The sequence below is a fragment of the Beta vulgaris genome, chromosome 9 (genome assembly GCF_026745355.1).
Source record: "Beta vulgaris subsp. vulgaris cultivar EL10 chromosome 9, EL10.2, whole genome shotgun sequence".
NCBI classification, from domain to species: domain Eukaryota; kingdom Viridiplantae; phylum Streptophyta; class Magnoliopsida; order Caryophyllales; family Amaranthaceae; genus Beta; species Beta vulgaris.
Window position 1 is genome coordinate 52,083,140 of NC_079210.1, and position 125,053 is coordinate 52,208,192.

A 125,053-nucleotide genomic window follows, 5' to 3' on the forward strand; every position below is an offset into this window, starting at 1 on the left:
ATCAAAAATTATTAAAAGAGACCGTCTAATTTTAATATAAAAGTAGACATAGTAACTAAATAGATAAATTAGTCACCGAAAGAAATTAACCTAATCACTATTATGCTAATTATCTTTTTAATGTTGGGCTTACCATTATCTAATTTCATTTTAAAAATAGGTGGTCTCTTACAAGACAAACTCTATCAAATTAAAAGGCGTTCCTAAACACGGAACGATGACACGTGGCGCCTTCGCTTGTAGAATTTTATGTTATGTAATCCACATACACTTAAAAAAATAGAAAATGCATTATGTAAGATTCGATTCTGAGATCACAAACGCATATACTAATGTCTTAAACCACTAAACCAAGTGATACTTGATGTTAATATTTCAAAATAAAATATTAATAAATGAAAGATATAATTACCTGGGATGTAGCCCGAGCCTACAAACTAGTTTCATTTTAAAAATAGGTGGTCTCTTACAAGACAAACTCTATCAAATTAGCTCAGATCAAAATTCTATACAAATATACTTATTAAAAAATATTGTTAAGTAAGTTTATACATGCTTCATATAAGGTTCAACCATGTGACCTCACATTAATGCTCTATAAACGTGATAATACTAATAATTCGAAGCATTTGGGCCTAATAACTAGTTCGAATAATAAATAATTAATGAGTAAACCACCTACGTCATGATTTCTCTTTGTTTTAATACGATGAAATATATTTATTTATAAATCTCCACTTTTACGTAATTACGTGTCTCACAATCATTGGCCCACGTGTCCACCATTATTTGCGCATCACCACCCTAAAGGGAAGCAAATCCTTGGCATTTACCTCTCTAGTTGCACTAGTGTCCCAACAAATTTGCACCGTGATCAATTTTGGCTTCTTTCCTTTTCCCATTCGGAGTAAGAAATTCTCCCTCTTTTAAACGCATCAATTTTTTGAACAGAATTCTAAAACTTCAATAAATACCTCTGTTTCTTCAGCTGCAAAACAAACAAACAAAAAAAAGCTTCAATAATCTCTAATAAAAACATCAAGTGAAGAAGAGAGAAAACAAAATTCTTAGACGTTTTTAAGTGCTAATTTCTAGGTGGGTATTTCTTAAATCTGTTAATATTACCAAAACAGAGATACCCATCTAAAAATTCATCAAATACACTTCTTTTTCTTTTCTTCTTTTGAGATTAACTTCATTCAACTAAAGACCTTTTTTGTGTTCATTAATTAATCATCAAATTTGAAGTTTTTCCTAAGCAAATTAAAGAATTGATTTTGAAGAAAGCAAACAAAAAAAAAGTGGTTTGATATAATTGATTGAATTTTTTTAAGGGGATGCAAAGTGAGATAAGCATGGATTTTTGGCCGGAATTTTTAGCAAATAGTTGGGGAAGAGAATTTGTGGCAGGTGGGTTTGGTGGAATCGCCGGTATTGTTGCCGGATATCCGTTAGATACGATAAGAATCCGGCAACAAAGTTCGAATTCTGGTTCTGCAATGAATATTTTCCGGCGAGTTCTTGCTAATGAAGGTCCTTCTGCTCTTTATCGAGGCATGGGTGCTCCCTTGGCTTCTGTCACTTTTCAGGTTCGACTCGCTTTTGATTTTTTTTTCCGACAGGATCTTGTTAGATTCGTCTTAATATATATGTAATATAGTACGTGTTTAAAAGTTTTGCATTAATATACGTGTGAGAAGTAAGAGTGTAATAATTCTTTAGAAACGGGAGTATAACTGTATAAGTTTTCATTTATTTTTGTAGTAATTAAATATCATGTTTTTTTTAAAAAAAAATGGAGTGATATGCATGTTTGATTCTGGGATTATCTTTTTATTTTCTGGGATAATTACTTTTGGTGCTGGTTTTTATATGATCCTGGGAATCTACTGTTTTTTGGGAATAATTTGGCAGTTTCGGAAAAAGGTCCTATCCCTATATTTTTGCTTCTATGTTTGGGTGCTTGGATTAATCTAGTCAAATTTTGTAAGTGTTTAGTTATTGTCTTATTGATATCATGTTATATCATATAACGTCGTAGTTTAGGCGTATCTTGACTCACACGTTGTAGTTTAGGTGTATCTTGACTCACACATTAATTTTGGAGACGGGGTTGATGTGGTAATGAGTCCTATTTAAGTAGCCTTGCACCCCCACATATCCGATCAATTGTGTAAAAGTACAATTGGCATGATAAACTGTGCAATACTAGTCCAAAGTTTGGTTTTATACTTTTAATGTTTCATCAAAAGTTCATAAGGTTACCTCTAATTGAAGATTTGACACTAGCACCAAAAGGCCATAACTATGTGTTTTTGAATTGAATCAGGATTTTTACACGTTTAGATGATCTGATTTTTTTTGTCCTAAGTTCTTAATCAGTATATTTCTATCTTAACTTGGACAGAACTAGTAATATTATGTTGGTGTTTTGAAGTTTAGAGTCTCCTCTTTAGTCTTAACATATGTTTGAGGATGATAAAAATGAAATTGTCGAATCAAAAATCTTATTATGTGCTTTGATTCATTCCAATTTGCAGAATGCCATGGTTTTCCAAACATACGCAGTCCTTTCACGAGCGTGTGACAAATCTGTTGATCCAAGAGAACCTCCTTCATACAAGGGTGTAGCCCTAGGAGGATTTGGCACGGGAGCCCTTCAAAGTCTTATACTAAGCCCCGTTGAGCTACTAAAAATCCGTCTTCAATTGAAGCAAAATCCACATATGGGACTAAGTACTGAAAAAGGTCCAGTAAACTTAGCCAAAACCATTTTAAAAACCGAAGGTTTAAGAGGGCTATACCGAGGTCTAACCATCACGGTCCTCAGAGATGCACCTGCTCATGGATTATACTTTTGGACATACGAGTACATAAGGGAGAAGCTTCACCCTGGATGCCGAAAAACAGGACAAGAAAGCCTAAATACAATGCTTGTAGCCGGGGGACTAGCTGGAGTCGCGAGCTGGATTTCATGCTATCCGTTGGATGTTGTCAAGACGAGGTTGCAGGCACAAACAATATCTTCAATGAAATACAGTGGAATTGTAGATTGCTTTAGGAAGAGTGTTGAGAAAGATGGTTATGGAGTTTTATGGAGAGGGTTGGGAACTGCAGTTGCTAGGGCTTTTGTTGTGAATGGAGCCATTTTCGCTGCGTATGAGCTTTCTTTGAGGTGCTTGTTCAATGGTGTTGATAATGAGAGTATACAGGCTGAGAACACATTGAAGGCCTCAGGATCATAAGGTTTATTTTTCTTGTGATTTTAGTCATATTCAAGTGTTCAAACAATTGAATCAACATAATTTGGTAATTAGTGAAATTCAAAGTGAATTTTACAGATGATTAAGCTTCGCACATAGAAAATTTATGATGGGGGTGATGATAATGAAACTCTGAAATTGACTTGCTGTTGGTTCAGAAATATCAGCTGAGCTCTATTGTTGTATGAATTTTAATGTAAGAAATTGCAGAAAGTCGATGATTATTGCAACTACTGAAAGTCTGAAAGTTGCATAAAAGACTATCTGATCCACATCTCAGTTGAAAAAGAAAATTGAATATATGGAAGTATCAATTATTGGTCCAATGATCAAATAGCCTAAGGAAATTATGGTATCTTTCATACACATTGCTCTGATTATCCAAATTAAGAATATGACACATTAACTAAAAGGGATCTTTATAATTTTTTTAATATTGTTTCCAAATAAAGGTATATCAATTTGTCGATGTAAACCAGATGTGTGGAGACTGCTAAGTTTCCTACCGGTCCAACTGGGCTGCTATTGACCGACTTGGTCAAGTTATCGTGAAGTTCTCTAGGTACTAGGGTACATACACATATAATAACGGTATTCCTATTATACCAGTCTAACGAATACCTTACCAGTGTTCGTCACTTGGGTCATCATTAAATGGGCCGGGGTTTAACTAGTGAGCCTATGTGCCTAAAGATAAATATGAAAAAAAGGATAGATATGTGTTCAATCAATGGAAGCAGTGTCCTACCTAGCTTGGGATACTGTCGGCTCCTATAAATGCCCCATGATTAGAGTCATAAGGTACATTCGCATATTTTAGTATACTCTATGAGAATAACGGCTTTTACCCTTTACTGACTTAGGCATCGGAGAGGCGTTACTCGGATCAACCCTCGAGGTTAGTTTATGTGTTCTGTCTTGCAGGGCATCAAACCGACATACATGATTTAGGGATATCAATTCACCCCAGCAGTATTTATTTCATACTGGAACAACAGAGAATGACTAAATGTTTTTAAACATCATCTTATACTACTATCATTTACCCCAAAAGCAAACCTTTATTTGGTTAAAAATTAGTATACTACTAAGCTAAGTAGTAACTAATATCCTTGATTTATAACGTGGCAAATTTGATAAAGGCACGCATATTTGAAGGACCACAAGTCCACAAAGGTATGGAGTTAGACTGCTAGTCTGCTAGTGCTAGAGTAGTTTGTCAAAGTAAACAAGTTATGCTGACAAGATAAGATATTTGTTCTCCATGACGTATGGAAGTTGCTGTCTTGCTCTGAATCCGTAATCAAGATAACTTATCAACAACTTATTCGCAGATCTCATGATCTTTCAACTTGTCATCAAGTTATAACGATATTCTAAGAAGTGAATTGCTTGATCATACAAGATATCCTTTCTCAATTATCATGATACTCCATACTTCTGAATAATATCAAGATTCAAGATATGGTAATACGTCCGTTTCCGAGTGGCCGTGTGAGTGATCAATGTTTAAATTTTCAACCAAGATTTAAAGGTAATGGAGTATGATCGATGTTCGTGTTTATTAATAGGGGATATCTAAAAATTATTATTGTACTATATATACTCTTTTTACTTTTATTTAGTTGTTACATTGTTGTTTTGGAAATTGAAACATTGACCGATAATTTTGATTCTTTTATAAGTAAAAATATATTCATGTGTAGTCTTGTTAGATTCATCTCGATGTGTAGATTTATAATATCAAATTATTATAATTTTTACTTAAACAAAATTAATAAAAGATTAAAGGTTATATCATGTGTTGAAAATCGTTCACCAAAAATGTAGCAACTACATAAAAACAGAGGGAATATTTTATATCTTTAATATATAAATAGAACGCCATGACTACTAAAGAAGGTAAGCCGTGGTCATATTTATATACTTTAAAGTCTAAAAATAAAAAATTACCTAACTACTTTATTTAGTTTTTTTGTAAAAGCTAAAAATAAAAACTGAAAATAAAAAACGATAACGAACTCATCAATTGACCATCTTGCAATGGAAATGTTCGTGCAATCCAAAATGAGACTAGTTGTTACCCCCCTCTAAACTATCATTGATGGCTGTATAAGTATAAGCAGATAGATTTCGGCGAATGCAGATTTGCAGTGCAACCATGTGCTGGACTGCTGGTACATTGGTACTGTATTTGCTCGGGAAACTATCAAATATCAATACCAGTTGCACCACTTCTGCTAGTTATATTATGTTGTTAGTTCTGCTCTACCGTCTAAAACTCTGCATACAATCTCTTCAAATTTTGGAACCAATTTCCTAGATACAGCCACAATTCACATTAATATATTTATGACAACTCATATTTGGATTTTGCACATTCCAACTCAAGTAGCATTTTTTTTTAAGTACTCAAGTAGTATTGTATTCGACGTATTCATGATTCCATGAGTTTTAAGGAGGATGAGAAATCTATGAGTATGACCTTACGAGGTCTCGTACACAAGTTATCAAACAATTTTACGATCACTAGTGGTATCACATACACAAGTTATTTCAATCAAACAATTTTACGATCATTAGTGGTATCACATACACAAATTATCTCAACCAAACAATTTCATGATCATTAGTGGTATCACATCCCATCCTATTCAAAACCATTCCATTACCTTCAACCAAACACCCTTTATATAAGTCAAATTGTGTCAAGTATTTTGAACGGTCTATAATTGCATATCTTGGCCCATCAACCGAGATTGTAAACAATACTTCGTATTCAGCTCACCAACATTCCCTCATCATCTTTAACTCACAACCTTTGACAGTTTCAGACATGATTCACATACACACTTTGGGTTAAATACAATTGACCGTTTAAATGATATTCACTTATCTGTTTCAAGTAATTTATCAATTTAGATTCCATTTTGAGCAGTTTACGCACAGCAGGTGATAGCCTAGTGATATTGACATCACATCCGATCCCATAAGTCAAAGGATCAAGTCTCACCCCTTGCAAAAAGAGATCCCTAATTTCCCCCCTTCCTTGCAAGGGACTTCATCTTACCTTTAAAAAAAAAAAAAAAAGTTTACGCAAATATAGTCCTAAGAGTATATTGATTTATACTTTATACTGAGTTACTTGTTTACTTTAGTAGGAGATACTCATCATATTTGTACAGAATCCAACGTTGATACACTGTCATTTTCCTAGTTTTTGGCCCAACAAATTACGAAAATGGTGAATTGGTGATTGTGTATAAGCTGAGAGGCAACTCTTGCCGGCTCTGCAAGACAAGAAAAAAAAAGAAATCAAAATAACCGAAAATGTTCTTGTGGAAGTTCTTTAGCGTTGGTTATTACTTTACACGACACAATACGAGAACACAAAGCCAACCTGAACCCAACCCGATTTATCAATTTATCATATCCTTACACGATATGATTATTGGTGTATTTTGAGAACAACCATACCTGAAATAAAAAAAAAATAAAAAAAAAAATCGACCCGTTTAATGAAATTGCAAGCTCTAAACATACAAACACAACAACAATGCTGATGAATCTTAGAACGATTAGTCTTACACCATATAAGAAAGCGATGCTGTGAGTGCATCCCTCTCCACTGCAAGGCTAATCCTAGACACAAAAACATAAATTGAACATGAGACCAACATCTGCATCCCATTATCAGTTTATCAAATACGTAAGTGAAACGAAACGAGCTCCTGCTTCCCTTTGCACTCATATTTTACGTCTTGAAGCTCAAGTTAAGAACAGAGGGATGGCCTTGGGACTTGCTTATGAATAATACTATCGGCTAGACGGCTACTATGCAGGCCACTTGACCCAGCCACCCACCTTTGAGTCACTCGCTCATTCGTCCCCAAGCATAGACACAACTTGAAAGTTATGGTATTAAAATCTATTCCACTCCCCAATGCAAACAAGAATACCAATTGTCATTTAAAACCAGAAAATCTGATTACCAGGCTTAGTCTTTCACATTCTAAAGTGCCAGAAGATCTTCAGCTCATATAACCATGGAAATACCGAAACATGTATGGTTCTCGTACACCCCTTGATGCAAGCACTAAGTAACCTACCCTTCTTGTCGACCAGCTTAATAAGGGCTAAAAGTGCCACTTTTTCGTTCCTTTTTATTGACATCCAGCAATGGCAAAGTACCACAAAAACTTTATACTATGAGCCAAAATGCGTGAAAATTTAAACCATACTTCCTTTCCAACCAAGATGTGATTTGAAAGGACTGACAATGCTTGTTTTCCATGCCTCTACCAGCCAGCTTAGCAACAATGCAACATAAGATATCCTAACTCCACTATCAAGCATGACTACATGAACAATCAAATAACAAGCGAGATTCCAAACTCACGTCATTCTCTAATGCATGAAGAGCCAGAATGCCAGACCTATACGCTATTTGCCGTTAATAGACTACATATGCTTGAGACGCTTGACAATGATTTCAACTCACAGTCCAGTAAAGTATGAAAACTCATGTAACAATGATCTCCCAATTAATTTAAGCCTTAGTAGTTTACACATCTCTGCAACTAGTAACGCAAGCAATCCTGTGTCCAATACTTATCATTATCACTGCCTTCACTTAGTCGATAACAGAGCACATAATTGATATAAAGTATGCTTATGATGAAGAACCAGCATAATCAAGTCTATGCACAAAATCCCATGATCAAAATTGCGAGAAACCGATCTTAGGGGAAATGAACGGGGTAAGTTACTAAGATTTTCCTTCTGTTTGGTTTGTTAAGGTTGGAAAATGGTTTTCCTCATATTGAAATGTAGAGTGTAGACTTGCCAAGGGTGGATAGCATTTTCCTCCCTACTCCTCACCTTCCTCGTATCCATCCTCTCCTTTCCATTTCATTCTTCTTTTCTACTCTAACTTTCATGACGGGAAACAACCAAAGAAAAACTAATTCACAATTTTTCCCCCGATTTTTTTTTTCATTTCCGCCTAAGAGTAAGGTCATAGAGGAAAGAAGTGTAACCAACAGCCCGTTTGGTAGTCGTTAATAAAATGCGGTAAGGGAATGAATTTTAAGTGTAATTTTATTAGAGAAGCACCCTTAAAATCTCTATGGGAGGCATTTTTTCTCCACGGGCAAGCAATCTCACCCCTAAACTTGTGTTTTTGTCTCCAAAGGGAAGCAATTTTCATTACCACCTACAAGGTGGTATTGGATGGGAATGAAAATTCAAGAAGGAAAGTGGACACTTTAAAATAAAGCATTACCATGGGAATGGACAATGATATTTTTCACAAATTTACACACAAATTCATTCCCATTACCACCATTTATAACCAACTACCAAACGGCAGTAAGGGCTATTTATTTTGAGCATCTGCTTAGCCTCAAGTAAATACCTACAAAGTTTCCCTAAAATAAATAAAGCCACATTGATCACAATAAACATGGTGTCATCATGTAAAATTACAACAAATATATTGCAAGCACAACAGCTTACACAGAGAAGTTGCATTTTATTAAACTATTACTATTTCTCTATATTTCCTCATAATACAACATGATCAACTCATCAAGTACATAACAGACTACACAATGCTCAACTACATCATAATTCATGCCTAAAGTAATGACTACCACATCTTTAGCAACAACAACAACAACCAAACACCAACAAAACAAGAGCATCTAAAATTTCTTCCCAACTCATCATTCAAAAAAAAATTCAAGTCAGAAATAGATACCTCCCATTAGTTCAATTCCATCAAACTTCAACCACCCTGTTATCATCATCAACATTCAACCTCGCCATTGCATCACTAAACCCGGTACACACATCCACCAACACAGCCGGATCATTATAATTCCTCACAGCCTCCACAATAGCCCGAACCCGCTTAAACGGGTCCGAAACGCCATCAAAAACCTCAACCCCAATAAAAACACCATCACAACCCAATTGCATCATCAATGCAGCATCAGCAGGAGTAACAATCCCACCGGAAGCGAAATGAACAACCGGAAGCCGGCCCATTTGTTTAGTTTGTGCAACTAAATCATAAGGAGCCCCAATATTCTTAGCAAAGGTAAAAACTTCATCATCATCCATGTTATTCAACATTCTCACATGACCCATTATCTTCCTAACATTACCAACTGTTTCAGCAATATTACCCGACCCAGATAAATCCCCTTGAGTCCGAATCATTGCAGCACCTTCTCGGATCCTCCTCAAAGCTCCGCCCAAATTTCGGGTCCCACAAATAAATGGAACCCTAAAATTGTGTTTGTTGATGAAATTGTCCTCGTCAGCAATCAATAAAACCTCGTTTTCGTCAATGTAGTCGGATCCTGATGATTCGATGATCTGGGCTTCGACGAAATGGCCGACCCGAGATTTTCCGATTACGGGTATCGAAACGGTGCGTTTTATTTGTTTGATTAGAGATGGGTTTGACATTCTTCCGTGATCTCCGACGATAGAAATGCAACATGCGCCGGCATTTTCGGCGATTTTGGCTTGTGTGGGGTCGGATATTTCGACGATTGCACCACCACGGAGAATCTGGGTTAACCCGACTTTGATTGAATACGGGTTAGGGTTAGGTTGTGGGCTGATCGGTGGTGATGATGGTTCCGTCGTAGAGTACTACAACGCCGTCGTCCGCCATTGACGAGGAAGTTTGAGAGGTTGAAGATGAAGTGTTTGATGAAATGCGCGAGAGAAAAGAAGGAATTTTGATGATGGGTGAAGGTTTGAAGGAGGGTTTTGGGGGATTTAAGGAAATGGAGGGAATCAAGGAAAAGGAAGATGGAGATGATGTGACTTGTGAGAGTGGAGAATGTGACAGGTGAATCTCAAATGTTCCGGAAAGTTCTTAGGAAATGAGGGTTGAGTGGGTGAGATTTGAATGTATCAATTTAGAAAGATGAGGAAACTACATGGCTTAATCAAGCAATCTAAGTATTATGGTTTGTGATCTAGTTTGCATTTTTTAAGATTTATTTGATATGAATATTTCAAGTTTGGTCTCCTAATTTGATTGAGCATGTTTTTATGTCTAAGGGTGTAACTTGTAAGTGATGTGAGTGGAGTTCGAGTTTAAGCTAGCTCGACTCGACTCATTAGCATATGAGTCGAGTTTAAATTGAGTCGAGTTTTGACCGAGTAGATCTCGAGTAGCTTGTAAGTGTTTCGTGTTAAAAGCAATCTTTAAGTAGAACATATGTTGAATTTAGGTATTTTGCTACAAACAATTGGATATTCGAGTTTCTCACAAATTTTCGAGACGAGTATCGAGTTGCTCAACTCGACTCGCCAACATCTCGAGTCGAGCTCAAGTTCTATTCGAGCTAACTCGAGGCGGGTTTTGACAGAGTCGATGTAACACCCCCAAAATCCATACACGTCTAAAGCTACGTCGCATCGACTTTGGGAGTGTTACCGCCGCGATGGAACGCAAGGCATAATTAGAAATACGGTAACTCAAATTCATTGTCTCAAAACCAAATTGCAGCGGAATAGAAAATGTAAATACAACTCGGGAATCATAGTAGACCCTCTTTATTCAAACTCAAACTATGTAACAATGTTCTATAAAATTCATTAATGATCAAACCAAAAGTTAACTTCAAACTACAGTCTAGCCCCCATATGCTTGATGTCATGCAGCAGCACCAGCTCACCTAGTCTGCTCCCCATTGAAGTATCAATAGTTCATCACAGGACAACAAACACATAATAACACACAGAGTCAGCTATGCTGAGTACGTAATGAACCATTGAAACTTTATGAATATGAATGATGCATACATTACAACTGTTATATGAACCTACGTTATCTCACATCCTTTACTCTTTCATTATTTGGCATCGAACGGGCACCGTCATCTTACTAGAATCATACGGGCTACTGAATCCTTAATAGACGACTTGGTCTATTAGATGAAATGTAAATACGGTTTTGTTCCGTCTCACACCCATCACCTTAGTATGCATACCCCCAAGATCGAACGGAACCTTCCGCCTACTTGAGTTATCAAAATATAAGGACACTACTGTCGTCACAGTAGGCCTGCGTAGGAGTGTAGGACAAGTCCTACATTCCCCCCATTGTTCTATACTTGTAGGGAGTCCAACTACAAGTATCGCCATAATCTTCTTTTATTACCAATCATTCCTTTATAACTTTAAGGAGTCATTTACATACTCTCTTAATTACCAAACTCAATCTTATCCCTAGTAACACTCTTGTTACTCTATAGATCAGATTAATAATGCTGATGTTACACTACGATAGAACTTCGCATTTCAATGCAACATATTTCAATGCATCATATTGATTTCACGTTATAACGTCTACCAAACAATCACAATCAAATGTTCCCTATCATGGTACTAGGTTCCAATAACATGAACTGCAACCTAAACATGATACTAAGCTTTGAAAGTAAACTGGTACGCGTACGTACCTTGTAGCGGAGAATTTTCGCTGACTTAATAGAACGAGCCGCTTATGAAATTGGGACCTAAATCGTTAAAACAAAGCTTTTAGTGTTACGTCCTTGATAACACTAACAACTACTACGTACTAAGACCATAACGATCCAACGATTCGAATTACGCAATAGTTAAAACCTTATTCCAGAACTTTCGTTATAATTCTAATCTAGTGAATTTAACGTCTTTTAGAAGTCAGAGTTAGTGAGTAACTAAGTTAATTAGTAACATTAGTCCACTGTTTTACCCATCCAAAATGTCATAAGTCCAGCCTGTCTTATGTCCAAAAGTCAAGTCATATGTCCAAGGTAAGTCATATGTCCAAGAGTAAGTTCCATGTCCAAAAGGTAAGTTCCATGTCCAAAGGTAAGTTCCATGTCCAAAGTCAGATTTCATGAAACAGATTACTCATGAAACAATAATAATTGTAACTAATAATAAGACACAATTTTCCTACTTCCAACTTATTCCAATTACAAACCTAACCAGAATTTATACTAAAAACAGAACAATAACTTAACTAGTTAACAATCTAATAAATTACTAAACACTCTAATTATTAATTATAATTTACAAACCTTTCTTAACTACGAAAACAGTAAATATAAGAATAGTTAATAAACTGACATACTAAGTTAAGTACAAAATTATACCACTGACTTTCGCCGGCACAAAATTCCGGCGACGGAACTCCGGTGGCCTTCGCTCGCCACACAGCCCCACTCGAGCCTTCTTCGGTTCGCTGGCGCGCACAGCAGCGACGCACCCTTCGCTCGCTCTCGACCTACGCACAACAACACACGCACGACTCCCTCGAACACCGCACAACTCTTCGCACCACTTCGGCTTTGTCGCGCGGCTACACTCGCACGACACCCTCGAACGTCCTTCGCACAACCCTCGCACAACCCTCGAACCTCTTCGCGCAACACTCGCACGAACCACGACACTCTTCGCACAAAAACTCTCGAACTCACACACACGGCTACGCACACAGCCCTCGAACCACTCGCCCAAGACCTCGACGGAACTCCGTCTCGCACCACTACCACTCACGCACAACACGCGACGGGAGGGAGGCGAGAGGAATAGCACGAGAGATTGAGAGAGAATTCGAGAGAGAGAAAAATCTGAGAGAGAGATGGCTGAAAAATTCGAGAGAGAGAAGACAAGGGAAGATCGGCAAGGAGAGAGAGAAGAAGAAAATGTCGGCTGAGGAGAGGGAGAAGAAAGGTTTAGGGTTTTCTGAAATTCCCTCTCCTTTTCTTTTTATACTCCCTTCCAAAAGGTAGTAACCCTAGGTCGATTAGGTTACTCTTTTAAAATTCCGGAAATTCCTAACAAATTCATATTACTAATAATTTATTCCTATTAACTTGTAAATAAATTAAAATACCTTTTTATTAATTCTTTTATATTTTCTTAATTAGTACGAAATTAGTATTAAAAATACGGAGTATTACAGGCTTCCCCCCTTAAAAGAAGTTTCGTCCCGAAACTTTGAGGTAGCCCGTCTTAACGACGATCTTTTGCACTTCTAAGTCCCAAATTTCACAAGCGTTTTCTAACGTTCACACAATAGATAAGCATTTTCACACATAACTAGCATATAACTAACATAATCAACATAATTAACATACTTTAGGGTGAAAGCGCGAAATTCTATCGCATTCTTCCCCCCTTAAAAGAAAAGTTACGTCCCCGTAACTCACGTACCTCTTGAAAAGCTCAGGGTACTTCAGACGCATTGCATCTTCGGCTTCCCATGTGGCTTCCTCGGTAGTTTGATTTCTCCACAACACCTTGACAATTCTGACGTCCTTATTCCTCGTACTTCGCACTTTGCGGTCTAGGATCTGGACAGGTTTCTCCTCATAGGACAAAGTTTCGTCTATCTCTACGTTTTCAGGTTCAAGGACATGTGACGCATCAGGTACGTATCTCCGGAGTTGGGATACGTGAAACACGTTATGGACCCTTTCTAGGTCGTTGGGTAAATCCAGGCGATAAGCAACTTTCCCTACCCTCGCCAGTATCTCATAGGGTCCTATGAACTTAGGGCTTAGCTTCCCCTTTTTCCCGAATCGCATCACTCCTTTCATTGGGGACACCTTAAGCAACACTTTTTCCCCAACTTCGAAATTTTCGTCCCTTCGCTTCTGGTCCGCATAGGATTTTTGCCTGTCCTGTGCAGTCTTAATCTTTTCTTGAATGACTCGCACTTGATCCATCGTCTCTTGAATCATATCAGGTCCTAACACTACAGTCTCACTGATGTCGTTCCAACACAAAGGGCTACGACACTTTCTCCCGTACAACGCTTCAAATGGTGCCATCTTAATACTAGCATGGTAGCTGTTGTTGTATGAGAATTCTATGAGGTCCAAATGGTCTTCCCATGACCCTTGGTATTCTAAAGCACATGCTCGCAACATGTCCTCTAAGGTCTGAATAGTTCGTTCCGTTTGACCATCGGTAGCTGGGTGAAAGGCTGTACTCATTAATAGCTCACTACCAAATGCTTCCTGGACCTTTTTCCAGAAATTCGACAGGAATCGAGAGTCTCGATCTGATACTATACTTGTGGGTACTCCATGCAATCGAATGACATTTTTCACATAAGCCTTGGCTAAGGCTTCCATACTCCACGTATCTTTCATAGGTATGAACCTTGCTGTCTTGGTTAGTCTATCCACTATCACCCAAATGGTATTATTGCCTCCCCGACTCCTAGGTAAGGCGACAACGAAGTCCATGGATATCGAGTCCCATTTCCAGTCGGAATGTCTAAGGGTTGAATCTTTCCCTGAGGTCTCTTGTGTTCACTTTTGACTTTCTGGCATGTTAAGCATTTGGAAACAAACTCAGCTACTGCTCTCTTCATACCAGGCCACCAAAACATCTTCTTGAGGTCCTTATACAACTTATCTCCCCCTGGGTGGACAGAATACGTCGTGTTATGACCCTCGCTCATTATCTTTTGTTTCAGCTCTTCACACTTTTGTGGCACGCACCACCTACCCTTATATCGTATGCTCCCATCCTCATGGATCGCAAACCCCTCTGCTTTGCCCTCCTTAAGCTTTGCCTTGACTCGCTCAAGTTTCACATCCCCAGGTTGACTCCCTTATTCTTCTAGGAAGTTAGGTTCGATGGTTAGGGCACTCAGCAATCTTTCTACCTCCCCTTCATGAACAACTTCTATCTGAAGTCTAGAGAATTCCTCACAAAGTTTGTTGTCGGCAACGACTAATGTATTCAGGCTATGGCTAGACTTGCGACTTAACGCATCAGCAACAACGTTGGCTTTACCCTCATGGTATTGGATGTCTAAGTCATAGTCCTTGATGAGCTCTAACCATCTGCGCTGCCTCATGTTGAGGTCTTTCTGGGTGAAGATATATTTAAGGCTTTTGTGATCGGTGAAGATACGGCAGGTTACCCATAGAGGTAGTGTCTCCAGATTTTGAGTGCAAATACTATGGCGGCCAGTTCTAGGTCATGTGTTGGGTAATTGACTTCATATGGCTTCAACTGTCGGGACGCATAAGCTATAACTTTCCCGTTTTGCATCAGAACACAACCCAACCCATTTTTGGATGCATCACTATACACATCATATCCTTCGTTCCCATTAGGCAAGGTTAGGACAGGGGCTGAGGTTAATCTCTCTTTGAGTGTTTGGAAGGCCTTCTCACTGTCCTCATTCCAGGTAAACCTACAATCCTTCTTCATCAGGTTTGTCATAGGTTTTGCTATTTTGGAGAAGTCTTTCACAAATCTCCTATAGTAACCGGCTAAACCCAAGAAACTTCGTATATCCGTGACATTCTTTGGAGTAGGCCATTCACTCACGGCTTTGATTTTCGCAGGATCGACTGATACACCCTCCTTAGAGATAAAATGACCCAAAAATGACACTCTTTCCAACCAAAATTCACATTTCGAAAACTTTGCATAAGTTGGTTGTCCCTAAGTGTCTGCAAAATGACCCTCAAATGATCCTCATGTTCCTCCTTGTTCTTAGAATAGATCAGGATATCGTCTATGAACACTACGACGAATTTGTCTAGGTAGGGTCGGAAAATTCTATTCATAAGGTCCATGAAAACTGCAGGTGCATTGGTTAACCCAAAAGGCATAACCGTAAACTCATAGTGGCCATATCTGGTTCGAAAGGCAGTCTTAGGTATATCATGATCAACAATCCTCAACTGATGGTAACCAGACCTTAAGTCATTTTGGAGAACATCCCCGCACCCTGAAGTTGGTCGAACAAATCATCAATCCTAGGTAATGGATACTTGTTTTTCACAGTGACATTGTTCAACTCCCGGTAGTCTATACATAACCTCAAGCTACCATCCTTCTTTTTCACAAATAAGACGGGTGCTCCCCATGGCGACATGCTAGGTCTAATATACCCTTTGTCTAGAAGTTCCTCTAACTGGTTCTTTAACTCATTCATTTCTGCCGGAGCCATCCGATACGGGGCTTTCGAAATGGGTCCAGTCCCAGGTACTAGGTCAACGGTGAACTCTACATCTCTCCTTGGAGGCATACCAGGTATTTCCTCAGGAAAGACATCCTGGAATTCCGGACTATGGGCACATCTTCAGGCCTTAACGGATCATCCTCCACTCTTCTCACTGAACACATAAATAGGGGCCAACCCTTGTCTACGTAGTTCTTAAGTTGTAACGCATTGATAACTTTAATTCCTGGTTCTCGAGGTATCCTCCTATATGACACTCTTTTCCCCAAAGGGTCCTTTAGTTCCACTTTTTGCGCATCGCAATCTATCTTAGCCTGTACTTCCCAAGCCAATCCATCCCCAGAATGATATCTAGGTTTGATAAGTTAAACTCTATCAGATCAGAGGGAAAGTATCCCTCACCTATCTTTAATGGCACTTTTAGGAATCTTTTAGAACAATTAACAGTCTCCCCAGATGGAATGACTATAGGCATAGAAATCGACTCAGACTCGACCAATGTTAAATTTCTAACAGTTGCATGGGCAATAAATGACAAGGATGCTCCAGAATCAAATAAAACTTTAACAGGAGTGGAGTTGATAGAAAATGTACCCGTGACAACGTCTCTACGAGCCTCTTCTTCACTAGCCGTCATCATGTACAGCTTCCCTTTGCCCTTATCTTGGGAACTAGTTGCATTGTTAGCATTAGAGACTTGGTTGCTGGTATTGGTAGCGGGCTTGGAATAGTTAGAATTCCCATTGTAATTACCTCCCCCGTTACCATTCCCGTTACCATTTCCGTTTCGGGGCTTGTCCCCATAGTTCCCTTCCTTTGGCCATTGGGGTTTAGCTTGTTTTTCGAATAGCATTCATAGGCTCTATGCCCCATCTTCCCACATTCCCGGCATTCAACCTTGTTACCCTCACAATCCTTACCAGGATGGTTGTTCGGGCACTTTCTACACCGATATACACGCTCAGGTCTGCGGTTATTGGTGTTATTGTTGCGGTTGTTGTTGTTTGTTGGGATTAGGGTTATTGTTGGGTCCTTACCAAAATTTCTCTGAGGGTTTTGATTATTCTGGTTCCCGTTGTGCTTTTTCTCAAACTTTTGACCCTCAGGGTTTGGGTTATCCTTACGTTTCTCGCCCAGCTTACCCCCTTCCTCCCTTTTCCTGATAGCATAAAGGTGGGCAGCTTTGCCAAACACATGGTCCAGAGAGGTGAATGTATCTCCCCCCAGTCTACCCTGCAGGTCAAGGGTAAGTCCCAATTCAAAACGTGAGGCTTTAGCCTCCTCAGTAGGGGCAATCTCTGGGGCAAACCTCATCAGTTCAATAAATTTTCGGTAATATTCCTCTACCGACATGGTCCCTTGTTCCAGCATCATAACTCTTGGGCTTTTTGTTTCTTAAGATACGGAGGGTAGTACTTGTCTCTTAGGGCCTTTTTAAAAGTTTCCCACCCGAAACCCGGTTGGCTGAGAAGGTTGTCCTTAGCCTGGGTCCACCAGAAATGGGCATCCCCCTGCAGATAGTAACTAGCTAAGGGCACTGTTTTCTCGTCAGGACAGGTTAGGGTGAAGAAAAGCTTATCAAATTCCCCAACCCAGTTTTCCAACTCTTCAGGTCCCCCTTTTCCATTTAGTATAGGTGGGTTCCTACGGGCCACTTTTTCAGATAGGTCCCATCCCGGCTGTGACCTTGGGCTAAGTTGGCTGTAATCTGTACTAGGTCACGTATCGATTGCTCGATGTTAAGAGAGGTGTCAGGGGCGCCTCCCGATCGAACCATTCTGCGCTGAAATTAACATAGTAGCTATTTCAGTGACTTACACATAATTTTTGTTTTAACTTATTCAACGAATACATACATATTAACAAATATAACATATATGCGAACACCTTTAAGTCTGTACTGACTTGCATTACAATCATCCAAAATAAGATGCAAATAACAATAAAAGATAATACTATGCACTATTATTGAAAATGGGAATGTAATATTTGTAAAGAAATACTATATATATATATATATAAATCAAATAATGTTACTCCCTAATCGGCATGCAAGCCTTATTATCCTAACATAAAAATGAACAAAAACGATCAAAATAAAACAAAAATCCTAATCCTACATATATGTTCAAAAGAACTATGGGCCAAGACGGTGAGCTTCATCCTCTATCCAGAATCCTCCATCCCTCCATCAAGTCAATCATCTCATCTGCCTCAGGCTCGCCGTCCTCAAAGAATATATCCTCTAGTATGGGTCCTAGGTCTTCCTCGGGCTCCTCCTCAATGGGATCCTCCTCCTCAATGGGATCCTCCTCCTCAATGGGATCCTCCTCCTCAATGGGATCCTCCGCCTCAATGGGATCCTCTTCCTGAACAGGATTCTCATCCTCAACAGGGTCTTCATTCTCAGCAGGGTCCTCCTCCTCAACTGGTATATCCTCTAGTGGAGGTGGCTCATCATCATCATCCTCCCCATGTAACCCTGGTACAACCTGGACCCCACCCAACACTATAATGAAGGTCCTATTGTTCCTTTCATCATCAGAGACGTAAGTGACTGTCCTAAGATTCTGAAAGTCATCGGCACTAACTCATCCTCAAATGGCTGGTATCTTGGCCTCTTTGCCACAGGTGCTGATGGCGGTTCAGGTATGACCCCTGGGTTCTCAGAATTCCCATCTATGGCCCTATTGCTCGAACTTTCCCTTTCAGATGAAGTAGAAGGGTTTTGACCCCTGGTCTCACGAACCCTCCACTCATTCTCGCAGTATTTAAGGTCAGTGAGGAAGTGCTTTTCGGAAGGCAGGTTCTGGTATCCGTAGGTATGCTTATTCCTATTGAAATACCCTTCTGGAGTCCACATATCCCCATACCTACGATGAACAAATCTATATGGCTCTATATCTGGAACATAACGAAGCATGAAGTGTATCCTAGAGCCCTCAGATCGTAACCACTGTTCCCCTTGCATAATTCTGTAATCCATAGCAGACTTCATTTTAAAGAACCACATATCCCAGTCTTCCCCTACTTGTTTCATCAAAAAGTCCCTACAGCCTATGTCGTGAACCATCTGTGAAAGTAAAAACAAAATAGAATAGTCTAAGTTTTTGTAAAGAGGTAAATGCTCATTTTAATTTCGAAATCCACAAGTGAAATCAAGCTCATTCGATCAATAAAATAGTTTTTATACTTAAATAAGTTTTGAGTCTAATCAATTTAGACCTATCTTTGTACACTCTCTTAATCTAGTCACATTTGAAGATTTCAAGAACCTTTCACCATTTCAATTACACAGAGAGTACATACAAGTTCGAGATACAAACAAAGTGCAATGATAACATGCCTATGACTTAATGCACATGACATGATCTATATGCTCCTAGCCCATACTACCCGTTTTGAAATCGTTTCGAAAACGTCTTTGAAAATAGGAGCTTCTGGCTCTGATCCAGTTTTGTAACACCCCCAAAATCCATACACGTCTAAAGCTACGTCGCATCGACTTTGGGAGTGTTACCGCCGCGATGGAACGCAAGGCATAATTAGAAATACGGTAACTCAAATTCATTGTCTCAAAACCAAATTGCAGCGGAATAGAAAATGTAATACAACTCGGGAATCATAGTAGACCCCTCTTTATTCAAACTCAAACCATGAACAATGTTCTATAAAATTCATTAATGATCAAACCAAAAGTTAACTTCAAACTACAGTCTACCCCCATATGCTTGATGTCATGCAGCAGCACCAGCTCACCTAGTCTGCTCCCCATTGAAGTATCAATAGTTCATCACAGGACAACAAACACATAATAACACACAGAGTCAGCTATGCTGAGTACGTAATGAACCATTGAAACTATATGATATAATGATGCATACATTACAACTGTTATATGAACCTACGTTATCTCACATCCTTTAATCTTTCATTATTTGGCATCGAACGGGCACCGTCATCTTACTAGAATCATACGGGCTACTGAATCCTTAATAGACAACTTGGTCTATTAGATGAAATTCAAATACGGTTTTGTTCCGTCTCACACCCATCACCTTAGTATGCATACCCCCAAGATCGAACGGAACCTTCCGCCTACTTGAGTTATCAAAATATAAGGACACTACTGTCGTCACAGTAGGCCTGCGTAGGAGTGTAGGACAAGTCCTACACTCCCCCCATTGTTCTATACTTGTAGGGAGTCCAACTACAAGTATCGCCATAATCTTCTTTTATTACCAATCATTCTTTTATAACTTTAAGGAGTCATTTACATACTCTCTTAATTACCAAACTCAATCTTATCCCTAGTAACACTCTTGTTACTCTATAGATCAGATTAATAATGCTGATGTTACACTACGATAGAACTTCGCATTTCAATGCAACATATTTCAATGCATCATATTGATTTCACGTTATAACGTCTACCCAAACAATCACAATCAAATGTTCCCTATCATGGTACTAGGTTCCAATAACATGAACTGCAACCTAAACATGATACTAAGCTTTGAAAGTAAACTGGTACGCGTACGTACCTTGTACGGAGAATTTTCGCTGACTTAATAGAACGAGCCGCTTATGAAATTGGGACCTAAATCGTTAAAACAAACTTTTAGTGTTACGTCCTTGATAACACTAACAACTACTACGTACTAAGACCATAACGATCCAACGATTCGAATTACGCAATAGTTAAAACCTTATTCCAGAACTTTCGTTATAATTCTAATCTAGTGAATTTAACGTCTTTTAGAAGTCAGATTAGTGAGTAACTAAGTTATTAGTAACATTAGTCCACTTTTTACCATCCAAAATGTCATAAGTCCAGCCTGTCTTATGTCCAAAAGTAAGTCATATGTCCAAGGTAAGTCATATGTCCAAAGTAAGTCCCATGTCCAAAAGGTAAGTTCCATGTCCAAAGGTAAGTTCCATGTCCAAAGTCAGATTTCATGAAACAGATTACTCATGAAACAATAATAATTGTAACTAATAATAAGACACAATTTTCCTACTTCCAACTTATTCCAATTACAAACCTAACCAGAATTTATACTAAAAACAGAACAATAACTTAACTAGTTAACAATCTAATAAATTACTAAACACTCTAATTATTAATTATAATTTACAAACCTTTCTTAACTACGAAAACAGTAAATATAAGAATAGTTAATAAACTGACATACTAAGTTAAGTACAAAATTATACCACTGACTTTCGCCGGCACAAAATTCCGGCGACGGAACTCCGGTGGCCTTCGCTCGCCACACAGCCCCCTCGAGCCTTCTTCGGTTCGCTGGCGCGCACAGCAGCGACGCACCCTTCGCTCGCTCTCGACCTACGCACAACAACACACGCACGACTCCCTCGAACACCGCACAACTCTTCGCACCACTTCGGCTTTGTCGCGCGGCTACACTCGCACGACACCCTCGAACGTCCTTCGCACAACCCTCGCACAACCCTCGAACCTCTTCGCGCAACACTCGCACGAACCACGACACTCTTCGCACAAAAATCTCGAACTCACACACACGGCTACGCACACAGCCCTCGAACCACTCGCCCAAGACCTCGACGGAACTCCGTCTCGCACCACTACCACTCACGCAAACACGCGACGGGAGGGAGGAGGCGAGAGGAATAGCAGCGAGAGATTGAGAGAGAATTCGAGAGAGAGAAAAATCTGAGAGAGAGATTGGCTGAAAAATTCGAGAGAGAGAAGACAAGGGAAGATCGGCCAAGGAGGAGAGAAGAAGAAAATGTCGGCTGAGGAGAGGGAGAAAGAAGGGTTTAGGGTTTTCTGAAATTCCCTCTCCTTTTCTTTTTATACTCCCTTCCAAAAGGTAGTAACCCTAGGTCGATTAGGTTACTCTTTTAAAATTCCGGAAATTCCTAACAAATTCATATTACTAATAATTTATTCCTATTAACTTGTAAATAAATTAAAATACCTTTTTATTAATTCTTTTATATTTTCTTAATTAGTACGAAATTAGTATTAAAAACACGGAGTATTACAGTCGATCTCAAGTAGTTGGCGAGTTGTTTCATCTCATTTACACTCCTATTTACATCAAGTATTTGTGTAAGGTTTTATTAGATTGAATGTTTGTCTTTGTTATCAACACATGTGGGCGTTCCTAAACTCCCCCCTGAATGAAAGGGTTTGATTCATGAGGTAGTAGGGTTTACAACTATGTAATTAAGGCTCTATGGTGCTATAGTACTTTAGATTACCAAACTTTTAAAAATAAATCGCGGGCATTTGTAACGAAAGAATTTCTAGTCTCTATTTATATAAGTTTCAGATGCACTACGTAATACAACACCCAGAAAAAGATGTACAACTTCTATGAGGATGGTAGCATTCTTTGTCGAATAAGTAATATCTCAATTCTAAAGAGAGCACAAGAGGAAGGCAACCCACGAGGGATGTCCACCGTGTCCCTGTATAACAGAAAATCACAAATTCTCAATAATGGTGGGTACTATTGACTACACGCATTAGTGAATAAGGACATATCAAGGAAAACCCAAAACGACGACCAAAAATCTTAGAATTAAGTCCTTGCTTATAGTGGTATTCATATATTACTTGTGTTTTTGGAAACTTGGGGTCATATACAATGATATATCAATATGATGCAATGTTCTGTCGACTTCCAAAGCTTTGCTATAAAATCCACAATTGAAAATGGAGAGACTACAATATGGGTATTGTGTAATGGATGAAACTTATTAATTCGAAATGGGCACGATTCATCAACCTCATATGCCTAACACAAAATTCCAAATATAGGTTGTTCATCCAACACCAATAAGTGTTAAAAATAATTTTCAACGTGCATTTGGCTTATTCCATACTCAATTTGTGATAATAAGACAATTAGTTACAACGTGGAGTAAAAAGATAATAAGGAAGACTATTATGGGAGGTTCCCAACTACCAATACAATAACAAAGTTCAAGTTCGCGAGTCAAATATAATCAGGTGGTGTGTATTGAGGCAATAATAATCTCCAACCCCAACTTTTTTCTTCCTTGTGCCACAACATACAAGGGAGTTTAATTTAGATGAGCCAACCTATGTTAACTTTAGCCATTTTCATTTTTTATCATCATCAACTTCATATTATATTATCTAATTTTATGTAATTTTTTTTTTAAAAAAATCACTTAATACTTTCAAAACATACATCCAAATACTTTTTTTACACTTGATTTTATGTATGATAGTATCTTAAATATTTAATACAATATACTTCAATCCACTGAATATAAATCTTAATTTGCCACCTATCTTAAACCTCATTATTTTATCTATAAAATTTAGATCCCTCTCCCATGCTGAATCCATTGTTTTACAACAGATGAAATAATATATCCCAATTACTCCCTCCATTATTCCATAATTTTCGCAACACTAATGTCCTAATCTTTAATACATAACTTTTACCATTAATACCTTAAATTACATATTAAATAACAATTATAAAAAACTAATATTTAAAAGTTATAAGTATATTACAATAAATCTAATAAGATCCCTACACAAAGTTGAACTTTAGATCAGAGGAGAAATCTAATCAAAGTACCCTTAGACACAAGTAATAGTCCCAATAGTAGTACTTGTATATCCCTACATAATCTTAAGTCCTTTTTTTTTATTCGGTAATTAAGTAGTCCAAATAGGGTCAACCTTCATAAATTGAGGGTAAGAAGGGGAATTCCAACCTATAAGAAAACGTCTAGAGACTAGAATATCTACACAAACTCTCTAGATTAAGATTAATAAAAATCGAACACCCGACCAAAAAACTGAAAAATGAGAACTCCAACCATTTAGCTCCCACACACGAATCCCCCACAATCTCAAGTCCATAATCTTTGGATAATGAACCATATCAAACGGTGATCTAAAAATTGGGCACACCATGTGCAACGGTCAAGACAGTCCAAAATTTCAAAGAGTGGGGTCTTCGTTCTCAAGAATGTCTCATTTCTAACCAATCAATTATCTCACATGTGTGCCATGCAATCAGCACGTGCCACCTCCCTTTCTTCAAATTTATTTGAATTTATCTACTTTTTATTTTTTGGTGAAGAATTTGAATTTATCTCTCTCCTCCACAAAAAAGTGAGTGAAAAACAACATCAACAACAACAATCAATTACTAAGAAGCTTCCTTCTCTTCTTCACTAATCTCTTTTCATGGTTACATTAGTATCTTCTCTCTAAAAAGTTGAGGAGAGAGAAAATTTTGAAGCACATTTTAGCTTAAGTTTACACTGAAAAAAAAAAGGTTGAAGAAGATGAATAATAGACAAATGCAGAGATCTGGGGTTTCAACTGCTCATCATCAAAGACAACATTCTGATAATTTCTTGGAAAATGGGTTTTGGCTTCAGTCTAATGTTGCTCAACAGGTTAGATCCGATTCAATACTTTTACAAATTTCAAGTATTTTTTTTCGGGTGAAATGTTGTGGGGTTTTGAGTGTCAGATTTGATTATATTCTACTTTCATACATTTATGTTATTTGAGTGGTTAAATTGATGTGGGTTGAAGTTTGTTGGACTGTTATTGTGTTATTATTATCTGGGTGTTTGATAATTTGACTAATTATGAGTGATTAGTAACTGGGTATTTGAAATTTTGAAGGTTTATGAGTTAAAATGTTGTGGGTAGTTTTGTGGGGTTTTGAATGTTTGATTTGTCTACATTCCACATTCATAAATTTATGTTATTTGAGTGGTTAAATTGGTGTGGGTGAAGTTTGTTGGACTGTTATTGTTTTATAATTATCTGAGTGTTTGACATAATTGGACTAATAATGAGTGATTAGATACTGTGTATTTGAAATTTTGAAGGTTTATGAGTTAAAATGTTGTGGGTTAGTGTGACATTTTGGGGGAAATTGGGGTGTTAAGAGTTGAATGTTGATGATGTGATTGGTGAATTTGCAGGATTATGGGTATTATGGGCAAGGAACAAGAGGAAGTAGGAATGGACAGAGGGGTTATGGCAGTGGCAATGGGGATTATTACACGGAGCCGTCTACGCCACCTGTGAACCCGTCTCGGATTTCGAGGAAGAACAGTGAGGGCCAGATTTCGGCAAACGAATTCAGCCCTGGTTTGTTAGATCTTCACTCTCATGATACTGAGCTTTTGACTGAGGTGGGTGTTTGATTTATCTCCTGCTCCCTTTTTTTATGTAATTTTGGTTTGTTGTTGAATTTGAGTATGGTTTTACAAACTATGTTATTGATTAAAGAGTGAATTTTAATTAGATAGGGTGTTGCTTCAAGGATGAGGATGTTTTTTATAATCCCATGTGATACTATGAGTGTGATGTATTTTTGAAGGATACAAGTATATATTATTGATTTGCATTGTAGTGTTCATCAACTTATGATCATTTTAAGTTTCCCTTTTCTGTTTTTCTTTTTTGAACTTTTGCTTTTAAGAAGAGGTCAACAATTTTTCATTTGGAAAATTCAGAGATGACACTGGATCAATTGATTTTGTGTAGACTAATTGGCAATGTATGTGTTTCTTTGCTTATAAAACAACCAACTTCACTAGTTTTTTAGTGGGGCATGTTTGTTAGGGTATCACAGTACTATGGTAGGCTATAGTGAGGAAGTAATTTATCAAACTTTGTTCTTCAAAAGGTCAATCAGGAATCATTAGCCTTATGGGTTCTACAGTTATTCATGTTTGAAATTCGAAATCAGGGATTAATCTCGCAATAACAGTAATCAGGACAAAAGACTACAAAGTTGATCAACAAGTGAAACTGTTGACGTATTTGGTTCCTAGGTTTTGGTATAATAATTTTTGGTAAGAGGTATAATAAACTTGTACTAAACAGTGTAGTGATTGTTAGGAGTTTGGATTATTTATTCATGATAATATCTGCATTCTTTAATGTTGTTTACAGTAATCACGAAATTCTTTATGCTTCTTCAGATGCCTGCTCCTACTCAGTATAATGGTTCTTCATACCAGTCCTTTCAAAGCAGAAGTTTTGACGACTTTGAAATTCCTGCAAGCAAGCAGAACGGGATTAATAGGGGTCGCGGTTTGCAAGAGAACAATCTTCTGAAAAGTCTTTCTGTCGATAAAGATAAAATCAGTTCTGTAGCAAAAATCAAAGTTGTGGTATGTATTCCTTGGCATCCTGCACAAATTGTTTCAAAACTATCATGATCTCATATGGTGAGAGGCTGAGCGCTTCTTGCATGGGAATTCTTGAGTTATAGAGCTTCCCTTCGTTTTTATGATGTACTCCAGAATTAAGGCACTGATTTCATCACTTATTGTCTAGATATAGTTGTTGGGGAAACAGTGGATTTATTCTTTTCTGGTGATCAAGTACCAATTCCAAAATAGATGAAGAAAGAAGGCCACAATAGAGGGCACTAAAAATGCTGTTGGAAGAAGTGTGCTGTATCCATCTATCCTTTCTCTTTATATAGATTGCAGACTCCAGGGCACTAAAGCTTTAAATATAAACCTAGCGAGCACGATACATCATAGCTTGCTATAGGATTCACTGGGTAGCTATTCCATAATAGAGATATATGGTTTAAGTTAAGAGGTACAATAAGAAAGCATAGATGCAGCATGGTCAATTTTATGATCGTGATGCACACCAGAGTTATTGTTGGTTTATGACTCTTCATTTGTGGAGTTTTTAACCAACTTCTCATGTGCATGTGCATGTGCAGGTTCGGAAGAGACCTCTTAACAAAAAGGAGGCGGCAAAGAATGAGGAGGACATTATAGAGACACAGGCCAACTCTCTGACAGTTCATGAAACTAAATTGAAGGTGAGTGATTCTAATCCTTTGTTGCTTCCTGCTACTAGATTTCTCTTCAGTTTTGATATGTAACTGTATATGTTCATGCTGCAAATATGGCACTTAGAAAATGTTTGTAAGTTATGTAAGTTTCAATTGTAATGCTCTGCATTAAGCATAATGCAATTCAAGGTTATAACCAAACAGAAGGAGGCATATACTTTTGTAAGAGGAAATATAGCAATCGGTAATCTTAACAGAAATTGCAAACAAAACATAATTTTGAATTAATACTGTAATGGCAGATATTATGAAAATGTAGTAGCAATCTACTCAAAATAATACTTGGAATTATAATGCTTGGAATCTTGGACAGGTTGACCTGACAGAATATGTGGAGAGACACAATTTTGTCTTTGATGCTGTGCTGGATGAGGAAGTTTCAAATGATGAGGTGGGATGACGCAGAAGGGTTGTTAAATCATACTTGGTGATGGCTTCTGTACATAACAATTTTCTTTGCTACAGGTCTACCATGAGACAGTGGAACCCATAGTGCCTATTATTTTCCAACGCACAAAAGCCACATGCTTTGCATATGGACAAACAGGTGCCTCTAGTTCCTTCTGTAGGATTGATGGTTATATACATAAAAAATATAAGTTTTGAATACCATCTTCATGTTGGTTATCTTGCTGATTATATAATACTTCAGTTATGTTGATTGATTACTTTCACAATCTGGGATATTATTCTGCTCGGAATACTTTCAAGCATAATTTTGGTTTTTGTGCTCAATGTTCCATCATGAGTTTTGAACTTTATGTAGATTAACACGTGCTTCAGTGAGGGTTTTAGATCTAGAGTGTGAATTCAGATATGTGGTGCAATATAGGAGAAATGAAGAGAATGAAAAGAGGATGTGATTGAGTTAACACCGAATACTTAACCTTTTTACGTGTTAAAAACTTGATTTTTCCCTACAGGGCAAAGGACACCTAGTCTGTGGTTTGCTTCCAGAGGATAAAATTGCACTTATGAGCCATATTATTCATAAATGTCTACCTCTCAATTATGCTTAATTTAGTTGTTCTTAGATCATTCATGTAGAAAGACTTCACCTAGAAAACATAATGTCTCTATATCTAGACGAACAAGAAGAACACTGTCAATATTTCATGATTGAGCTTGGACCACCTAATATTGTCTCTCTGGGTTGTCAACATGAATGTGGTCATCCTAATGGCTGTTTTTCCTGTTTTTCTATCCAGGAAGTGGAAAGACTTTTACAATGAAACCATTGCCACTTAAAGCCTCCAGAGATATTCTACGGCTAATGCACCACACTTACCGGAGCCAGGGTTTCAATCTGTTTGTCAGCTTCTTCGAGATATATGGTGGAAAGCTTTACGATCTCCTTAATGAGCGGAAGTGAGTTGCCCTATGTTTTAATATAGTATAAGACCTTTATAACATGTAAACTTTTATGTATAACTAGAGCCTCATTTTCTAGAAAACTCTGCATGAGAGAAGATGGAAAACAGCAAGTGTGCATAGTAGGATTGCAAGAATACAGAGTATCAGATGTAGAGATGATCAAGGAGCTCATAGAGAGAGGAAACGCCGCCAGAAGTACAGGCACTACTGGTGCTAATGAAGAGTCCTCCCGCTCACATGCTATCCTTCAGCTTGCTATTAAAAGATCAGTTGAGGGTGCTGAGTCGAAACCTCCACGACTTGTTGGCAAACTTTCCTTCATTGATCTTGCTGGGAGTGAACGTGGTGCGGATACCACTGACAATGATAAACAGACCAGGTAATACATAGGTTTGCTTCAACTTATGATTCAATTTCTTATTAACAGAGATTAGGTCTTGGAAAAAAGGTTTTAAAAAGCCATTTCATGCATGATAACCATGAGTTGTTCTTGCTGTAAATTTGAACTAGAGCATAGAGTTGTAGCAGAAGTAATGGGGTACTTGCTACATGAAGTGTAATTTAGTAATAAATTATATGTATTCTAAATACAAGCGCTTCACTTATATAATACCCTCGTTCATATTTACTGACCGAGATAGGCATAGGCTCATAATGGATCACACAATGAAATTGGGTTTTAGCAATCTTGGTCCAACTTGTTTTTGCAAATAAAGACCATTAGCTATGGAACTCCATGATTTAAAGTTTTACATATTCTTCCACTTGCACAACATTGATTGTTTTTTCCCCCATAAATGCCCTACTGTTAGAACTTAGAATGACTCGAGCTGATCAGCATGCCTTGATCAAATTTTGGTTAAGGAAACATAGTTAAATAGACATATCAATGTAAACCTCTGCACCCGTTAGTTATTTTTAGAAAAGGACACCAACTTCAAAAAAAAGTCATATAACATGTATACTGTCTCAAATCTTTTCTAAAATCTATTTCCACAGGATTGAAGGAGCTGAAATCAATAAAAGCTTGCTTGCCTTAAAGGAATGCATCAGAGCTCTTGACAATGACCAAAATCATATACCATTTAGAGGAAGTAAATTGACTGAAGTGTTGAGAGATTCTTTTGTTGGAAACTCGAAAACTGTAATGATATCTTGCATTTCTCCGAGCTCGGGCTCAAGTGAACATACTCTTAATACACTGAGATATGCTGATAGGTATGCTTCACTCTCATTAGTCATTTAGACCTCTCTGAATTATGAATAGACAATTTTTCTGGGATTCATAACTCCAATTGTTCTATAGGGTGAAGAGCCTTTCTAAAGGAAACAACGGAAAGAAGGACAATATGCTTTCTTCAGTAAATTTAAGGGAATCAACAAATTTACCATTGTCTTCTGCTTTACCGGCTATGCTCAAGGATAGTAGTATCGACGGTTGGCCCCAACCTGTTGAGAGAGATGAGTATGATATTGCGGAAGAGACGTATGACCAAGCAAAAATTTCTTGGAAGAAGAATGGGAAGCTTGAGTCAGGAGTCTATGCTCCTGAGGATAAAATAAAGACTGCCAAGGGCCAGACAAAACGGAAAGACACTTCAAAAGTTGAGACAAAGAACCTTGATTCAGAAGATGATGAACTGAATGACCTTTTGCAGGTGAAATTAATTGTGTTGACGACGGTTCTCATTCTGAAATAAGGCTCTTTTATCAACCAAGATCTGATTTAACTCTTTTACAGGAAGAAGAAGATCTTGTCAATGCTCACCGAAGACAAGTTGAGGAAACTATGGAAATTGTAAGAGAGGTATGTGAACAAGTGTTGGATAGATGTTCAAGCAAATAACTTAACCATAAATTGATTATATGCAACTTATGTGCTGAAGCCTGAGTTTCTTTTGTATAAATTTTATCTAGTTTGGTTAGATAATGGTATCTTTCTCCTTGAAAGTTTAAACATTTTCCTTGGAATTGCAGGAAATGAATCTGTTGGTTGAAGCTGATCAACCAGGGAATCAGTTGGATGATTATGTCACTAGACTCAATGCCATTTTATCCCAAAAGGCTGCTGGAATTATGCAGCTGCAAACTCGTTTGGCTAATTTTCAAAGACGGTTAAAGGAGAACAACATTTTAGTGTCATCACCTGCATATTGATCTGATTGTTTCATCGATTGAAGAAGCTGAATATCAACATAGAGAACCTTTCTGCATAGTGCCGCGGTGCCGCCTAGGGATGTAGCTTGTAAGCAGATTGGCGAAAGTCCAGTGTCCAGTCCAGAATTTTGGACTGGACAAGATTTGGATTCAATATATGAGTCCAATATATTTCGGATTGATATAGTATATATAAAAAATCATTTATTATATGTTTTAAAGTTTTGATATTTGTTCGATATTTTTGTTGTTCTTGATTGTCATCTTTGATCTCAATATCTTTAAAGCCTATTAGTTAAATAGCAAAAAGTTAATTTCCAAAAAGTACGAATCCAGATGGATTTAACATAATCCTATATTGTTGAATATTATGGTCCAAATTCTGGCTTTGTACCCCCTCCCCATCCACCAAAAAGAAGTTTGGCTATGTGACCAAGAAATTTCCTCCGAGAATGAATTTCGGACTTTCGCCTACTTGTAACTTATAAGCCACCAATTGCATATCTTGTTTTAGTTTTTTTTTTCTTTTGATACAAAAAAGAAAACTAGGATAGGAACTCTAATCTCGGGCCAGCCTAAAACATCCTTGCAGATGATAAGGAAAAGTCAAAAGGAGGAAACTTGTAGATGAGGTTGTGGACAGCATGACCTTCATGAGCCATAAAATCCGCAGTCCTGTTCTCGTCTTAGTGTCCAACCCCTTTCTGCTTTCATACTTAAGTCCAAGATTTGCAAAACAATTAAAGAAGTGTTCTATTTAGAGTGGTATGTTGGAAATGCAGCTTGTTATATGAACTCATCTACTGTGTGTTCTTCTTTAACTGCCTGATCTACAACAATAATGGAGCTCTTTCCTCGATACTTTCGTACATTATATGTTCATCAGTCTCTATATGTCAGATTTGTTGATGTACCTTATGTTTCCATGATAAAGGATCCACAATTTGATAGAGTGTTCTCGGCTCAAGGATGCAAGTGTGATGAACTGGCCTAAGGTTGAGGTACTGGGGTATTATTGGTAGGGCAATATAAATCAGTTAGAAGTTAGCTTGAGTAATAAGAGTGTTTAGTGAGGAAAAAAAAAGGCTATAATTATTACTTTACATGTTAGTGAGTAATAAGAGTGTTAGTTTGGTATTTGAGGGATAACAATCCTTTCGAAAGCTTGTAATTATTCCAGATAATCAGTTAAAGACCAATTTCCTTTTTAAATTTTCTTCTTTAGACTGAATTAGCAATGCAGTTTATTACAACAAGGTGCTTTATTTGTTTTTCAATTCATAAGCAACACAAATAGCTTTCTGTTAAACAATAAAAGTTGACTCAAGTGGTACGCAGCTTGATGTCGTTTAAGGGAGGTCTCGAGTTTGAGCCTTACCGTTTGAGAAACTCTTGTTGGGAGACTCACGCACCAAAGCCAGGTGTGCGACTCAAGTCGGACTCGGATGTAGTCCAAATCCAAACTAAAACAGGGAGATATACTAGATTTGTAGTAGTAGACTGGGGAAGAGAACAAGTACTTCCATCCTATGTTACTCAGACACAAATTGAGTATCTACTCGGATACAGGTGTCCAAGTGTCCGACTCGGCTACTTCATAGAAAAAGTCAAGTTTTTAGTTTGAAATGAAGTATCAAGTAAAGTATCGTGTCGGACACGACACGACACCCCGTTTTTGAGGTAAATGAAGGTGTCGGAGTAACACTGCATTTCCATCAACAGAGACAGATGATCTCATGCTGTGCCAACTCGCAGATATATTTAACGCAATCCAGGGTAAACTGTCTGTCAATGGGGACCATTAAATTTCGTGATCATCGTTTCGTATTAGTGACATTCTCTTTTACAAGTTTATCAGCAACACTACAAGCTTTCTATGAGCATCAGATTAATGTTTACCAAAAGCTGTGATTATACTTTATCATCAAGTAGAATATCATGCGTTTTCCTGCAATTTTAGTGCCTACTAAAACACTGAGCACACATCTTTCACCATACATCATAAGAGTAGTAAAATCGATACACAACAAACACAATGGAATAGTAAGCAAACACACAGAAATACTGCAGGGATTGAAAGAAACAGAAGAGAAATAAAATTATCAGAAGAATATAATGATATCTTGAGATGAAGATATGATATATATGGAGTATTTATCAATCTGATTAAAGTGCCAGAGGACCAAGTCTTCTGCTCGAAGAATTTATGCTGATTGAACGTTGTGGAAGGTGGAAATCTGCATACATGTCCATGAAGAACTTGTTAACAATGTCTACATATTCAGGACAAGTAAGGCGTGAATAGTAATGTAGAGCTTCTTCAACATCCAAACTATGATCAACATCTTTCATATCCATCATGTCTAATTCTTTCATTTTTTGTGCTAATAAGTAAGCTCCATCATTAGCATACCTAAATGATGTTGGAGTTGGAGTTCGAGTTCGAGTTGAAGTTGAATGTTGAACTTCTTTTGAAGCTACTACATTCTTCATCTCATCAGTTGTTGTTTCATATGAAGGGATGACTTCTATGGTGTGAGTTGCATCAATGTTATTGGTTTGCTTCATCGAATGATTGGGATCGTGTTGATCCTTGTTTCGAATTGTTGGTGACTGGTTAGAGTTGGAGATCATTTCTGGGTAGATTTGATCAAGATGATGATTTCTTTGGTTAATGCTACTGCATGATAATGGGTTTAAGAAAAGGGTTCTAGGTGAGTTTTCATAGCTTCCAAAGAAGAAGTTTTTCAGGCTTTGCAGGGTTTTTTGGAAGAAGTTTTTGGTTTTTTGCATGGTTTTCTTGAACAACATTTGCTCCTTTTTTTTCTCTCTTGTTGCAACAAGTGAAGTTTTATTTTTTATGTACAGGACTAATGGAAGAGTGAGTTATATAATCACTATTCTCTTCCCTTTCCGTCCTCCCCATATATAAATAGCGATAAGTGGTTGGTCACTAAGTACTATTTAAAATACATACAATATTTAAGGTCGAGTTTTGATTGTTAGTTACAAATATCTGAAAATGTGTGTGCACCATATTTAAAAATTGAAGGAGTAAATACCACAAAAATGTTACATAAGATGTTTATTTTCAGTAGATTAAGCTAATGGCCCTTATGGTTAATAGTAATAATCAATGGTAATGATATAATGAAATTATGTATAATGTTATAAATAAAGTATTAGGTCAATGTCCATAATATATGAACTTCATCCTCTATTATGTGTTTTTCTTCAAAGAAAATTAATTACTACTACACAGCTTTAGACTAATAAACTAGTTATTAGGTCGGGGCTTTGCCACGGGTAAGAAAAAAATTTATTTATTAATATAAAATTTTATGATAATAACACTAAATACAACTTAGTCTAGTGGTTAAGATTTTAGTATATATATTTGAGGTATCGGGATCAAAACTCCCAGAAAAAGCACCACGTGATACAGTTTCTTGTTTATGCGCGTAGAATAGACTATTAAAAAACAAACATTATGATTGCATGAAAGTTGCCGAATTTTGTTTTGTTAAAATTGTGGTAAGATAGAAAGTGGCATTGATTAAGGAAGAAAGCAAAATACAATGAGTAGGTAGGTTAAAGGTCTCAAGCACTATCAAAATCATGATCAATTATAAATTTAACCCATGCGATTCCAGTAAATAGGGGGGAGGGGGCAATCTTCATGAATTGAAAAGAAACCCCACTTTGCTTTGTGTCGTTTTTGCCACAATGAATATAGACTTTATAAACCAATATAATTTATTCAGCTAAAATCTGCAATTCTAGAGGAATGGTTTGTTTTTATTCGATCTTTGGAAAAAGATTGGCCCAGTTGTTGCTGGTCCCAAGATTTTTGTAAATTGTAAATCATAAGCTCCAATCCTGATTTCAGTTGTGTTGATGGAAATTAATACTTTTTTCGTTTCATAATACTCGCTATATTTTTTATTGTTGGAAGTTTCACAATATTTGTTACATATTTTTTTTATGCGATAAACCGTCTCTATCTTTCTCCTCTCACATGGGCCCCTTATCTTTTTACTCTCTACCTCTCTCTTCTCCAAAAATTGCCTAGGAGTCCGTGAATTGAGAAGTGTAGCGAGTAATATGAAATGGAGGAAGTATGCTATGTTTAGTTCACCTGAAATTTTCTGATCTAAACTTATCTGATCTGATCTGAACATATTTTTTCTGATCTGATCTGATTTGATTACAAGATCTTATCTTTTAGATTTTTCTCAATATATAAGAAAAAATTTAGTCATGTGGGGTCTTGTTTGATTCGTCTCAATGAGTACTTTATTAATATTCAATTATTATAATTTTTACTAATATGTAATGAAAGATATTTAATAGTAATAATGATTTTTAAATATAAGCATGATCTGAACTGATCTGAATTTATTTTTTCTAATCTGATGTGATTAGATCTGAAATAAGCAAAAATAAGGTGAACTGAACATAGCCTATATCTTTCACATTTCATAGGAAGTTGCATAATTTGGTTACAAAAATTATTAAAGAGACGGTCTAATTTTAATATAAAAGTAGATCTAGACACTAAATGGACTAAACTAGCTAGTCACCAAAAGAAATTAACCTAGTCACTATTAGGCTAATTCTCTTTTTAATGTTGGGCTTACCATTACTTAATTTTAATTTAAAAATAGGCGGTCTCTTACAAGACAAAGTCATTTGGTTAACCGTCTACTTTTAATTTAAAATTAGGCACGGTCCAAGCCTAATATTAAGAAAAGAACATGACACCTTTTTTTAATATTGTGACTAGCTTAAAATATTTAGGGACCAAGTTAATCTATTTCGTGACCAGTTTAATCGATTCAGTATTGATATTCTCTAACCCATTTTGTGATTAGTTTAATCCATTTAGTTACTAGTTTAATATGTTTCGTAAGACTACCGATTTATTTTTTGAAATGGTCTGTTGTAATTCGAGAATCAAGAAAACAAAGAAAGAAGAGAAGCAATGCCTAGAATAGTGTTAGGTTAAAGTGAAATGAAATGAGCTTATTAAAAAAATTCAGTATTAGATTCGTTTAATTTTATATTAAAATTAGACCACCTATTTTAATAATTTGTGAATAAAAAAAATTGGACTAGGCATGTGATTAGAGAGGTTGAGTAGCTAGTATGGATGCATGTATTACTTTGAAGATTTAGGTACCCCACATTCCACAAAACCATAAGCTTGTAAATGATCAGGTTTGTTCACTCTCTTCTTTTTTTTCCTCTCTTACTAAATTGTTTTCTCAAAACCCTCAACTCTTTTTTTAGTAGTTACTTCTAAGTCAAATATATAGTAGGTTTTGTGTTTATAACTGCATTGAGGATAATCTCTAATCATGTTATAACTAAGATTCTTATATGAATCAAATAGAATACCCAATATTTTGAACCTTACCAGATGAGGTGTAAGTATCGATTTTTAGTATTAACGGGAATAGATTCAATATAGATATCAGATTGGGTATTCGATCCATTGACAATCCTAGCCTACTAAGGACTGAATGAACAAATAAGATAAACATACATTAACGTGGTACCTTATTTTTTAGATCAACAAGTAATGTCTTGTATCTATTAAGGGTCTATTCTCCCCACCTTATTTTCAGTTCAGTTCAGTTCAGTTCAATTCAGTTCAGTTCAGATCAGTTCAGTTCAGTTCAGCTCTTGACAATACTTTTACTCTCACATATCACTATTCATTTCATTTCAGTTTAGTTCAATTCATTTCATTTCAGTTCAGTTCAGTTCAATTCAGTTCAGTTCAGTTCAATTCAATTCAACTGTTTTATGCCGAAAAGAACATGCCCTAAGAAAGACTTATTTCCAGGTTTAAACCTTCAACCATAAAAGATGAGCAACCTAATTTCTTGAGCGTGGTGTTTTTTAAGATAGGCTTGTAGCATAATCACATTTGCAGTATCACTAGATAGTATGGAACTCAACTGTCTTCAGAGAAATGGACCTAAGATTATGACTTTACTTAATGCAAAGGATAAAGTTTCAATTACTTGCATAGTGTGGTCACTTTCTTACACTTGCCATCATAAATACTCTCATTTGCATTTGTTAAATGCCATCCTGGAATTTCCTACTAAAGCCCTGTATAAATACATATACATGTATTTATACTTTAACACTCACTCTCTTTCACTCTCCCTTACTCTCTTCATTCTCCATCACTCTCTCACCACATCTCTTTCATCAACAAGGATCTCCCATCAAGAACTCCGGCAATTTTTTCGGCGACAATAACTCCGACAATTTTTCCGGCTAATTTTTCGGCCACATTATTGCATTATTAATATTAATGAAACTTTATAATTCTTTTAATACACAAAATCGGACTATATTGACTTAAAAAAGAAAGTGTTCAGGCGCCTAAATTAGGTGCCCGAACCTGTGGTCAGGCCCGATCCTGATCTTTTTGGGGCCCTAGGCAAAATGGTAGATTGGGGCCCCTTTAAAAAATACAAATTATAATAAAACAACATAAAAAATTTGATAGTAATTATATGAAATAAATCCGTTGTTCAAGCGAATGCAAATTAGCAAATAAATTTATAAAAAAAAATTGTTCAAGGTTATTCCAATTCCTAGGATCATAAATATCAACATAAGGAATTTCTTGTTCTTCATCAATACCATTATTAGTAGGAATTGGTTGTTCTTCATCAATGTCAATATCAACATTTGGCAAATTAGGCTCATTTAGAACATCAATAGGCTCATTTAGAACATCTATAGGCTCATTAGGAACATTTTCATTATTGTTATTAGCTTCATCATGTAAATTTTCATTTGGTTGATTTAAATTTTCATGAACTACATTTCTAAGAACAAATCTGTCAATAGCACCTTGCTGTGATTTTATTAACTCTTCAGCAATTTTCCTTTTTTTTTTTTTCCTTTTTTCACTTCCTGATAAATGTTTTTTAGGCAACATTGTAATTTGCAAATAAAATAAATAAAACACAGAAATTAACAAGCAATTTGACAGAATTGAGAATACTAAAGACTAGAGTTAGGAACAACAACACCTTGAAACCACCGGAAGGCGGCAGCCGCGGCACGGCAGGCCGGCAGCGGGGAAGGCAGCACGATTGCACGAACAGAGGCCAAAGCAGCCGCAGGACAGCAAGCAGGTGCCAGTAGGCCGCAACTCGCAAGCGGCAGCAACAATCGAAGACTGCGAATTGCAATGGGATCCGGGCTCCGGCAGGCGAACGCAGCAACCACCACCGACGACGAGGCATATTCTTAATTTCATAAAATCTTAATAATTTCACTTGATTGAGACTAAATCGTATGAGTATTGCATTATAGAAATCCAATTCTTCCCTATTTAAATTGTAGAAAAAAAATTCCCGTTGCCATTTTCAAAGGAAACTAACAGATAATTTTTTGGGAAAAATGAAAATTTTCAATGAGCTTAATGGAGATTAGAGAAAATTTTGGAAATTAAAAGAAGAATTTAATGGATCTTGGAAAGAGAGAGAGATTGAAGGAGTGAAGAAGCAGTAGAACGGAAGGAATTCGAAGAGTTTGTTTCAGAATGTTGAAGGCCTGAAGAAATGACGCGTGATTCACTGACTGGGTCATTAATTAGCTTTTTTTTTTAGTTTTATTTTAAAATTTTTAGGATTGGGCCCCCCCTAGCCTTGAACCCTTGTCCCTTGCCCCTCCAAACAATGCTCAGGATTGGGCCTGCCTGTGGTCAGGCGCCTAAATCAGGCGCCCAACCACAGATACAGGCGCCTAAATTAGGCGTCCAACCACAGATACATGCGTCTAAATAAGGTTCTTGTACCTGTGGTCAGGCGCCAAGTAATGATTTACCTAGAAATACAATGCAAAACCCTCACTTTTTGGATAGTCAAATTTGTAATCCATTTCCACCTACTACTTAGAATGATTATCCTACAACATGATTTATACATTTTTGTTCTTTATTAGATTGTTTACCAAAACATGTACTTCCTCCGTTACGTATTATTGGCAACATTGGGCATTATTTGTGAGAGATAAAATATTCAACTGTTGTCAATAATACGTATCGGAGGAAGTAATATCTTAATTTTCAATTTAGTTTTAATGTATGAGATAAATAGCTTTTAGTAATAACATATTCCTATATACCTTGTTTGTTACCCATCTTTTTTAATAATTACTCGTCTTTTAGTACACAAAGGGATTATTTTAGTACATCAAAAGAGCTCCCTATGTCAGTTTTTTAACAGACTAGAAAAAGACCTTTCAAGTTAGTTTGGCAGGATACATTAGTTAAGCTGGTGAGAATGAATTCTTGCTCTGAACTCACAACTGAAACTGTTGAGAATCATAATTAGAGTTATGAAATGGAACCCACCTTTGCAATTAATTTCAAGTGGAAAACCAAAGGACCACATGGGTTATTAGAACACTAGTACTATGTTGCACAAACTCAGGGATAACAGTGGCTTCTTTTTCTTCACAAAGAAGATACATTACTTCTTCAGCAACTAACTCAGATGTCAAAATGTATCAAGATGCTGCTAAAGAGTAAGATGTTAACTAAATTAAGAGTTCAACATGGCTCACAAGGATACGGATCTTGATATTGATTTACAATTCTTACGCCATAGGATTTATGCAATACAGTAAATGTTTATTCGACAGGAAACATGTTTCGATTCAATCGTGGTCGAATACAGACAATACGATATGTCAATGATCTAGCACGACAATTAAGTTTCCGAGAGAATGACCTGGTCTATATAATGACTGGATAGTGGATACACATTCTAACATGTACAATACTAGTCCTTTTCATGCTTACTAAAATGATTTTTTTGGATAGGGAGGAGAAGAAAAAGAAAGGAAAGGGAACTTTAACCTGTAACATTGGCTAGTCAGAGTTGTCACTGAAGCTTGCCTTTCAGAAAATTACTGTATCACATCTGTACCTTCTGCTTTTAATAAGAAAATGATCTACGTAAAAATCTACAAGTTCTTTTTTCTGATTATGCTGATGCTGTACTCAGCAGTTTACGAAGTTTCAGACTGATTTTTTTACAATTGTATACATATCAAACATCAACTTACTTTAGTCTTGTTATGCCTAAAGAACTGATGTAGCAATCTGTGAACTTCACCGTAGTTCGAAGTAGAAGAGATAAGACGGTCTCGTATCCACTGTGGTAGTTTGTTAGCTGGGTGTGAAGAACTTCGCTTTGAAGTATCAGATGCATACCTCGAATCAACCAACAAAATAGTAGCATAATCATTTATGTGACGAATTGCTCTACCTGCAAGTTGAGTAGAAAGAAACTCGTCTGTTAATGGTTGGAATTTATAATGCTACTACTCAGGTCAAGGAGTAATACTCTTATCATTCACAGTCAAGTATATATTAAGTAAAGATGGGAAAACAAGCAACAATTCCAAGTGAAGTAGTAATATTACTCAGTACTCACCAATGGACTGATTCACAGCTTTCATGCACAAATTTTCATAATACTCTTTGCCTCTATGCTTGCAACGTCTTAGGATGTCAAAACCAGCTTGAAGATTTCCTCCGTTATATCTGTCATTGTCTGAAACCTGAGACGGGTTGCTGAAATTTGTGTCACCAATTCCTTCCATATGCTTGATTCTCTCAATCAACTCAATATCTGATGGGCTAGGGTAAGGAAGACCAACCATAACTATACATCTTCCCATGCCATCACTGAAATTGATGCCTTCTGATATCTTGCCACCAACAACAGCCAGCAAGACTGCACCATTTTGAGATGTTTTGCTTTCGTTTAAGGTTTTATTAGATAGCAAATGAATTGTATCCTTGTACTCTTTCAAAACAGCTTCAATATCTGAACTGCTTCGAGGTTCTCTGAACAGACGCTTCTTTTTGGTAATCCTGTGTAGAATCCCACATGCTTTCCATGCCTCATAGACCTTGTCCTCGTAGTCAAATGAAGAGAAGAATACAACTATTCCTTCAGGAACTACAGTCACCAAATTGCTAAGCAGAAGGCCGAGCTCCTCAATCTACAGTTGCAAGACATGCAGAAAAAGGCCATCGTCACTTTCAGTAGTCACATTATCAAGTATCAACTAACATATGGTTATTTGAAAAAACAATTTACATCAACACTGAAACAGAAACTGCAGAGAATGACGACTGTGTTAGAAAGCTATACTAGACCAGTACTTGTTCACACAATCTAAAATTCAGTATAAATCTAGCAATATCACGCACAATATAGCAAAATCTCATAGAAGGGGGAAAAATGACCGACCATTTTTGACAAGCTTCTGGATGCATAGCTGAAATCAAATGACAGGCTTGATGGCCCACTTGATATGGCAACTGGTAAAATACTCTCAGGAGGAATGATATGACCACATGAAAAGAAATGCAAACTTTCTGATGGTAACCAAGGGAAGAGCCTCGCACTTGTCTCCTCCACAGGTTGCAGAGTTCCGCCCGCCAAGACAACTGCATGAGCTTGATTTGCAATCTACAAAAATCCCATCATGCTTTTAGTAAAGCTAATTAAACCACCACCACACAAGGATATTAGCAGGTTAAAGCAATGGTGTAAGCAAAGTGAATAAAACCTCAGAGAAAAGCTTTTCACCAGTCAGCATAACATATTTGATATATCCATCTTGCTCACCCAATCCTTTAGGTCTAGTCTGTGAGACTATTATCCTACCATCGACATTCTTATTTGTCAATGATAATAGCATATCAAGTAGCGCCCGGAAACCAGACAAGGTACTTCCCCCATCCTTACTTAAAGAATTACAATTACCAGGGATCTGCTTCTCCAAGCCTGTAAGCTTATCTCCATATCCACTGACCTGAGCATTTTGCAATCAAAAGTAAGCTAGACGACAGCTTGCAAGATGCAAGATCATGTTTAAGAAAATGCTGCGACATTTGCTCACCTTGTGAATGATGTTGCTTTCCTTTACATAATTTATAAGCTTTACGAAATTAATGTTGTCGATATTCAAAGAAAATAGGAAGTCATTTATCGTCATTGATGATTTACTTGGAGCTTCTAGTGTAGGACTTTCAACAGCAGTGCTAGTAACATTGTCACTTGTATCATTCTCATCGTGTATAGCTTGCATAAAGGCTCGGGTCAGAACCATCAACGTTTGGATATATCTCCTATTTCCAGACCCCAAACGGTTATGAAATTTTTCGAGGTAATTCTCCAAGCATTGATGCAGATTTTCCAACTGGATAGAGGACAACCAGATATTATTAGAATTTTGATATTTTTATAACATCAAGTACTCAAACTGCTAAAGAAAAGTTACTGAAAATCAAAGCTGAGGTTCAAAAGTATGCCAAAGAAAGCCAGTTTGCATAATAAACTATGAAGGAGATATAAGTTACCTGGGACGAAGTAACTTTTGCATCATACATGCCAATAAGGGAATCAGCTAAATTGTGAGCCTCGTCTATTATAATGACATTGTTCTTCAAATTTAGACCAAGGGATTCACGAGCTGATTTTGATAATAAAGACTGATAGGGAAGCACAATAAGGTCTGCTTCTGGAACCAGTCGTCTTGAGCCATAATATGGACAAGTTCCCAATCTGCTACCAAGATCAACTAGATCTTCAATATCTAAAGCCTCCAGTTGAGAGACCTCACTCGTAAAATCTTTTTGCAACTTTTGTTTTCTAAGCATTGGACAGCCTGATGAAGCCTTTCTGCGCCGTGTCCTTCCTCCAGGTTCCAGCTTCTGCAATCAGCAAGTGCCATGACAACAATGCTAAGCATTTAAGTATTTAGCAGTAGGTGAGAAAAAGAAGTTACAAACACAACCTATACATGACTATAGTGATAGAACTAGTTAATACTAATGCAGACATACAGAGATTTTCTTTCACATAAATCCTGCCAAGTATATGAACTCTTTTAAAATGTAAGGCATCAGAACATTCTGCAGCTTTAGACATACATCTAACTTGATTGGATTTGCCACAACCAAATATAAAACTTCACAAGAAGTAAAGGTTCTGCAAATTATTGATATCGGGATGTTGTTAAGCAAATAGCAATATACACAAAAAGAACCTTAAGCTGATGATGAATAATAGTTAGCAGATTAATCATAATAAGCAATATAAAACCTATTAACCCAGGAATGTATCTGGACTTAAAAGTGATCAAGTGAGCAAAAATAAGCACAAGACAGCAAAATGGTAATAAAAGAGCAAAAACCGATTTCATGCTTAACATAGTGCCATCATATATTCAACATTAATAGTAGATGCTTAGGATAGAGTATCAGAATTCAGAAATGATGTCCTGAGTGGTATTTCAATGTGCCAGTTCTGTTTCTAGACAACCAAGAGCAGCTGCCTTCCACAAACAAATATAGACTAAGAAAGTGATTTGACAAGTTCAATACAAGTGACTTATTAACAAAGTTCTAATAAGGGTACTAGCAATGCGCTTCATGAAAAACATGACAGCATAAATCAACTATTCACCAATTCGGACATAGGAACAGCTGAAGAAGAAAAATCACATAGGCAAAGCATAACACACCTTGATCTTAGAACCTCCATTTTTCTTACTCTTGTGCAGCTCTAAACAGCGTTCATTGATGCTGGTAGAGTTTCCAATCTTCAACACCTCTGAAATCAAATCATACAAAATTGCAAAACGTTAAGAAACACGGAGTACAAGTTTGCCATCAAGTAACAGGACTAAACAAGGCTGTATATAAAATGAACAAACTTCCTCCTTCTATAGAAAAATAGCTTTGGTATACACACTAATTAGCAAGCAGTGCGAATTAAAGTTGTAGCACTAATTATGACTTTAGACCATGCTCTAAACACATCAATGACTATATAGAGATGCACAAATATGTGACTTCACATAAATCATCCTTGACAATTTTTGCCAGGATCGAAAAGTTAGTTACTATCAAGATTCTAAAATGACCGCAGACGATGAACAAAAGCCATGGGTTTACCTTCATTGATGCAAAGGTTCTTTCTAGAACCTAAAGAGACAACATTCAACTCAGAACTAAACACAGTCTTTCTCAACTCACTTATAAACTGAGAAAGCTGTGAATGTGTTCTACTACAAAAGTAAACTTTCAACCCCTCTTCTTCTCCTTCAAACTTATCCTCCTCATCCTCATCACTCGACGAACTAACCGAAACCTTCCTCTTACACACCCCACCCTCCTCCCCTTCTTCTTCACTCTCATATTCACCCACCAAAAACTCCTCATCATCAATCAAAGACCCATCATTCCCCTCACATTTCCCCCCCTTCTCAAGTCTCTCAATTTCACTCTCATTGCCGAATAAATCACCCACACCACCTGTTCGACGTTTTGCCTCAACGAACTTCTTCGACTTAACCCCAATTTTCTTCTTCCCCTGAATTGGGTTTTCTTTCTTCACCGTGAAATCTCGCATCCAATCAGGTTCATCATCAGATAAACCCTTATTTCCAGAATTCAATTTGCTTTGTTTTTTCCGATCAACGACCCACTGCAATGCGCTGCAAATTATGCTTAATGTTTTCCCAGTACCTGAAAAACCCAAACTTATTATTACAATCTAGAGAATTCTGGAACGATCTTAACCTAATTTTGTCAGCAAAAAAGGTTTTTTTTTACCAGTGGGACTTTCGAGCATGGAAATGCCACCTTCGTCGAGAAATTGATAGAGGGAATTCATGAAATCCACTTGAATTGAATAGGGTTTGTATGGAAATGCTGGAAATTTCTGCTTCCATTGTTCATCCTTAGTTTCTACTCCCATTTGTTGTTGTTGTTTGGTTCGTGTGTAATTCGGGAAATTTTCTCTCTCCTAGAAATGGGTATGACCGTACGAGTGCTTTAGCAGTGGAACTAGAAGGCGCCATTTTGGTTGAGTTAAACTCAATATGCGCGGGAAGTGCAAGAAGGTTCTAAAAATTCTACTTCATCTTTCTCTTCAATGAAAAACACTTACCATTTTCGATACTAGTCTTACATGCATGTATACGTGCGAAAACAAATAGAAAATTCGATGATGTAATAACATTTATGATTTATTTTTTTCACAAAGTTCATTGTATTTTTTTCGTTTTTTTAAATCAATAAATTAGAGATGTTGTAAATGTTTTTGTTAATTGAGGTATAACGACAAGAGATGATTGCATTTGTGTTTTGTTAGCTGAGGGTATTATATGGTTTATAATTTTTGGTGTCCCGTCCTCTCTTCTCTTATATAATAGCGATTTTCAAAACAGATGAACCATTATTTATTTCTCATTATCTCTAGCTTCTCCTCATCACACGGGTCCCTCTTTTTCTTTTTCTCCCACTTTTAATTTTTCAAAAGTTCATTTATGGTCTTCGGACAACTCATGGGTATACTAGAGCGTCTGTTACGAGGATAAGAGGTTTCACAGTATGTATCTTAATATCTCGAGGATTAGGGGAATTTCCACTTTGATATCCTATGATATAGTAAAATTTCACGTTGGTGCCATATAATTTCACTAATTCTTTGGTGCCGTGAAGTTTTAGAGAGAAAAAAACATTCCAATGCCCTATGAGCTAGCTCATTCCATTTTAAAGCCTTCAGTTGAATTATGTTCACTTCGCCCACAAGTTCTGTAGGCTGGCTAATATTGACCAATAAATTATACATTCCTTGATATTAAGCTATATTTTGATAATATAGTAATATCTAAAGGATTGAGGTATAACTTGATATTAAGCTATAACTTGATTTGTGACTTGTTTTGGAGATAGGCGATCATATATGAGCAAAAAGTTTAATTGCACACTTGCACCAAAAAAAACGTTTTATTGAACATGATTCTGTGGATACAACCATTAGAAAAGAAAAATGCTTCAAGTAGACGATTCATCACATAGGAGAAAAGAGGAACTTGCATCTAATGATCTACAACGAAATGCCCAAATATCGTATCTGTAACGTTCTCGAAATTTTCATTACACTCATGAGTGCCATGATCAGAGGCTTAAACTTACATTGCTTGGGAAGAGGTGGGGGGAAAGGGGGGGGGGGTTGCAAATGGAAAAACAATGTGGTTTGTATGAAACACCCTCAAAATTTACAGAAATGAGCAAGTCCAAACCAATGATATTACGACTCACTTTATAATGACCAAAATTACATAATTACAGATATGATGGACCTTGCAAAAGGGCTAAGTATAATCTTGTAAGGTGGTGGGATTTTGGGTAGAAATTTACATAAATGTGGTGCAAAATTTTCCAAAACATTCCAAAACATCAAGTAGCCTTGAATTCTCCAAACTTGTGTTTTTCTTCATTTAGCTGCTTAAAAACATGATCCAGCTCTGGGAATGCATACAAAAGCACAAGTTGAAGGAGCTCCATCACAAGCTGCTTCAGACATACAGATGACTGCCAGGAATAGACAATATCAGAAGGCGGGGCGTAACATTCATTTACTAATAAATCTATGACATGTGCAGATATTTGGTTATTTATATAGTGGATGTATCGAAATGCAATCATCATACAAACTTATAGATGTTTCACATCAGACGAGAGCATGGAAGAACTTTAGCTCGATTAATTATGCAACTAAAATATTTCTTTCAGTAGCCAAAAAAAAAAAAAGGTCCTATTGTTACACCACACTCATTAGAAAAATGCCAAGCTTATATTCACTTATCCACGGATTCAAACTTCAAAAGAAGGAAAAAAAGGAAAAAAGAAGTGACATCCACTATATCAGAATCAGTGTCACATAGGAGAGGCAAGTCAAGGTCAAATGACTCCATAAGTTCATTTTAGTACTGTTGTAAATATAACGAAAGACCATTTGTTGCGCATCTGAATAGAATCAAACGTGAATTTCTCAGAACAAAGAAAAATAACCGATTATAGTATTATCTAAACTTAGGCTGCAAGTTGACATATCAAAAAACTTAACATGCAGCAGCAAGCCAGCTGTATACAGCGGGAACAATCCCCAAAACAGATGAATGCTATTTTGTTGAAAGGGACGATACAATCATTCAATCAATCAACCATCTGGACCTAAAATGCTTATTAAGGGTTACAACTATTGATGATTATTTGTCAATTAAGTTCCTTTCTTCCAGCTGACAAGCAAAGTGCATAACTTCCCTAAATCAAATAGGAAAAATTGACACTATCAGTCCCAACTATGATAGGTTCACTTTAAAAGGTCCCAACTTTTGTTTATGCCACAACAGTCCAAATTTTGGGGGTCTTCCCAGAACGGTCTCCAGCTTAATTAAGCTGCTAAATCAGTTAATTAGGACTCTTTAAACTCTTTCATTAACAAGTTAATTAAAATAAAAGGTTATTGGATGAGTTTGTATGTTTTAATTAACTGTATTAGCAGATATAAGCTGAAGGACCGTTCTAGGAATAGGACCCTCAAAGTCAGGACTGCTATTAAAAGTTCAGACCTTTTAAACAAATCAGTCATGTTGGGATTGCTACTGTCAATATTCCAATCAAATAAAGGAAGGACCAAGTCCTCACAAATCTGAAGCCTATTTTAATTAGAATAAATGTATTATTCATCATCTTCTTTTGCATTAGACAGATTAGCTGGAACCGACATAATAAACCTAAGATAAGATTTGTTCTCCTCAATCATCTAACATCTACAATGCTATATGGTAGGCACACCTTGCCCCAGTTAACAAGGTGGACTTGTTCTTTTCACGGGCACGCTAATGTGGCATGCGCAACCTTACTGGAAATGTGTAGCTAGCTGGAAAAAAAAAAAAAAAAACTGAAGCATATAAAAGTTACCTCTATCTCAAAAATCAAAGACAGATTGAAGCTCTACTTTTTGTACACAACATAGCGTGCACGTAAGCATACTCTACACTCTACAGCTAGACCTAGTCTAGACGTCTAGTCATATGTCAGATTGTAAGTGATTGAGAAGACTAATTTGTGGTGCAGGAACAGGGATCACTCAGCCAAGGATAGCAAGAAAGCTAAAAATAACTTCACGGCAAGAAGAGAGGAAAAAATGGCAAATATAATTTTCTTCAACCATATAAAAGTTACCTGGAGAAAGTAGTACAGATCCTGGGCACACTGTTCATATTCCTTACGTCCAACAATGCTTACAACAGCAGCAGGAGCATTATCTGCAACGAAATAGTTCTGGTTCTTATTATCCCATGACGCATGATAGCACCTAACTGTAGCTCATAAAATTTTATTGGTAACTAACCAATCATTTGCTCATAGACAAACTTTGCACGTCTGTCAGCCTCCCTCTCTTGAAGCTCAACAAATTTCTCAAACTTCTCCTTGGCTGATGATAGCTCATCCGGAAGCTGACTATGAGATGGATTCTGAGATGGGCTACTAGAAGCAGGTGGTCTTTGTCTACTGGGATGTTTTGTGATGAAAATTCCATCTGGCCAAAGTATCTGCATTTAAGTTTCTTTTTCTAAGTGTTAGTATTTGACAATGACTACAAAAAAAGTCAGCGAACCACACAGATGCCTACAAGGCTACGACACATTATCACCCATAAGATGTAGTCGTTTTTGAAAATAACGTGGATCAGCAAATCTCTTCCACTAGAAGCCCCTAGAATCTAGATGCTCATTTTATCTTCAGCCCGACCAAATTAAACTGGAGAAGGGATGTGTAGAATTCTGAAATCTGTGCAGGGTGATGAGGCATCCCTTTCGACTGCATCATATCCAAGCCAGATACCATTGTCTCCCCTGCTATTTTCCTCTCCTCTTTGGCCCACATATATGCCTCAGAAGGGTTTGCCTGTCTACTTCCCTTTCATATTTGGGTGGCTCAAAGGTTACATTGATATAGTTTGACATAGGAGAGGATGAAATTAGCTTTATAAATATATTACTAAACCTGATTCCAAACCATTAAGCTAGAACTCCAGTTATTAGCAAGGAGAAGTTGTCTATCTCATGCATCCAAAGAAATGGGTCTACAATTGTGGAACAAATGATTATATCATGAGTTTTTTGTCAGATAAGACCACATGAAAAAGGGTGTTGTGTCGAGAAAAACCTAATAGAAAAATCTTTTTGCACGGAAAGACCTAGTAAGTATAAATGTTTGTTACTCAAGACCACATTACAACTTTCCGGCAAAAAAAAAAAAAATCAACTTCCAGGGGTTGAATTCTTATTTTTCCTTTACTTATTGTCGTTTTCTTCATCAATTCCCCCACAGGGTTTATAAAGAGTTAATCTGATTCCGGGTAATTGCTGCAGAAAACAGGAAAAAGGAGTTGGAATAAGAAGTCAACTCCGAAAAGTTGTAATGTAGTCTTAAAGAAGAAAAACATTTATACTTTTTTGGCCTTTCCCTGCAAACAAATTTATTAGATCTTTCCCTACAAAACAACCTTTTTATTTGGTCTTATGTGACCAAAAATGTTCCATATTATATTATATAGCAATTAGCATTGAACATGAAGCAATACCCCCCCACAATTCACTTGCCTTAAGGGGTTATATGTTCTATTTTATGTCACATCTTGTGTCCCATCACTTGATTTAGATATGTCTCCAATGTGAAATCAATCATTAATGTTATTAGATAACGCGTAATGTTTTGTCTGATGAACTAACATCATCAACAGACCAAAACAGTAGATTAATGATTGATTTCACATTAGGGAAAGATTAGGGAAGTGAGGAAGAAAAGAAAGATTAGGGAAGTGAGGAAGATGATTAAGAAAAGAAACAAATGAAGATATGATTGAATAGATGATTAAATCACCAATTACAACCTAGCCACTCTTTCGAGGGGAATGTCACTCTCCCAATTAATCTAACCGACCAGTTTTACAAATTTTCAACATGTCTTCTTTCTCCCTAATTTCCCCTATTTATAGAGTTTCTTCCCTTCTAACCCTCTAACTTATTTCTCAACCTACTATTAAAACTAACTAATTATGTAATACCAAAGTACCCCTCTCCCCAAGTTGATTCATTACAATTTGGCACAACTAGAGAAAACGGGGGATAAGACGAGATATAGAATGGAACAGAGGATGATGTTGCCTTAGCAAATAGCAAGTCCAAGGTCCGCGTGACTTGTAGAAATGTTAAAGGTGTGAGTAAGAGATAGAATGTTCAAAAATCCAAACCCAGGTAAGTTTACACAAGAAGTGAATCCATGAAACAGCTACCAAAAAGCTGGGCGTGTCTGCCAGTCGTTGTTTACTGGTGGTGATGAAGTGAAAAAGCAGAGCCTTAAGTGGATGGTCCCCCCAGACAATACTGAAGTTTTGGGAACAGTCAACTGAGGGGAAGACTGGAAAAAAATTGACAAAACGAGCATCCAGAGCTAATGTGTTTTTGTAAGGATAATTAAGGGGGTTCAAACTTCAAAAACAGAAACTTCATATATTACAATCCAGATTAAGTACAACTGAATAGTTTACGCTCATCATCTAGTAAAAGCAGCAATTATCTCACCTGTTCAACCCGCTTAATCCCTGAAGCAACTACAGATCCTCTCGTAGCGTAAACGCTGAATCTTCTCAACTAACCAATCATCAAGTGCATCTCCCATTCCCAACTGCAACACCTGTTTGGCCACCCAAAAAGCCTTCCGCCTATCAAATAACACAAAGATAGAAGAGGATAAGCTTATAAGATGAAGCAACTTACAAACCTGAACCCAGAAGATCAAAGAAAGGTAGTTTATGTTGGAAATCAACACCCCTACAATACCTGATCCATGCTCCTTCCTGAAGCTGAAAAACAGCGTCTACCAAATCCAATATGGGTCCACTCAGGTTTGGCGGCACCCACTGAAATCATATGAAGTCAGTCAATAAGACGATAGAGTAGCAAATAAAAGACATGAAGTACCGACTAAGGGTACAGACTAAATGCCAGTACACAGTAACTGTGCCAACTGCCCAGTACAAACACCAGCACATGTGCTCCTCTGCTACATTGCCCACATATTTGTTTGTCATTCAGATTCTCATAAAACCAATGATCATAAACAAAATTCCAAAATAATCATGGACACAAGTTACGGTTGTTTGTACCTCCTCAGGAAAATTTGGATTATCAGCAGAACCCGGAAGCAATTCAGATTTCTGCTGCATATCACCTACTATTTCATTTCGTTTTCTTCCAAAATGCTGTGTAGTAGGGTCTTTATTTTGTATCCAATTGTCCGAATCTCCACCAGAACCCTCCAAAGATTTCCCATACTCTTTTACAGGCTTTTTTCTAGGTGAATTTGTGGTGTTCACATCACATTTCAAACCATCCCCAGAACTATGATTCATCCATGATGATTGATGTATGTTTTCAGAGTCTGCATGATCCCTCTTAGCATCTAAGTGATTCATCTTTGGCCCTCCAAGACCTGTCCTGCTGGCACTGTTTTCATGTGGCTTAGCTGAAATAATCCATAGCAGCATCAAAATTATACAATCAGTCAGGGAAAATATGAGAAAGCTACAGTAAAAAAACTATTGAGTTTTTAGTTAGAAAACGAATATTCACTAACTCCTTTTGCATATAGGTGAGTAAGGTGACAACTCCTTTAGTGTCTTTCAAGCAAGGCTGTCTATTAGAATTTTCAGACTTCGGAATAACCCATAGCATAGGGTTCCATAAAGTGGAGGGCCTCAAATTTTCTATATTTTCCAGATAGAATAGTAGAACCCATTGCTTTTCTCTCTTATTTCACAAGATTTGCTTAGTGTTCATTAGACCTTTTGATTGAGAAATGTCAAGAGTTATACTTTATCCGTTCTATTATTATTGCTACTTGTAAGGAGGGCACAAGAGTTAAAGAGAAACAAAAAAGGGGACAACACAAACCAATGTGCTACATACATATGTAAGAGAGAAATGGATTGTTAAGAGTAAAATTGAGTATTTAACCTACATGGTCCCACAAATATGGTACAGGGAAAAAAAAGAAGAGGTTTCCAATAATGATATGAGATGTAGCAATAATGAAATAACGAAGGAAGAATTGTGGTAAGTATTACTCCTTAACATGTTTCATTTCTCATTTTTATGGGCCACATTATTAATGATCATACAAGGCCCGCCAAAGTTTTGAGAAGGCCCTACTTTTTAGTATATATGTATATAACAACTATTAATAGAAATGTTGACGAAAAGAGTATGTACAATGCGGAACACAATAACTCCTCGAAAATCGACCATCAGAACAACTGACACATTTAAAGCTTTCCAATTATGCTGGAATACTCAAAGATGAGATAGGTCAAATATATATTTTACTGATAAGAAAACAATTCACCTGTCAATGTCTCAACAATGGAAAAGGCACTAGAAAATGTGTACGTCTGCACAGATCAGAAAAGCAATCAGAAACAAGTGGTCAGGAGTAATATGTAAGAACACAGTACCAGCCCTATGAATAGCCGACCTGGGAGTCAATGCTTAAGAAGTCCCACACATCAATCGATCCTGAAATCGTCGGAAGTTGCATGAGCTTCTGAGGAAAACGCAAAAACATGAAAGAGTTACAACAAATGGATAAGTTAATCTATTACAGTACTCAGGAAAGATGGGGGAAGGAAAAGATAGAAGAAGATAAAGATATTTGACAAAACAAACAAATCTAAATTGAGGCTGTGTGATACTTGTCCTAGACAATCTATTGATCAAACCAACAAAACAATGATAGGCAGAGAGTCATATGGTGCAGCAATAAGCCTGAGAATATTGTAAAACTGGAGAAGGGAACTCAAGGCCTGTTTGGTAAGAGGCCATAAATGGTGGGAATGGTGATGCATTATAGTGTAAATTTGTACTAGAAATCCAATGTCATTACCTATGATAAAGCTACTCCATCCCAAGATATCCATGTTCTTCCTAAAATCTCAAGGAAGGTGGTATTGGGTGGTAATGAAAATTTATAAAGGAAAATCCATGTTTTGTGATAAAATTTCATTCCCATGGTCATTGACATGAGAACTTCTTTACAAATTTATACTAAAAGTCATTACCATTACCACTATTTGTGACCACTAACCAAACGAGCCGTCACATTAAAATAAAAGAAAAATCACAAAGAACAATGAAATGTCTTCTATAATCTTAGAACACCATCAGTTAGGAAGCCACAAAACTCCCAACAAAAACAAGGAACAGATCCACAGAATTGCTACATTCTTACGCAAAGATTTGCTTAAATGGAAGAAGAAAAGAAGAGAAAGTTAAGTGGAATAAGCATGAAACCTTCAAATATTGATCAAGCAATTCACAGCGTTCTTGAATTACGAGCACATCAAGGCCAGTTGACAGAAAATGTTTTGGCGGTAAATGAAGATTATACTCCAGATATTCCTTTAGACGTCGATGTAGCTCCTCAAAATGTCGATATCTATCAAAGGCAAGCTATATTAGCAGAATATGATGAAAGTAGTCAGCAACGATACAAAAAAGATGCCACAATCACCTTCTTTTTATCGACCAACTGTTACTTTCAGCATCGGTGACCGATATGGAATATACAGCAAATGTTTTAGAGCTACTTGTGACAATATTCGCACCCAAGACCTGGAAAGAAAGCATAATCATAAAAGTAAAAAATAAATACCATTAAAATGCTGTAGCAAGTAGCAATGATCACTTGAGGTACCTCACATCTCAACTTGAAAAAATTATCCCCTAAGAATGTAGATTGAGTGGAGTTAACAGACGAAGTGAAGCTTCCGGGTAACAATGAAGCAGATGAAGAAGCACTAGTTCCACTCTGAAGTCTACCCATAATCTCCGTGTCATAATCATCACTGGAGCCATCATCTTTCACAATTGGTCTTAAAGGGTGTATATCTTGTCCATCTCCCGGTAAAAAGCTTGTCCTCTCGACCTCTTGCCACAATGGGGCCTTTTCACTGCCTAATCTAGACCTTTTCCGGCCACTTTGTTGCCTATGCAATCTTTGGTACTTCCCTTTCTTAGCCCTTCTTCCCTTCTTGCCCTCTAAGCCCTCAAGTGGATGTCGAATATGAGAAACACCAGAATTCCTATTAGTTCTACCATCCCATACTTTGGTGGTTGGAGAATCTAGACCTGTTACTCTATTTTCTTCATCAGCTGAGGAGTTTTGACTACTGCTTATAGATTCTGTCTCATCCAATGCCATGAGTTTGTGCTCCTCAGCATCTTCATCTGATGTAAGTGGAGGAGGAGTCAATGTGTTTGTATCAGCAAGGATGCACATGGTTTCAGATTGGGGCCTCATATTAGAACCAGGAAGACTGACACCTCTCTCTGCAGATGCAATCTTGAGTCGGCTTTCTTTCTGTTCGGCAACAACTACTGAAGAATTAACAGCATCAGAACTCCTTGATGAAGGACTTTGATGAACATGATTTGCTGCTTGAGTGTCTTTACTACTGTAATTTCTCCCTTTTGACCACACACTTTCAAAATGTTCAGGTGCAAGGGCCTTTGTCTTCCTGCGAGAAAAATAATCCAGCATATCACCCCATTCTCCTCCAGAGGTAGATCGATCGACGTGACTATCAGCAGCAGCTGCAGAGCCTAAGGGAAAAGAACTCCAGGAACGAGTAGACCGAGCATCGACTGACAGCAAAGGATCCTTAGAAGCAACTTCACTCTCTACCTTCTTGCCAGTGAGCTTATCCACTGAGCTTTTAGATTGACTACCCTTAAAGTCAACAAGTTCAACACCAGTGACAGAGGGATCCGGGAATGGAGAAAAATCATCAGACGTACTTCCATTTTGTTTCGAAAGCGATGAATCATTTGCTGTCGCAGCTCCTCCCTTTCCCTTCCTTGCAGACATCACTACTTGTTCAATTCTTTCATTGATAAACCTATAGCAAACATTAAAATAATAATGGATAATCAACTAAAGTTATTACGTATGTGATCATTGACCCAACAACAACGACAATCCACTGAAGATCTTATACAAAAGCGGGAACCGTAAGGACAGATCTATTAAGGGGCCTAGGTGGCATGTGCCCCACCAAAAAAATCAATTTCCTTTTCCGACGGAGTCCAGCCATATTTCTAAAACCCGTTTAGAAGCCTAGGTGGCTGTAATATCATCTAATTCAACTTGTCCCACTGACCATTTGCACATGCCACGCATGAAAGAAACAATGGCGGGGTTTGATTCTTTTTTGTAAACCCAATCATAACTTCTCCTTGCTTTAACCTTTTTCCTTTTTTTTTTCTCTTGAAGCCTTGTTTTTGTTGTTCTTTTTATTTACTTTTTGCTATTTTCCTTCTTTATTTTTTTTGTTCATCATTTAAAAGTGTGGTCATCTTTTTTAATGTTATGCCCATTTGTAAGTCTTCAACCATTTATTTTCTTGTAATATACATTTACTAGTTACTCCCTCGTTCTAAATAATACTACCTTTATTCCTTTTTAATAGTTACACTTCACTTTTGACACTATTCATAAATTTTCCTTTGACTATCATTTGTGATTTATGGTTAAGAGAAAATATAGTCATGTGGGGTCTTGTTTGATTCATCTCGATATGTACTTTTAGAATATCGACTTTTTATATTTTTTACAAATACAAAACTAGAGATATAAAGGCTCAAAGTAGTGCATCGGTATTAGTGAAAAGTGTAAGTGTAACTATTCAAAAGGAACGGAGTTAGTATGTAATAGTATTGACTTCGTGCATATTTTATATATGTAAGTCTTCAACCATTTATTTTCTTATAATATAAATATACAGATTTACTAGTTACTCCCACGTTCTAAAAAAATGTAATAGTTTTGACTTCGTGCATATATTAAATTTGACTTATAAAAAATAAATTCAATCATATAAGATATTCTATTTGGTTCTAAATAAATATTTTGTAGATATCAACTTCTTATAAACACTACTATGAATGATTAGATATTAATGGTTAAAATGGTATGTTGAAAAGCATGAAAATCAAAGTAGTATTCATGAAAGACATGGAGTGTATTAAATTTAATATAATGAAATGGTCTCGAATAAATTACTTAAGCAATATAAACTTTGGATTTGTGGTCATTAAATTCAACTTGTCACTATTAGTATATGTAACAAAATTAATGTCCAATTTATGCATTATATCATTATGTTTTAAATTGATTGGTTTAGATAGGACCCCCCCCCCCAAATTGAAATTTCTGGATACGTCCCCGGGGCACGGTAGACACTGCTGAAAATTGCCTGAAACAGTGAGGCATTTCTAAAGTACTCATATAAACAACGAAAACAACAAAAGGATATCTTAAATATGATCAATTTCCTCCAGTACCTTGGGTTGGCCAAGTTCAACACTGGTCGAATTACTGCACAAGCAAGAAGCTCCCGAGAAACATAACGGAAGAAAGAACACTGCAAATCTTCAGACTTGAAAGTAAAAGATAAGAGACCATCCATTATGTGCTGCAATACCTGTGTATACATGATATAATTCATTCAAAAACACACAGCAAATTCAGCAAGCAGATCTAAACCATTGTAGCAAATTCAGGAAGCAGATCTAGACCAAATTCCATCCACAAAATTAATAAAAAAAATCGCTTTTGAAAGATACACAAAAGACAATGTCATGTGGGGAAGAAAATAAGAATGAAACAGCACAAAATGCCCCTATGGTAACCAATACTTCCCTAGTTATCCTGAACCCAACATATATCAAGTTTGAAATTTTATTCTTAAGTCTTGATGAACAATATAGTACCTGTATAATGTAAAGGCGAGTCAACTAAAGGATGAACTCTTCCTCCCACAGGGAAGATAAAGACCTACTGTCTGGCTATAAGTTTGCCCAGTAGCAGATTTGTGATTGACAGAGGAGAAATGGTTATGCTAAAAATGATAGTGCTAGTCTGAAAAGACCAAGGAATTGGAATGGATATCGGAATGACCATGGAAGGAAAGGAAAACAAAATAGTAATTTTCTTCTTCGCTGCTCCATAAAAGACTTTTTGCTAATATCTGAGTATATAAAAATATGGACTTCACTCTGTTGTTTTGCAAAAATAAGGGGATTCTTAGTTTCACTGGATGGCAAGTCCATTACTCCATTTTACTAATGCCAGCTAAACACTTATATTGCATGGGAAACCATATATCACAGTATACAAATCTCTTTTTAAAAACTTAAGGTACAGATAAAGTACCTTATGTTCAGACTCAGCAGAGAATAGAAGTGGATGTAATTTGTTTTCAGCAACGAGGACCAGTTTCAGCTCCATGTCACGTTGATCAAAAGAAAGTGATGCCAAGTTCTTTGTAATCTTTGCTTGACATATACGAAAAAGCTCCAGATGCTTGCAGATCAGATGAATTACATCCCTGCACCAAAGTAGATATTATAAACTGATATTATAAAACTCCAATGACATAAAAACACGAAGTATCAATGTAAGTTGATACCTCATCAGAAGATCAATGAGATTTATATTCCTCATGCGATGTGCAATTTCTCCTAGAACGCCATTAATTAGTTGCACAAGTTCTTCTGGACCATCCCGGTCAGGCGTTAGTTTGGAATACCAAAGATCTGTGACCCACTCAGAAACTATATGTCTAGTCAACTGATCAATTGCATCCTCCACAGGAGAGGAATTGACTTTCCTTCTCCATTGATCCTTCTTGACAACAGCTTTAGGAGCATCAAGAGGCTTCTCCTGAATCACTACATTTGCAGAAGTCCTACTATTGTAAATAGCCTCTTTTCGCCGCATCTCAAAATCCAATGAAAAATAGCGAAAAAGAATGACCAGAACACCCGCAACAGGAAGATTCACCCAAACTGAGGTGCTTGTCACTTCAATAAGAGTGCAAAACAATTAGTAGGGAATTCAAAGTGTTCTTAGAGAACCAGAGAATACATATCACAAAAAAAAAAAAAAAAAAAACTTGTCCAATTTTGCTAATTAATAAAAATTGTGATAGCATTGCAGAAATTCCAGCATATACTACAAAGAACTTCACTATGAAACAGGAAATATGCTAAGACTAGAAAAGCTTCAGGTTCTCTTGGTCAGCAGCAAGTTCATATTGCCCATCATTAATGTCAAATGCTCCTAAACACAATAAAGACTCAAGTATTTATGTTGGTAACAGCCTAACAGTTACAAGTGTTGAACTTTGCGATTTCATGAAAAAATAGCATATTCTGTTATAATGAAGCGTTAAGTATTTATGCCCGTGTCAGAAAGTCCAGATTCTGACACGGGTACTAGAGTCAGAACATCCTTGGGAGTGCCGTTATATAGATGTCAGGCGGTTTGTTTCGCCTCTCAAAACTCATTTGAATGAACTAAGGTGACCAAGTGCCAAAATCCAACAGAATGTCAGAACTTCCAAAGATGAAAGATAAGATGCTTAGCAGGGAACTCATTTCATGTCTTGCAAAAAGCGCTTTCAGATTTCTTTTTGCTTGTTTGTTATCGGCCTAAAAGCGAAATAATTCTTCTAACTGATAAAGCTCATCCCGGCGCCTCGAAGCAAATTTTCGTGTAGCCTGCGTGTGTGTTGACTCTATCGCTAGGTTCCACAGTCCAAACTAACTGTGAGGCTGGAAGCTTCTACAAGGTGGGGTTAAGAGTAAAGCATCCTGAGTTTGGCGCATCTCGTAGAGCATAAAGAAGCAGTGTGAACCTAAATTTCTCTCCCAGCTTCGCTCAGAGGGAGAATCCATTCAAAATAAATGCCGATCACCCTATGCTGGAGGGACGACCAGAAAGTGTGTGTTAACTTGTAAGCCAACAAACTAAGCATCTTTGTAGTGAGGAAGAAAATGCATTTCCCACTCATCTTATCTAACTTAGCCATGTTCAGACTTCTGAATTGGAGACACCACAGCAGACAAAAGCCTAACACTGTAAGTAATAACTCAGTATATCGAACTACCATCTCAAAGGAATAAGAGTGTTCTCAAGTTGTATTCTTAGAAGACACTCTTACTTATTTACAAAAAGAAAGGAAACCACCCGTTACTTATATAGGCAGCAAAAAAAATTAAGGATCCAAGTTCCAACATGTTTAAGGCAATTAAACCAATGCAAAGCACTATATATGTGCTTCTATAGAAGGAATTGAGGTAGATATAGTCACTCATGTATGTTGTATCATTCTAAGGCGAGATGTGAAAGAATATAGAACTCCCTCCATGACCACATAACAGACCCATTGATATATTACTCATATAAGTACCTAGATTTTTCGTCTAGTACTGAATCTTAAGCAAAAACCTACTGCTATAAGTATAGCACTATAGCCTAATGTAGAAGAGATTAAAGAGTAATCCCCTATACCCTAAAAGAGATCCTACTATAATTGCATTCATACCCACCCACCTTGGACAACATCAACATTCAACAAGCATAAAACTATGGTCCAAAGAATGCCACAATAGGAAGAAAAATTCATGCATATCCTAAAACTATTAGATGATGGAACTTGGGAAATCCATAAATGGCATTTGATCCTATATTGCACATACTCTCCTTAGGAATCGAACTCTTTATATACTGAAAGCATCTAACAGAAGCAAGTCCTCTCATACTCGAATTTTTCTATTATATCTCAAATCCATGTAATTGACCACCAGGGATTAAGATCTTGCCTCATGCAACCAACCCCATCTTAATGAAAGGAAGGCTCTAACATTGTTGTCATTGTTGTTTCGTAATATCTCAGCAAATCAACTCATACACCCAAACATCCATGCCTGTGTACGGTATCAAATGCGAGTCCAATACAAGCATAGCAGTAAAAAAACTAAGGGTACAGACACAGAAAAACGAACGCGACCAGCACCAATCTTCAATTACATAAAGCAACTGAGTGAAGACAAACTCCGATGCAGGACAGACTTGGAAACTATATGCTCCATCCACCTGCCACCACATAATATCAGTCCACCTAACTAATTCATATTTTCATTACATTTCATCAGTCATAAATTATCATTTGCAATATCACTTGTTCCATTAAAATTTACTTGTTGATTATAAATATCAATGCAACAACTCACAATCCATATGTATCCATAACTATTACGGCCCGTTCGATACGTGGTACTAAATGGCGGTAATGGTAACAAAATCACAGTTAGTATGTAATTTGCGTCAATAAAAAATGAGTGAACTTACAGGACATGAGATAAGACAGACCAACGACACATATCGAAAGAATGACAAGCCGCTTCTTTGCTTCATCAACTAGGTCACGAGCAGTCACCAACTGCCTCTGCGAACTCATTTTCTCTCACTTCAACTATGAATCCAATTGAATTCCATTATCTCTTGATTACATTCCATTAACATCTCTGAATTCGATCAATACAGTATCATAAATGCAAAATGCTGGAAACACCCAATTAATACAATCGAACATAAATTGATGTCGGAAAATAGATAAAATTAGGGCAAAAAGCGATGAAATCGAAGAGAGAAATGAAGATTTTGTCGATTCTGATGAATTGTAAACAGAAAAGAATAGTTTGATTGAGGGAAAATCGTATTTAATTGATCCACTTCAACGCGTCGACCGTTAGGTTTTGACGTACCGATTTTTCTCTCTCTCTTCGAGTGTATGAATTGGGAATTAAGAATTGGGGATTTGGCGGAGAATTTCAACTACCCAGTGTGTGTGTGAGTGTGCAAGCTGATTTTTGTTATTTTTTGCTCCAGCCGTGTTGGAACGCTTCTCTAGTTCTCTTCCTACATAACATTTTAGGACTAGGAGGTCCAAATTCATGTAAATTGTGATCGTGTCCTTGAGAAGTTAGAATTTTAATCAATTAACGATTGGATATTAGAACAACTCTAATGGCGTGGTCATGGATCTGGTAGCAAATAAAAAAAATTGACGAACGACTTGCCCAACTATTTGAGTGATTCGCTCGAAATTAATATGCTTAAGCGAATTTTGCAAAGTCAATCCAATGGGTTGTGGGCATAAAATAGTTGGAAAATCAGCAATATCGTGGTGTGTCAACGTGGATAATGTATGTCTAGCACAACAAGGGGAAGTAATATATGGGTTGGATCCACATCATACATTGATTAATCTTTGAGAAGTGACGGATATAATTTTATACACAAACAAATGGTTGAGAATTTTGTTGTACATCTTTAAAACACAAGCACATGGATAATTTTTTTTCTCAATTCTTTTTTTTATACTTCTTATAGTTCTACAACTATGTCTTGTATCTTGATTGATTTATGGTGTTAAAAAAGTTTTTGTACATGACATTTTAAATTTATAGGTTGCGACATTTGTTTTTATCTACGGTTTTTTCACCAAATATCCCTGACAAATCATGAAAGTCACCATATATCCTTAATATTTCAAATATTCAACAATATACCCCTGAGTTTTCTAAATTATACACCATATATCATTTTTCTAACGGACGTTAAGTCGACATTAGTTGTATATACAATATTGTCACTAATAACCTCTATCCCTACACTCCTAATCCCCTAAATCCTAATAACCCTGTTTCTCCTAATCCTAAACCCTAACTCACCCTTAACCCTAACCCCTTCCACCTCAGCCCAGTCCCCACCCCTATTTTCGTTTAGGGAGGTGTTGTAACTGGTAAGGAACGTAATAAAACAACAAAGAATTGAAGGACAACCGATACAAAAATTAATGTGGTTCACTAACAATGTGTTAGCTGCACCAACAGGCGCGGGAGGAACGATTTTATTAGGATTATGATAGAGTACATATGTTAGAATATAGAGGCAGAAGTTAATTATAGGATACCCTAAAGCTAGATAATTTATTCAAGGCATAGTTCAATCGAAAGGTTGGATTATTCAGTTCTTCTTTTTTTGTATGAAATTAATGTTTAATTGTTATCTTCAATGCAATTCGAGGTGGTGTTTCTCTCTCACGTTTGTGCAATTATGCAATTAGTTAGTTCAATATGCCATTGTAATGTAGATAATTTTGGTTTTAGTGATGCTATATTTTTTTGTTTCCTTTATGGAGTAAAAGACGTGTTTTAATGAGGAAACGTGCAATAAGTTAATATATATAGGTTGAGTTGGTTAAATAATTGTCGATATTAAAGTTGTTGGTTTGTGATTATTGGTATGCATACTTTGACTCTTATTATTGACACACCAAGCCAATGAAAGTTGTTCATGTATCTATTTATTTATATTCTTTTCCTTTGTGTTTGCATTGTAGGATTGGATCAGAGATGTAATGGTAAAGGTTGTGCGGCGTATTGTAATTTTATCGACAAACCTCGAAATTGGGAGAGCCTTCTTTTGCAAAGTCACCCAAGTGGGGTTGGCAATGGGGCTAGTTTGTCCACCCAGACCCATATCCGTTTATTTTTAGAGACCCAAACCAGCCCTAGATTTGATGGGTTTAGCTAGTCCGCGGGTCAATGCTGACTCCTTAGTTTTAAGTTTTCATCACATTTTTGAATATATGTGATTAAAAATTTTCGCCTAATGCATCCATGTTTAAAGCATTATTAAAATCAAAATTTCAAAAAGTAACTCATAAAATCTTAAAATGTTACAACTTACAAAGTTACGAGTCTTAGATGGAGTTACAACATAACGAATCTACAAAATCACAACTTATAAGGCCTTAGAGTATAGGTAATTTTTTTTTTCTAATATATGTAAATTAAATGGGTTTGCGGGTCGGGTCTGCCTAATATATTCAGATTTTGTATCCGACCCATGCTTTATGGGACTCGGGCCAATTGAGTCTGAAATTTACAGAGTACAGACCCATGGGTCCTAGCAGGTTTGGGTCGGGTACAAGACTTGTTGCCATCTCTGCACACAAATACTCCTAACAAATGTTTGTGAATTTAGCATTTTACAAGTGTTTGCTATGTTAGAGTGTTCTATTTAAACTGGCTTAATATTGAGACTTAATTCAATTTACAGAGAGGCCGACATTTAGGGGATGGTCTTAGTTTTAAAAGAGTTTTGCTATTTGCCGCCCTATAATTACCTACTAACGCCCTAAATACAATATTTATATATTGTATACTTACCTTTCTTCTCCCTTTATCCCCTTCTCTTACTTCTTCCATACCATCATACCACCACCACCACCGCCTGTATCATTGTCGCCACACCGCCACCACCACCACGTCCACCATGATGCACACCACCACATGCTTTGCCTCCCCCTTCTAAGTATACCGACACACTACCATCGTCCAAACCATAAAACTGATTTTTTTTTAAAAAAAGTATAGAGGCGCCCACCATGTAAGCCTCATCCTATGGTGGAGCGGCTGCCATGGACGCCTCCATCAGTGGTGAGGCATCCATGGTGGGCGCCTCTTTATTTTATAAAAAAATTTGGAGAGGCGTCCATCATGGATGCCCCATCACCGGCGGAGGCATCCTTAGCAGGCGTCTCACCTAGTAAATCGAAATGAGTAAACAGAGGAGAGAAGAAGGGTGGGGTGTGATGGTGGTAGCAGCTGTCATGGTGGTGGTGTGTCGGGGCCGGTAAAGATGATGGGGAGGGTAGTGAAGAAGGAAGGGGAGAATGGGAAAAACATAGGAAAAAAGAAGGATGAGTTGTGGTGGTGGCGGTGTGTTGGAGGCAGTGGTGAAGTGGAAGATGATAGGGAACGGAAGTGAAGAAAGAAGAGAAAAAATGAAAGAAAAAGATGAAATATATCTATATACACATACTATATTTTTATACATGTATTTAGGGGGTAAATGGGAAATTTCATAACGAGCAAATCACTTTTAAAAATAGGAGCAATCATGTAATAACATTTAACAACCACCCCTAAATAATTCCTAATGTAGAGTTGAGATTTGGTCCCCATGGATTCGGTCACCTGCCTATGGCGTGACAGTCATTGACAGATAGACGAAATTGCGGCACAACTTCTAAATTCTTTATAAATTATAATTCTTCTATTGGGCCCCATTTCCCACCCCAGATTCACTTTTCCTTCCAATGAGTTGGCACGTCAAAAAGCCGTCAAACTGCCATAATCACGCTACTCCTCCTCCTCCTCCTCCTCCTCTTCCTTCCCAAAATTTAATTATAAAAATAATTCACAACACCAACAACAAAACGACACCGTTTCATCCATCCCTTTCCCCACATTTTTCATTATTTTTCTTTTTTTTTAAATATTTTTTAATAAGGAGTTTTCACTTTCCAGAAATCAAACACTATACACTATACACTATACTATCGTTAGTAACCCACTGTACTAAGAAAAAAGCAAAACACAACAACAACAACGTCTCGCAACTTCAGACACTTTTCTCACATTTTCTCTCTCCTCATTTTTTACGAACTTTAAGGTTTTTCATTTTTTTTCTCTCTCATCCGCTCCGATGTCTTCGCCGCCGCCGGAAATTACGCCGTTGATTCCGGCGGATAACGTGACAGTAACGGCGGCGCCGCCTGCGCCGCCGACAGGAGAAGCAGCCGCCGTTCCACCTACTTCGGAAACGGCGTCGTTTCCAGTAACACCTTCTTCTAGTTCCGGAATGCCGAGGCAAACTTTGACTGCTTTGGTAGTTGGAATTGGGCTTGGAGGGTTAATTGTTCTTATTGCTGTGGGTATTTTCGTCTTTTTTAAGCGGAGGAAGCGGATGAAGGAAGAAGATGAGTTAATGTTGCCTACTAAACGTATGCTTTTTCTTAGTTACTTGATTTGTGTTTCGATTTGAAGTCATACGACATCTATAATAAATATTTAAAACTAGGAAATATATATCAAATTGATTTAAAAGAATTTTTATAATATGGTAAAACCACCATGTTATTTGTTTGTTTGTTTATTATTTGTTTTTTTGCTGTTCTTTTTTTATATTTAATATTTTTTTGTGGTTGTTTGATTTGTGAAGTTGTCGTTATTAATGACTTCTCTGACTGATCTGATGCAGAAGTATTTTAAATTAGAAATGTGATTAACATTGTTTGGTTTGGAATTTGTAATGTTAATTTGACCAAAGTATTTAAATTTGGTGTAGATTTGTTTTGGTTAAGTTTGAATTTGTAGATTGAATTTTTATTTGAAGGTGTACATTGTAGATGGTGGATTTTTTTTTGTAGGGGGTTGAACTTGTAAATTGAAAGTTGAATTTGATAAAGGCGTAGTAGTGTGATTCAAAGTAAGTTTGAGTGAGTGGGCAAGTTGAGTTTGATGGAGGCGTAGTGTGATTCGGACTAAGTTTGAGTGAGTGAGCAAGTTGAATTTGATGAAGGTGTAGTGAGATTCAAAGTAAGAAGGTGAATGAGGCTTGTTATATGAAGTCTATGAACTATGAAGCATAAAAACCTTTAGAGTATGAGGTTCCCATTTCTGAAACGTTTCAGTTCCCCCTAGCCCTTTTCATGCTGATGAAAATCGAGTATGGATGGATATTGAGGTTTCTTCGTTTTCTGAAATGTCTTATGTTTCTAATATCCTGGCTGTTTCCGTGCTACATAGACTGGAGCTATGCCAACTTCCCGGGCACTTTTAGACAACAAATGGATCAAACTTGATAAATAATATCACACAGATGCAATATTATGATGTTCGTGAATCCTAGCAGCATATATTGCATCAGAAAGTTATCCGTTTCCTTTTTGTTCTTTAATGCTACTTGTTAGCCTGTTGCCATCACGAAGCCTCGTTTGTCATACTAGGATGATAAAAGTAGACCTATATGGTGGGAAATCGACAGCTTCCCACTTTGACTTGTGGAAAGCTACTTAAGGAAGATGTGCAGTGTGTACATCCTTTTGTGAATGAAGTTTGAAGAGGAAATTTCTTTCCTTGCTTGAATTTGAAGTAAAAAAGGGCCAAAGCACTGATCCACTCTTTGTGAGATATCTGCTTGTCATTTTTTTTTTCCTTCCCTAATATGCTATATTGTAAAGGCAAGCAGCAAACCCTCTGGCTAATCTTACAGAAATGGATGTTTTGGATCATGCAGATTTTTTTTCTATGTGGGTAATTTAACCATTAGAAATATGATCAATGGAACCCATCTTTGCAATTTCAATGTTTTTCTTAATGGTCTACATGTAGTGGGTAAGTTACTCCTTGGGTATATGTATCAATCTCCATATCATGTCAACCTGGTAGCTCCTCATTATGCTATTCAATTCTTCAGCTCCATTTTGCTTTGTTGGATTATTCTCAGCACTTATACATCCAGTTTTTCCCTTGCATAACTTCGAAAGATGTGTAAGACCTAACTTCAAGGCCATACTTTCTGCAGTTTACAGACAAATACCTTAAGCAGCAATTTGTTGTTTGGATTGGAGGATTAACTTCTTTCTTAATGTTCAATCTCACAGTCTCTTTTGATTTCTGTTCTTTTTTTGCATTCCGTTTTTGGTTTTCACTCACCTTTTTTATCTTCTTGTAGAATGATTACCTGTCACTGCAAGACGATGCTTATATTCTGGTTAGCTTTAGGCATACATCTCCTATGGAGCCTTTTTGACACTTCGGCTTCCTGTTAAATTGAGGGTTAAGATAAAAAGGGGTTATTATGGTTTCCTCAGTGATTTTACTCAAAATTACTTGCTGTTAATGAACATTTCGTAGGCCTTACTCAGTCATCATCTAATCATCACCTGAACCGACTTTGTGAAATTCCACTCTTCCTAGCATATATCTTCAAGTTTCTCTCACTGGAAAAGGATATATACCGTAATTTCTCCTGGACCCCAGTGATTGTACTTAAGATGATGTTTCTGTAATCATGATTATCTTTTTATCCTTCCAAGTCAGATGTAGACTCTCAACATAACTGGTATCTTATAGGCGTCAGCGGGACTGACATTGTGACACTCACTCTTCTTGTCATATCTCCGGATGTTTGTCTCACCTTCCATTCTGGGATCCGAGATATAATTGTCCTCTTTCTGTTTATGTTATCAATTATCATCATGATTTTTCATATTATTGTTTGCTTCTGTAAGTTTTAGAAGCTTGCCGTTTAGAAGTAATGGTGTATAGATATGATGTGTGTACTAAGAAGGGCATGGCAGTTCTATGCCAGTTTCAAAAATGAACATAAGGGATTTTTGTTTTTGTTTTGTTTTATTTTATTTTTCCTTTTTTTACATGCTGTTCACACTAGCTTATGAGATTGTTGACTTTCTTTAGATAATCCTTGTGGTGGACAAGCACAACAGTTCCAGCACAATGCACCTTCGTCTAATAATGATATGGTTCATCAGCAACTTAAATCTGATCCTTTGTCTGGATCACAATCACAAGGTGCTGTTGTACCAATACAACCTTCAACAAGTAGCAGCTTGGGCTCAGAGAAATCGAATTCGGCACAGCCACCTGGGATGTCATTGCCTTTCCCGAATGGCACATTTACTTATGAAGAATTGGCTTTGGCAACAGATAATTTTTCAAGTATCAATCTTCTCGGTCAGGGTGGTTTTGGATATGTCCATAAAGGAGTCCTGCCTAACGGTAAGGAGATTGCAGTCAAACAGTTGAAAAGTGGAAGCGTGCAGGGGGAGCGCGAGTTCCAGGCCGAGGTTGAGACAATAAGTCGTGTGCATCATAGGCATCTTGTTTCACTTGTTGGACATTGCATTTCTGGAGATAAGCGAATGCTTGTCTATGAGTTCATTGCTAACAAAACCTTGGAGTTCCATTTACATGGTCAGTTATTTTTGTTTGGCATCTATTTTGACTTCGTAATCTAGCATGCGCAATTTTAACCTTGATTTTTTTCAAAATTTCGAGCTTAACTTATCTTATAGCATGGTTATATTTTTGTCAGTTATTTACTCTGGGTATTGAAATTATGTGGTCACGTGAAGCAAGTAGCAATTTAGGATAGTCTTAATTCATAAGTTATGTAGCAGTGTTAGCTATGCAACCTTCTTTCTAAATGTTTAACTTGTTGAACTCTTGGAGAATTTCATTTCCCCCTTCCCTTACACTGGTGTTGGATGTTAATTTAATGTAATATGTCCTTTTGACTGGAAATTCTAGGTGGCTATTTTATTACTAATTTGATGGAGACCTCCTTATATGCTTCAAAAATACACCTTATATTTTGGCAGGGAAGATGCTTGTGATGAAAGTGTGCTTATTTATATTGTAGCACAGTGGTTCTTTATCATTGTACAAGTCCATATCTTTTCAGACCTTTCCAGGCTTATAAGGTTCTAGCATACTGTAATGTCGTATCATTATTGATGGTCTTCTCTTCTTTTTCTTTATCGTTCTCATTCTGTAATAAATTACCGCTTCTAATTTAAAAGTCCTTTTGGCTTTTCCAATAATTTTCAATTTTAAATATTAGTAATTTTATAATATCAATGCAATATTGAATGTCACTCTATAACATCAAAGTAAGATTATAAGTTTTTTTTTTCCTAAGAATGCAATTTTGTCTATTTACATCCCAAATGCAATTTTAACTAAATGTAAACAAATTCTTATTTGTGTAAGTGGTAAAAAAAATTTATATTTTGAAGGCTAGTTTTTGAAGGTCAGTAAGTCAAAAGGCCAGGGTTCATTTTTGAACCTTTTTAATTTTTTCTTTTTCACGCCTCTTGACATCTTTTAATAAAGTTTACCACTGTTGTAGAAGGAAAACCACATATGAGTTGGGAAACAAGATTGAAGATTGCTTTGGGTTCTGCAAAAGGATTGGCATATCTTCATGAAGACTGTAAGTTCTTTGATGCTCATTTAGTCATTTGGAAGTATGGTAATTGTCTCTTGGGGACATGTGATTGTTAGGATGTTGACCTTTGGCTAAATTATTGTTAATGCAGGTCATCCAAAAATCATTCATCGAGATATCAAGGCATCAAACATTCTTATTGATGACGAATTTGAAGCTAAGGTAAGGAACTTCATGTTAGCCGGTTGGTTAATTGTATTTACAATCTACCATTACTTTAGGTAACTTCAACTTCTATTTTGAATGTTATGTTGCATTTCTGAGAACACACACTACTGTGCGTATGTGCCGGAGATTTAGACTTATTTGTGTGGTTTCTGAAGTGCTGATTATCTCCTTCTTTGTGCTCCCAGGTTGCAGACTTTGGACTGGCCAAGTTTTCTTTTGACACAGATACTCATGTATCTACCAGAGTTATGGGAACTTTTGGGTGAGCTCAATATATTGCTGCCTTATATCTCTCTTGTGATGTCAAGTACATCAATGACTAATTTGTGGTGACCTGCAGTTACCTAGCTCCTGAGTATGCCTCAAGTGGGAAACTAACTGAGAAGTCAGACGTCTTTTCCTTTGGTGTTGTGCTTCTGGAGTTGATTACAGGACGCAGGCCAGTTGATAAAGCTCGTCCCTTCATGGATGATAGCATGGTTGAATGGGTGAGTTTCTTTCTCAACAGGTTTCTCAGATTGTAATGTATGAGGGGAGTTCATTGCTCCTGTGCTACAAGGAGAATCAAATACAACTTTGATTGCACTAAAAATCTATGATGTCATGTAAAAAAAAAAAGTCTACAAGATCCAATTATAATTTGTTTCTAGAGTTTAGAAATGCAAGTCCTTGTGGTGCAACTCCTTAATTTCTTTAGAGTATTGATCATACATGATGGACTAGATTTAACTGGCTCTTTCAATTGCTTGGGTTTCTTATTTAGTGTGAAGTTGTTGACAGTCATTGCATATAAAAAACTGATTCTGATTAAAAAAGGGTCTAAATTAATCCTTTAAAGTCTAAAGTATCCTTTGAAGTCTAAATTAATAATTTTAATATAATCCGACCCCAGATCCAACCATCAGCTAGCAAATGAATATGAGATGATGATAAGTTATCCAAGTTTGAAATTTATAAGGCACGTAAATTCCAGTTCTGTGATGATCACCAAAAGATACTAGGTGTTTTTGTCAATTCTTGTACTAGTGGACTGTGTTAGACCAACTTTTTCTATGCTTTATCTGCTCATGATTATTTCTTTTCCCTTCTCTGATATCAAATGACTTGTGGATTTTGATGAACTGGTTGTTTCATGTTGAATTTTTAGGCAAGGCCGCTGCTAACACAAGCTCTAGAAGGTGGAAGCTTCCATGAACTTGTTGATCCTAGATTGGAGGACTATAACTCCTCTGAGATGGCTCAAATGATTGCTTGTGCTGCAGTATGTGTCCGTAGTTCTGCGAGGCGACGGCCGCAAATGAGTCAGGTAAACGAGCTGGGATCTGGAATAGATGTGCTTTTAATACTTTGCCTCAAATTTGAGCTAAATTTTGTTTAAATGTTCCCTGAGTAGGTCCCCATTGTGCAGGCAACTTTGTGGTTCTGCATAAATATTTGATTGTTTTTTCAACTCCTGAAGTAAATAATTTGAGCATATGCATCTGATGTCCACCCTTGACTTTCATACAGGTAGTAAGAGCTCTGGAAGGGAACTTGTCTGCTGAGGATCTGCTGAAAGAAATTGCACCAGATAACAGAGCATTCCACGGAAGTTCAGATTATGACTCTAGTGCCCAATACAAGCAGGATTTGAAGAAATTCAGGAAGCTTGCTCTTGAAAGCCAAGAACAAAGTACTGGTGAGTACAGTGTATTCACCAATGAGCATGGTGTTCCCCCGTCAACCTCGAGTACTGAAAATCAACCTGATGACACTCAGGAGATTGAAACTGGGAAATCTAAAACAGGCACCACAGGTGTTCTTGAAATTCCTGTTGAATAGATTAAACTTTGGATCTAATTTAAGCTAAATTCATTCTTTATGATTTCGTATATTATCTAGTAGAGTTAGGTGTACAAAGAAGTTTTTGTTAATCGTAGTCTTACTATTTAACATGGCAAAGGCCATTGTATTATTGTATATGTTCTGATAAGCTTGAGAGTTCAGACTTAACTAGTGTATCACCTCGATTCTTTTCTTACTAGACTTCCTGAGCACATGAATTGCATATTTTCAGAAGTTTATCATGCCTATCATCGGTGTAATCCTATATAGACTTGGCAAAACTGACTTGATTGGAAATCCAATTTTGAATCGAACATGCCTTTGAATAATATAGAGACAACAAGGACCAATCCGAATTCGATTCAAACATCAATATTGTACCTATATTTTTTAATTTAATGTTTATATTTACTCGAAATGACTTGAAAATCGCATACCTGAACATAACGTGAACCAGTATAATTCAACTCGACCACAACCAGAACGATTCAACTCGACCACAAATCGAATTGAACGAAATGACAAATTTGGAAAATACTTTATTTACATGGAACCCGATAACCCATATTAGAAATCCACCCACCAACGTTTACTGGGTGGGCCTTTTCTTGTGCATACAACTAAAATCTGGTGATTAGGTGAGAGATACATTGATATGCAATATAGAATTCTAAAATAGAACATAATTTGTATTTTGTAGTAACCAATTGAGGAAAACACGATTTCATACTTGTTTTACTATTTTCTAATTTAAGAGCTTTCTGCCAGTAGTTGAGTCCTGCATACTTGACTTGTTCTCCATTTATTCTAATCATTTGTGAATTATGAAAAAAAAAAGTCAAACTGAACATATATCATGAACTATATGATCTGAAAAAGTAAGCAAAATAAATTTGTTTCTTGGAAATATGTTCCACAATAAAGTTCCTAGTTTTTTGATCCTCTTAGTTCTTCAACAATGTAATGTTGGTCATTCAGAGCCTCACTTTGTGAGTTCTTTTTGTATAAAAAAGAGTGGCTCTTACACTAGCAACAGCCTTTACAGAAACAATCTAGGTCTCATGTTTTTTAATCTGACTTCTGAATCATCTCTGAAAGGCTTTTCTAACTTCACTGCTGGTGAAGGTCTTAACAAAGTACATGCTCTATTCTACTGTAGGGGTGACTTAAAACATTCAGATTGTCGCGACTGTGTTGAAACTGCAACATCAAGAATTGTTTTTGAGTGCCCCAATGAGAAAGAGGCAATCATTTTCTTTGAGGAATGTACGTTTCGTTTTGCCAACCGTTCTTTTTTCTCCATTGAGGAAGAAGAACCAAATGATTGGTCTTACAGTGAAGCTATGGTTTCTGACAAAGATGAGTTCAATCAGGTACTTACAGCTGCGGTTAGTAGGCCAATTAATCAGGCTGCTTTTAATACTTCTAAAGGAGGTTTTGATACAGGAATTACGACAAATTCTTCTGCGAATGTGACATTGTATTGCCTTGCACAATGTACACCTGATATTCTTGGTATCCCATGCCATAAATGCCTTGTTGCAGCACTTGGGAATCTTGTTGATGAAGGGAAAACGAAGATGAGTCTTTTCATGCCTAGTTGTCAGGTTATGTATTCTCTTGCTCCTTTCTTCACTATTGGAAAACGGACACCAAGTTCTTCACCAGTTCCTACAATTGATTCCCCTCCAAATGTACCATATGCTCAAGTTCCGTCTGTGTCTCAAAGTAAGTAAAAACGACTTATTATACATGCTGCTCACTACTTTGATTTGATGAGCTAAACGTTTTCATACGAATTCTAACTTTTTGTTTTGTTTTTGACAGGAAAGAGTAAACTGTTCATTGCTGTAGGAGTTGCTGCTGCTTTAGGATTGCTTGTGTTTCTTTTTGCTGTTTGGTTTTGGTTGCGTAAGAGAAAGGCGAGTGAGGAGCGCAAACAAGGTATGGTGATACTTGGTTTCTGCACTCTTTGAATACTATGGTAACAATGATCTGCTTTACTCTATATATATGATTCATAAAGATGGATTTCGTTTTGTTTGTTTCTTTAGCTAATTGTAGTTATTGTACTGTATATAAATTCTATCACAAATACTACATTTATTGATCAAAGCAGCAAAAATTCATGTCCTGGCCTTTTCTTTTAATTTCTTTCATTCTCCCACTTTTCAGATGAGTCGTTTGTTGGACAAATCAAAGAAATTTCAAACAATGTGCATAGCACATTTACATATGAAGACTTAGCTTTGGCAACTGAAAACTTTTCCAGCGTTAATCTTGTTGGTCAAGGTGGTTTTGGATATGTCTACAAAGGAGTCTTGTCTAATGGCAAAGAAATTGCAGTCAAACAGTTGAAAACCGGAAGTTCTCAAGGAGAGCGCGAGTTTCAGGCAGAGATCGAAACAATTAGTCGTGTGAGTCATAAACATCTTGTTTCACTCTTTGGATATTGCATCTATGGAGATCAACGTATGCTTGTGTATGAGTTCATCCCAAACAAGACCTTAGAGTTCCATTTACATGGTAAGTTCTTTGTTTTAGCATCTATGATCTAAGTCATCTAACTATGATTCTGTTTAAGAAAATACTCCCTCTGTCCCTCGTAAGATTTTTTTTTTTCTTCACATTATCCGAAACACACTTTCAACCATTAATAAGTTATTATTATGTTTTGATAAGAAGTATACAAATTCATGTATAAAACTAGATTATATGGACAATATATGTGAATTTTAGAAAAATAGATAGAAAATTTTTTGGGTTGTTGATCCTATCTCATGACCTAGTTGGAGTGAAATTTTCGTAGGAGAAGGAATAGAACCTATGAGTTGGGCAACAAGGCTGAAAATTGCTGTAGGTTCTGCGAAAGGATTGGCTTATCTTCATGAGGACTGTGAGTGTTTTAGTGAACTCAACTGCTCATGTAATCGTTTTATTTTCCTTTCATAGGATAGAAGTTTATGTTTAGCTAGAAAAATGTATTTGCAGGCCATCCGAAAATCATACACCGAGATATCAAGGCAGCAAATATTCTTATTGATGATCAGTTTGAAGCAAAGGTAAGAAACTTCATCCTACCTGAGTGATAACTTGAATTTCTGAACTTCAAGTTAGATAATTAGATGTTTTATTGACCTATCAATCCATATATTTGTGTGCGTATAATCTAAGCTACTCAGACTAGGATACTGTTGTTGAACAGATGGAAGTGTCCGAGTATCAGACTTGGCTATTTTGTGAAAACATACATGATTTTGACCCAAATAAAGTGTCATAATGTCGAGGATTTAACATACTTGAAGTTAAATGAAAAGTCGTTACAGTTTCCTTTAGACTTATGCAAGTGATTCTTTAGAGTAGTCTTCTCATGCATTATTATTTTGTTCTTGATCACGTCTCCAGGTTGCAGATTTTGGACTCGCGAAGTTTTTTTTAGACACAGATACTCATGTATCTACTAGAGTAGTGGGAACTTTTGGGTAAGATCAATACTTGACCGTTTTTCTCTGTTCTGGTGTTGAGTTAGTATATCATTAGCTAACTATTTATTGAGGTAATTAACTTGCAGTTACCTAGCTCCAGAGTATGCTGCAAGTGGGAAACTTACTGAGAAATCCGATATATTTTCCTTTGGAGTTGTGCTTCTGGAATTAATTACAGCATGTCGACCTCTTGATAGAGCTCGTCTCTTCATGGTTGATAACATTGTTGAATGGGTGAGGTTATTTTTTTTGCCATTGGAACGTTTCTTGGATTCGAATTTTTTGTGATTTCTGCTTATGATTTTCCCTACGTTGAAATTGTAGGCAAGGCCTTTGTTAACACAAGCTCTTGAAGGTGGAAGCTTTAATGATCTTGTTGATCCTAGTTTAAAAGATTACATTCCATGTGAGATGGCTCGAATGATTGCGTGTGCTGCTGCATGTGTTCAGGTGTCTGCAATACAACGGCCTCGAATGAGTGAGGTAACTGCCTTGTACTCAAAACACATTTGCATCAAGGAAGATAATCTTACAGGGGATAATATATACATCCCTTGTTCTAAAATGATAAGTCACATCATCCCAACCCTCATAGTTAACGATTTGACATCCATGATCCAATCACAACCATCACTATTATGACACTCGCTGCACCCAAGCCAATAGTTTGGGGTGTTTTGGCTACTAGTTAAATTTGGTGGTGTGGTGTACCAGCGCCATAGTTTGTGGTGTTAGAGACCAATTTTGCCCAACTCTTCCAACAATATTATACGCGATTATTAATTCCGGAATGAAGCCTACACAAACTTTATGCCATATCTCCAAAGTTCTGTTAAACTCCTCCTTTACTTCCTTTTTGTGGTTCTGTGTATATCATACAGGTAGTACTAGCTCTTGAAGGGAACTTGTCACTTGAAGATCTGTTGAAAGAAAGCACTGCAGATAACAGAATGATAAACGGAAGTTCAGATTACAAGTCCGGTGTTGAGCACAAGGAAGCTTCAAACAAATGGGAGAAAGAAGCTCTTCAAAGCTATGCACAAAGTACTGGTATGTACAGTGCAAACACAAGTGAGGCCATATCTACATCGAGTAATGAAAATCAACAAGATACACAGGAGATAATGAAAATGGCTATTATAAACAAACCACGGTGAAATTCTTTTGGAATGAATAGACTAACCATTGATTCTAAAATCAAGAAAATTCTTCAAAATGTGTCTGCTACTAAGTTTATTCTGATTGATGAACTTGAGAAAAATTCAATCAATTTCTCTCGATTTCTTGCTTCTTTCGCTCATTTCAACTTCTTATGGACTTGTGGTATCAGGTGCACAAGTTTTATATTCTTGGTTCAACTGAATCATGCATTTCTAGCTCTTTGTTGTTTTCTGCAGCTGTTATATCTTCATCTGATCAAAACCTTAAGCCTCTGTTTGCTTTCAATGGAGACAATTGATCAGTGGTCTATTAGACTATGTATTTGCAAACAATAATAAAGCTGAACATACACACGAAACATAAGTTTGATGAAAATATCAGTAGAAAAGTTTGAATATTTGATCCGATATAAGAAGACTGAATATTTGTGTGTGATCAGTAGCCTAATATTGGATTGAATATGGATAAAGAGTTTCTAACATTGTATCTGAATATAACACTAGATCAAAATGAATGAAGAAGAAGTTTGTGGACTAGTCTAGCCAGGCATAGCATATACTTGTAAACATATAGTCAGGCAGTTTTATGTATTTGAAGTAAATCTATTATTAAGGAGGCATTTGGTTCGTAGGGTGGTATAAGTGTGTTTCGAATCAAAAATCAAACCAGGATGGTGCGGAGTTGGAACAGTGGGCACAACTTGGTCAAAGCCCTTACCTACACCATTGCAACCGCGCTATCATGATTGTGGAAAAATTGTGTCATGATTGCATAGGCCAAAAAAATTTGGCTATAATGTGATAACAAGGCTATGTTTGGGTCACCTTATTTTTACTTACCTCAAAAAATAACAGATCAAGTAACCGAAATTTGCATCAGATCAAAAAAGTTACTCAAAGATCTTCAGGTTTCAGGGGAACTAAATAAAAGCAGATCATTCAAGGAGAATCCAAGTGGAAACGAAGTGTGTTTACCGTGTTGGCAATAGGGGGTGTTGGAAGATGTATGATCAACAATTCAACAGTAAACATACGTCACAAATTGATTCAAATAGCATTATTAGTTTGTATAAAAGAAGAAACATCAATCCATATGGTTAGGACTTTAATGCATGATGTTCTAAGTTCATGAATAAAGTTCTTTATTTAGTAGAGTTAGGTGTACAAAGTTCTTTTTTGTTGATCTTAGTCTTAGTACTTATTCAACGTTTTTTTTGTTAAGGTAAGATGATTATCCCTTGCACAAGTGGGGGGAAATCGCGGATCCCACTTTGCAAGGAGAAAGACTCGCACCCTTGTCACAAGAGTGGAAAGAGGGCCTCCAACCAACTAGGCCAACCTTGATTCTTTAGTACTCAACCAATTTATTATTGTATATGTTCTGATATGTAAGCTCGAGACTAACTAGTGTACCACCCCTATTCTTTTCTTACTATAAACTTCCTGAGCACATATATTACATATTTCCGAATTATGTTGTGTTGATCTTTATGCAAGAATAATGGTTCATTACATGACATAATTTTTTTGTTTTTCATGGGTATAATTCGAAGTCGTAGCATGTGGCCAGAGAATATTGTTAAGTATAAAAACGAGGGAGTGAAAATATAAGAGGGGTTGGATGGTTAACGTCAACTGTTGGCTGGAATGAAACATAAAGTGGTGAAAAAATTGAATGGTCAATTAATGTGAAGGTTTGGATGAGAAAAGTCAATTGTTTGATGGTATTAGCAAACATTTCAATGGTCACTGTGAAGGCTTGGATACCCTTCAATCTTTGCCTACTTTTCTCAAAAAGAAATACGTGTAAACTAATAAAGACCGGAGGGAGTACTTCACATTGATGGTTCACTTGATGAAATATGACAAATTGTCAAACTGAATATATCATGAAATACATCATCAGAAATACTAGCAAGCAACATAAATTTAATCATCAAAAAAAGAAGCAAGCAACATAATTTCTTCTTGTGAAAATGATCCACAATAAGATTTGCATTTTTATAGTTCTCTTAGTTCTTCAGTTGTGTAATATGGGTAATTCAGAGCCTGAGTTTGTTAGCTCTTTCTGTATGGAAAAGAATGGTACTTACACTAGTAAGAGCCAATACAGAAACAATCTAAGTCTCATGTTTCGTAATCTAACTTCTGCATCATCTCGTACAGGCTTCTCTAACTTCAGTGCAGGTGAAGGTCTTAACAAAGTATATGGTTTATTCTACTGTAGGGGTGACTTAAACCTTTCAGATTGTCATGGTTGTGTTCAAACTGCAACATCAAGAATTGTTTTCGAGTGCCCCAATGAGAAAGAAGCAATCATTTTCTTTGATGAATGTACTTTGCGTTTTGCTAACCGCTCTTTTTTCTCCATTGAGGAAGAACAACCAAATGATTGGTCTTACAGTGATGCTATGGTTTCTGACAAAGATCAGTTCAATGATGTACTTACAGCTGCAGTGAGTAGGCCGATGAATCAGGCTGCTTTTAATACTTCTAATGGAGGTTTTGCAACAGGAATTACAACAAATTCTTCTGCAAATCTGACACTGTATTCCCTTGCACAATGTACACCTGATATTCTTGGTAACCCATGCCATAAATGCCTTGTTGAAGCACTTGGGAATCTTATTGATGAAGGGAAGACGAAGATGAGTCTTTTTATGCCTAATTGTCAGGTTATGTATTCTCTTGATCCTTTCTTCAATATTGGAAAACGGATACCAAATTCTTCACCATCTTATCCTACAATTGCTCCTTCTTCTCAAGTTCCGTCTGTGTCTCAAAGTAACAGGTAGCTTACTATGTTCACCACTTTGATTTGATGAGCTAATTATTTTTACAGTCTGATTTTTTGTGTTGTTTTCAGCAGGAAAGAGTAAACTGTACATTGCTGTAGGAGTTGCTTCTGCTTTAGGATTGCTCGTGTTTCTTTTTGCTGTTTGGTTTTGGTTGCGAAAGAGAAAGGAAAGTGAGGAACGTAAACAAGGTATGGTGAATTTGGTTTCTGTACTCCTCAAATACTATGGTAAAATTAATCTGCTCGATGCTATAGTAGTATATATGAATGTATCATATAGAATTGAATTGTTTTCAGTGTTTCTTTAGCTCATTGTTCTATGTAAGTATTATATTAACTCGTTCAGAAAACAAATATATACTACTATGAGGTAAATCCATTTGTTTTATCAGCAAGATTTCATTTCCTAGCATTTCTTGATTTATCCCACTTTTCAGATAAGCGTTTTGCTAGAGAAGCCCAACGAACTTCAAACGATGTGAATAATAACACATTTGCATATGAAGACTTAGCTTTGGCAACAGGAAACTTTTCAAGGGCTAATCTTGTTGGTCAAGGTGGTTTTGGACATGTCTACAAAGGGGTCCTGTCTGATGGCAAACAGATTGCAGTTAAACAGTTGAAAACTGGAAGTTCTCAAGGGGAGCGCGAGTTCCAAGCAGAGATCGAAACAATTAGTCGTGTGAATCATAAGCATCTTGTTTCACTTGCTGGATATTGCATCTATGGAGATCAGCGACTGCTTGTGTATGAGTTTATCCCAAACAAGACTTTAGAGTTCCATTTACATGGTAAGTTCTTAATGATCAAGATTTAGTAGTTCAGAAAATGAGAATTCATTGAAATGTTCTGTTTACATGTTTAATATGGAGTCTGACATTTTTGTAGGAGAAGGAATAGAACCTATGAGTTGGGCAACAAGGTTGAAAATCGCTTTAGGTGCTGCGAAAGGATTGGCTTATCTTCATGAGGAATGTGAGTGTTTCATCAGTGGACTTAACTGCTCATATGATCGTTTGAAGTATGTTGATTTATATTCCTTTCATAGAAAAGATGGTGTGAATATTTAGTTATAAAAATGTATTTGCAGGCCATCCGAAAATCATTCATTGAGATATCAAGGCAGCAAATATTCTTATTGATGATGAGTTTAAAGCAAAGGCAAGGAACTTCATCCTAGCTAGCTGACTATTAGCTTGCATTTCTGAACTTCAAGTTACATGGTTAGATGTTCTATTGACCTATTGAAAGTATACGTTTGTGTGCGTATAATCTATGCTACTCGGACTTGGATACTTGTGCTGAACAGGGGACAGTGTCCTAGTATGTGAATAATGTGAGTCCGCTATTTTGATCCAAAAATAGTGTTGAAGTGTCGAGGATCTGACAAGCATACTTTACGTAAAATGAAAATTCGTTATATATTTCCATTTAGACTTCTGCAAGTGATTATTAAATACTATCTTCTTCTTGATGACATCTTCAGGTTGCAGATTTTGGACTTGCAAAGTTTTTTTCAGACACAGATACTCATGTATCTACTAGAGTTGTAGGGACTATTGGGTAAGCTGAGATCAATACTTCATCATTTAAAGTTATTTCTATGTACTGGTGCTAACTGGTAAATGAAGTCTTATCATTAGCTAATTAGTAATCGAGGTGATTAATTTGCAGTTACCTAGCTCCAGAGTATGCTGCAAGTGGGAAGCTTACAGAAAAATCAGATGTATTTTCCTTTGGTGTTTTGCTTCTGGAACTAATTACGGCGTGTCGGCCTTATAGAGCTCGTCCCTCCATGAATGATAACATGGTTGAATGGGTTAGGTTCTTTTCTCTACTTTGAAACAATTCATAGATTTGTTGATCTTTTAGTGGCTTACACACATAAGTTAAACATTCATAAACTGGTTTGTTCATGTTGAACTTTGTAGGCTAGGCCTTTGTTAACACAAGCTCTAGAAGGTGGAAGTTTGAGTGATCTTGTGGATCCTAGTTTGAAAGACTATATTCCATGTGAGATGGCTCGAATGATTGCGTGTGCTGGTGCATGTGTTCGTGTGTCTGCAAGAGACCGGCCTCAAATGAGTGAGGTAAATGCGTCAAACACTTCTCTCTTTTATGTGAGCTTTTTTAGAGGTGTATTTCAAATTTTATTTTTTTTTGAAGGGAGTGTTTCACTTATTATGGAACGGAGGAAGTATTTTCTTAAAGTTCCTTTTATAAGGATGATCATGTAGTTCTGCGTGTATATGTGATTAGTTATTTGGTTAATGCAGGTAGTACTAGCTCTTGAAGGTAACTTGTCACTTGAGAATCTGCTTAATGACAGTACAACAGATAATACAACGTCAAACGACAGTTTAGATTGTGAATCTGCTTTATTGTTTTCTACATAGTTGTTCTTTTCTTCATTTGATCGCAAAACCTTAGGCCTCTGTTTGCTTTCACCGTTGCCCATGGTAACAATTGATCCGTGGCCTATCGGATTATTTAACGTTGAACGCGGAAACTTAGGCAAAACCACTAAGCAACGCATTTGTATATACTTCTTCCTTTTCGTTTTAAATACAACAAAGGAATATTTTTTATCTCACAAAAAATATCTCTTTGTTGCATTTAAAACGAAACGGAGAAAGTATATATAATGATGTGTAATTGTGTATGGTGATAACTTACGCGTTCAAGCTAGTTTCAAGAACTCATCCGATCTTTAACTTAAAACACCCTATAAGGCTAGAACATATGGATTCGCAAATGGTCCAAATTTTGATGATTGATAAGATTTGACAAGGGAGTACTTATCTAGGTAGGAGATGCTAATTCAATAATACTTCCATGGAGAAGAGCTTCGGAAATTTGTATTCAACTTTAACTTGTTTTTAATTACGTAAATAAAGTCAAGTTGAAATGTATACTTTTTAGATGCATTCTTTTTCACTTTACAAATAGTGAGTATATTGGATGATTCTCCATATTATTGTGTATGCTATGGTAAAGATTATGGGCAACTTGTAGTAAATGGAGAATTCAATTATCTGTTATTATTTTGGCTCTTTGCATTCAAATAATTATAATTTAATAAATATCGTGGTTTTCATATATATTAAAAATGTCTTCTTTTATTCTGAGACGAGAAGACAAAAGATTGTAGTTGATCAATCATCAACGAATAAGTCTTTTTTATCAATGTATGAATTATTAAGGACGCGAATTCGAGATTTTTGTTCTTGTACTAATGATAGTAGAATTTTTTCTAGTATGGTTTTGACATGAAGTGAGAACTATTATAAAATAAAAGAGTGTGTCTCCTGTGAAGGATACTCTATTATCAGTGCTTTTTACCAATTATATGATGATAGAAATAGTTAGTATTGTAACACTATTTAAATAGATCTAGACACTGTCGTTAAATTACAACATCAGTAGAAAAGTTTCAATGTATACCTTCTAGTCAGTGCTTAGTGAGAAGTAAATCGCTTATGTTATTTTAAGAGTTTGCTGAGCTTCTTATGGATCAATGTCACTACCCTTCTTAGCCTCATTTACTAAAATAGTGATCTCATTATTACCTATTCCAGCAAAATCTCCCATCAGAGCCATTGTTAACCATTGGTCGTTAAGGCGTATTTTTAAAATCCCTATATCTACCGTTGTGGCAATAGGAGCATGATTTGGTAATACGGCAATTTGGCCACTACTAGTAGATAAGATGATTTCTTATACTTTTGAATTCCAAACAGTTCGATTAAGACTCAGTACACAAAGATTTAAGATCATTTCTTTAATTTGCTCTTCATTTCTAAGTTCATAGCTTTCGCGGTAACTTCATCGATATTACCTATCAAATAAAAAGGCTTATCAGGAAGACCATCTAATTCTCCGAAAAAGATCAATTGAACAATTATTACTTTTTTTATTAAGTAAAAGGATACTATGTGGGCTTGCGCTTTCTCATAGCCCAGCACACATCGTGAATAGTTGAACTCCTCCACCCATTACTTTCCTTATCAACCTAATGTTCATATGAGAATTCGAATTCACATATAGTGCCTTAAAATCAGGGTGGAGCACCACTACACTCCCAACTCATCCTCCAGCAATATAATGAAAAACAAAGGTTGAAATCTTAGGAAATCAAAATCACAAAGGATTAAAATAGGCAACTTTTAAAAACTAACTTGGTAGTTTTACCAAATGGATTAAACTACTCGCTAAATAGATTAAACTAGTCACTAAATAAATTGAAGAATGTGATTACTGAATGAGTTAAAGAGGTAATTAAATAGATTAAACTGGTCACTAAATATATTAAACTAATCACTATATTCAGAAAGGTAGTTCGTTTGCTTTTTAATATTAGGCTTAAACCATTGCCTAATTTTACAGTAAAAGTATATTGTCCCTTACAAGACTAGCTGAATCAACGTAGAAATTTCTTAAGGGTGGATGGGAAAATTTAGGGTTAGTGATTGAGAAGAGTGGAGGTTGGTCCGTTGGTGAGGAATGGATAATATATTATTATTATTGACCCTTGATTTAGGAGGTAAAAGCTTACCCAATGGTTGTCCTATGGTTTGTACCTTTGTGGTCACCAATTATTTTATTACTTCCTCACTCTTCCACCTAATTCATACCTTACTCATTTCAATCTCATATATTTCTTACTCCTAAATCTTAATGGTTGCCTACCAATTTGTGGTCATTACATTTTTCTTTCCTACTTTTTAACATATCCCACCATATTTTCTCTCTCCTCCAATTCCACAATATTATTATTTATGAATAATTTAATGTTAAAACACTGAATTTTGATGGTAATTAAATAATATTTTTTTAGACAAAATTTTTATTTTATTTAATTAATTACGTTGAATGATTAACACTTGAATCGTATGGCATTGTAGAAAATGGATGTTTTATGAATAATACATTAAACAAGAGCAACAAAGACAAAACATATTATTAAATAGATAAAATCGAAGTTGTTAAAATAAAACAACACTACGCCTTAATTAAAGCATGGTTTCTCCAAATTTCATCCAAATATTTTCCACTAGGTTTGACTTGAGGCGGTCATGCATGGGCTTGTCAAGAACTCGAACTCTGTTAGTCATGTATTGTTTGCAATGTGATTCTCACTAGTTTCATATCTAAATGGTTCATTGACATTTTGCATTTCGTTGACTTGAACTAGGACGTGGAGGTTCCTCATAATCGTTGGGATCATAATAAAGGAAATATGAATCTCGTTCATCTTCAACTATCATGTTATGAACAATAATGCGCGATTATTAGTTTTCCCTAACATCTCTCTATCACGAGCTAAAGCAGGTTGACGAACTATAGCAAATCGAGCTTGTAGTACTCCAAATGCACGTTCCACATCTTTTCATACATCCTCTTGATGTTGAGCAAAAAGAATTTCCTTCTCGTTTCGTGGAAGGTTTATTGTGGGTATAAAAGCTGCCCATCGAGGATATATACCATCGGTGAGGTAGTATTCCATATCGTATTGGTGGTCTTTATAACATAGTTAACTGGAGGTGCACGACCTTCAAAAACATCGTTAAACAATGGAGATCTATCAAGAACATTAATATCATTACACCTACCTGGTATTTCGAAGAAAGCATGCCATAGCCACAAATCATATGAAGCAATGGCTTCAAGAATCAATGTTGGCTTACCATGTCTTCCAGAATACATTTCTTCAAATTGAGTCGGGAAAATTTTCCACCGCCAGTGGATGCAATCAATACAACCCATCATGCCTGGAAATCTCCGTTGTTCAGCTTCTCAAATAAATATATGATGCATGAGATGATGTGGATACTTGTTCTTGGATACTCTTGAGGCATGATGTCAAATAGAAGTGTGTAGAGTTCTAGTTATGTTAGAACTCATATCTTTATTGCTTTCCTAGTTAGAGTTGAATTAGGAATCATGGTTTTGCCTACGTTCTTAAAACGATGGATTTTACATGATTCAAAGAGTCTAAGGAGTCTAGGACTTAGGGACTTGTCCTAAGCCTATTAGGGTTATAGTTTATTATGTTTTCCTAGTAGCATTAGGTTATTTCTTTCCTACTAGGAGTAGCATAATTAAACTAGTATAAATAGGGTCTATGTAGTTCGAATTTTAGATGGTGAATAAGAATAATTTTGTGAGTTTGAGTGTTTACCCAAGTCCTCTTGAGTGCTGGTGGCTTAGCCTTTACGCATTCAAAACCCTTAGATTTATTCCTTGTGGTGGCTTAGCCTTTATCATTGAATAAACTAAGTATTATCCAGTTTTGTTTTGTTTAGTTGGTGGCTTTGCCTTTATGCTAATCAAACAATTCGAACCTTTTATGTTATTCTTGGTGATTAAATTCTTTATGGAATTGACATAAAAGCCTATCCAACCCTTAGTTTGATATTCGTGGTGATTAAATTCTTTAACGAAAATCAACTAAGTACTATCCTTTATTTCTGTTAGCTTCCGCACTTATTATTTGATCTTAGAAGATTAAATACATCAATATATTTAAATATGTTTCAGTAGGTCGTCTCAGATATTCATCACTAAAGTGGTCGGGAGACAACCCCTTCAACAAAATGTTGCAATGAATCTCTCGCAAGAGACGCACTGATTTGTAGATAATCGTCCACTGAATCAGTTGATGTGTCGTATGCTAACAATCGTATAGCTGTTATGCACTTTTATAATCCAGAAGCACCAAGTCTACCAGTGGCGTCTAGCCTTGGTTTGAAAAATTCATTACGAGTAGTTAAAACTTCTACTATAGAGAGGAATTAAGACATGTTTTCGCATGCGAAATCTTCAGCGGAAATAATTTGGAGGGAAGACAGGATTATCTGCAAAGTAGTCACTCCATAAGTGGTCGTGTCCACTTTCACGATCTCTTGGAACTTGAGTCTTTGATGCCCTAGGAACTTGATTAACCACTGCGTATATTCCAGCTAGATTGGCCATTATGAAGCCATTCATCATCTGATCCATCAGACAGTTTGCTTGTCTACGCCTTTTATAACATCTTCTATAATTTGCTTGATTAGAATTGGCAACATCATTAAAATTGGAGGAGTGTCGAAAGTTGAAATATGGTTGTTTTAACTTGTTTCAGATGACATTATTTAGTGTGTATATATGAACGTTCTTGTGTGAAAGGATGAGTAGAGTAAAGCTTAGCATCAAACTAAATTTATATATAGACATGATGTCTATCATTATTGCCATCAAATAATGACATTTCTTCAAAATCCACCAAAACAATAATGCTTCAAAAATTGAATGGTCATTTTGTCATATTTAGTTATTAAAGTTACATAATGCATCTGAATATGCAATGAATACCCATTCCTGTATTTGTTTATTTTCTTGCAAGTTATGAATATTATTGCATCTGATCACCAATATTGAGTAGTCTTTGTTTAAAGGTGCGGTTTTTTTTAAAATCATACCACAAAAACTAGCTTACCTAGTCGTTGCCCATCGGTGGTTTTTTTAATAGAGAGTTATAAAAACTAATAGTATAATAATTTTTTGAGGAGAGAGTTATAAAAACATAATCTTACAAGAAAACATTGAAAGACTGATCGGCCAAGATGTATAGATAAATATTTTTTTTTTGGGTTGGTAAGAAGAAGTGGTCCGGACTCCGTTTGCGTCTTAATGGGCCAGGCAATTGAGAGTAAAGGGTAAGGGTGTAAGTTATTTGGTTAAAAACCGAAAACCAAACCAAACCAAACCGAATTAGTAATTTGGTTGGTTTTTTTGAAATTCGGTTTGGTTTGGATTCAAAAAATTTATTTTTTCGGTTTGGATCGGTTTTGGTTTTGGAAAACCGAAAAAACCGAAATTATTGTCACTTAACATACGAATTTTGTCTGTTATTTTTTTGTGTTTCTTTTTTTTAATATTAATTACGAAAATACAAAAATATTGTCACTTAAAATACGAGTTATCAAAAAGTTTGGTTTAAATTCGGTTTGGTTTTTATCTTGGTTTGATTTAATTTCATTTCGGTTTGGTTTGGATTTTGGAATATGAAAAAAATTTGGTTTAGATTTGAAAGATAAAAAAAATTCGGTTTGGTTTGGTTTGGTTTGGTTTTTAGTTTCATATTTTGGTTTGGTTTGGTTTGGATTGAGTCGAATTTCGGTTTGGATTTAGTTTGGAATTTTCAAAACCGAATTTATTTCGGTTTGGTTTGGTTTTGACCTAAAACCAAACCAAAAACCGAACTTACACCCCTAGTAAAGGGGAAGGGTAAGGGGAATTCCTACCTTCAAAGTGACTCTAGTGGGGATTGAACCCCGAACATTGAGGTTGGAAGGGTGCTCTCCTTACCACAAAACCAAGTACAATTTGGTGTATAAATAATTTTATTTGGTAGTGTCGGTACAGTACTTTTTTCACCATTATTATTTTCAGTAGTATATGATTGTAGAAAGCAAATACTCTAGCAAATAGCAATGGAGTCCTCTAACACAAGCATCCCACTAAAAAGAGAGGAGGACCCAAAACACCTTAAAGAAAGCCTACCAAATGAGCTATGGTTTGATGGAAAACCCATTTACCTATATCAAGGATTTTGGGCATCTAGGTTTGATTTCATCTATTCCTTTCTAAACAACTTTGAAGCTCAAGATAATGATATCTTCACAACCAGCTTCAGGAAAGTTGGTACAACTTGGCTCAAAGCCCTTGTTTTCGCCATTCGCAATCGCGAAAACTACGAACCTTCAGACCATCCTTTACTCAACCATAATCCCCATGAATTAGTCCCTCAATTAGAGTCCAATATTTATGCAAAATCAACGTCCCCGGATTTTAGCAACTTTAAATCTCCTAGGATGTTTGGTACCCATGTACCATTTTCAGCATTACCAAGTTCAATGAAAGACTCAAAATGCAAGATCATTTATATCTTTAGAAACCCACTTGATGCTTTTGTATCTTCTTGGTTGTTTTATCAACATGTAGATGGTTATAAACCAAATATGAAGACTGACATGTTAGACCTATATTTTGACATGTTTTGTCTAGGGAAAGTTCCATTTGGGCCTTTCCCGGAGCATGCTTTGGGGTATTGGAAGGCGAGCCTCGAAAGACCGGAGAAGGTGTTGTTTATTAAGTACGAGGATTTACAGGCAGATCCTAGACCTGTATTGAAAACAATGGCAGTTTTTTTAGGATGTCCTTTTACAGATGAAGAAGAAGTAGGAGGTGTGATTGATGATATTGTTAAGTTATGCAGTATTCGGAAGCTGAAAGAAGCTGTGAGTACTAGTGATCAAGTGTATCCTGTGATTTCGAATGAGAAGTTCTTCCGTAAAGGGATAGTAGGAGATTGGATTAATTATCTTACTCCATCTATGGCGGGTAAACTTGAGAAGATTATGGAAGAAAAATTTGGAGGTTCAGGTTTAAACTTCTCATAATAAGCTAGAATACTAGTCATTATGTAGTCATTACTTTCTTTGGTTTACTTGAATTATTGTGCTTGTTATTTGCTATATTGCTGGAATAAATCTGTAGAACCTCTTGTTAAGGGTCCGTTCGGTATTGCTGGAATAAATCTGTAAAACCTCTTGCTAAGGAGTCGTTCTGTATTGCTGGAGTAATTATGTATAACCTCTTGTTAAGGGTCCGTTTGATATTGCTGGAATAAATCTGTAGAACCTCTTGTTAAGGGGTTCGTTCGGTATTGCTGGAATAAATTTGTAGATCTCTTGTTAAGCTGTTTGTTGTGTGTAATTGTATCCTTTTTTTCAATTGTACAATTCTCTAATTTGAAAGTTTTATATTAATGGTTGCGCTACATATATATTGTTGGTAATATGTGATCTGTATCTCTAATTTTATGACATAAGTCACTCTTTTTATCTATTTTTATCTCTGTTCTTTAGTATGTGTGTTACCCCTATATTTAGTAATTAATAAAGAACGAAGAAAATATTAGGGTCGAGAAGAGAAAAAAACAAACCACCTTTTATGCTTGAGTGATGAGTGTACGTCCTCTACTCCTCTAGGAGTTAATCCTAGAGGTGATCATTATGGTCCGGCCCAGCTCAGCCCGTTTTTGGGCCGAGTTTTGGGTAGAATTTTTCGACCTGCGGGCCGGGCCGGGCCCGCCGTATTTTTTTTTGCTTTAGCGGGCTTTGGACAAGCCAAAAACAACTTTTTAGTCGATTTTTTGGCCCGACCCGTTTTAGCCCGCAAAACCCTGCTAATTTAGGCCCGAAATAGCGGGTTTTGGACACAAAAATTCGGCCCGCAATTTAGGCCCGCCCGACCAATGGGCAAATTTTCCTGGTCTCGGCCCGGACCGAACCCGGCCCGGCCCATGATCACCTCTAGCTAATTCTCACATTTCTGGTCAGGTGATTCTGGGATCAGGACCGTCTTGGATATTTATGGCCCCTTGTTATATAATGAAAATTAGCCCTTTATTTCCCGTTAATGAGAGAAAAGGACCGCAATTTTTCATAAAGAGTAGAGAGAATCAATACTAACTAATTGATAGATTAATTTATTATTGATAATTATGAAAAAGTATTGATGACAATGCTGAAGTTAAAGATATGGAAGGTTGAATTTTTGGTGAAAGAGATTGAGGAAAATGATAGAGGATATCGTGAATTATGGAATACGGAGATGAAGATGTGAAGCGTTTGCCGTTTATATATAATAATGATCTATTTTTCCATTTTTGTTTCTCTTGGTTGTGGCTTTGTTCGCATTTACTCATCTCAGTGAGCAAATAAGGTGTACAAATGCACCAAATATAAACAAATTTAAGGGCATAGACATGAATATAAATGCATGATAATGTTGCATTGCAGATGAGCAACAGGTCCAGTGGTCCAAGGCCTAAGGCCTAAGTAAAGGTGGCCATGGGCCGGGCTGGCCCGCGGGCTGCCCGAGCCCGGCCCGTTTTCGGCCCGGCCCGGGCCCGCTATGGGCCCGGCCCGGCCCGCTGACCATAACATGGGCCGTGGGCCTTGCACGTTTGGAGATTTTAAATTTCGGCCCGGGCCCGGCACGAGCCCGTGGGCCTTGTAATTTTTTTTTTCCAAAAACTGTGATTTTTGGACCAAGCCCGCGGTGAGCACGAGCCCGGCCCGCCAGGCCCGTGGGCCGGGCCGGGCCATGGACAAGTTTCCCACAATTTCTGCCCGGCCCGGCACGGCACGAGTTTGATGGGCCACGGGCCTGGCCCGGCCCGTATTCCACTTCAGCCCGCGGGCCTGGCCCGTGGTCAGGCCCAGCACGGCCCGTGGCCAGCTCTAGGCCTAAGGGTATTGACGTGAATACAATATATGATAATGTTGCGGATAAGGATGGAAATGGGTGATGGATCATCCATCACCCGCTTAACCCGGTATTTTAAATGGATGAAAATCCGAATTTAAATGGATGGAAAGTGGGTGGTGGGTGAGAACTTTTTCATCCGTCACCCGATCTATCACCCGTTTATCATCCAACTTATAACCCAATTATTAAATTTTACATGTAAATTACTTATATTTTATGTTTTTGATATAATTATTTTATATTATGCCACTAATTTCTTTTAAAAATATACTAAATATCATCACCCGTTTAGCACCCGACCCACCCGTTTCACCCAATGGATGACGGATGGATGGATGGGGTGGAGTAAACAATTGCGGGTGGTGGATACGGGTGATGTTCCACCCGCCCCGAATCCGATCCATTTCCATCCCTAGTTGCGGATGAGTAACTGATAGTAGTATAGTGGTATTGACTTATAATAGTTGAAATTATTATATAAAGATAACCCGACGCGAACTTTAAAAAAAAAAAAAAAATTGAAGTAAGGGTCAGATATCTTGTTGCAGGAAGCACATCTTGGTGCTGGGATGTAATCCTCTCTTTTCATAAATAAAAAAATAAAAAAAAGGAAGCAAATCTTGGACCATAGATTAATTATACAGGCTATCATTGTAATATTTTTTTTTTTAAAAAAAAATTGAAGTAAGGGTCAGATACTCAGATATCTTGTGCCAGGAAGCAAATCTTGGACCATTGATTAATTATACAGGCTATCATTGTAATAAATTCATTTCACGCAAATTCAGTTCAAAAAATTTCAAAGTTTTTTTATAATATGAAGAGACGTACCTTTATACTCCCTCCGTCCCAAAATATAGTTCTCATTTCCCTTTTTTCACGGTAATTTATGCAAGTAGAATCTAAGAGGGATATTAAATTTTTTTTGTTTATTTAAATAAATGTTGTATGGGAAAAGATGATTTTGAGAGAGAGAGTGGAGAATAATTAGTGAAAGAGTATTAATTGTAACATTTTGGTTGAATAAACAAAGGAAAAAACAAATTTCAAGAAACAAATAAATGATGGGACACGGTTTTTCTAGACAAATTACGGAAAAATGTGGAACTAAATATGAAAATGGAAACTATATTTTGGGACACCCAAAATGAAAATGGAAACTATATTTTGGGATGGAGGGAGTAATTTATTGCTTATTATTAAGGACGCTAGGTATATAAATTAATGGGCCGGAAGGATGGGTCAGGGAAGCCAAATTGATGAGAACAATACGAACCCAAACCACCTAGTAACCGACTAACCGCCTCAAACCCAATACAAAAAGAAACATTATCATTTCCTACTTATCCTTCTTCTCGAACATTCCACGGTTTAAAAGAAAAACGAAAAAAACTACCACATCAAATCCTCCGCCAAAATCCCCAATTTTCCCCTTTCTTCAAACCCTAAATTTATCTCTTCAATGGAATTCACAGAAGAAAACCTCAATCTCCTACACAAAATCCGCCCACCAAACCTCGAAGACGCCGGCTTAGAAGACTGCGCATTACCTCCAGATTCCATCCATCAAGCCTTCCTCAAAGCCGCCACCGCCGTCGGCTCACGCGCCGCCACTATTCTCGCCGGCAAAGATGACATTTCCGACGCTTCTACATGCGTCGACGATCCTTGGGGAGAAATTCCGGCGCCAAAAGATGATCTAGTGGGAATCGAACCTGAGATCAAACCTCCCGGGCCATGCGCCACCGTGAAAGGCGGCGGTTTAGTCGGAAATGGAGAGTCAACGAAGGATGTGGTGGTCGTTGGAGAGAGAAATGAAGAAGATGAGGTGGTGGTTGTTGATGGTGGAGAGTGTGGTGAAGGTGGCGATTGTGTTGATGGGTTGAGAGGATTGGAGATTAAGGAGAAGGATGAGGAGAGAGAAAATGATGATGAACATGGTGAGAAGAAACCTACTTTAGTTGAAGGTTATTTCTTCAATCCTTGATTTCAATTTTTTTTTTTTTACTCGTGTTTCTTTTGTACATATACTATGTGTATTGTAATTTCTTTTGTGTTTTATCATTTATGTACTTGTTTTGCTTTTGTAAATCTACTAGTTGCAGTTAAGTTAATATAGCATTTGTGAAATGAATAGGATCATAATTTACTTAGTACGTTACGTTGCATATACTACCTCTATTTAACAATCCGATATGTCTACTCACACTTTATGTCTAATCGTTGCAACAACAAAAAACAGAGGTAGTATAAACCAAACCTACTTCTATTTAACAATCCGATATGGTGAAAACATGCACCCTACGTCTCCTTAAGCGATAATCTACTTGGTCAGTACCATCTTCTCCCGTTGTTCCCGTTGTTCCCTAGTCCTTGTTAAAATCGATGATTACGCATGATTCTGACTCATCATCAGACACGAATACCATATGGTCTCTCTCAAAAGCGGACAACTCTTAGAATGGCAGGATTCAATCAGTCCACGGGTACTAGATATGAATCCTCATTATAGTGTTATAGATCATACCAATTGTAGCCATATGTATTGATGAGTTTAATGCTCAATGCCCGTAATGTGGAATAAACATACCCTATCTAATCCACATTAACCATTAAACTCATCAATAGTTCCGGCTAAACGATTGATGTTATACATAAGACTATAACGAGGATTCATAGCTAATGCCCGTGGACTGATTGGTCATGCCATTTTATAAGTCAGTTAAAAGGGATGTAAGGTGCATGTTTTGTTGCTTTCACCTTTTTGGTGGAACAGAAATAGGTTTGATTTGTATATGTAATGTACTAACTCTGCCATGTATATATGCGTATTATACTTCTATTCATTTCACAAACAATGGCACCTCGTGCAAAGGAATGAGGGTTCTCTATAAGTCCTCAATCACATTGTTTTCATAGCATGGAAATAGATGAGATCTTGTGAACGGGAATCGTTTTCGGCTTTTTGCTGTGATTCATGGATTTCGATTTACTTCGAAATTATAAGTGAATTGTAGCATAAACACGTAGATTGTTAAAGCTAAACTCGGGCACTTGCATAAAAGAGTCATTCATATTGCAGTGGAAATATAGCGCCAAGTTAGCCAACTGCAGTTAAGTCGTGAATCTTTGATGAAAGAACAAAATTTCATCGGCAGCTTAAGTCGTTGCAAATTGGTAAAGTGAACTTAGAGATCTTTTGATCAAGAGTTGAGCTATCCATTATCCAATGATTTTTCTATCATAAGTGCATATGCTCATTTTGGCCAACCACTAATTCTGATTTGATGAGGGGAGAAGTGGTACTATTCCAAATTACAGGAAATTGCCTAGGATTTGAATTGTCAACCCATCAATATGTTTGGGGTATTCACCTTCTGGCTACAAGTCTTTATGCATGTTGTCTTATAGGTAGTTTAAACATATATCGAGCAGCAGGTGAAGCTTACTGTTATTGGCATCACCTTCTATCCCATCCAGAGGTCACAGAATCGAGTTTCACTAGGGATTTTCAATTTTCCCCCTTCATAACAAGGGACTTCATCTTATCCTAAAAGAAAAAAGGTTTAGAAGTATATCGAACTTATAAGTTGGTGTGTCCTACTGACTAGTAGTTTAGCAAGGATTGATTTGCATACCAATCAACTCTTAATATCTATGGCAAATGACTACCGATAAATGACCCCAATATGCAATATGCATGGAACCTTTAGAGTACAATCTGTATACCCATTGATATTAAGCATCAATTTCAAGCACATTTGAAAATGCCTGGAAAACTATTAAATTTTCTGTTTATGACGATTCACCTGACCAAGGTGATTGCTTATCTGAAGAGACGAAAGCTAACTCCGCCCATAGATTTTTCGAGAAACAAACCTTAGCACCACCAACGTCAACCAAAACAAATAAAACAAAAACAAAATAGCCTCAGAGATGAATAACACAGTAAACGAATCAATGTATAAATTGTCAACAAATACCAACATTTATTTTTAGTTATTTCCATTACAAAGGCAAAGACTAACTCAACATACAAATGGAATCGCAAAAACACAGCTTTGTTTAATCATCGAAAGAGTCCAAACATAATGCTTGGCGAATGCAAGACATTAGTTATAATTTAATCTTTGTTACAATCATAGTTCAATCACATGTACAAGATATCTTCTACGTTGCAAGTAAAAATCATGGTAATATGCATGATTTTCAGACCCATATCAATGCCCACTAACACTAAGCAATCTAATATGCTCAAATTTTGAACCTGTTACAAACAATAGCATCACAAATCAAATACTTGCGCAAATCCTAGAACATATTCAAGTAGTGCTCTCAAGTCTGCGCAGACGAAAGCTCTTGGGCGGCCACTGCGAATGTTTTGAGAAACAAGCCTTCAAATTCAGCATCATCAACCTCTTCCAACAGTGTTTCGGAAAAACATCATCATGTTCATTGTGATCGACTTCATACTTTATCATGCATGATCAATTTGAATAGAGACCAAAGTATACTGCTTTTTCACTTCAAAAGCTCTGGAATAATTGAGTATCACGGGCAGAACAATAAAACATCATAACAGAATAATAGTCCTAACAAATCATCATAAATTACAAGTATTAAAAAAACCGCTAGTTTTACCTAACATGTAAAAACAAGCTATAAAAGTGGTCTCAGACATCCAAGGAAGGATAAAAACAGCATTAGCTCTCAAGTCTGCGCAGACGAAAGCTCTTAGGCGGCCACTGCGAATGTTTTGAGAAACAAGCCTTCAAATTTATCATCATCGACCACTTTATATAACTTTTACGCACAATTTTCACTTAAAATCCACAATTAAACCAATTCAACATTTTCAATGTTCTACAAAAACAGAATAGCAAAAAATTAACCAAACCCATTTTACTACACTCACTTTTAATCCCACAATACACTAAATATACCATAAAATTTTCAATCTGAATTAAGTATAATTAACTAACTAAATAAAAAATTAAAAAAAAAGAGGTTTCAGACATCCAAGGAAGGATAAAAGCAGCATTAGCTCTCAAGTCTGCGCAGACGAAAGCTCTTAGTCGGCCACTGCGAATGTTTTGAGAAACAAGCCTTAAACTTTATCATCATCAACCTCTTTTTTCACATAAAATTTCATCAAATAACATCAAAAAACAACTAATTACATAATAAAAAACCGCAGCCTCAGGAAAATAGACTAACATCAATGTAAATCAGACGGTAATTCCAACATTTGTTTTTAGTTATTTCATCACTGGCCACATAATTCACTAAAATAAAATCACAATTAACAAATGTAATCGCAAAAAACGGCTCCGTTTAATCATTGAAAAACAAGATTAACGGGTTCCTATCAAAATGCGAAACATAATCAAAATTTAATCTTGGTACCAATGTAGCATCGTAAATCATTGCTTTACGCTATGAACGACGTGGCATCGGACCGTTAAATTTGAAAAAAAAAAATTAAAAATAAAATTAAATTAATTACCCTCAGAGACCCGTTCAAAATCACACACAACAGAAACGAGGAGAGAGAAAAATACGAGAAGAAAAAACCCTAGAACCGGGATCGTTGAATTCAAAAAAGCGCCAAGAAAATTCCCGACAAAAATCAAACGGCGTATCTTCGACGAATCGGAGGGCCGAGATTGATGGAAGGAAGAATCAACGGCGCAAAAAAGAATCAACGGCGGAGATTAGGGTTTAAGCTTCAAGTATTTTAATACTACAACCTTGTAACTGTTTGTTTAAAGTGTCAGACGGCACTTCCTATCTTTTTCATGGGAATTCTTCCTCATTGGGGGTGAAATTGCAATTGAAATTGAAAAACCCTAAATAAAACCCTAAACCCTAAATTGATTGTGGAGAGGAAATGCGAGATGAGAGAGACTGAGAGAGGAGAAGGGGGATTTAAAGGATGATGTTTGTTGGGAAACCCTAATTGAAGAGATTGTGTGTTGGCCGTTTGGGCTTTTTAATGGGTCAGGGTTTTGTATTTTTGTTCTTCGTTGTTCGAGTTTTTAGATTGGACCCAAGTATTAAGACTTTCCAAAACATCTCCATAACTCCATTTGTTATTACTTGCATCGTTTCTCATCTCTATTATACTCCCTCCGGTTTTATTAGTTTACCCATTTTGACTTTTGATGTTATTTATATATATAACTTTGATTATCTCTTGTAATTTATTTTTAAGGAAAAATATAAGTCACGTGAGATTTTTTTGGATTCGTCTCAATATGTATTATCTATATATCTACTTTTTGTGATTTTTGATTATCATAAATTAGAGATATTAAGGTTCAAATTAGTGTATCGGCAAATGTGTTCCAAAGAAAGGATAAAGTAATAAAGTCAAGAGGGAGTATATATGGCAACACATGAACCCATTTATTTAAATAAAAAAGGGAAAAAAACAAAATACCACAATTAAATTGAACAACAATTTTTTAAAAAAAAACAATCAAATAAAATGCACGTATTGCGTGCATATAAAGCTAGTTTTTATAAGGGAAGAGCTAAGAAGCTAAAAATGAAAAAGCAAGTATTAACTGTTTATTTATTTATTGCATAGATAAATGTAAGAATTTACAACTAATTTTCACTTTAAGCGACGTATTTATATTTTGTATGTAACCTTAAGGGCTGCATGTAGCATAACTCCTTTTAGAATTATTTATTATTTGCATTATTTTATATTTTTGGATATATATTATCTTTTTCTGTCCGCTAGCATGTGGATTGTGGAGTTCCTTTTTATATCTTTCCACCTTGGTCTTTATGGGGAAAAAAAACAATGCAAGTAACATGAAACGGATGATGTACTTTTTTTTAATACGGGGCAACTTTTAAAACCCCAATTTAAGGTTTAAGGCTCTCCCTAAAACTAATAATAAAGACAAGAAAAAGGCTCTGTTTGGCAAATAGAGTTTAGAGCTTAGCTGTTAGAGTTTAGAGTTTGTTGTTAGAGTTTTAACTTTTTGTTCAGAAGATTTGACAACTTTTTTTTATAAATGTGTTTGGTAAAAATTAACTAATTACTAAAAGCTTATTGCCATTTGTTTGTGTAAAATGACATTTATAGACATTTTAATACATATGTCTAGTATTATTATTAGAGGCAAAAAAGTCATTAAACATATTTCTACATAAATCTCTAAAGAAAAAGCTCCTAATAGGAGCTTTTTCGTGTTGAGAGTTTTCATTTCAAAACTCTCTTTAAAACTCTCTTTTACCAAACATCCCTTTTAGAGTTTTTGACTAGTCAAAACTCTAAAAGTGGTCCAAACCTCTCTTTTTGCTCCAAAACTCTAATTGCCAAACACCCCAAAACCTACTTAGTAATTAGGTTTATAATGTACTACCACTTTTTTTTTGACTTACTTTAGAAAAGGTAAGTTCATGTTAGTTTTAGTAAGTTCAATATTCGGATAATTTTACATATGTTATAATATAAAGATTTGATAGTTTTTTGATCGAGCTCGTGTTTTGGGCAAAAATTAAGCCTTGATTATCATGTTTAGGCTCAAAATATTCTTCTTGTGTTTTGAAATAGTTGTACCACTTTGACTTTTACACTATTTGAATACCTCAGTTTGACCTATTTTGGTCAGTTTAAAGAAATGAAGTTATTACATAATACTTATATTTACTAAATTTGTCTCAATACATGTTTTGGAAATATCAACTTTTAATATTTGCTAAATTGTTTACTAGTAAGCAAGAATTATATAAAATCAAAGTGATGCAACAATTTTGAAATGAATGAGGTATATTTTGCCCTCTATATTAGTCTTAGGCCTTAAAATGCAATCTAACTAAATATGGCCCAATTTTGATTGGTCTGGATAAAAATAAAATAATGTTATTGAAGATTGGGCTCAATCTCATATGAAACGAACCACTTTTTTGGATGAAAGTGTTGTTCCGCCAATAATCACATCTAAAATTGCTTTAAAGTGAAATCTAAAATATTTTAATTGATTACTAATTTTACAAATATGAGAACTAACATATACCATCAAACCTACCTACCGAAAAAAAAAATTACACAATAATTTTCTAAACTAAAAGCTCATAAGATGAAGATCAAAACTTAGATAATTATTAATGTCATCTAAAAATTTAAATAACAAAATTTCTTATTGCATATAAACTTCATGTAACTTTGGTTTTATTTTCCGACCCAATTCCAAAGTGTTACCAAAATTTTGCAGACATAAAAATATGAACCCCAAGTACATATAGAGGATGGTGCAGCCTGCGCTAATTTCTAGTATATGTCAAGGGTCCAAAAGAACAGTCGACGTACCAAGCTCTATCTCTTTATTTTGGCCAGGAATCCTTGTAGTTCTAGCCCGCCATCTCTTGAACAACAAAATAAATAAAATAGTCAACGCTGCCACTGCCAAGATGCTGCCCGCAACAACACCTCCCACGACTACCCCAGACAGCCGTGGATTCTTTCGAGGCGGCGGCGTCGGATGAAACGATATAGGCGATGATGCCAAATGAGGCTTCGATGGTGGCAAACGCACTTTTTGATGTAGTGGATATGATGGTGATGCAGCTGGTGGTAGTAGTGGGAGTAGTATGCGGCCTAATTTTGCCTCTTCTTGTGGTTGTTTAGTAGTAATTTTGTTTAGCTTATGCTTATGCTTATGCTTAAGATCCATATTCATATAATTTTGTGCCTTACTTGGTGACACAAAGCTTGATCATATTGAAGATCGAAGAATTTGTGGTGGTTTGCATTAGTGGCTAGTTTTGCTACTTGCTAACATGTTCATTATAATGACCATATAAAACATTAATTGACTAAGACCAAGTCGTATTTGGCGTTTAGGCTCCAACTAAGATAATTAGAGATTATACCATTCCTTTTTTTAAAGTCTTACTTTGTTGCATTTGGGTTAAAAATTAAGAATGTAATTTAGAAAATAATAGTAATTCAAGAGTTTTTATGGAGTAGATAAAATAAGACTTGAATTTGTTATTTTATTTTGAAAGTCGATGTAATATAAGATAGTGGATATATATATTTATTATAGGTAATAGGACTTTTAATCGAGAGTGGGTGCATGAGGTGAATATTACTTTATTGTTGTTTCATCATTTTCAATAAAAGTGTAAGATATAGTTGTAGAGTAAGAAATGAAAAAGTGGATCGTTGTCTAATATAGAAGTATGTGAGCAAAAATAATGATTCCCTTTTATTTTATTAGGAAAACAAGTAGAATTATGGTCATTCCTCTTCAACTTTGAAAAGTAATATTAAGTAAATAAAGTTTTTAAGGGATAAGAATCAACAAAATCAATTTAAAAATTAAATTAAGTTCAACTAAAAAAAATGAGTAAAGAGAACATGGCCTTAGGTTATATTCAATTCAACTTAAGATAGTAAGTCGAGTTTAGTAAAAATAAGCAAATAAAGTGTATAAAATAAGGCAATAGTCTCAACTGAGTTAAAATAAGTTGAATCATAGACCTAACTAATCACTTTGATCTTCTCTCCCCTCTCTCCTCTCTACTTTCAAAAACTCTAGCCTCCATTGTTGATTTTTAAAGGGGCTTCTATCGGTTTTTACCGTTGGAAAGCTCCCACCTTTGTTTTTTATTTGTTTTTAGGTTTCCAATAACGATTTCTCCCTCGAAAGAAAGGGTTTTCGATCTCCTTCGTAAGAAAAGGTTTTTCGATCTCCTTCGAAAGACAAGGTTTTTCGACCTCCTTCGAAAGACAGGGTTTTTCTCCTCTTTTAGAGGGGAATTTCTACAGGTTACAATCCGGGATACTAGATCTAATGGATTGCCGTGAAATTATTTTGTTGGTGAAGAATTATGCGGGATCACAAAGGTTATCAATTTTTCGAATACGGTCAGATGAATCCGACGGAAATCATCCTCACGATTACAAGGGATCGTTAGATTGTCTCTCCAACAAGGCTGTATTTTCCAGCGATATAAGCGGGAGATGTTCCACATTGCAAGATTTGTTTGACGATCGTAGTTTTTATGAAGGAAATTTTTGTTTGATTCAACTTATGTATTTGTTTGATTCGATTGCTTATGTAGATGTCGTATGACTTTTTATTAATGAATTAATTTTGCTATTCAAAAAAAAAAAAAGTTAAAATAAGTTGAAATGTTGAATAGAACCGGATTTGAGTCTTGACAGTATCTATGTGTAAGCTCTGCAAATGAATGGGCTTCAATATGGACTTTTTAATTAGGCTTGATTTGATGCGATTTTGGACTATGCTGAGTTGTTGGACGTTGTATATAACTACATTTGCTCACTTAGGGTTGGGCATGCACAAATTTGCAAAGAAATGTTGCGTTGTGCCCTACTAGTCCAAGCGAGATGGTAAGCCCAGCAACTAACCCGCAGCAAGATCTAAAATTAGCATGTAAAGGCCTTGTGCTTAGGCCCATGACATATAGTTTGCTATAGTAAAGCTTTAAAACATGTTTGGTTCAATCTTTTTGGACTTTAAGAATTGTATTAGTTACATATGATATCTTCTTGAGTTCTTTCTTCTTGCTCAATTTAATTCCTTCTCAATCTATTATCATCATTTGGTGCCTAGCGGTAATGTATTTCCCTAGTTTGTGACACTCTCTTATCCGTCAAGCACCAAAATTCATTCATTTGTGATAATGGTTACCAATCGTTTTATATTTCAGGTTTAAACCCACCATCTAATAGAGGAACTATTTTGATTATCATTTCTACTCTCTTTTTTCCAAATTCTATTTTGGTCCCCCTTTATGTCTTGAACCAAACAAGCACGGAATATTTAAGAGTTTTATTTGGTTGCTATAAAATACATAAAAAGTGAAATTTCCTATAAAGTAATATAAAGTAAGATGGTTTCGTTGACAATAAATAAATGCAACAAGTTGTACTTCATAAGAAATTCTACTTTCCACAAAATAAATGAAGCTATCTACCCATGGGATCTAAATGGAGGGGAAAAGGAGGCACTAAGGCTATGTTTAGTTCACCTGAAATTTTCTGATCTGGATTTATCTGATCTGAATTTATCTGATCTGTTCTGAACTTATTTTTCCTGATCTGATCTGATTACAAGATCTTATCTTTTATATTTTTCTCAATATATAAAAAAAAATATAGTCATGTGGGGTCTTGTTTGATTCTTCTCAATGATTACTTTATTAATATTCAATTATTATAATTTTTACTAATATGTAATTAAAGATATTTAATAGTATAATGATTTTTTAAATATAAGCATGATCTGATATGATCTGAACTTATATTTTATGATCTGATCTGATTAGATCTTAAATAAGCAAAAATAAGGTGAACTGGACATAACCTAAGTTATGGTGGAAAAGAGATAAAAATATAAAAGACGTGTGTGATAATGTATACACGCCACGTGACACATCTGTTATTCCACTAGAATTGTCCAATGTGTACATAAGTCGTGTCAATTAGCAAAAGTAAAATTAACTTGGAACAAGATTTGAACATGTGATCTCTTGCTATTACACATGACACAATTACCATCTCAACCAATTTTTAATCATGTTTTAAGTGTCCACATTATTATATTTGTACCTTTAAATTTTGAGTTTTCTTTAATATATTAGTGGGAATGCAAAAAAAATGCATATCAAGTTCGGAAACACAATACCAACCCGGGGCAACACCCGATCCCAAATACTAGTTACATGTTAAATATAGATTAAGAGCTAATTAGGGGTTAATGACTAGCGGAGTTAACCTCCGATAGTCATAAAAGCATTATAATGTATTTTCAAGAAAATAAGAGACATACGTGAATTCTGAAAAGTGCAAGAATGTAAGATGAATTACAAATTTTGTTAAATATGATGAAAAAACTGTACAATTAATAATATTTGAAATTCTTTCACACGAAACGTTATAGAAGAAAATGAAAAAAAGACTTGAAATTTTCTTCAGAACTTGGAAGCAAAGTTATCATATCAACCCATGCTGCCATGCACCCTCTACCTGTCCTTATCAAGTTATCATGCTAGCAACTCCACTTCATCTTGTCTTGAAATATAAGAAAGTTGACCTTTATATTGTCCAACTTTTGCTACTTATAGTTATAGTAGCCAATAATTGAGTATTAGTCATAATAGTCATTGTTACTCAGATACCTTCATTTACTTTAGAAACGGGGTGTTGTGTCGTGCCTGACACGACTCTTTATTTGATATTTCATTTTAAATTAAAAATTTCACTTTTTTCTACAAAATAGTCGAGTCGGATACTTGAACACCCGTATTCGAGTAGACACTCAATCTCTGTCTTTTTAGTAACATAGGTAATAGTCACTTGGGGGGAATTAAGCTTACAACATTCAATGCTGGCATTCACGCTGTGTATACATGTTGATAATGAAAGTTTCAATCTTATAGTGGCCGAAATCATATAAAAATTGCTTTGATAAAATTTTCGAGTAGTCGACCAGTCAATGATAAAGAATTCAACGAGAAACAGCCTAATTTTCATAGCTGAGGGTCCTACGCGGCGGATCATGTACTAATGAGGGCTTCAAACTTTAGTTTCTACACGTGATCGAGTCATAAGATGAGTTTGAGTAGATGAAAACGTTCAAATTGATTTTGGATTAAAACAAAGACTCATAATTGAAGATGTTTCCATCAAAAATTTCATCTTAAATTATGTTATATGTGATTTAAAATTTTGTAAAAAGAATATAAGACTATTTTAAATGTACATCTCTGTAAATTTATAAATAGTTTTGATGTAATTCAAATTGGAGATGATAGCTTGTTCCAAGAGCTTTCCAACAACAAGTTATATGCCCAATTTTGCTGAGAAACGAGAAAGTTATGACTGTTTTTTGAACAACTATCGAAATAGGAATTCCGCCTACTGGGATTTTTTTGGCTCGGGTCGACCTGGAGATATGTTTTTTCACGGATTATTATTATATAATGTTTAAGCCTGAGTTTTTAAGATGTCATTAGAGTTATACTAGGATATTGTTCTAGGGTTTATTAGGTTTTCTTTATATTATAAAAGAATCCTTTTGGTGATCATTGTTTGACACACACATCTTTAAGTCATTAAGAATTTTATGACTACTGGTATATTCTCTTTGTTTTTCACTATTATAGTGAAGAAGCTCTCACATATCTTCTTGTTTATTTCTTTATTATTGTTTTTCTCATTCTTATAATTTCATTGACTTGTTTCGCATTAATCAAATATTACAACACCCGTTTCCTAACAAACAATGTGTTTGTCATGTTAATGTTACTCAAACACAATTTAAATTGAATATCTAAAAGATCGTACTTCTTCCGTTCTGAAATAAATGAAACGTTTCTCCCAGAATCTCTTACATAAAAGAAAGAAATGTTCATTTACTCCATACGGAGGAAGTATATAAAATGATAATATTTCTAAACAATACACATTAAAATAGGAATTACTCCCTTTATAATTTTTTTAATTCTTCCTACTTAACTATGCGCGTTTGCCAATGTACTTTTTTTTGTACTTTAAATATCTTTCATTAAATATTAGCAAAAATTATAAGGATTGAATATTAATAAAGTACTCATTGATATGAATCAAACAAGACCTACACGATTATACTTTTTCTTATATATTGTAAAGAATTTAGAAGATTTTCTCTAATTGTAAATAGTGTCAAGATTCAAGTAAGAACAAGAAGTTGAAATAAGAGGCCTTACGTAACAATAATATTGATATACTACTTTTTTTTTAAAAGGAAAAAAAGGACTAGGATGGATCCCAAGATTTGGGCCATTTATTGCTTTGTTTATATATTAGGTATATTGCAATAAATTAATAAAAGCAATCATCTCTTAACAACTACTAGAATTTTTTTGCACGCGATGCGTGCTTGAATTTTTTTTCGAAATAGAAACTCGATTTTCTTCGGCATAGGAGTCGAAATTTGAACATTGGAAATACGAAGTATAATTGTTTTTAGTTACAAATTTTGATTGGTTTAGTTTTTGTCACTTAAGTCTCTCGCCATTCTTTTTTTTTTTTTTTTACTTTTGAAAGTTAAATTCCATGAACAAAATAGAAATTTTATTGAATTTATTTATGATTTCTAATATTATAATTTTTTAGTTGATTTTTGAATTAAGTACAGTACTTCATAAGTTGTAGTTTGTGAGTGATTGTTATAATTATATTTTTGGTATTTTTGTTTGATGCCCCTTTGATTTGTAAGTAAATTTGTAATTTAGAGTGGGAAGAGAGTAACATAGTCTATTCATTCGGGGACACCATAGCTCCCCCCTTCCCTTATATAATAGAGATATGTTGTACTTTAATTCTTAAATGATATTTTACATAAACCTTTTTACGTTGATAATTATTCGTTAGTGTATGATTGAAAAAGATAGGTCCAAATATATGTAAAAGTTTTATTACATATAGGAAACACTATAAAAAAAAGTAAATAATTTTTTTCCTTGTCTAACTTTTAAATGATTTCACTACAAATACACCTCTATTTTTTATCATGGCCAACCATTAATTGTGAATGATTCTTGAGAATAGTGATTTGTAAGTAAATTTTTGTAAATGTTTTTGTATGTATTGACGTTCTAGGCTAGTAGTTTTAGTTTGTAGTTAATTTTAATTAATTTTAATAGAGTCTCCTGATTATTTGAGTGATTTAAGTTGCATGATTTCTATAACGTGATTTTATCAATAGTATGAGTGATTTGTAAAGTTTCTTCTTTTAAGTGATTTGTGAGTGAGTGTTGTAAATTAATTTTCGGTAGTTTTCTTTGAGTGTCGATTTTGATTTTGACATTCCTTTTGTAATTTAGGAAGGGAAGGGGGGCAAAATAGGCGTTTCAAAAGAGGACATCATTGCTCCCCCCTTCCCTTATATAATAAAGATATATATATATATATATATTATATATATATATATATATATAATATATATAATATATATATATATATATATATATATATATATATATATATATGTTTTTGGTAAAGTGGCCAGGTAAATTGATCACTCCTTATTAGTCTAATTAAGCACCTGATGAAAACGACTAATGTTTAGGTTCGATCTTATACTAGTAAAACTACCATACAAAAAAAGTATAGATGCATAAAAAGATTGCCAACGTATGTAATAGGATCTTGTTGTGAAATCTTTGAAATCCAAATATTTAAATTTTTGCCCATAACTTTTGAGTCTCAATTTTAATTTTGAGATTCTTTTTATAATTAAGAAAGAAAAGGGGGGCAAAATAGTCAGTTCAAAAGAGGACACCATAGCTCCCCCCTTCCCTTATATAATAGAGATTAATCAATACTACCATATAGGCAAACTTTATTATTTTAAGGTCATCTGGTACACGATCTTTGAATCCATTCCTAAATCTTGACCTACTGGATTTAATATACTTCCTCTGTTTCTAAATAAGTGCAACACTTCTTGTTTTCACGTTTGCCAATGCATTATTTTAACCATTAATATCTTCAATTATCAATAAGTAAAAATTATAAAAAGTTGATATTAAAAAAATTCACATCCAGACGAATCTAACAAGATCCCACATGACTATGTTTTTCCTAAAATGTAAATCACCAAAGCTAATTAAAGTTTAAACTGTGAATAGTAAACACTATGCAAATGTTGCACTTATTTAGAAACGGAGGAAGTATATATTAATTAGTTTTTAGGGCAGGGCTATATTTCGAGTAATTATAATATTTATTTATTAATATTTTACTTTATAAATGTAACCCCAGATATTACTTGGTTTCGTAATTTAATTATAGTGTATAACCTTTGAGGTCTTAGTATCAAATTTTATAAGATGTATTTTTTTTTATTATATACGTTTTTAGATAAATATTGCTTGATTAAGACATTAGGTGCAAATTATTTAAAAAAAATTATGTGTTGGATAGGATGTCTGTGTTACAAACTTGGTTGTTTAAAGTTTTGATATCCACACATGCTTATACTAAAGTCATAGTTATAATACTAGTTTACTAGATAACTAGATTACTGATTGAGTTAGGTACATCGAACGCAATACATATCAATATAGTTGCACAATTTCAAACGATTTTCTCATGGTCCTGACTTAGACGAGACTACTCTAGTTAATGTTATTGAGTAATTGTTTGCAAAATGATACTGATGGCTCTTACGCGGACGCAAAATAATCAATCATTTGTAAAAATTGTGATACGTGATTACACAGACACGTGAGGACTTGAATCTTGATGAGTAACTATAACAAATAAAATGGAGGTGATCATGGGCCGGATTGGATCGCGGTAAAAAAAATTGTCCATTGGTCCTGTCGGGCCGGACATAAATTCGAGCCGAATTTACCCAAAGCCCGCTATTTCGGACCTAAATTAACGGGCTTTTGTGGGCCAAAAACGGGCTGGGCTAAAATATAGACTAAAAAAAGTCGTTTTTGGCTTGTCCAAAGCCCGTCCAAAGCAAAAAAATCGAGCCGAAAAATTATGTCTAAAACCCGGCTCAAACACGGGTCGGGCCAGACCAAAATGATCAACTCTAAAATAGAAGTATAAGTGTAACCAAATTATAACGAAAAAGGTATAAGTATAACCAAATTAGTTGTAGGATCAAATAAGATATTTAGCCAATAAGTAATAAAAATTGAAAGGGTGGTTATGATAAGACAAATTAGCTTAGATTGGAAATTTGTTGAAAAAATTCAATTATCACTTAATATTTTTATTACGTTTAGAAATTGAATAAGGTACTTGGCCAATAATTAATGAGAAACTATAAAGGGTGGGTAGGATAAAGACAAATTAGCTAGAATGCAAATTTGTTAATTAAAATTCAATCACTAAAGAGGTTTATGTAACCGGTTATTTGACTTATCAAAACAATCTATTATAAGTAATTAAAACTTATTTATCAAAACTTATATTTACTTATATGAACTATTTCTTATCAGGTAACTTATATATAATACTTCTCCCATTTTGTTCAATTCATTTTAATATGTTGTGTCTAAATATTATTTTTTTCATAATTTCATAATTTTAAAGATATTATTTGTCAACTTAATGCATTAGACATTTCAAAATTATAATTGTTGCAAGAATATAGAGTTAGACTTATAGTTATCGAAACTTGTACTTCAAAAATAAGTATAAAAAAGGTGAATATTGATATTGGTTACATGAAAAAAGTTCATATAATTTGTATTTAAAGAATTTTCGAATTATTGGTTATATCAAAATAATTTAAAATTCATTGAAAAACCTGCATTTTTACTGAAAAAGAAATTAGCAAACCCATTAGATTAATTAAACCAGGTTACATATAAGAGTCATAACCAATTCACCCACCCTTAATTTTTTTTCTTTTATTTTGTCGTGGAGTAGGTGTGAGATCCAAATCAAATTTAACATAGCAAGATACAAATTATATGGATCTCACTAATTTTATTATTATAACATGTGATCAGTGCCAGCTTAATTTTTATGTAAAAATAATAATCCTCATGAGATATTCTACATGTTTTGTTTAATTATAGATCTGGTTAGACAAATCTTTATTATTAGTTTTAAGGTGCATCAGGTACTTTTGGACAACCAAATAATGAAATTTAGTGACGATATTAGCAATTAATTGTTTTAAAAAAACCTTCACTAATAATTAGTACCCGACGAAAATGTTATCGGTCTAATTTAATCGAAATAATTGACTTTCACCTACACGACCAATCATTTTCTTATTAAATGCACACATACTTACTCTTGCTGATTTGTGCTGCTCATATTTTCTTTCTTCAAATGATATGTAAATATAAGGAGTAATCACTCCATCAACTTTATTCAAAAATGTCAAAATATTACTCTAGATGGGCTTATATATTAATATTTTCTAGGATAAATAAGTTAATGTGATCTAATATAATCAAGTGTTGTGTGTGACCTTTGATATAAGCAAAGATATTGTCAATATAGTGGTAGCATGTAAAATGAAAAGGAAATTATTAGAATAAAAATGATATTAGAATTTTAAAGGCGTATTCCACCATAGCTACTTAACGAGATATTAAAGAACTCGGTCAGATCAAAATTCCATCAAAAGTGAAAAGAGGTGTTTGATAAATTAATTTTTAAGGTAGTTTTAGTGGTGGTTGTTTGAAAACGTTTTCTAAGAAGTTACCGTTGGAATGAAACTCATGATAGATATAGCCACGTATTTTTTCCATTTTCTATTTTTTTTATATTTACAATAGCAACATATACTAAGACAAGGAGTAGAGATAGGGATATTAATAGGTATGGGTGGGGTGGGGATGGTATGAGGCTGGTATAACCTTAGGTGGTCGGGTATGACTTTCATCCTCATGCCCGCTCAATTCCCCTATTTGATTCGCCCTACTCGAGTTTTTTTATGTATTAAAATATGAGATTTATTTAAGTAGTTTTGAGAGAGTAAGGTTTTTGACCGCCACAAAAAACAAGGAACAAGTAAGTGATTTTTTGTAATGAAATTTAATTTATATTTATTGAACTTAATCTTTTTTGCTAGTTTTACTTTCTTTTGCTAATAAACAAAACTTTCTTTGAGTGTCAAACTTAACTTATTTTTAGTAAATATGTTCTTATTGAACTTTTTATTTGCTATACTTTTTCCCCCTAATTTAACTTATTTTTGCAATCAAATTAACTCAATTTTTTTTACCTAATTTAAACTTATTTTCGCTAATCTAACTTATCAATGTTAAACTCAACTTATTTTTGTTGAATTTTTTTTTTGGACAAACTTCATCTTTTTCGTAAAATATTTTTCAATACGTCAATCAGAACAGGCCCGAAGACACATAAGGTCTTTTTCTCACAAACAATTATTTCTTTAACAGTTTTTTCACCAAATACCCCTGACAAATTACGAAATTCGCTATATACCCTCAATGTTCCAGATATTTAACATATACCCTGACTTTTCAAAACTGTTCACAAATGCCTTTTTGGTAACGGACGTTAAGTCCCCGGTAGAGTTATTTACAATTTTGCCACCCTAACTCCCTAAACCCTAACCCTCCCTACCCCATCCTAACCCAACCCTCAGGCCTCACCCCAACCCTCCCCTCCACCCTAGCTCAATTCTCCACTCAATCCTCCACCCCCTCCCCTCCACTGTCGCAACCCTCCCCTCTTCTCCCATGCCAGCCCAGCCCCCCACCCCTACTCCTCGATTTCCTGCATCCCCCCTGCCCCCTCGATTTTCCATATCCCCCAACCCAGCCGTTATAATTAGGGTTTAGGGGATTAAGGGTTAGGATTAGTGTTAGGGTTTAAGGGGTTAGAGTTTAGTGGCAAAACTGTAAATAACTTTAACAACGAGTTAATATCCGTTACCAAAAAGAGAATTTGGTGAAGAATTTTGAAAAATCATGGATATATGGTGAATATTTGAAACATTGCGCGTATATGGTGAATTTCGTAATTTATCGGGGACTTGGGGTATATGGTGAAAAAACTGTTCTTTTCAATGTAATACTAATACTTATTTGTAATAAATTAGTTTTTTAAAAACACTTTTCCGTGGTGGGGGAAGATATGAGAAAGTACTTGGAAATTTGATAATTTTAAACTATACTCATATATTGATTTATTAATATTTCTTGGTAAATTTCAATCTCCTGATTTTGCTAGTCCTTGTCTTTCTCTACTTATCATTTTGCGCGAGCGGACATTGACCCAACTGAAAAATTGACATAAATAGGGAAGAAGGCAGGAACCACACAACACCCTTTAACCCAGAAAACCATAGAAGAGTGATAGAAAGAGAAATTACAAAAGAGATTGAAATCTCCATTTTCATTCTCAAGAAACGTGTTTTGACATTATTTAACGTGTCATTTCAATCCTTTTTTTTTTCTCTAAAAATTCTCCACCTTTTGATAATTTTGTGGTTTTTAGATCATATAAAATTTATGTTTTTGTTGTTTTGCTCTTTCAACTTGTCATCGCATTTCACTATTATTGCTTTGTCATTTTTTTTGTTTTCAACTACAACGTGTTTGTATAAATGCGTGAGTGAAGAGAAGAAAAAGCAAGTGTACAAGTTCCTGGGTTTAGACAGGAACAAGAAAGAGGGAAAAAGAATTTTGTTTTTTTTTTAGATTTAAGATCAAAGAAATCAATTTCTATATCTGGGTTGAATTTATTGTTTGAAAAGAGTGAATTTTTCAGAGATGGGTCAATCTGGGTTGATGAATATAGTTTTATTTAGCACCATTTTGGTGGGTTTTTTACTTGTATTTGTTTCAGCAAATGAGGAAACTTTGAAAGAAGTAGCATCAGCTGAGATTGAAATGGAAGAAATTGAGGTCAGCTTGTTGAGAAAGACCATTAATTTCTTATGGCAAAGTGGTCAAAACACTTATGAACATGTTTGGCCGGTAAGTTTTAACATTATCTTGTATCTAAAATGTTGTTTTATTGGATTTATAAGTCAATTTGGAAATCTCAAGTGATTCATCTTTGAATTTAGTTAATCATTGATTTGAGTTGGAATTATGATTGAAAACAGGAATTGGAATTTGATTGGAGAATTGTTGTGGGGTCATTGATTGGATTCTTTGGAGCTTCATTTGGTAGTGTTGGAGGTGTTGGTGGGGGTGGTATCTTTGTTCCTATGCTTACCCTGATCATTGGGTTTGATTCCAAATCTTCAACAGCCATATCAAAGTGTAAGGATTATTTGACATTCTTCTGACTCAATTCTTATGTTATCAAGGGTTTTTCTGCCCTTTATTGAGTTATTGTATATTATCCGGATTTCGGATTAACAATTTGATCTGGTTTGGTCTGATCTGGTCTAGTCCGGTCCGAATTAGTACCTTGTATTACAGATAACATGGATCTGGATTCTCCCCAGTAACCGGACGGTCCAATGACCGGGCTCCGGGGAATTAGATTATGGGTTTTGATTAATCATCACCCTCAAGTCTAAGTTAAGGTTCAATAAGCAGAGACAGTATTACAAAAATTCTGATGCTAAAGAACTCCATATTTAGAAACTAAGTTTAAAGGCCAAGTTGAATGAAGCAATTTTTATAAGCTCTTTAGTGGAAATATTGTTTCTGAATGTTGATTTTGTTTTGTTTTATTCAGGTATGATTATGGGTGCAGCAGTTTCAACTGTTTACTATAACCTTAAGCAAAGGCACCCAACTATGGACATGCCAGTTATTGACTATGATTTAGCACTTCTCTTCCAACCAGTGTTGGTGCTTGGAATCAGTATTGGTGTTGCCTTTAATGTTATTTTTGCAGACTGGATGATCACAGTTTTGCTCATTATTCTCTTTCTATGTATGTAAAGTTATTAAACTTTTGTGCTTGAAAATTTATTTGATTCTGATCTTAAAAGCTACTTATTCTAGCACTTTTAATATGCAGTTACATCCACAAAGGCATTCCTTAAGGGTGTAGATGCTTGGAAGAAAGAAACTATCATGTTTAAGGTCCTTAACTTTACTGATTCTTTGCATTATAATTTTCATTTTTAGCCCTTTTTGTAACTTTTTCTAACACTGAACCTCTATATTATCAGGAAACTGCTCAACGCTTATCAAACGGTAGCTACCTTTATTCTTTTCACTTTGATATTAATTATTGAATCATTTGTACATTCTTTAATTAACATAATTAACTTTTCGCGTAATCAGGTGATAGTGGTGATTACAAAGTTCTTCCTGCTGTTCCTGACAAAAAGGAAGAGGTAAGATTGGTATTAATGTACTACTACTACTTTGTAAAGTTGTAAAGCATCCACATATTAGACGAGGCGATTATTAATGAAATAGTTGTGCAATTAAATCAGGTATCTATAAGAGAAAATGTGCACTGGCCATCAGTGGGCATTCTGTTTGCCGTTTGGTTTGCAATCCTAGGACTCGAAATTGCTCAGGTTTGTTCTGAACTTTCTTACGCTCTCTTAAGCTTAAGCAAGTTTATGCACTATAACACTGAATTTTGTCTTGCAGAAATATACCACTACTTGTACTGTTTTATTCTGGGTAACCAACCTAGCACAGGTATCTATCCTCCTTAATTATGTCTAAAATCTTACTTTATCTGCAATGTGATCTTCAAAACTAATAAATTTTACGCCATTTGTGAAGATCCCTATCGCACTCGGAGCGTCTGGTTACGAGGCGTATATGTTGTACACAGGGAAGAGAGTGATTGCTTCCAGAGGTGATGCCGCTGGTAACTGGAAAGTGTACCAGCTAGTTCTTTGCTTGTTTACTGGGATGAGTGCTGGAATGGTTGGAGGGCTACTTGGTCTTGGTGGTGGTTTCATTTTAGGCCCTTTGTTCTTGGAGTTGGGCATCCCTCCTCAGGTCAGTCTGCCATGGATGTTTGATTACTATAGAATATAGATTATGTGTTGGCTTTGCTTTGCTTATCTTATCTTTGATGTGGATCAACCAACCCCTGATTTGTCCCGCATTACGCGTAGTTAATATTAATATAGCCAATAATTGAGGGTACAGTGTATCTGCACTAGGAAAAGGAGAAAAGGGAAATGTAGGGGGGTTTAGGTATGATAATTTTTTCTATTGTAGGAACACAAAGTCCTATATGAACTCTTGAGTCTAGTTGCATGCGCGCCACCAGCTCAGAGATTGTACCCGTTCTTGGTTGTTTAATTAATGTTGATGACTGGATGATGTTTAGTTATTAGTGGTCCTTAATCTTGCTCTACAGTCCAAAAAAGTACTATTTTTTTGTTTAGTGAATGATTTTTTTTTTTAAGATTTTTGATGGCGGAAATGTTCTTTTTCTGATCACCATTCCTGATTAACTGTGTGTGAGATGGAGAAAAAGATAAATTGCTTAAAAGTATTTATTTTGGCTTTTATATAAACTGATAAACCCAAAATGAAGTCATGCAGAGTTAAGAGGGGGGAAGGAAAACATTTATTCTCCCAGCTTGATGTGGAAATTGGAAATAAGTGTCTTTTGTGAGGATTGTTGGCGATCAATCAATGTCATGACATTGAAATATTAGCCAACAAATTTAGAGGTTGCTCATCCTAATTGAGACGATTAGTACTTGGTAGATAGATGGTATATTTGGTTTAGTTATCAGTCTCTTTCACCATTTCTGTCAGATACTAAAAACTCATTAAGTATGAAGTGCTTTTTTCATGTACTTAAATCAACTGCAAAATAAAACAAACGTACACGAAATGGCACTAACTGAAATTTTGATTATATCACAGGTATCAAGTGCTACAGCAACTTTTGCCATGATGTTCTCTTCATCTATGTCTGTTGTAGAATACTACCTCCTTAAACGATTTCCTGTGCCATATGGTAAGCTTGGGCCTATAAATCTATAATCACCTTTTAAAGTCCGGCTAATTGCCTAAATGTCGTGTTTTGCTCAACCATCTTATTTGATCTTGCAGCGGCCTACTTTGTTGCTGTTGCTACGTTTGCCGCCTTAGTTGGGCAGATTCTTGTGAGGAGATTGATTGCTATTATTGGAAGAGCCTCTCTAATCATCTTTATCTTGGCATTCACTATTTTCGTCAGTGCCATTTCACTTGGTAAGTATTATATATAAAATGTTCGTTGAAGAGTATATTATGGAAGTGCTTGGAAAATGATTTTTGGGGGTCTTTCTGACGACGTTAAACAACCAAAAAAGACTTTCGTTGTTGATTATTTGCATAGCTAAAAAGCTCCATTTTCAGCCAAAAGTCAAAAATTGGTTTGACTAGTTTTCTGATATGAGTTTTTGCCTTTTTCTTTTGATTTGCGTATACAACCAACACCTACAGTTTATCTTACCAAACATGTCTATAACCAACCAATTAGTCTAACATAAACGGCTAATTGTCAAACTAGTCAAGAAAAACCGTCAATTCCCAAACACCCCTATGTCCTTCGTTCGACATTGAATCCTGAGTTGGTTTTCCTTTTTGCAGGTGGTGTAGGCATCTCAAACATGGTGTACAAGATTCAACAACACGAATACATGGGATTCGATAGCTTGTGCGCATACGCAGCATAGAGAAGACATTTTTGTTTTTTTGGGTTTGTATCAGTTTGTTTTTTGGGCAAGTAAGTTCTACAGATAGGAGAGAGTAGTGAAATGTGAGAGTGGAACCCTCAGTGTGAGGGCGAAAAGTGGTTGGTATGAGAACGAGTGTTCTGTGTAATTGTCAATCGAGCTCCTCCACATCTTTGCTGCTAAGCTTTTAGCAAATTTTTTGTGCTCAAGTGCACCTGTATTTCTTAGCTTATTATTGATTCCAAATAATCCACGTTAAAGCTTTAGCTTCTATTTATAGCAACATCAATGATGGTATCTCTTTATTTCTTTCTTTTTGTCAAATTAATGTTTTGTTTCTCAATCTCTATTACCTGGATATGTTTTGCTTCTGATGTCAAAGGAAAAATCAGTTGTGCTAATGGTTACTAGTTACTACATTGTGTTGATGTCCATTAGCGTTTGTAAAGTCTTGTGGGGGTGGTTCCAAGAATATGCGATTGAGTTTAGTTACATCACCGTTTGGTCTTTATACAACCCCAAAAATTGATTTGGTTTTCCGTTGTAAATTAATTGCCATATTACACCAATAGCTTATGCTCCTTCTGTCTCATAATATAAGTTCTGTTTTTTTATAAGGTGTCTCAAAATGTAAGATCTATTTTTATTTTCGATCAATAATTATGCTTACAATACCATCATCGAAATAGTTTAATCTTTAAATTGTTCTTATCATTTCAGCTTTCAATGTATCATTATTAATGACAAAACGGAATCTTTTACCCCATACCATGCAACATTAAATGTTCAGTTTTATTTTTTGTTAAAAGAAAAAAACAATGTGAGTATTTTCCAATAAAAATGAATTGTTTATCCCAATAAAACAAGATTCCACTTACCTTAATTCCTGTATAAAATCAGAATCAAGACTTATATTATGGGATGGAGGGAGTAATTATATATCCGAGTAACCCTACACTCTTTTGTTTCCGTTTCTCAAGAACTAGGAAAGATAAACACGTTAATTTCAGAAATTTCAAATATTTCCTACCTTAATCTTGAAATTAAAAAGCTTAAGCTATTGAAAAACTAATATTAAACCTTTTTTTTTTCTCTTTCATACTTCCTCAACTATTGATTTTAGAAAATAGACATCTATTTCCTAAAAATAAATTTAGAGAATCTCGTCAATTCTATTAAGTATTAAGGACAACTCATAGCAAATATATACAACTAGCCTTTATATATATAGTTCGTGTTGTTTTAGTCAATTAACCTTTATAAGTTTGAAGAATCAATTCTTTCACCGACATATGAAAACAAGTCACTTCGTAAATTTGAAGAGCTCGACTGTCATTTGAAGAGCTCGACTGTCATTTGATTTTAGGATGAAACCTATTGTAATTAGGTTTGTTTTAACGTTGACTAATTTAAGTAAATGGAATACGTAACATGAATCTTAGGGGTGGAATCTTTCTTTGTCTTTATACAATTGTCTTATATACGTATCCAAGAATCAAATTATGGATCTTCAATAATTTCATAATGCTGAGATCAGATGATTATATTAGAATAAGAAATCTGCAATTTGATAGATATATTATACTAAACCAGATCTGAATGAACAATAATTATATATAGATATATAGCTTGATGGTAGGCGAGAAGCACGACTGCTTCAACTGTGAAGATCAAATTCATGCTGCTTAAATTTAACGTTAGTTGGCTAGAAAATTAGTACTTTTCTAAAGTTTAAAAATGGAACCAATTATGTAGATATGAAAATTTAAATGTCACATGGAATTTTTTATTTTATGTCAGATGCAAAGATTTATTCGCCACCTTTTTTGTAGTTTTGATTTATCTGACGTGTGCTCTAATTAGCAGCTAAATTTTGTCATTCTTGATCAACTTGTTGATTTATATAAAGATACTCTAGTCAACAAATTGGGTATATTTTTATGGAAAATTGTTGTATATGGATTAAAAAAATAAGATTGCTAGAAAATTGGAGAAATTTTTTTAAGTCATAATAATAAAAAGTTAATAGATGCCAACAAAAATAAAGATCTAAGATGTAGTAGTTATTGTAGTTTTTATAACTAGTTGTTAGGATGTTAGCTGTTTGTATTAGTTAATAGCTAATGTTAACTGATTGCTAATTATATTAGCTGATGTCTGGTAGCTGATAGTTGATTTGACTAGCTGCATGTATTAGCTGTTTGTATAAAGGTGCTTGGTAAGTAGTTTATAGCTAATTGCTACATCATTGTGTAAAAATGACCAATAAGGACATGTTAATGTAATTTTCAACAATTTTAGGTTATAAATGTAATCGATTCCCTCATTCCCAAACCTCTAATGTCAAAAAGCTCCTCCACCAACTTTTTTAAAAAGAGATTTTTGGGATCAATAAGCTAACTTAAAACCTTTTTTTACCAAACACTGAAATTAGAGGATTGACTAGTCAATTCCGCTAATATGAGTTCAAATCTCTAATTTAACATCAAACGACCTCTGCTTACCATATAATAGATATGTATATATAATTATAATAAAAAGAAACGGAAATAATAAAACCGATGTTTAAATTAATCAAGATTATTGGAGTATCTTGAATAAGAAAGTACTGCGCATATCGTATCACAAGGAGTATTCATTTCGTGCACTCCTAAATTCCTAACCAAGTAACCAATGTAGGGTTATATATTTGTATATCTTTCATTATTCCCCTCAAAAAATATAAAATAGTATGTAGAAGAAGTATAATTGTATTAAATTACATCAATAATTTTAATGGGACACAAGCACACAGCACAACATGAAAATGATGGATCATATAGTGACATAAATGGAAAGTGGGTATTTCTTTTAAAGTGATGGAAGGTGGGTTAGATCCAAAGAATTCGAAAAATGTTTTGGTTCTTTATGCTCGCCCTAAAACAATAGTGTAGTGAGTAGTGACACTGCTAGTATGCATTATTTTGGCTTCTTATTTCTTCTTTCATTTTCATTGAATCAAAATAATACATTTGTGGGGATACATTCCAACTTATCTAGTTATCATGATCTTCAAACAATATATAGTTTCTAATTTTTTTTCTCATATTATCTAAACTTTAGATATTGTGATGCCCATGTATAATGATTAATGACCTTTATGAATGAATTTTAATTTCAAAAAAAATGAATTATGACCTATATATAGTCTTTGTTTTTCTATCCTATGTACCTAGTGTGCAAATTAAAAGATAGGTCCTGTATCAGATCCCTTTTAGCAAATCACATACTTCTATCATGCATCGTATTAACTAGACATAGTTTAATCTCCGTAAAATGACAAGGAAACTAAAAGATTACTAAATACTAACATTATTTTAAGGAGATATTCCGTGTTAGTTAAGATATACATGATATATGAATTGCTAGAAGGGAATGTAATAGAACTTATCTTTACACCAAGTACATATATATAGGATCTTTGGTGATTTATATTTTAGAAAAAAACAGTTATATGAGATCTTGTTAGATTCGTCTCAATGTATATTTTTTAATATTAATTTATAATTTTTTCCTTATTGATAATTGAAGATATTATTAATGTTTGAAACCATACATCGGCAAACATAAAAACATAAAATGACGCAACTATTTCTAAAGAGAGGAAGTATAATAATATCCTAGATGAAGTTCATGTAACTTTGGAATCTTCATAAACTATCGCAACTGAATTATACAACTGAATTATAAGTAAGTGAAAAGAGCAAATACGTCACAACGTGGGTTACAACTTACATGGTTAGGCAAGTTATGTTTCCACCTGCAACGCATGATTAGTTAGTTGATCACTAATAAGCTGAGCTAGCCAGCTAAACAATGTGTGTATGTTCCTATCCTTCCTACTTCATGCATGTCATTAATGTCCATTTTCACAATAATATAGTAGTTAGTACTATACCATATTGGAATATTCTTAGTGTGTGACCAAACATACCAATGGACAATAATGTAGATCTAAGATACTCTTTTGTTTGTTTTCTTAAAAGAATATAATATATACACCATGACTTATATGTAGTTGCGTGTAATTGAGAACTTAAATACACATTAGTGCATTAATCTAACCCTTCTACCTACTCTAGGAGGAGCTATTCATTTTGATGGTGCATGGATTTGTCGAAGAATTGCAAGGTGGAAATTTGGTGTTCAGTCCTTATTGATAATTGTATCAAAAACACACTCCACATGTTTCATAATATAGTACCTACACTACAATATATACTACGTTCTTTTTAAGGTATTCCAAAATATTGTTCTTGTTTCTCCCCTTTCCAATTTTCTTTTTAGTTTACACAGTTTGACTTTTATACGCGTGTGAGTGTAGAACTTGATCATTAATATCTTTAATTATAAATAAGTACAAACTATATAAAAAGTTGATATTTGAAAATCTTGTGTTAAGACGAATCTAACAAGATTTCACATGACTAGATGTTAACTTAAGTGTAATTTAAGATATCATTCGCAAACAACATACTATATTGTATTTCAATATTTCATCCTAAGTAAACCATGTTAAATCATCTACTATTAGACTAAAGAGAAACCAAGTAATTCTACTTTTGTCAATTGTACTAAGACTTTTTATCATAGATCCTTAAGTGATTAGGTTCTGAGTCTTACGATTATTATTACGCTCTTTTTTTTTTACATACTTTAATCTTTTTTTCTTTGAAGGTAATTCCTTTGACACATGAGGATGTTTTTGTATTTTTTTTGTACACAATTTTTGATCTCGTTGTGCATTTATTTGCATGTTAGGTGCTTGAAAGCCTAGGAAGGGAATACAGTGATTTTCTATTCCCAAGCATCACAATCAAATCTCCGATAAGTAATAATGGTCATTATATTTGTAACAGGTGTGTGATGTACAAAGGAAGTGTAAAATCAATCTCATACAAAATCAATGTTTCTGAAAATAGTTGATTAGGACTCCAGCCATCCCTTCTAAAACTTTATTACACGTGAAATATGTATCGACGGCTGAAAGGCCGTCTTTCTAGCAAATAGGTGGTGGCAAAATTTTAGGCCACGTAAATGGTCATTATTAATATTCTCATACACTAAGGCTCCGTTTGGTAGGGCGTAAAATATTTTCAGTGTAAAATGATTTTCATGGAAAACAATTTACAATGGAAAACACAATTCCAAATTTAGTTTTCCGTTGTTTGGTTCGATGTAAAAAAAATGATGAAATGAAAGGAAAATGAAAGGGAAAGTAAGGAGGTAGTGAGAGGAGTGTACAAGAGAAAGAAGGAAAATAGTTTTCCCTTCATTTTGAAAGGAAAATGGTTTTCCATCCTTAGGAGAGTAATTTTACCCCAAGGGAAAATGGTTTTACACTCTTTTGCCAACCAAACAATGTAAAACTCAAAATAGAGGAAAACAGTTTTCCGGGAAAACGTTTTACGCCCTACCAAACAGAGCCTAAAATAAAGTTAGTGGAGAAGTACTATTGAGCATTGACAAAGAAAATAACCGGTTATAGTAAGGAGGTTGATCGAGTAATTTTAGGAGCTGTTAATTTTTTTATTAGTGAGTTTTAATTAATTAGAAATACATTAAAATATTATTTTTATATTACTTTTTTTTTTTTTTGAATAGTAAAATTAATTCATTAATAAAAAGTCATACGACATCTACATAAGCAATCGAATCAAACAAATACATAAGTTGAATCAAACAAAAATTTCCTTCATAAAAACTACGATCGTCAAGCAAATCTTGCAATGTGGAACATCTCCCGCTTATATCGCTGGAAAATACAGCCTTGTTGGAGAGACAATCTAACGATCCCTTGTAGTCGTGAGGATGATTTCCGTCGCATTCATCTGACCGTATTCGAAAAATTGATAACCTTTGTGATCCCGCATAATTCTTCACCAACAAAATAATTTCACGGCAATCCATTAGATCTAGTATCCCGGATTGTTAACCTGTAGAAATTCCCCTCTAAAGAGGAGAAAAACCCTGTCTTTCGAAGGAGGTCGAAAAACTTTGTCTTTCGAAGGGAGATCGAAAAACCTTTTCTTACGAAGGAGATCGAAAACCCTTTCTTTCGAGGGAGAAATCGTTATTGGAAACCTAAAAACAAATAAAAAAGACAAAGGTGGGGGCTTTCCAACGGTAAAAACCGATGGAAGCCCCTTTAAAAATCAACAATGAAGGCTTGGGTTTTGAAAGTAGAGAGGAGAGAGGGGAGAGAGAAAAGTATAACACGGGAGTAGAAAGAGTGTCAAACAAATTACATTAATGGTCTAATTTATTTTTTATATTACTTTTTTTTTCTTATTTAGCACATACATATCCATATATTATTATAATGTGTTTAAAAGGATTAGCAACTCTTTAAAATTTCTCAAACAAGTTTCCGTTATAATACTATTGTTGTCAATATTATTTTTAATTATGTGGTTGATACTCATAAGTTCATGCTTAAAGGCTAAAGCAAAAGTAGTATTACTGTTACATTTACGATAAGTTTTTCATTTTCTTTGAGATCTTACTAGAAACTCGAGTGTCTCAAACTCTCAATTCTTGACTCGTCTTTGTCCTTCATATTAGTGTTCGATCATCGATAGTGAGTTGTGACTCCATTCATATATTTTGGGTAAAAATAATCAGTTACAAAAATTGGGAAAACGCTAAAATTGGTTTTAAGGTACAACTAATCAATCAGCTACGGAAAATAAGTCAAATTTAGGTATTACTTTATACTACATGTCTACATGTAATTAATTCTTCTTAATCTATATAATTTGATTTTCACCTTGTTAACGCACGACTATGTCCATTAATAAATTTAGTTATGAACAAGTATATATATTGTAATAAGTTGATATTTGAGAAATATATGTTGAGACAAATCTAACAAAATCATACATGATTGTATTTTTCCTTATACATAAATCACACACGATGATCAAAGCAAAGATTTAAATAGTGTCAAAATACAAAGTGTGTAGATTGAAAAGATTCGGAGTGAGTATCTAATATCATTCATTATTTTTTAAAACGGAATATAAAAAGTATATTTTTAGATGGGCGCAATTGACAAGGTCATCATCCTTTTGATTTCCTAAAAGAAATATATAGATAGTTTATTTCATAAATTGATGGTTGAGAATGCATAAAGGAGAATAGAAAACAGAGGGATTTTTTGCGAACAATTAATGATCTATCTACTAGTTAGGTGTTTGTTATCATCTTAAATTAGAGGATGGATGATGGTATATAGAGAGAATCATAATAACATTTTTCACAACCTAACTTAAATTTAATGTCATTTGTCATACCATTTAGGTTGTCATCTAAGCTGATTGCATCACCTAGCTAACTCTTTTTGATTGGTAAGATGAATAATCTTTGATCTGCCTTCGTACAAGACTTGATCAAAAGGCCCAAGCACTTTGAAAGAGCGAGGAATATTTAGGGAAATCCTCCTCCAATTACCACTCACTTTGTGGGTACAAATCCCTAAGTTTGAGGTCATGAAGTGGAATTCCATTAAAGATTCGTCTGATTCAACTTATTTTGTTTTATCTTATCTTATTTTATCTTATATTTTCTTATCTTATATTTTTTTGAAATAAATTTAAAAAAAGTTGAACAGAATAAAGCCTAAGTGAGCAAAACCAAGCTTGATACCTAGCTTACTAGTCCTCCAAGAATGTTTAGGGCTATCAATAAAGTACTAGTGTTTCGCGTAAATAGAAGCAAATCAAGAGTAACTAATAATATTTACAATAAATTTCATTCATTGATACTTTTATGTCGTTGTATTTGTTTTGAATCTTCCTAAATAAAATACGCATATCATTGCTAGAAAACAACCTCAATCAAATACCATATCAAAAAACCAACTCAACCAAAAGATCAATATGATGGTAAAAACATCAGAAATAGTTTTATACTCTACCAATTACATTTTTATTAATTAAAATTTAAAACTTAGATTCGTGAACAACTATGGATAAGTAGTTAAGTTCAATAAATTTGATAATGAATATGAACCTTATATTAGGCGATAAGGAAGGCAACTTATCTAAAAGTGGACCATATGAGGTTGGAGGGTAGGAGAGCAATAAGTTAATACAACCATTGCCAAGATCTAAAAGGCAGAAGCTAGGAGCCAATAGCTGAAAGATCGTATGAGGCGAAAATCATTTATACTCGTATCAAACTGAATATTCAACATTTATTGTAATACTTATTGTGACACATGACTGCCAAGCTATGCCCAACCTGTTTTAGGTGAAGCCCAATCAAATAGTAATGGATGAGATCCGAGCTTATTATTATTTTTTTTTTTATTATGAAAGATGATTGGTCCGAATACCTTTCATACTGGGGTACTATTATGCAGGACACACTAACTTAGAGGTTAGGTATTACTCCCCCCGTCCCATATTATAGTGCCTGATTCTATTTTTTCACGTTTATTAATGTAAATAGAATCCAAGAGAAATGTAAAGAGTGTTTGTGTATTGAAAATAAATGTTATGTGGAAAAGCTGATTTTGGGAGAGAGAATGACTATAAGTGGTGAAAGAGAATTAAATGCATGACTCATTCAACCTTTGAGTTGAATAAACAAAGCAAAAAACTATTTCCAAGAAGCAAATAAATAATGGTGGCACAATTTTTCTAGGAAAATCATGGAAATGTGTGGAATAAAAAATGGAAACAAGAATTATATTTTGGGACACCTTAAAAGGAAAGAAGCACTATAATATGGGACGGAGGGAGTATAAGACTAAACAGTCCAAAATTCGGATCCTGGATAATGCCTTAAAATTCGGGAAGGGACTCCACTAAGAGCATGTACAATGGTTGGTGTCTCTCCAACTAGCTCTCCACACTCTCTCTCCTATCCTCTCTCTTCAAGCTACTCTCAAGAGCCATGTTTAAAAACACCCAACAACAATAAAACCCTTTAAAGAGCTCTCCATTCAACTTTTCATTATTTTGTGGTCCCATGTCAATGAATGAACCTCATTTCATATTATGATCAAAGTTATATAAATTAAGTTATTCATGTAAATTAAATATAATTACAAATTAATCTTTTTCATAATTTAAGCAAAGTAGAATTTTTAAAAAACAATATAATTATGAGTGCTAATATTTAATTTTCATAAATTTGGCATGGAATGAAGAATTAACCTACAACATGAAAAATTAATTTTTAAATATCCAATATTAGGCTCATTTTATAGATAAAGGAAAATTATACTTGTTGGCATAATAATTATTACCATCTTTTTTATAATTTTTATAGAAAAGATCATTAAATGGTTGCATGAAGAAAAAAGAATTGAAGTAATTAAAATAAAAAGTGGGTCCCACACATTGGAGAGCCATATCTCCATCAACCCAAATGGTATCTCCCCCAAGAGCCCTTTGGCAAAGTGTCTCCATGGAGAGACACCCAAGACACACCCAAGAGCCCCATTGTTGGGTAAGAGGTGGCTCTCCATTTTCTCTCTCCTTGGAGAACTAGTTGGAGAGCTAGTTAGAGAGCCCCATTGTACATACTCTAAGCTTCCACATCTCCCTAGATCCAAGCTTACTTGATCTGATGGTGGAGAGTTTTCAATTATTTTGAGTGGTGAGCTGTATGTTTGAAAACAAAAATAAGCATTGAAAGAGAATAATTTGTTAAAATATACTACCTCTGTTTTTATTTAGTTGCAACATTCACCTTTTTTCACAAACTTTAAGAAATGAGAAAAGAGGGTATAATTGACCCACTTGCCCCTACCACTAGTACTGTAATTAAATGGGGAGAGTAGGTGAATTAAGGGTAATATAGTCAAATTATCCCAAAAGCTTTCCTAAAAAGGAAAACGTTGCAACTAATAGAAAACACCTAAAAGTAGAAATTGTTGCAAGTAAATAAAAATAGAGGTAGTACAATGTATACATGAAAAAAAAATTATGCGTTTTTGTTTCATTGGTTTTCATAAGTTCATATCAATTTTCATTTTTGTCAACAGACATGTTCAAACTAATTTTAATCATAGAGAGTATATGTATAGTTGGTTGAGGATTCAACTTGTAACCTTTAGGTCACAAGGTTAAATCCTCCTTAACTGCGGTATTTGGGGATAAGAATTCCCTTTACCTTTCTCCCTATTCTGAAGTGTCTGGCCAATAAATGCTAGACCAAGAATCCCTTACGGATTAAAAAGTAATTGTGATAGACGATAATAGAATATTGTATTAAGTATTATATAGTCCATGTGAAGATTTTGGTGCAACCTGTTTGAAAGTTACACAAAATAATTCTTTAGAATAACAATTGTAAAAATGGCACAATAAAATTAAAAGACGATCCTTGTAAAATTAATACCAAGGCTTATAGAATAATATTTGTGAAAACGACACACAAGCTATAAAACAGGTTCTTTTTTCATTTCTATTTAAAAATGGTTCTTTTTCTTATCCATTATTCACTAACTTTTGGAAAAAAACAACTATTTATGTATCTATCTATTTGAGTTGGAAAGTAATTCAATTTGCATGATATAAGTTATAAGGTGACATCTTACCAGAAGATTAGATTTGGGTGGGAGAAGTTATGTGAGATTTTGAGGCGACATCAATAATTTACTAATATCTATACAATACAAATATATGAAAAAGGCAAAAAGCGTGCGTGACAATATATACACGCTACGTGACACATTTGTTCCTCCACTAGAATTGTTCAATATGTACATATATGTCAATTAACAAAATTAAAATTAGCTTGCAACAAGATTTGAACCCATGACCTATTATACACGGCACAATTACCATCTCTCAACCAACTTCTAAACATGGTGTAAATATTATTATATTTGTACCTTTTAAATGTTGAGTTTTCCTTAAATTTTAATGGGAATGGAAAAAAATGCATATCAAGTTCGAAAAACAATACCAACCCGGGACAACGCTCGGAACCAGATACTAGTTATAATACTATTAGATGTAATTTTATTTCAAAAAAGAATATATAGAGAGAGACCTCTTTATGATAGCTTATAGTTGTATAAAGTTTGTATAGCCTATCTATGGTGGAGATAAAGAAGATATAGCCAAGTCCACCAAACTTATTCCAAGAGATGCTGGTTGCTGGCAGTCAGAGAATTGGTCATATTTTCACAAATGGTCCATATGTAACGTGTGATTCTGATACTCTCACGCACATTGCACTTTGCAGCAGACTCTTTCGCTGAGCTTGCAATTGCAAATAAAACAAGCATATGATTTGGACAACATACAGAAAAAAACACTAATATTGGTACAATATTCACTTTCACTATGTTAGTTTGTACAATCAATAATGGAACTAAGAAAAAGAAATGTAATAAAAAGACTTCTATTTGTGATAAGACGATAGTAAAAGGGGGTGTTATTAACGTGATTGTTTCACTCAAGTTCAAATCAATAAATTGCAAATCTATTATAGTCACAAGGATAATGTGCCAAAAAAATTGTCATTTGGCTTTACATAAACAAACAACATCATAGATTTATAATTATGTATGTGGCTGCAAAAGATAACATGTTAGTACTACGAAGTTTCAGAATACTTGTGACCACAAGTTTAGCTACTCAACTTGTTTGCATACGCCTCACACCAAGTCTCCAACCATCTTCAAACACAATAATGGGTCCGACTAGAGCTGATGATGGTTACAATGAGCGATGATCAGCCTGAGGCCTGAGCCACAGCCTTAAAAATGGACCAAATATGCGGATATGCCGGCTCAGGACA

General features: G+C 35.4%; 11 protein-coding genes, 1 long non-coding RNA gene, 4 other non-coding genes and 1 pseudogene across 16 annotated transcripts; 8 read left to right on the forward strand and 9 right to left on the reverse strand.

The window, feature by feature from the left end:
• Positions 1-856: 856 nt before the first annotated feature.
• LOC104904672 (mitochondrial arginine transporter BAC2) lies at positions 857-3,589 on the forward strand. The gene is made up of 2 exons (XM_010693013.4): positions 857-1,589; positions 2,541-3,589. Exons 1-2 carry the CDS (start codon positions 1,338-1,340, stop codon positions 3,243-3,245), a joined length of 957 nt encoding a protein of 318 aa, XP_010691315.3. The 5' UTR covers positions 857-1,337; the 3' UTR covers positions 3,246-3,589.
• A 2,978-nt stretch (positions 3,590-6,567) lies between these two features.
• Positions 6,568-10,261, reverse strand: LOC104904673 (pyridoxal 5'-phosphate synthase-like subunit PDX1.2). The gene is given in 3 exon segments (XM_010693016.4): positions 6,568-6,740; positions 9,025-9,885; positions 9,887-10,261. Coding segments are annotated over 2 exon segments (906 nt in total). The 5' UTR covers positions 9,952-10,261; the 3' UTR covers positions 6,568-6,740; positions 9,025-9,044.
• Positions 10,262-10,716: 455 nt separating this feature from the next.
• Positions 10,717-12,854, reverse strand: LOC125493106 (uncharacterized). Its single transcript, XR_008967714.1, has 3 exons — positions 12,434-12,854; positions 11,753-11,809; positions 10,717-10,971 (listed from the first exon to the last, which is right to left on the reverse strand). It is a non-coding gene; the product is annotated as an uncharacterized LOC125493106 (long non-coding RNA).
• Positions 12,855-24,378: 11,524 nt separating this feature from the next.
• On the forward strand, positions 24,379-30,910 carry LOC104904674 (kinesin-like protein KIN-13B). Its single transcript, XM_010693017.4, has 12 exons — positions 24,379-24,714; positions 25,255-25,467; positions 26,263-26,454; positions 27,024-27,125; positions 27,472-27,549; positions 27,624-27,705; positions 28,367-28,526; positions 28,609-28,911; positions 29,532-29,750; positions 29,839-30,190; positions 30,274-30,339; positions 30,510-30,910. Exons 1-12 carry the CDS (start codon positions 24,601-24,603, stop codon positions 30,687-30,689), a joined length of 2,061 nt encoding a protein of 686 aa, XP_010691319.1. The 5' UTR covers positions 24,379-24,600; the 3' UTR covers positions 30,690-30,910.
• Positions 30,911-32,779: 1,869 nt separating this feature from the next.
• LOC104904675 (uncharacterized) lies at positions 32,780-33,588 on the reverse strand. Its single transcript, XM_010693020.4, has one exon. It carries the CDS (start codon positions 33,498-33,500, stop codon positions 32,856-32,858), a length of 645 nt encoding a protein of 214 aa, XP_010691322.1. The 5' UTR covers positions 33,501-33,588; the 3' UTR covers positions 32,780-32,855.
• Positions 33,589-39,568: 5,980 nt separating this feature from the next.
• Positions 39,569-44,714, reverse strand: LOC104904676 (uncharacterized). Its single transcript, XM_010693021.4, has 9 exons — positions 44,365-44,714; positions 43,705-44,277; positions 43,272-43,360; positions 42,106-42,459; positions 41,646-41,945; positions 41,313-41,558; positions 40,991-41,212; positions 40,166-40,739; positions 39,569-39,997 (listed from the first exon to the last, which is right to left on the reverse strand). The coding sequence occupies exons 1-9, from the start codon at positions 44,507-44,509 to the stop codon at positions 39,786-39,788; spliced, it is 2,715 nt and encodes a 904-aa protein (XP_010691323.1). The 5' UTR covers positions 44,510-44,714; the 3' UTR covers positions 39,569-39,785.
• Positions 44,715-45,664: 950 nt separating this feature from the next.
• LOC104904677 (hypothetical protein) lies at positions 45,665-60,428 on the reverse strand. The gene is given in 16 exon segments (XM_010693022.4): positions 45,665-46,131; positions 47,788-47,870; positions 47,957-48,158; positions 50,193-50,234; positions 50,236-50,332; positions 50,451-50,530; positions 50,777-51,135; positions 52,015-52,060; positions 52,144-52,212; positions 52,959-53,103; positions 53,179-53,279; positions 53,362-54,565; positions 56,010-56,149; positions 56,881-57,055; positions 57,137-57,530; positions 59,863-60,428. Coding segments are annotated over 16 exon segments (3,381 nt in total). The 5' UTR covers positions 59,972-60,428; the 3' UTR covers positions 45,665-45,996.
• Positions 60,429-63,924: 3,496 nt separating this feature from the next.
• On the forward strand, positions 63,925-70,604 carry LOC104904678 (proline-rich receptor-like protein kinase PERK15). Its single transcript, XM_010693024.4, has 8 exons — positions 63,925-64,369; positions 66,849-67,364; positions 68,302-68,385; positions 68,492-68,562; positions 68,754-68,830; positions 68,909-69,056; positions 69,716-69,874; positions 70,078-70,604. Exons 1-8 carry the CDS (start codon positions 64,072-64,074, stop codon positions 70,387-70,389), a joined length of 1,665 nt encoding a protein of 554 aa, XP_010691326.1. The 5' UTR covers positions 63,925-64,071; the 3' UTR covers positions 70,390-70,604.
• A 955-nt stretch (positions 70,605-71,559) lies between these two features.
• On the forward strand, positions 71,560-75,810 carry LOC104905042 (proline-rich receptor-like protein kinase PERK15). The gene is made up of 9 exons (XM_048636805.1): positions 71,560-72,120; positions 72,220-72,336; positions 72,568-72,918; positions 73,202-73,288; positions 73,384-73,454; positions 73,798-73,874; positions 73,964-74,111; positions 74,202-74,360; positions 74,759-75,810. The coding sequence occupies exons 1-9, from the start codon at positions 71,736-71,738 to the stop codon at positions 75,032-75,034; spliced, it is 1,671 nt and encodes a 556-aa protein (XP_048492762.1). The 5' UTR covers positions 71,560-71,735; the 3' UTR covers positions 75,035-75,810.
• Positions 75,811-77,070: 1,260 nt separating this feature from the next.
• LOC104905044 (proline-rich receptor-like protein kinase PERK15) lies at positions 77,071-80,755 on the forward strand (annotated as a pseudogene).
• Positions 80,756-86,239: 5,484 nt separating this feature from the next.
• On the forward strand, positions 86,240-87,666 carry LOC104904679 (cytosolic sulfotransferase 15). The gene has a single exon (XM_010693026.3). It carries the CDS (start codon positions 86,312-86,314, stop codon positions 87,278-87,280), a length of 969 nt encoding a protein of 322 aa, XP_010691328.1. The 5' UTR covers positions 86,240-86,311; the 3' UTR covers positions 87,281-87,666.
• A 2,825-nt stretch (positions 87,667-90,491) lies between these two features.
• Positions 90,492-94,649, forward strand: LOC104904680 (hypothetical protein). The gene has a single exon (XM_057391774.1). It carries the CDS (start codon positions 90,619-90,621, stop codon positions 91,141-91,143), a length of 525 nt encoding a protein of 174 aa, XP_057247757.1. The 5' UTR covers positions 90,492-90,618; the 3' UTR covers positions 91,144-94,649.
• On the reverse strand, positions 93,826-93,948 carry LOC125493931 (small nucleolar RNA SNORD14). Its single transcript, XR_007270254.1, has one exon. It is a non-coding gene; the product is annotated as a small nucleolar RNA SNORD14 (small nucleolar RNA).
• On the reverse strand, positions 94,163-94,285 carry LOC125493932 (small nucleolar RNA SNORD14). The gene has a single exon (XR_007270255.1). It is a non-coding gene; the product is annotated as a small nucleolar RNA SNORD14 (small nucleolar RNA).
• Positions 94,464-94,616, reverse strand: LOC125493918 (small nucleolar RNA snoR2/U65). Its single transcript, XR_007270243.1, has one exon. It is a non-coding gene; the product is annotated as a small nucleolar RNA snoR2/U65 (small nucleolar RNA).
• Positions 94,650-94,909: 260 nt separating the features above from the next.
• Positions 94,910-94,977, reverse strand: LOC125493919 (small nucleolar RNA U49). The gene has a single exon (XR_007270244.1). It is a non-coding gene; the product is annotated as a small nucleolar RNA U49 (small nucleolar RNA).
• A 13,950-nt stretch (positions 94,978-108,927) lies between these two features.
• Positions 108,928-113,560, forward strand: LOC104904681 (hypothetical protein). The gene is made up of 12 exons (XM_010693029.4): positions 108,928-109,619; positions 109,751-109,910; positions 110,335-110,535; positions 110,623-110,687; positions 110,777-110,801; positions 110,892-110,944; positions 111,047-111,133; positions 111,210-111,260; positions 111,348-111,569; positions 112,455-112,548; positions 112,644-112,784; positions 113,166-113,560. Exons 1-12 carry the CDS (start codon positions 109,413-109,415, stop codon positions 113,249-113,251), a joined length of 1,392 nt encoding a protein of 463 aa, XP_010691331.1. The 5' UTR covers positions 108,928-109,412; the 3' UTR covers positions 113,252-113,560.
• Positions 113,561-125,053: the final 11,493 nt, after the last annotated feature.

Excerpts from the sequence above, each read along its gene's own strand:
- LOC104904674 (XM_010693017.4), top strand. The coding sequence starts at position 24,601 with ATGAATAATAGACAAATGCAGAGATCTGGGGTTTCAACTGCTCATCAT. Across the intron at positions 25,468-26,262 it reads ATACTGAGCTTTTGACTGAG|ATGCCTGCTCCTACTCAGTA; the intron begins GTGGGTGTTTGA and ends ATGCTTCTTCAG. Across the intron at positions 27,550-27,623 it reads AGGAAGTTTCAAATGATGAG|GTCTACCATGAGACAGTGGA; the intron begins GTGGGATGACGC and ends TCTTTGCTACAG.
- LOC104904672 (XM_010693013.4), top strand. The coding sequence starts at position 1,338 with ATGCAAAGTGAGATAAGCATGGATTTTTGGCCGGAATTTTTAGCAAAT. Across the intron at positions 1,590-2,540 it reads TGGCTTCTGTCACTTTTCAG|AATGCCATGGTTTTCCAAAC; the intron begins GTTCGACTCGCT and ends TCCAATTTGCAG.
- LOC104904679 (XM_010693026.3), top strand. The coding sequence starts at position 86,312 with ATGGAGTCCTCTAACACAAGCATCCCACTAAAAAGAGAGGAGGACCCA.
- LOC104904681 (XM_010693029.4), top strand. The coding sequence starts at position 109,413 with ATGGGTCAATCTGGGTTGATGAATATAGTTTTATTTAGCACCATTTTG. Across the intron at positions 109,911-110,334 it reads TTCAACAGCCATATCAAAGT|GTATGATTATGGGTGCAGCA; the intron begins GTAAGGATTATT and ends TGTTTTATTCAG. Across the intron at positions 111,261-111,347 it reads GGGTAACCAACCTAGCACAG|ATCCCTATCGCACTCGGAGC; the intron begins GTATCTATCCTC and ends CCATTTGTGAAG.
- LOC104904675 (XM_010693020.4), bottom strand. The coding sequence starts at position 33,500 with ATGTTGTTCAAGAAAACCATGCAAAAAACCAAAAACTTCTTCCAAAAA.
- LOC104904680 (XM_057391774.1), top strand. The coding sequence starts at position 90,619 with ATGGAATTCACAGAAGAAAACCTCAATCTCCTACACAAAATCCGCCCA.
- LOC104904676 (XM_010693021.4), bottom strand. The coding sequence starts at position 44,509 with ATGGGAGTAGAAACTAAGGATGAACAATGGAAGCAGAAATTTCCAGCA. Across the intron at positions 43,361-43,704 it reads GAACCTTTGCATCAATGAAG|AGGTGTTGAAGATTGGAAAC; the intron begins GTAAACCCATGG and ends ATTTGATTTCAG. Across the intron at positions 39,998-40,165 it reads AGCTGTGAATCAGTCCATTG|GTAGAGCAATTCGTCACATA; the intron begins GTGAGTACTGAG and ends CTCAACTTGCAG.
- LOC104904678 (XM_010693024.4), top strand. The coding sequence starts at position 64,072 with ATGTCTTCGCCGCCGCCGGAAATTACGCCGTTGATTCCGGCGGATAAC. Across the intron at positions 67,365-68,301 it reads CTTGGAGTTCCATTTACATG|AAGGAAAACCACATATGAGT; the intron begins GTCAGTTATTTT and ends CCACTGTTGTAG. Across the intron at positions 69,057-69,715 it reads ATGATAGCATGGTTGAATGG|GCAAGGCCGCTGCTAACACA; the intron begins GTGAGTTTCTTT and ends TTGAATTTTTAG.
- LOC104905042 (XM_048636805.1), top strand. The coding sequence starts at position 71,736 with ATGGTTTCTGACAAAGATGAGTTCAATCAGGTACTTACAGCTGCGGTT. Across the intron at positions 72,919-73,201 it reads CTTAGAGTTCCATTTACATG|GAGAAGGAATAGAACCTATG; the intron begins GTAAGTTCTTTG and ends AAATTTTCGTAG. Across the intron at positions 73,875-73,963 it reads AGAGTAGTGGGAACTTTTGG|TTACCTAGCTCCAGAGTATG; the intron begins GTAAGATCAATA and ends ATTAACTTGCAG.